Source organism: Pogoniulus pusillus, chromosome 43 (genome assembly GCF_015220805.1).
Source record: "Pogoniulus pusillus isolate bPogPus1 chromosome 43, bPogPus1.pri, whole genome shotgun sequence".
NCBI lineage: Eukaryota > Metazoa > Chordata > Aves > Piciformes > Lybiidae > Pogoniulus > Pogoniulus pusillus.
In genome coordinates this window covers 1,644,347-1,776,375 of record NC_087306.1, presented here as the reverse complement: position 1 = coordinate 1,776,375, position 132,029 = coordinate 1,644,347, and the positions used below count along the sequence as shown (strand labels likewise).

General features: G+C 60.8%; 9 protein-coding genes across 14 annotated transcripts; 2 read left to right on the top strand and 7 right to left on the bottom strand.

Annotated features, from left to right (window-relative positions):
- Nucleotides 1-19,986: 19,986 nt before the first annotated feature.
- ECM1 (extracellular matrix protein 1) lies at nucleotides 19,987-26,618 on the bottom strand. Its single transcript, XM_064175969.1, has 8 exons — nucleotides 26,279-26,618; nucleotides 24,959-25,036; nucleotides 24,728-24,793; nucleotides 24,066-24,358; nucleotides 23,153-23,536; nucleotides 21,671-21,891; nucleotides 21,198-21,285; nucleotides 19,987-20,213 (listed from the first exon to the last, which is right to left on the bottom strand). The coding sequence occupies exons 1-8, from the start codon at nucleotides 26,328-26,330 to the stop codon at nucleotides 20,040-20,042; spliced, it is 1,356 nt and encodes a 451-aa protein (XP_064032039.1). The 5' UTR covers nucleotides 26,331-26,618; the 3' UTR covers nucleotides 19,987-20,039.
- Nucleotides 26,619-27,658: 1,040 nt separating this feature from the next.
- On the bottom strand, nucleotides 27,659-40,205 carry TARS2 (threonyl-tRNA synthetase 2, mitochondrial). Of its 2 annotated transcripts, none has more exons than XM_064175954.1 (18): nucleotides 39,948-40,205; nucleotides 39,650-39,849; nucleotides 38,968-39,091; nucleotides 38,757-38,878; nucleotides 38,561-38,678; nucleotides 36,989-37,050; nucleotides 36,771-36,849; nucleotides 35,474-35,620; nucleotides 35,280-35,378; nucleotides 34,551-34,717; nucleotides 33,137-33,299; nucleotides 32,085-32,222; nucleotides 30,801-30,878; nucleotides 30,590-30,690; nucleotides 29,585-29,686; nucleotides 29,380-29,452; nucleotides 29,021-29,135; nucleotides 27,659-27,826 (listed from the first exon to the last, which is right to left on the bottom strand). In XM_064175954.1, exons 1-18 carry the CDS (start codon nucleotides 40,188-40,190, stop codon nucleotides 27,678-27,680), a joined length of 2,280 nt encoding a protein of 759 aa, XP_064032024.1. In that variant the 5' UTR covers nucleotides 40,191-40,205; the 3' UTR covers nucleotides 27,659-27,677. The 2 variants fall into 2 exon arrangements, with proteins under 2 accessions (XP_064032024.1, XP_064032025.1); XM_064175955.1 differs by having other exon boundaries at nucleotides 29,021-29,129.
- A 689-nt stretch (nucleotides 40,206-40,894) lies between these two features.
- Nucleotides 40,895-67,526, bottom strand: RPRD2 (regulation of nuclear pre-mRNA domain containing 2). 2 transcript variants are annotated; one of them, XM_064175951.1, is made up of 11 exons: nucleotides 66,999-67,526; nucleotides 61,587-61,716; nucleotides 59,247-59,347; nucleotides 57,920-57,997; nucleotides 56,233-56,285; nucleotides 55,084-55,210; nucleotides 53,962-54,137; nucleotides 48,900-49,185; nucleotides 47,455-47,730; nucleotides 46,167-46,370; nucleotides 40,895-44,361 (listed from the first exon to the last, which is right to left on the bottom strand). In XM_064175951.1, exons 1-11 carry the CDS (start codon nucleotides 67,216-67,218, stop codon nucleotides 41,672-41,674), a joined length of 4,341 nt encoding a protein of 1,446 aa, XP_064032021.1. In that variant the 5' UTR covers nucleotides 67,219-67,526; the 3' UTR covers nucleotides 40,895-41,671. The 2 variants fall into 2 exon arrangements, with proteins under 2 accessions (XP_064032021.1, XP_064032023.1); XM_064175953.1 differs by lacking the exon at nucleotides 57,920-57,997.
- Nucleotides 67,527-68,705: 1,179 nt separating this feature from the next.
- PRPF3 (pre-mRNA processing factor 3) lies at nucleotides 68,706-96,692 on the bottom strand. The gene is made up of 16 exons (XM_064175956.1): nucleotides 96,594-96,692; nucleotides 93,006-93,190; nucleotides 89,285-89,415; nucleotides 84,932-85,078; nucleotides 84,221-84,304; nucleotides 83,246-83,466; nucleotides 80,457-80,763; nucleotides 78,431-78,597; nucleotides 77,248-77,330; nucleotides 76,870-77,013; nucleotides 75,574-75,673; nucleotides 74,316-74,429; nucleotides 72,355-72,473; nucleotides 70,754-70,837; nucleotides 70,024-70,085; nucleotides 68,706-68,971 (listed from the first exon to the last, which is right to left on the bottom strand). The coding sequence occupies exons 2-16, from the start codon at nucleotides 93,148-93,150 to the stop codon at nucleotides 68,825-68,827; spliced, it is 2,055 nt and encodes a 684-aa protein (XP_064032026.1). The 5' UTR covers nucleotides 93,151-93,190; nucleotides 96,594-96,692; the 3' UTR covers nucleotides 68,706-68,824.
- A 379-nt stretch (nucleotides 96,693-97,071) lies between these two features.
- On the bottom strand, nucleotides 97,072-100,321 carry MRPS21 (mitochondrial ribosomal protein S21). Its single transcript, XM_064175988.1, has 3 exons — nucleotides 100,249-100,321; nucleotides 99,597-99,681; nucleotides 97,072-97,300 (listed from the first exon to the last, which is right to left on the bottom strand). Exons 2-3 carry the CDS (start codon nucleotides 99,677-99,679, stop codon nucleotides 97,120-97,122), a joined length of 264 nt encoding a protein of 87 aa, XP_064032058.1. The 5' UTR covers nucleotides 99,680-99,681; nucleotides 100,249-100,321; the 3' UTR covers nucleotides 97,072-97,119.
- Nucleotides 100,322-101,254: 933 nt separating this feature from the next.
- On the bottom strand, nucleotides 101,255-103,533 carry CIART (circadian associated repressor of transcription). The gene is made up of 5 exons (XM_064175985.1): nucleotides 103,341-103,533; nucleotides 102,526-102,857; nucleotides 102,280-102,355; nucleotides 102,081-102,159; nucleotides 101,255-101,965 (listed from the first exon to the last, which is right to left on the bottom strand). Exons 2-5 carry the CDS (start codon nucleotides 102,775-102,777, stop codon nucleotides 101,680-101,682), a joined length of 693 nt encoding a protein of 230 aa, XP_064032055.1. The 5' UTR covers nucleotides 102,778-102,857; nucleotides 103,341-103,533; the 3' UTR covers nucleotides 101,255-101,679.
- Nucleotides 103,534-104,597: 1,064 nt separating this feature from the next.
- On the top strand, nucleotides 104,598-114,256 carry CA14 (carbonic anhydrase 14). 2 transcript variants are annotated; one of them, XM_064175973.1, is made up of 10 exons: nucleotides 104,598-104,730; nucleotides 104,912-104,932; nucleotides 107,903-108,082; nucleotides 108,180-108,322; nucleotides 109,728-109,823; nucleotides 112,872-112,938; nucleotides 113,066-113,223; nucleotides 113,301-113,427; nucleotides 113,549-113,569; nucleotides 113,874-114,045. In XM_064175973.1, exons 1-10 carry the CDS (start codon nucleotides 104,679-104,681, stop codon nucleotides 113,960-113,962), a joined length of 954 nt encoding a protein of 317 aa, XP_064032043.1. In that variant the 5' UTR covers nucleotides 104,598-104,678; the 3' UTR covers nucleotides 113,963-114,045. The 2 variants fall into 2 exon arrangements, with proteins under 2 accessions (XP_064032043.1, XP_064032040.1); XM_064175970.1 differs by lacking the exon at nucleotides 113,301-113,427 and having other exon boundaries at nucleotides 113,874-114,256.
- A 1,459-nt stretch (nucleotides 114,257-115,715) lies between these two features.
- APH1A (aph-1 homolog A, gamma-secretase subunit) lies at nucleotides 115,716-123,909 on the bottom strand. 2 transcript variants are annotated; one of them, XM_064175978.1, is made up of 7 exons: nucleotides 123,756-123,909; nucleotides 121,404-121,574; nucleotides 120,590-120,663; nucleotides 118,466-118,588; nucleotides 117,224-117,351; nucleotides 116,284-116,407; nucleotides 115,716-116,077 (listed from the first exon to the last, which is right to left on the bottom strand). In XM_064175978.1, exons 1-7 carry the CDS (start codon nucleotides 123,866-123,868, stop codon nucleotides 116,013-116,015), a joined length of 798 nt encoding a protein of 265 aa, XP_064032048.1. In that variant the 5' UTR covers nucleotides 123,869-123,909; the 3' UTR covers nucleotides 115,716-116,012. The 2 variants fall into 2 exon arrangements, with proteins under 2 accessions (XP_064032048.1, XP_064032049.1); XM_064175979.1 differs by lacking the exon at nucleotides 121,404-121,574 and having other exon boundaries at nucleotides 123,756-123,908.
- Nucleotides 123,910-129,117: 5,208 nt separating this feature from the next.
- Nucleotides 129,118-131,617, top strand: LOC135192688 (immunoglobulin kappa light chain-like). Of its 2 annotated transcripts, XM_064175976.1 has the most exons (5): nucleotides 129,118-129,171; nucleotides 129,315-129,647; nucleotides 129,732-130,022; nucleotides 130,607-130,775; nucleotides 131,322-131,407. In XM_064175976.1, exons 1-4 carry the CDS (start codon nucleotides 129,129-129,131, stop codon nucleotides 130,759-130,761), a joined length of 822 nt encoding a protein of 273 aa, XP_064032046.1. In that variant the 5' UTR covers nucleotides 129,118-129,128; the 3' UTR covers nucleotides 130,762-130,775; nucleotides 131,322-131,407. The 2 variants fall into 2 exon arrangements, with proteins under 2 accessions (XP_064032046.1, XP_064032047.1); XM_064175977.1 differs by lacking the exon at nucleotides 130,607-130,775 and having other exon boundaries at nucleotides 131,322-131,617.
- The last annotated feature ends 412 nt before the right edge of the window (nucleotides 131,618-132,029 follow it).

Here is a 132,029-nt window from a genome sequence, read left to right as displayed (position 1 = left end):
GAACCTCGTCTGGGGGGGTCCTGAGTGTGTGGTGCTTTGAGAGGGGCTCTGCCTCTCTCCCTTTGACACCTCCCAGCTCTCCTTCCTCTCTGACCCACCCATCCTGAGACACCATCAGCCTCCTCGGTGGGCTTCAGTGCTTGAGGTGTGAAGCTTGTGGCAGCAGCTTGGGTCCCTCTCAGCTCTGCTCCTCTGCAGCAGATTGCAGCAGGGCTGCGTGCAGGGCAGCCTGGATTATCCCCCCCGAGGTGAGACATCTTTAATCCACTGCTGCCTCTAATCCCCAGGCAGGGAGGTTGCCTCTGCTGCTCCGAGGGACCCTCAGCAGCCCCAGGGACAAAATCCTTCCCTGCTCCATGTGGGCACACAATGGGAGTGGGACAGAAGAGGCAGGAGGCAGAGGCAGGCAGGTCCTCAGCAGGGAGGTGAGAAGAGAGGCTGAGGTCAGGTCCTGAGCCAGGAATGTGGGCACAGCTGGTGACAAACACTGGCACTGGAGGAGCCACAGTGAGAGCTCAGGCAGGAGTCCAGTGTGAGCCAGTGAGGAGGCTCCTAACCCTCCTGCCCAGCAGCCAGCAGGGTGCCCCCATGGCCAAGAAGCCCCCAAGGGTCTGCTGGGGGCAGGCAGCAGAGTGTGGGCAGCAGCAGGGCAAGGGTTAGGTTCTGCTGCCCCTCTGCTGTGCCCTGCTGAGGCCACCCCTGCAGTGCCAGGGCCAGCTCTGGGCTCCCCCCAGCTGCAGAGGGCCTGGGAGCTGCTGGGCAGAGTCCAGGGCAGGCTGGGAAGGTGCTGAGGGGCCTGGAGCAGCTCTGGCAGGAGCAAAGGCTGAGCCCTGGGGCTGAGAGCCTGCAGGAGAGCAGCCCCAGAGGGGCTCTGAGCTGAAGGGGCTGTGGGGGTGGGGGGCAAGAGGCTGGGGCTGGCACCTTGGGAGTGGTGCCAAGGGGCAGCAAGTGGCAGGCAGGAGGTTGTGTGTGAGCAGGAGGAGAAAGTTGTTTGTTGTGAGGGTGCAGGAGGCTGGAGCAGGCTGCCCAGAGAGGCTGTGGAGCCTCCTGGTGTGCAGAGCTGCCAAGGCCTGCCCTGGGCACTGTGCTGCTGGGCAAGCTGCTGGGGGTGCCCTGCTGGGGCTGGGGGGGGCAGGAGATGCTCTCCAGAGGGTCCCTGCTGGGGCTGGGGGGGGCAGGAGATGCTCTCCAGAGGGTCCCTGCTGGGGCTGGGGGGGGGAGGGGCAGGAGATGCTCTCCAGAGGTCCCTTCCCAGCCACCCACGCTGGGATTTGGGATTCTGAGTGTCTGTGGAGGCAAAAGAGGTCAGAATGATGCAGAGAGGTCAGGACCAGCACTTGCCCCTAGCCCTAACCCTCTCCCTCCCAGTGCTCCCAGTGCTCCCACTGCGTCCCAGTGTCTTCACAGTCCCCCCCAGCACCCAGCACTGGGGTTCAGTGCTCACAGTAACACTGCCCTCAGTGCTCCCAGTATGGCCCCAGTGCTGCCAGTAAGGCCTCAGAGTACTCCCAGTGCCTCCTGCTGCTTCCAGTAATCCTGAATTCCTCTCCCAGTGCTCCCAGCAACCTGCAAATCTCCTTCCCAGTGCCCTCCCAATATCCCAAAGTCTCTTCCCAGCACTCCCAGCATGTCCCCAGTTTTCTTCCAGTCCCTCCCAGTGCTCCCAGTATGCCCCCACTGCTGCCAACCCGCTCCCAGTGATGGCAGCAAGGCCCCAGAGTGCTTCCAGCTCCTTCCTCCACTTCCAGTAGCCCCCAAATCCCTCCCAGTGACCCCAGGGACCTCCCTGCCCCTCCACTGCTGCCCATCTCCCTGGAATCTCTCCCAGTGCTCCCAGTAAGTCTCTGGTGCCCTCCTGGTGTCTCCCAGTGCTCCCAGTACCCCCAGCCCCAGTGGTGCCAGTGTGGCCCCAGTGTCCTTCCAGTCCTACCCAGTAACTCCAAAGCTTCTCCCCTGTGCTCCCAGTGCCCACCCAGTGACCCCCCCCAGTCACTCCCAGTGCTCCCAGTAAGGTAGAGGTCAGCTGCTCAGTGCTCCCAGAGCTCACTGTGCCCTGCCAGTGCACCCCTGCAGCTCTGGCATGGCCCCGGGAGCAGGACTGCAGCTCCCAGCATGCCCCGGGGCAAGCAACATGGCCGACAGGAAGTCATGTGACACAGGACTGCAGCTCCCAGCATGCCCCGGGGCAAACAACATGGCCGACAGGAAGTCATGTGACACAGGACTGCAGCTCCCAGCATGCCCTGGGGAAACAACATGGCCGACAGGAAGTCATGTGACACAGGACTGCAGCTCCCAGCATGCCCTGGGGAAACAACATGGCCGACAGGAAGTCATGTGACACAGGACTGCAGCTCCCAGCATGCCCCAGGGCAAACAACATGGCCGACAGGAAGTCATGTGGCACAGGACTGCAGCTCCCAGCATGCCTCGGGGCAAACATGGCCGACAGGAAGTCATGTGGCACAGGACTGCAGCTCCCAGCATGCCTCGGGGCAAACATGGCCGACAGGAAGTCATGTGGCACAGGACTGCAGCTCCCAGCATGCCCCGGGGCAAACATGGCCGACAGTGCCACCTGCGCCAGCGGTTCCCAGCGGCCATGTCGTTGTCGCTGAGCATGCTGGGAGCTGCGGCCTGTGGCGCTGCCCTGCAGGGGGAGTGCACCCTGGGAGCTGTTCCCTTCCCAAGCTGCTGCTCTTTGGCAGCTTTGGGGTCCTGAACTCTGCCTCCCCCCCCCCAGCTCAGCAGCATTCAGCTTCCTGCAGAGCCCTGGGAGCACTTCCAGGCTGTGCCAGCTGGAGCTGGCAGGGGCTGGGCACAGGCAGCGAAAGGGCCACGGTGCTGCTGCCTGCTGCACTCAGAGGCTTGCTGAGAGCTGCAGGTGCTGCTGCCTGCTGCACTCATAGGCTTGCTGAGAGGTGTAGGTGCTGCTGTCTGCTGCACTCAGAGGCTTGCTGAGAGGTGTAGGTGCTGCTGTCTGCTGCACCCAGAGGCTTGCTGAGAGCTGTAGGAGCTGCTGTCTGCTGCACTCATAGGCTTGCTGAGAGCTGTAGGTGCTGCTGTCTGCTGCACTCATAGGATTGCTGAGAGGTGCAGGTGCTGCTGTCTGCTGCACTCATAGGCTTGCTGAGAGCTGTAGGTGCTGCTGTCTGCTGCACTCATAGGCTTGCTGAGAGGTGCAGGAGCTGCTGTCTGCTGCACTCATAGGCTTGCTGAGAGGTGCAGGAGCTGCTGCCTGCTGCACTCAGGGGCTTGCTGAGAGCTGTAGGTGCTGCTGTCTGCTGCACCCAGAGGCTTGCTGAGAGCTGTAGGTGCTGCTGCCTGCTGCACTCATAGGATTGCTGAGAGCTGTAGGTGCTGCTGTCTGCTGCACTCATAGGCTTGCTGAGAGCTGTAGGTGCTGCTGCCTGCTGCACTCATAGGCTTGCTGAGAGGTGCAGGAGCTGCTGTCTGCTGCACTCATAGGCTTGCTGAGAGCTGTAGGTGCTGCTGCCTGCTGCACTCAGAGGCTTGCTGAGAGGTGCAGGAGCTGCTGTCTGCTGCACTCATAGGCTTGCTGAGAGCTGTAGGTGCTGCTGTCTGCTGCACTCATAGGCTTGCTGAGAGCTGTAGGTGCTGCTGCCTGCTGCACTCATAGGATTGCTGAGAGGTGCAGGAGCTGCTGTCTGCTGCACTCATAGGCTTGCTGAGAGCTGTAGGTGCTGCTGCCTGCTGCACTCATAGGCTTGCTGAGAGGTGCAGGAGCTGCTGCCTGCTGCACTCATAGGATTGCTGAGAGCTGTAGGTGCTGCTGTCTGCTGCACTCATAGGATTGCTGAGAGCTGTAGGTGCTGCTGTCTGCTGCACTCAGAGGCTTGCTGAGAGCTGTAGGTGCTGCTGTCTGCTGCACCCAGAGGCTTGCTGAGAGCTGTAGGTGCTGCTGTCTGCTGCACCCAGAGGCTTGCTGAGAGCTGTAGGTGCTGCTGTCTGCTGCACCCAGAGGCTTGCTGAGAGCTGTAGGTGCTGCTGTCTGCTGCACTCAGAGGCTTGCTGAGAGGTGCAGGTGCTGCTGTCTGCTGCACTCAGAGGCTTGCTGAGAGCCGTAGGTGCTGCTGTCTGCTGCACCCAGAGGCTTGCTGAGAGCTGTAGGTGCTGCTGTCTGCTGCACTCAGAGGCTTGCTGAGAGGTGCAGGTGCTGCTGTCTGCTGCACTCATAGGATTGCTGAGAGCTGTAGGTGCTGCTGTCTGCTGCACCCAGAGGCTTGCTGAGAGCTGTAGGTGCTGCTGTCTGCTGCACTCAGAGGCTTGCTGAGAGGTGCAGGAGCTGCTGTCTGCTGCACTCAGAGGCTTGCTGAGAGGTGCAGGAGCTGCTGTCTGCTGCACTCATAGGCTTGCTGAGAGGTGCAGGAGCTGCTGTCTGCTGCACTCAGAGGCTTGCTGAGAGGTGCAGGAGCTGCTGCCTGCTGCACTCATAGGATTGCTGAGAGCTGTAGGTGCTGCTGTCTGCTGCACTCAGAGGCTTGCTGAGAGCTGTAGGTGCTGCTGTCTGCTGCACCCAGAGGCTTGCTGAGAGCTGTAGGTGCTGCTGTCTGCTGCACCCAGAGGCTTGCTGAGAGCTGTAGGTGCTGCTGTCTGCTGCACCCAGAGGCTTGCTGAGAGCTGTAGGTGCTGCTGTCTGCTGCACTCAGAGGCTTGCTGAGAGGTGCAGGAGCTGCTGTCTGCTGCACTCAGAGGCTTGCTGAGAGCCGTAGGTGCTGCTGTCTGCTGCACCCAGAGGCTTGCTGAGAGCTGTAGGTGCTGCTGTCTGCTGCACTCAGAGGCTTGCTGAGAGCTGCAGGTGCTGCTGTCTGCTGCACTCATAGGCTTGCTGAGAGGTGCAGGAGCTGCTGTCTGCTGCACTCAGAGGCTTGCTGAGAGCTGTAGGTGCTGCTGTCTGCTGCACTCATAGGCTTGCTGAGAGGTGCAGGAGCTGCTGTCTGCTGCACTCAGAGGCTTGCTGAGAGGTGCAGGAGCTGCTGTCTGCTGCACTCAGAGGCTTGCTGAGAGGTGCAGGAGCTGCTGTCTGCTGCACTCAGAGGCTTGCTGAGAGCTGTAGATGCTGCTGTCTGCTGCACTCAGAGGCTTGCTGAGAGCTGTAGGTGCTGCTGTCTGCTGCACCCAGAGGCTTGCTGAGAGGTGCAGGAGCTGCTGTCTGCTGCACTCAGAGGCTTGCTGAGAGGTGCAGGAGCTGCTGTCTGCTGCACTCAGAGGCTTGCTGAGAGGTGCAGGAGCTGCTGTCTGCTGCACTCAGGGGCTTGCTGAGAGCTGTAGGTGCTGCTGTCTGCTGCACTCATAGGCTTGCTGAGAGCTGTAGGTGCTGCTGCCTGCTGCACTCAGAGGCTTGCTGAGAGGTGTAGGTGCTGCTGCCTGCTGCACTCAGAGGCTTGCTGAGAGCTGTAGGAGCAAGAGCCCAGGCACAGATAAGGCACTGCTGCTTGGGGCACTGCCTGAGCTGCACTTCTCTCTCTTCAGCCTCGCTGCCACCTCTCTGCTTAAGCCACTTCGCTTCCTAGGAGCATAGAATCAGCCAGGCTGGAGGAGAGCTCCAGGCTCACCCAGCCCAACCTAGCCCCCAGTCCTACCCAGTCAACCAGACCATGGCACTCAGTGCTTCCTAACCCCCTGGCTCAGCCTCCATTCTTCCTTGGGAGTGGGGTGAGATTGAGAGGGGTGGGAGAAGCTGGAAGGGCAGTAGGGACCCCCTGCTGGGGACTCAGGTTTCGGGGGGGGCTGCTGTGTGTCTGTGTTACCTTTGACCTTGTGTGTTTCTGTCTGTAACTGTCCAGAGAATCACAGAATCAAGCAGGTTGGAAGAGAGCTCCAAGCTCAGCCAGCCCAACCTAGCACCCAACCCTGTCCAGTCAACCAGACCATGGCATTCAGTGCCCCAGCCAGGCTTGGCTGCAACACCTCCAGCCACAGCCACTCCACCACCTCCCTGGGCAGCCCATTCCAATGCCAATCACTCTCTCTGCCAACAACTTCCTCCTAACATCCAGCCTAGACCTGCCCTGGCACAGCTTGAGGCTGTGTCCCCTTGTTCTGTCACTGGCTGCCTGGCAGCAGAGCCCAACCCCACCTGGCTACAGCCTCCCTGCAGGCAGCTGCAGACAGCAATGAGGTCTGCCCTGAGCCTCCTCTGCTGCAGGCTGCACCCCCCCAGCTCCCTCAGCCTCTCCTCATAGGCTTTGTGTCCCAGGCCCCTCCCCAGCCTTGCTGCCCTGCTCTGGACACCTTCCAGCACCTCAACATCTCTCTTGAATGGAGGGGCCCAGAACTGGACACAGCACTCAAGGGGTGGCCTGAGCAGTGCTGAGTACAGGGCAAGAATAACCTCCCTTGTCCTGCTGGCCACACTGCTCCTGATGCAGGCCAGGATGCCATTGGCTCTCTTGGCCACCTGGGCACACTGCTGACTCATCTTCAGCTACTATCTCCCAGCACCCCCAGGTCCCTTTCCTCCTGGCTGCTCTCAGCCACTCTGGCCCCAGCCTGTAGCACTGCTTGGGGTTGTTGTGGCCAAAGTGTAGAACCCTGCCCTTGGCCTTGTTAAATCTCATCCCCTTGCCCTCTGCCCACCCATCCAGCCTGGCCAGGCTGTCCCCAGGCTGCTTGTGTATTGTGCTCAGCTTCATTCCATTTCCAGAGCTGCCTGAGTCCAGTCTGGGTGTGTGGGGAACACCCAAACCATCACAGCAGACAATCAACAGCCAAACAGACCAACATTGATTGAACTGGGAGAGAAGGTTCCGGCGCTCCAACGCCGCTCGTGGTCAGTGCTCCACTTGCCCACTAGAGGGACTCGAGGAGCTCCTCCTGCTCACGGCAGAAGGCAGTGGAGAGTTACAAAGAGGCTTTTAAGCATTTACTCACAAAATCATCATCACCCAACTCGTGGGGGCCAGCCACGGACCCAGCCAGCAGCCAGGCACCTTCAGGGGACTCTGTCTTGTCGGCCGCGGAGATGTGATTCTGCCCAGGCTTCTGGGGAAAGGAGGCAGACTCTGTGTGTGTGCTGTGTGCATGCTCTGTGTGTGCTGTGTGCATGCTCTGTGTGTGCTGTGTGCATGGTCTGTGTGTGCTGTGTGCGTGCTCTGTGTGTGCTGTGTGCATGGTCTGTGTGCTGTGTGCATGCTCTGTGTGTGCTGTGTGTATGGTCTGTGTGTGCTGTGTGCATGGTCTGTGTGCTGTGTGCATGGTCTGTGTGTGCTGTGTGCATGCTCTGTGTGTGCTGTGTGCATGCTCTGTGTGTGCTGTGTGCATGGTCTGTGTGTGCTGTGTGCATGCTCTGTGTGCTGTGTGCATGGTCTGTGTGTGCTGTGTGCATGGTCTGTGTGCTGTGTGCATGCTCTGTGTGTGCTGTGTGCATGCTCTGTGTGTGCTGTGTGCATGCTCTGTGTGTGCTGTGTGTATGGTCTGTGTGCTGTGTGCATGCTCTGTGTGTGCTGTGTGCATGGTCTGTGTGCTGTGTGCATGCTCTGTGTGTGCTGTGTGCATGCTCTGTGTGTGCTGTGTGCATGCTCTGTGTGCTGTGTGCATGCTCTGTGTGTGCTGTGTGCATGGTCTGTGTGTGCTGTGTGCATGCTCTGTGTGTGCTGTGTGTATGGTCTGTGTGCTGTGTGCATGCTCTGTGTGTGCTGTGTGCATGGTCTGTGTGCTGTGTGCATGGTCTGTGTGTGCTGTGTGCATGCTCTGTGTGTGCTGTGTGCATGCTCTGTGTGCTGTGTGCATGCTCTGTGTGTGCTGTGTGCATGGTCTGTGTGTGCTGTGTATGGTTTGTGTAGTAAGCTCTGTGTGTGCTGTGTGCATGGTCTGTGTGTGCTCTGTATAGTTTGTGTAGTATGCTCTGTGTGTGCTCTGTGCATGGTCTGTATGTGCTGTGTATGGTTTGTGTAGTATGCTCTGTGTGTGCTGTGTGCATGGTCTGTGTGTGCTGTGTATGGTTTGTGTGTGCTGTGTGTATGGTTTGTGTGTGCTGTGTATGGTTTGTGTGTGCTGTGTGCATGGTTTGTGTGTGCTGTGTATGGTTTGTGTGTGCTGTGTGCATGGTTTGTGTGTGCTGTGCATGGTCTGTGTGTGCTGTGTATGGTTTGTGTGTGCTGTGTGCGTGCTCTGTGTGTGCTGTGTATGGTTTGTGTGTGCTGTGTGTATGGTTTGTGTGTGCTGTGTATGGTTTGTGTGTGCTGTGTGCATGGTTTGTGTGTGCTGTGCATGGTCTGTGTGTGCTGTGTATGGTTTGTGTAGTATGCTCTGTGTGTGCTGTGTGCATGATCTGTGTGTGCTGTGTATGGTTTGTGTGTGCTGTGTGTATGGTTTGTGTAGTATGCTCTGTGTGTGCTGTGTGCATGGTCTGTGTGTGCTGTGTATGGTTGGTGTGTGCTGTGTGCATGCTCTGTGTGTGCTGTGTGCATGGTCTGTATGTGCTGTGTATGGTTTGTGTAGTATGCTCTGTGTGTGCTCTGTGCATGGTCTGTATGTGCTGTGTATGGTTTGTGTAGTATGCTCTGTGTGTGCTGTGTGCATGGTCTGTGTGTGCTGTGTATGGTTTGTGTGTGCTGTGTGTATGGTTTGTGTGTGCTGTGTATGGTTTGTGTGTGCTGTGTGCATGGTTTGTGTGTGCTGTGTATGGTTTGTGTGTGCTGTGTGCATGGTTTGTGTGTGCTGTGCATGGTCTGTGTGTGCTGTGTGTGGTTGGTGTGTGCTGTGTGCATGGTCTGTATGTGCTGTGTATGGTTTGCGTATGCTGTGTGTATGGTTTGTGTAGTATGCTCTGTGTGTGCTGTGTGCATGGTTTGTGTGTGCTGTGTATGGTCTATGTGTGCTGTGTATGGTTAGTGTGTGCTGTGTGTATGGTTTGTGTATGCTGTGTGTATGGTTTGTGTAGTATGCTCTGTGTGTGCTGTATGCATGCTCTGTGTGTGCTGTGCATGGTTTGTGTATGCTGTGTGCATGGTTTGTGTATGCTGTGTGTGTGCTGTGTGTATGCTTTGTGTGTGCTATGGGTATGTTTTTTATATGCTATATGTATGGTTTGTGTAGTATGCTCTGTGTGCTGTGTGTATGGTTTATTTATGCTGTGTGTATGCTTTGTGTGTGGATGCTGTTTGTGTGCTATGTGTATGGTTTGTGTAGTATGCTCTGTGTGCTGTGTGCATGGCTTGTGTATGGTGTGTTTACAGTTTGTGTGTGCTGTGTGCGCTCTGTGTATGCTGTGTGCGTGCTCTGTGTGTGCTCTGTGTGTATGGTGTATGTGTGCTGTGTGTATGGTTTGTGTATGGTTTGTGTATGCTGTGTGTGTGCTGTGTGTATGGTTTGTGTATGCTGTGTGTGCTGTGTGTATGGTTTGTGTATGGTTTGTGTATGCTGTGTGCGTGCTCTGTGTGTGCTCTGTGTGCATGGTGTATGTATGCTGTGTGTATGGTTTGTGTATGGTTTGTGTATGCTGTGTGTATGGTTTGTGTATGGTTTGTGTATGCTGTGTGTGTGCTGTGTGTATGGTTTGTGTATGCTGTGTGTATGATTTATGTATGCTGTGTGTATGGTTTGTGTATGCTGTGTGTGCTGTGTGTATGGTTTGTGTATGGTTTGTGTATGCTGTGTGCGTGCTCTGTGTGTGCTCTGTGTGCATGGTGTATGTATGCTGTGTGTATGGTTTGTGTATGGTTTGTGTATGCTGTGTGTATGGTTTGTGTATGGTTTGTGTATGCTGTGTGTGTGCTGTGTGTATGGTTTGTGTATGCTGTGTGTGTGCTGTGTGTATGGTTTGTGTATGGTTTGTGTATGGTGTGTGTATGGTTTGTGTATGGTTTGTGTATGCTGTGTGTGTGCTGTGTGTATGGTTTGTGTATGGTTTGTGTATGCTGTGTGTGTGCTGTGTGTATGGTTTGTGTATGGTTTGTGTATGCTGTGTGTGTGCTGTGTGTATGGTTTGTGTATGGTTTGTGTATGCTGTGTGTGCTGTGTGTATACTCTGTGTGTGCTGTGTGTTTGCTGTGTGTATGGTTTGTGTATGCTCTGTGTGTGCTGTGTGTATGTTTTCTGTATGCTGTGTGTATGGTTTGTGTATGCTGTGTGTGTGCTGTGTGTATGATTTATGTATGCTGTGTGTATGGTGTGTGTATGGTTTGTGTGTGCTGTGTGTATGATTTATGTATGCTGTGTGTATGGTGTGTGTATGCTGTGTGTATGCTGTGTGTGTGGTTTGTGTATGCTATGTGTATGCTCTGTGTGTGCTCTGTGTATGATTTATGTATGCTGTGTGTATGGTTTGTGTATGCTGTGTGTATGGTTTGTGTGTGCTGTGTATGTGCTCTGTGTATGATTTATGTATGCTGTGTGTATGGTGTGTGCATGGTTTGTGTATGGTTTGTGTATGCTCTGTGTGTGCTGTGTGTGTGCTGTGTGTATGATTTATGTATGCTGTGTGTATGGTTTGTGTATGCTGTGTGTATGGTTTGTGTATGGTGTGTGTATGGTTTGTGTATGGTGTTAATTGCCCCAACTAAACCTGTGGGATGCAGCCTGTGGTACTGGGAAGGAGATGTTGTCCGCGCTGGGGATACTGAAGTCACTGTCTCAGATTAGGGGACACAGGCAGGCACTGTGGGGGTCAGTAGGAGGGCCTGGTTGATACTGGGCCTCAGGGGTGGGCCTGGTGTGCCACAAGACTGAATGCATTGATATACCCTGGGGAGCAGCGTGGCCAAAGGGAGGTTGGTATGGGGCAAGGGATAGAGAGCACAGAGTGCAGGAACCTGATTACATCACTGTGTGAGCACTGATGTGCAGCATCATCCACCAGATAAATGCAAGGGAGGGGAGTTAAGCTTGAGAGGGCCTTGAAACACTCCCATGGAGAGTATCCAAACTCTGTATTCATAGAGTGCAAGCCACTGTGGTGAGTTATCAGGAGCAGAGCCTGTGTTGCCTTTACCTACTCAGACTCCCCTGCAGCCATGCAGCCTATTGCACCCCTGCTGCCTTATCACTGCATGGTGAGCTCCACTGCAGCTCTCAGCCTATGCAACCAGGGTTACATCGTGCTCAGACTGCATCACATCCTGCCCCTGCACCTCAGGTCCTGCCTAAGAACCCCTGGACAGAGCATCCAGAAGAAGCCATCAGCACAAGGGCAGAGAGAGTCATAGAATCATAGAATCAACCAGGGTGGAAGAGAGCTCCAAGCTCATCCAGTCCAACCTATCCCCCCAGCCCTATCCATCCAACCAGACCAAAGATGAGACCATTGGAGACTCCAGCCAAGAATGTGACCCACAACTGATGCCAAGTAGATGAAAGTTAGAGAGGTCAGAGTGAGGAAGACATCAGCCTTCCTCCCAGAGACCCCAAAAAGCAACCAGCAGGTGGCAATGAGCATGGGTAAAGAGGTGGGAGAGTATAGGGATGAGTTCCAGGAACTGATTGCAACAACTCCACCTATTCCCAGAACTGCTCTGACCCCACCCCAGCACTGACCAGGTGTGATTTTGTAGTGTAAGTATTTTACCTGGGCAGGGTGGAGGTGTGCAGGGCTTTGGAGAGGACCTCCCCTTGTCACCCAGAGCTCATTCAGCATCTTCCCTGATACCATTCTGCCTGGTGTGAGCTCTCCTTCTCCGTAAGCCGAGGGTCAGCATTTGGAGGACGAGGTTCAGGCTGCCTTGCAGACTGCCCCGCGGGCTGAGCAGTATGGGTGCGGCGGTGCAGAGTGAGAAAGGAGCTGAGGCGCAGCTCTCCTGGGAGCTAACAGATGTGTGAGGATTGAGCTGTGCCTCAAGCGCTCATGCAGGCTAATCAGTATGGGCGGCGGTGCAAGGTGAGAAAGGAGCTGAGGCACAAGCGCCCTCGGGAGGGGTTGTTAACCAGTATGGGTGCGGCGGTGCCTACTGAGAGCGCAGCTGCAGCTCAAGCGTGGGTTGAGCAGTGTGGGTGCGGCGGTGCGAAGTGAGGTTGGGGCTGCGACTCTTCCCTGACCGCCTCACCATTTGCACACGTGGGATGAGATTGAACAAGGCCAAGTGCAGGGTTCTGCACTTTGGCCACAACAAGCCCAAGCAGCACTATAGGCTGGGGACTGAGTGGCTGAGAGCAGCCAGGAGGAAAGGGACCTGGGGGTACTGATAGATAGTAAGCTGAAGATAAGCCAGCAGTGTGCCCAGGTGGCCAAGAGAGCCAATGGCATCCTGGCCTGGCCCAGGAGCAGTGTGGCCAGTAGGACAAGGGAGGTTATTCTGCCCCTGTACTCAGCACTGCTCAGGCCACACCTTGAGTGCTGTGTCCAGTTCTGGGCCCCTCAATTCAAGAAAGATGTTGAGGTGCTGGAAGGTGTCCAGAGAAGGGCAACAAAGCTGGGGAGGGGCCTGGAGCACAAATCCTATGAGGAGAGGCTGAGGGAGCTGGGCCTGTTTAGCCTGGAGAAGAGGAGGCTCAGGGGTGATCTTATTACTGTCTACAACTACCTGAAGGGGCATTGTAGCCAGGTGGGGGTTGGCCTCTTCTCCCAGGTAACCAGCAATAGAACAAGGGGACACAGCCTCAAGTTGTGCCAGGGTAGGTCTAGGCTGGATGTTAGGAAGAAGTTCTTCACAGAGAGAGTGATTGGCATTGGAATGGGCTGCCCAGGGAGGTGGTGGAGGCACCATCCCTGGGGGTCTTCAAGCAAAGCCTGGATGAGGCACTTAGTGCCATGGTCTGGTTGGTTGGATAGGGCTGGGGGCTAGGTTGGACTGGATGAGCTTGGAGCTCTCTTCCAACCTGGTTGATTCTGTGACGTTTCAGTACCAAGACTCCAATTCCCAGCATGCCCTGGGCCAACAAAAAGTCACACCAGAGCACTTCCTGCCAACCAGCTCCATTTTCCTGGCCATGCTGGAACAGGAGTTGTGTTTGCCCACAGCATGGAGGGGTCTGGGGTCCTGTGGTATCTGCCTTCCAGGCTGCCGTTTTGTTTGCACTGAGCACGGGAGGAACTGGGCTGTTGGGGTTAGGGGTTGGGGGTTAGGGTTAGAGTTAGGGGCTAAGGTTAGGGTTTAGGTTTAGAGGCTAGGGTTAAGGATTAGTGGCTAGGATTAAGGTTAGGGGTTAGGATTAGGGTTAAGGATTAGTGGCTAGGATTAAGGTTAGGGGTTAGGATTAGGGTTAAGGATTAGTGGCTAGGATTAAGGTTAGGGGTTAGGATTAGGGTTAAGGGTTAGGGTTAAGGGTTAGGATTAGGGTTAGGGTTAGGGGTTAAGGTTAGGATTAGGGTTAAGGGTTAGAATTAGGGTTAGGATTAGAGTTAGGGGTTAAGGGTTAGGGGTTAAAGTTAGGATTAGGGTTAAGGGTTAGGGTTAAGGGTTAGGATTAGGGGTTAAGGGTTAGGTGTTAAGGTTAGGAGTAGGGTTAAGGGTTAGGATTAGGGTTAGGGTTAGGGGTTAAGGTTAGGATTAGGGTTAAGGGTTAGAATTAGGGTTAGGATTAGAGTTAGGGGTTAAGGGTTAGGGGTTAAAGTTAGGATTAGGGTTAAGGGTTAGGGTTAAGGGATAGGATTAGGGTTAGGGGTTAAGGGTTAGGTGTTAAGGTTAGGATTAGGGTTAAGGGTTAGGATTAGGGTTAGGGGTTAAGAGTTAGGGGTTAAAGTTAGGATTAGTGTTAAGGGTTAGGGTTAAGGGTTAGGATTAGGGTTAGGGGTTAAGGGTTAGGTGTTAAGGTTAGGATTAGGGTTAAGGGTTAGAATTAGGGTTAGGGTTAAGGGTTAGGATTAGGGCTAGGGGTTAATGGTTAGGGGTTAGGGTTAGGGGTTAAGGTTAGGATTAGGGTTAAGGGTTAGGGTGAAGGGTTAGGATTAGAGTTAGGGGTTAATGGTTAGGGGTTAAGGGTTAGGGGTTAAGGTTAGGATTGGGGTTAAGGGTTAGGATTAGGGTTGGGGTTAAGGGTCAGGATTAGGGTTAGGGGTTAAGGGTTAGGGGTTAACATTAGGATTAAGGTTAGGATTAGGGTTAGAGGTTAGGTTTAGGGTTAGGGTTAAGGATTAGGATTAGGGTTAGGGGTTAAGGGTTAGGGGTTAAGGTTAGGATTAAGGTTAGGATTAGGGTTAAGGGTTAGGTTTAGGGTTAGGGTTAAGGGTTAGGATTAGGGTTAGGGGTTAAGGGTTAGGGGTTAAGGTTAGGATTAAGGTTAGTATTAGGGTTAGAGGTTAGGTTTAGGGTTAGGGTTAAGGGTTAGGATTAGGGTTATGGTTAAGGTTTCTTCCTTAGCAGAGAGAAGATCATGGTCACAACATGGCCAAGGTGCAGAGGGCAAACGAGTGTGGAACTCAGAACCTGCTGCCACACAACCGTGCAGCTGTGCAGGTTTCTGGCTGCAGTGAGTGCCTGAGTCTGGTGCTTGAACTAGGAGGAGTCAAGCACCAGTTCTTTAAGAACTCAAATGTTTGAAGGATTCCAAATTCTTAAGAATTCAAATTTTGAAGGATTCCAAATTCTTTAAGAACTTAAATTGTTAAGGATGCCAAATTTTTAAGAACTCCAATTTTTAAGGTTTCCAAATTCTTTCAGAACTCAATTTTTTAAGGATTCCAAATTCTTTCAGAACTCAAATTTTTAAGGATTCCAACATTTTAAGAACTCAAATTTTGAAAGATTCCAAATTCTTAAGAATTCAAATTTTTTAAGGATTCCAAATTCTTTCAGAACTCAAATTTTTGAAAGATTCCAAATTCTTAAGAATTCAAAATTTTAAGGATTCCAAATTTTTAAAGATTCCAAATTTTTAAGAATTCAAAATTTTGAAGGGTTCCAATTTTTAGGAGCTCAACCTTTTAAGGTTTCTGATTTAGGTTCACATTTCCAATGCTTAAGATGCTTCAATGTTCTATCAGCCACAGGACAGTCCCAGTGCCAGCGGCCAGGAAGGGCACTCCTCTGGGAGGGGGGGACAGGGGGGTTAGGGGAGCAGAGGGAGTGTGGGTTGGGCACTCTGGGGAGCTGATCAGCCTCCCAGAATGGGCATCATAGAATCATAGAATCAAGCAGGTTGGCAGAGAGCTCCAAGCTCAGCCAGTCCAACCTAGCACCCAGCCCTGCCCAACCAACCAGACCATGGCACTCAGTGCCCCCAGCCAGGCTTGGCTTCAACACCTCCAGGGATGGTGACTCCAGCACCTCCCTGGGCAGCCCATTCCAATGCCAATCACTCTCTCTGACAACAACTTCCTCCTCACATCCAGCCTAGACCCACCCCAGCACAACTTGAGGCTGTGTCCCCTTGTTCTGTTGCTGCTTGCCTGGCAGAAGAACCCAACCCCACCTGGCTACAGCCTCCCTGCAGGTAGCTGTAGACAGCAATGGGCTCTGCCCTGAGCCTCCTCCAGGCTGCACACCCCCAGCTCCCTCAGCCTCTCCTCATAGGCTTTGTGTCCCAGGCCCCTCCCCAGCCTTGCTGCCCTTCTCTGGGCACCTTCCAGCACCTCAACATCTGTCTTGAAGGAGGCCAGAACTGGACACAGCACTCAAGGTGTAGCCTGAGCAGTGCTGAGTACAGGGCAAGAATAACCTCCCTTGTCCTGCTGGCCACACTGCTCCTGAGCCAGCCCAGGATGCCATTGGCTCTCTTGGCCACCTGGGCACACTGCTGGCATCAGCACAGAGCACCCCGAAAGAGGAGGTGAGGGCTCAGCACCCCCTAAGATGGAAGAGCAGGGGGCTGAGCATCCCTGAAACAGGGCGTCGGGGCTGAGCGCCCCCGAAGCAGGAGCTCAGTACCCCCCCAGATGTGTGGGCTCAGGGCTCAGTATCCCCCAAAACGGGAGGCCAGGGCTAAAAATCGCCCAAAGTGGGAGGGGATGTGTCGGGGCTCAGCACCCCCCAAGGCGAAGGGGTCGCGGCTGGGCAAGGCAAGGACGCTGCAGTCCGAAGCTTTCCGGGGCGCGGAGATCCCAGCGAGGAGCTCAGAGAGGGGCTGGGAGGAGGCAAAGGATTCCCAAGCTGTACCCTCCGGAGGAGGGATCGGGATGCGAGGATTTCCTGCCTAAGGGCTGCCTGGAAGAGCTGGGACGCAGGGGCTGGCTGGAGGCTGGGCTGTGCCATGCCGAGGGGGCAGTGGCATGGGTGAAAGTCCCCCCCGGATGCTTTACCGGCGGCAGCGCGGAGGCTCCTGCCTGTGCCCTTCTCCGTGGCCGTGCAGGCTGCAGTCCCATCCCAGCGCTCGGCCGGGAGCCAGGTGATGCTCCAGGCGCTGGGGACACTCTGGTTATCCACAGTCACCGCTGTCACCGCTGTCACCGCCCCGCTGGGCTGCCACTGCACCGTGTGCCAGCCCGGAGGGACATCGCGGAGGTGGCAGAGCAGGGGGACGTGGGCCGGGGGCTGCCCAGGCTCCTCCGAGTCAACGGGCACCAGGATGGAGAGCCCAGGGGGAAGTGGGGAGCTGGGCATGGCTTGGCCCCAGGGCAGAGCGGGGCACAGAGGGACGAGACAACCTTCTCCTCCCAGACAGCTGCGTGAGCCCTGGGTGCTGGTCGGGCTTGGGCTGCTGCTGCTGCTCAGCCTCTGCCTCAGTGTCTGCTGCCTCCAGCGCCCCCCAGGCACGGGGAAGGAGCTGTACCGAAACCAATCATCCGTTATCAATTCCGACTATTGATTTTTTTTTTCCTATGAATATTAATTTTTATTATGTATAGTCAAAAATCAGGAAAAAAAATCTGAGGCTCTTTAGAGCTTCGGTGGGCAAGAAGCAACTGCACAGAATTAAACACTTTGAACGATCTGAACTCGGAAAAGGTAACACAAAACCAGGGAGAAAATCCAACTGCGCTTCCTGGAGCCTTGGCACTCCCCGCAGGGCACACTCAGGACGCCTCTGCCCCCCGAGCGAGGCTCCTGTGTGAAAGACACCTTCCAGCTCGCCGTGGTCCCGGGGTGAAGTCCAGAGACTTCAGGCGGAGGGAGGAGATGCTGCTGCTGAGCCGCTGCTGGGAGCTGCGACACCTGGCTGCTGCCAGCGAGCCGCGAAGGAGGAGAGGCTGCGAGATAGAGGCAGTGCAGAGAGGCAGTGCAGAGAGGCAGTGTAGAGAGGCAGTGTAGAGAGGCAGTGTAGAGAGGCAGTGCAGAAAGGAAGTGCAGAAAGGCAGTGCAGAATAGGCAGTGCAGAGAGGCAGTGCAGAAAGGCAGTGTAGAGAGGCAGTGCAGAAAGGAAGTGCAGAAAGGCAGTGCAGAATAGGCAGTGCAGAGAGGCAGTGCAGAAAGGCAGTGCAGAAAAGGCAGTGCAGAAAGGCAGTGCAGAAAGGCAGTGCAGAAAGGCCATGCACAAAGGCAGTGCAGAAAGGCCATGCACAAAGGCAGTGCACAAAGGCAGTGCAGAAAGGCAATGCAGAGAGGCAGTGCGGAAAAGGTAGCACAGAAAAGGCAGTGCAGAAAGGCAGTGCAGAAAAGGCAGTGCAGAAAGGCCATGCAGAGAGGCAGTGCAGAAAGGCAGTGAACAAAGGCAGTGTAGCCAGGCAGTGCAGTCAGGCTAGGGGAGCGAGGCAGCGCAGTCAGGCAGTGCAGGCAGCACAGGCAGGCAGTGCAGGCAGGCAGTGCAGAAAGGCAGCGCAGGCAGCGCAGGCAGGCAGCGCAGGCAGCACAGGCAGTGCAGGCAGGCAGGCAGTGCAGGCAGTGCAGGCAGGCAGCGCAGAAAGGCAGCGCAGGCAGCGCAGGCAGGCAGCGCAGGCAGCACAGGCAGGCAGTGCAGAAAGGCAGTGCAGGCAGTGCAGGCAGGCAGTGCAGAAAGGCAGCGCAGGCAGCGCAGGCAGCGCAGGCAGTGCAGGCAGTGCAGGCAGTGCAGGCAGTGCAGGCAGCACAGGCAGTGCAGGCAGGCAGGCAGTGCAGGCAGTGCAGAAAGGCAGTGCAGAAAGGCAGCGCAGGCAGCGCAGGCAGTGCAGGCAGTGCAGGCAGTGCAGGCAGTGCAGGCAGGCAGCGCAGAAAGGCAGCGCAGGCAGTGCAGGCAGTGCAGGCAGTGCAGGCAGGCAGTGCAGGCAGTGCAGGCAGTGCAGGCAGTGCAGGCAGGCAGGCAGTGCAGGCAGTGCAGGCAGGCAGCGCAGAAAGGCAGCGCAGGCAGTGCAGGCAGTGCAGGCAGTGCAGGCAGTGCAGGCTGCTGTAGAAAAGGCAGAACTGGAAAGGAGGTTTCTGACTCCTTCCCCTTTGTGTAGTTGGTTTGGAGGTCCAAGTGGCCACTGGGCACTGGCAGCACCGTTCTGGCCAATGAGTTCAGAGCTTCCTGCCTGCTCTGGCTGCACAGGCACAGGCACCTGACACAGGCCCCCAGCCCCCAGGCTCTGCCGGGGCAAAGCCCTCAGTGTTTGCTCATCCACTTGCTCCTGGGGCCCAGGACGACAGGAGAAGGAGAGGAAGAGTTAAACCTGCTGGGAGGATTTATGCCCTGCCAGGACAGCAGTGGGCACAGGTGGGGGTGGCACCCCACTATGCCCCCTGCTCTTCCCCAGTGTCCTCTCCATCTCCCTCGGACTCCCCCACCCTCCTTTCCTCTTCATCTCCAGTTCCCCTTCATCCCTGAGCCCTCTCCATTCCCAGGCCCCTCCACTCCTCACCCCCTCCCACCCCTGCTCCTCTTCCCTCTCTCCCCAGCTCTCTCCAGCCCTGCTATTCCTCTCTCCCACTCCATCCTTCCTCTCCCTGCTCCAGCCTCCCTGGACCCCTCCATTCCCAGGCCTCCTCTAGCTCTGGGCCCTCCCCACCCCCACTATCTCTCCATCCTCTCCATCTCCCAGTCACCACCCTGGGGACACATCTCCCCAGCTCTGCCCCCTCCAGGCCACCAGCTCCACACCCTGATGCCAGCCAGGCTGCAGGAGGAGGAGGTGAGGCCATGCTGGCAGCCAGCAGGCAGTGCCCCTCTGCTCCAGGACGTTGGCACTGTGGGGAGATTTGGGGGGCAGGGGATGCCTCTGATGCCATTGCCACCCACAGGCACAGCTGACCTATGCCCACTTGGACTTCTCCACCCCAGCACGACCGAGGCCATGACCTGCATCTGGCACAGGCTGGCAGCCTCATGCCCAGGGTGTGTCCCCTCCATGTCCCCAGCCCCCAGTGCCGCTGGGGGACCCCCACAACAGAGGATGAAATAAAGAACTTTGCCCTCTGGAGGTGGCCTGAGCTGATGGAGAGCAGTGCCCAGCCTGTGCCCAGCCCAGACAATGCCCCCAGGCCCCTGGATGTGGCACAGCTCACAGCCACCTGCCTGCAGAGAGGCTTTGTGGGGTGCAAGGGGACCCTTGGAAGGGGTTTTGGGGGTGCAGAGAGACTCCTGGAGGGGGATTGGGAGTTCAAAGTGGCTCCAGGTCACACTCTGGTGGGGGGCACAAGGGCTCCTGGCTGGGTTTGGGGGCACAGCAGTGCTCCCTGGAGGGGCTTTGGGGGTGCAGAGCTATTTCCTGGGCTGTTCCGTGGGTGGGGAGAGCCTGGCCCAGGCTGCCCAGAGGGGTGGGAGATGCCCCCTGGCTGGCACCAGCCCAGGCCAGGTTGTTTGGGGCTGTGAGCAGCCTGCTCCGGGTGGGGCTGTGCCTGCTGCCTGCAGGGGCTTGGGCTGGCTGAGCGCTGGAGGTCTGTGGGGGACACCACAGGTGGCAGTGCCACCGTGGGGACAGGAGCAGGCAGGGGATTTGTGGGGCACCACTGGGGCACCCCAGAGGACACTCAGCCACTTGTGCCCTCTTGTCCCTCTCCTGACCCTGTGCTGCCACTGCTGGGCAAGGGCCACTTGGGCCCCTGCAGCGCCTGGGGCGCACCCCAGAACACAAACAGAGCTCGTCACAGCCCAGGCCTGGCACACCCCAACACTGCAAACACCCCAACTCTGGCCCCACACCCTGGCACACCCCAGGCCCCACTGGGTGTGGGGGGGGTGGGAGCGAGGCCCTTTGGAGGACAGCGAGGACCTGGCACAGTCCCCACGCCACAGGGAAACTGAGGCACGGAGACAACAGAGAAGTGACACCACAGCACCTTTACTGTCCCACTTGTCCCAGGGTCGGGGGGGGGTTGTTACTCGTCGTGGTCAGGGGGTGGGGGCTCCACAGCAGCTCCCAGAGTCACCTGGGCCAGGTAGGTGTCACCGAAGCAGCGAAGTTGCTCAGGGTCCCCCCGCGAGCAGCAGCCCTCGGGGTCACGCCAGCCCTTCCCCACGCTGGCACAGAGAGTGGCAGCACCCTGGGACAGCTGTGGACAACGGGGGGGGGGTCAGAGTGAGTGGGACAGGGATCTGCTGCAGGGAGCCCAAGGGAGGGCTGCGAGGATGATGAGGGCACTGCCTGAGGAGGAGAGGCTGAGGGCCTGGGGCTGAGTCTGGAGCAGACTGAGAGGAGATCTAATAAAGATGTCTGTAAGTAGCTGAGGGCTGGGGGCCAGGAGAGGGGGACAGGCTCTGGGGGGTCAGGATATGGGGGACAGGCTCTGGGGGTCAAGAGGGGGGACAGGCTCTGGGGATCAGGCTCTGGGGGTCAGGATATGGGGGACAGGCTCTGGGGGACAGGCTCTGGGGATCAGGATATGGGGGTCAGGAGGTGGGGGACAGGAGAGGGGGGACAGGCTCTGGAGGACAGAGCATGGGGGACAGGAGAGGGGGTACAGGCTCTGGAGGACAGGCTCTGGGGATCAGGAGGTGGGGGACAGGCTCTGGGGGTCAAGAGGGGGGGACAGGCTCTGGAGGACAGGCTCTGGGGGACAGGCTCTGGGGGACAGGGTCTGGGGGCCAGGATGTGGGGGACAGGCTCTGGAGTTCAGAAAGGGGGGGACAGGCTCTGGGGGTCAGGAGAGGAGGGGGGACAGGCTCTGGGGTGAGGAGGGGGGGGTCAGGCTCTGCTCACTGCTCCCTGGGACAGGCCAAGCAGCAGTGGATGGAAGCTGCAGCTCAGGAGGTTCCAGCTCAGCCCAAGGGGAAACCTCTTCCCTGGCAGGAGCCCAGAGCCCTGGCACAGGCTGCCCAGGGAGGTTGTGGAGTCTCCTCTGGAGCCTTCCCAGCCCTGCCTGGATGTGCTCTGTGTGCCCTGAGCTGCACTCTGTGCTCCTGCTCTGGCAAGGGAGGGGGGGGCTGGACTCGATGAGCTCTTTGGGTCCCTTCCAGCCCTGACACCTGTGAGCTGTGATCCCCAAGCTCTTGCTCCCCTCCTGAAGGACCCCCTGACCCCCACCCCCAGCACTCACCTGCTCCTGGGCACAGATGCTTTGCCTCTCGGGGGGCAGGGGGCAGCATGTGGCTGTTATGGCCCCCAGCAGCTCTGGCACAGGCCTCCTGCAGGACATTGTAGGGGGGGGGGAGGGTCATCATTGGGGGGGGGGTCCCCTCTGAGGTGGAGGGGGCCAAATACTTGTGTCCCCTCTAACAGGGGGGTCCTGCCCCCGACTGGGAGGTTCTGGGCCATAGAGGGTCCCCTGTGAGCTGGGAGGGTCCCGAGTCCTTGGTGACACTGTGGCTCGGGGGCCAAAGGGGTCACCCAGAAGAGGAGGTGCTGAGCGGGGGGGGGGGGCACAAAGCCAGAGGGTGCTGGGGCCCATGGGTGCCCCTTCCAATGGGGGAATCCCTCCCTTGCCGGGGGGGGGCGGGAGGAGTCCTGAAGGGTGGTGGCTCCCAAGACGAGGGTTCCCCGGGGGGGCGGCGCTGGGTGGGGGGCACTCACCTCTTGCTGATGAGGACGGTGGGGCCGCAGAGGGTGCGCAGCATGGCGGGGCCGGGCCGGGCCAGGCTGACGTTGTGCAGCTCCCGGTCGTAGCTGGGGTAGGGAGCGGCGGCGGCGAAGCAGCGGCTCCGGGCGCGGCCGCCCCCGCGCTGGCAGCATTGATGCTGTCGAGTCTTCACCGACGACTCCTCCCGGCAGAACCGCTCCAGCCCCTTCCGCCACTGCCGGCCCGGGGGGCGTCAGGCGGGGACTGGCATACCCGAGCGTCCCCTGGACCCCCGAGTCCAACTCCCCCCAACCCAGACCCTCTGCATCGCCCTCCCTGGGCGTCCCCCCCGCAGTCCCCTCCTTGTCACCTGGGTCCCCTCCCCAGACATCTGCGTGTGTCGTGCTCCGGAGTCGCACACACGCACGCCTGGACCATAGCCTGGATGCTTGAGCCTCCTCCCTGGGCGCCTGGGTCACCCTCCGGGCGCCTGGGTCATGGCCGGGCCACTGGGGTGCCCTCCCCGCATGCGACACTTGGGTCCCCTCCCTCTTTCTAAACGCTTGGAGCCCTTCCTGGATCCCCGCCCCCGCTCCCCAGACCGCTGGGACTCTCCTTGTCACCTCGATCCCCCTAGCCCCTGGATCCCTGGATCCCTCCCAGACAGCTGAGACCCCTCCTCAGGCACCTGGCTCCCCCCTGGATGCCTGAGCCCCTCCTCGTCACCGGGGTCATTCCCGGGACACCTCAGTCCCCTCCCCGGATGCGATACTTGGGTCCCCTCCCTGATTGCTAAGCTCCTGGATCCCTTCCTGGATCCCTTCCTGGATCCCTTCCTGGATCCCTGCGTCTCTCCTTGTCACCTGGGTCCCCTCAGCCCTTGCACCCCAGGTCCCTCCCAGGCCTTTGCCGTCTGGGTCACTCCGGGCACCGGCGGCACTGCTGGGACACGCAGGTGCCCCCCCTGCACACCTGGCACCTCCCTTGCCACCTGCGTCCCCCTCTGGCCCCTGGCTTCTGGAGCCCACCCACGCACACGGAGCCTCCCTCGGGACAATCAGCTCCTCCGCGTCCCCAGGTGCCTGTGCCCCCCCACGTCACCTGGGCCCCCCCATTTAGGAGCAGGCTCTTTACCACCGGGGACAGGTTGCCCAGGGAGGGGGTCGAGGCCCCTTCCCTGGAGACGTTCAAGGGGAGGCTTGACGGAGCCCAGGCTGACCTGGGCTGGTGTCCCCACACCTGCTGGCTGCAGGGGGGGCTGGTCTGGATGACCTCTGGGGGGGGCCTTGTGGGCCAGACCGTTCTACGATCCCATCCCCTGGACCCCTCCCAGACCCTTGGATCTCCTCCCTGCACTCTCGGCTCCTGCTCTGTCACCTCGGTCCCACTCGGTCCCAGGTGCCTGAGTCCCTCCCCAACCCCGGAGCCCTTCCAGACGCCCTCGCCCCCCCCCCCCCTCGCCCACCATGTTCCCCTCGTGTCCCCTCGTCACTCACGGCCTCGTGGGCGCAGCTCAGGCTGTGGTTGCGGCAGCAGCGACCGAACTCCTTCTCCAGCCGCAGCCGCATGCGGTCGCGGGGCCCGGACCTGCCGCGGCCGCCGTCGGGGCCGGGGCGCAGCCCCCGCAGCTTGCAGATGTTGCCCATGTTGGTGGCCGTGGGCTCACCGGGGGGGAACGCAGGCCTGTGGATGACTTCCCAGGGGGAGGCCACCGGGGCGACAGGCTTGGTGACGGCGGCGGCGGTGGCAGCCACGGCGACGGCGGCCGCGCTGCGGGAGAAGCAGCGGCGTCGGGCGGCCCCCAGCTGCCGGCAGCAGTGGAACTGCCGAGTCTTGACCCCGAACTCGTCGGCGCAGAAGTCGTCCAGCACCTCCGTCCACTGCGGGACAGCACAACACACCCCGCACCCCTCGGCGTCACTCACCCTGCCCTGCCTGTCCCCGCGGCCTCCCTGCCCTCGTCCCCATCCCCCCCCCCCCCGGTGTCTGCCGCGGGTGTCTCTCATCCGTGTACCCCCCCAGCCCCAGCCTTGGCCGTCCCTCTGCTGCCTCCATCCATGTCCCCATCCCTCTGTGTCCCCCCCCTCATGCTGCCATCCACGTCCCCACCACTGGACGCCCCCAACCTTGGCTCGTCTCCATGTCCCTCCCATCCATGGTGTCCCCTCCATGTCTCCCCATCCACCCTCCCTCATCCCCGCGTCCCTTCCATCCACATCCTTATCCCTGGATGTGCCTCTCATATCCCCTTATCCACGTCCCAGAGCTCCCACCCATCCCCAACACCCCCTGTCCCCACGTCCCGTCCATCCCCATCCTCACCCTTGGCCACCTCCACGCCCCCTCCACCCCCGTCCCCACCCTTGGCCACCCCCACGCCCCCTCCACCCCCGTCCCCGGGTGACTCACGGCGCGGCGGGCGCAGGACACGGGGCCGTGGTGGCCGCAGCAGGCGTCCAGGCGGGGCCGGAAGACTTCCAGGGCTGCCGCTTGGCGGCGCAGGTGAGCGAAGCCGGTGGCAGGCAGCGGTGGGATGGGAGGGTGCCGGAGCCGCTGGTGGCAGTGGGAGGTGACAGCGGCGGGCTCTGGCCAGGCAGGGGGGAAGCCCACCAGGACGGCAGGCCAGGCGGGGCGTGGGGCCAGCGTGGCACCCTCCGCCTGGGTGTCGGGGGACAGTGAGGGGTCCTGCTCCCTCTGCCACACTGAAAGGGGAGGGGGGGGAGTGGCGGTGGGTGACACTTGTCCCTGCATGGCCACCCTCCGCCTCGTCTTGGTCACTGTATCCATCCCCGCCCCACCGCAGCATCCTCCCCGCCCCCGCCCCTTGCTGTCCCCATGTCCTCCATGTCACCCCCCACCCACATTCCCGTGTCCCCCCGTCCCCGTGTCCACCCCACCTATGTCCCCCTCACCCATGTCCCCACACCTCCTCATCCCCCCCCCCCCCCCCCGGCCATCCTGACGTCTCCTCCATCCATGTCCTCATCCCAAGGTGTGCCCCCCTTGCCCGCCCACCCGTGTGTCCCCCCACTCCATGTCCCCACCCCTTGGGTGTCCCCCCACATCCTCACCCTCGTGCTGCTCCACGCCGGTGTGCTGCAGGTCCACGCTCACCTGTGCCACGTACGGGGCCACCACTGTCACCAGCAGGGGACACAGGGGTCAGCAGGAGCACCCTTACACATCCCCATTCCCCCGTGTCCCCATGTCCCCCCATCCCAAACCCTCTCTGTCCCCACGTCCCCCCCATCTGCACCCCTCGACGTCGCCTCTGTCCCCGGATGACCTTGCGATGCTCCTACCCTCATGCTGCTCGACGCTGGGGGGCTGCAGCTCCACACTCTCCTGTGCCACTTGCTGGTATTGCGCCGAGGCCACCACTGTCACCAACAGGGGACAGAAGGGGTCAGCAGCGGCACCCCCACCCATCTCCCTGCCTGGAGGGGTGGGGGAGCACCAGTGGGGACTCCCCCATTAATGCAGGTTTAGAGCCTCATAATGGGGGGGGGGGGGGGGGGGGTTCAGTTGTCCTTAGAAGGACTCAGGTGGCCAGGGAGGGGACTCAGCTGCTCGGGATGGGGACATAGGTGGCCAGGGAGGGGACTCAGCTGCTCGGGATGGGGACACAGGTGGCCAGGGAGGGGACTCAGCTGCTCGGGATGGGGACACAGGTGGCCGGGGGGGGGACACAGCTGCTCGGGATGGGGACATAGGTGGCCAGGGAGGGGACTCAGCTGCTCGGGATGGGGACACAGGTGGCCAGGGAGGGGACTCAGCTGCTCGGGATGGGGACACAGGTGGCCAGGGAGGGGACTCAGCTGCTCGGGATAGGGACACAGGTGGCCAGGGAGGGGACTCAGCTGCTCGGGATGGGGACACAGGTGGCCAGGGAGGGGACTCAGCTGCTCGGGATGGGGACACAGGTGGCCAGGGAGGGGACCCAGCTGCTCGGGATGGGGACACAGGTGGCCAGGGAGGGGACTCAGCTGCTCGGGATGGGGACACAGGTGGCCAGGGAGGGGACCCAGCTGCTCGGGATGGGGACACAGGTGGCCAGGGAGGGGACCCAGGTGTGTGGGCAGGCACCCAGACATCCGGGGAGGGCACCCCAGGCATGCGGGTGGGGACACAGGTGTCCGGGGAGGGGACCCAAAGGTGTGGGCAGGGACAGGTGTCCAAAGCAGGGACTCGGCTCACAGGGAGGGGACCTCAGTGTCCAGAGAGGGGACAGAGGTGTCAGAGCTGGGAGCCAGGGGCTCGGGAACAGGACCCAGGTGGTGCCCGGGAAGGGGAATCGGATTCCCGGGGAGAGGGACCCAAGCGTCCCTCCGAGGGCACCCAGATGTCCCCGGAGAGGGCCCCGGACGTCTGGAGAGGGGACACAGGAGTCGCACCTGGGACTCGGATTCCCTGCCAGGGCCCCCAGGTGTCTGGGGAAGGGCCCCAGGTGACTAAGGAGGGGACCCACACGTCCGGGAAGGGCGCCCAGATGTGCCGGTTGGGACGCAGCTGCCCGGGGGGACACACCCTGGTGCCCCGAGAGGGACCCAGCTGTGACCCAGCTGCCGGGGAGGGGACCCAGCTGCGAGGCAGCTGTCGGGGGGCGGGCACCGAGGACTCACCGGCGGGGCCGAGCGGGAGGAGGAGGAGGAGGAGGAGGCCGAGGGCCGCCATGGCGTCGGGAGCTGTGTGGCCGCCGTCGGCTCCGCCGCCTTATGAAGGGCCAGGGCGGGCTCGGGACGGAGCCTGCGGGGCTGAGTCACAGCCCTGACGTCGCGACGGGGCCCGGGGGGGGGGGGCCCGGGACGGGGAGGGGGGGGGGCTGGGGACACTGCCCCGCACCCCCAAAGGGGGCAGCGACCACCACCGTGACCCCGCCGACAGCTCGGGGGCACTGCAGCGCTCCTGTGTCCCCCCCAACCCTGGCGGTCCTGGTCGCCGCTTTTGGTAGCCCCGAACCCCCCCTTTGGTGGCCCCAGTGGGTCCCCCCGCACCCCGCAGACCCCCTCCCCCCCCCAGGACCCCTGCGTCACGGCAGGGGGAAGCGGTTCGGGGCCGGTGGCTTCTGCGGTTTGTGCCCCCATTTCGGGGGGGGGGGCCGCGCCCAGTGAGTCACCCCCGAGGGCTGGCAAGGGGGCGAAAGGGAGGGGGCACAAACCACTCCTAGAGGAGTACCCCCCCCGGCCTGTTTGTTCGGGGGGAGGGGGGGGCTCAGCTGGTGCCCCCCACCCCACACTGGGGGGGGGACCCCTCCAGGGGGCAGCAGTGGCAGCAGCATGGAGTGGCCTTGGTCACCTCATTTCACCCCAGGATTATGGAGGGGGGGGGGGGGGGGAAGGGTGGTCCAAGTCTATGTTCATGTCCGTGCCCACCCCCCCACCCCCCCCCCCCAAAAGCCACATCCTGCTTGGTGCTGAGCCCAAGGTTTTGGGCAGGTGCCGACAAGTGGTGAGGGGACAGCCCCTGCCCCCCCCCCCCCCCCCCCCCCGATTGCCTAAGAGCCGAGGGCGACGTGAGCAGGAGCTTGCGCAACGCCCCGGGGGGAGCCCCAGGAACCCGAACCTCTGGGGGGGGACCCAAACGTCTCGGGGGGGAGGGGGGGGGGGAGAGGAAACCCAGAGCCGAGAGGGGGGGAGGGGAACAACTCAGTGTCTGGGGGAGGACGCAAAGATACGGCACGGGGGGGGGGGGCGGGGGGGGGCACCCCCAAATGCCTGGGGCGGGGGGATCCAAGCGCTCAGGCTTGCGGGGGGGCGCAGCTAAGTGTCAGGGTTGGGGTGGGGGAGACACCCCCAGATGTCCTCTTGGGGGAGGTGGTGGGGGGGGGGGGGGTGGTTGGTGCCCCCCCCCCCCCCGGCACACCCTGGGGTGCAGCCAGCCCCGCGCTCAGCTCCTGCTGTGCCCAGCACTTTAATGAGGGTATGGAGGTTGGGGGGCACGAACACCCCCCCCCCCCCATACACCCCCACCCCCCGTCTCCGGGAGGGGGGGGTCGGCCCGGGGGGGGTGGGGGGGGGTCTGTCAGAAGCTCTCCTCGGCGTCGGGGACGCGGCCGTCGCGCAGCTCCCGCAGCCTGCGCAGCAGCCTCGGCAGCTGCACCTCCCCCAGCCTGCGGTTCCCACGCGTGCGGACGTCCGCAGTGCCCCGCGCGCGCTCCCGGCGACCCACCACTGCGGGGGGGGCACCCCGGGACCGGGAGGGGGTGAGGGGGGGGGGGGGGCGGGGGGCGCACCCCAGCCCCGTCCCTCTCTTCCCCCCTCCCAATCCTTTTCACCCAGTCCTGAGCATGCAACCTGCTCCTGAGCACTCCCCACCCCCGAGTGCCCCCACGCACCCCCACGACTGCCCCCACCCCCTGAGTGCCCCCACCCCCCGAGTGCCCTCATGCACCCCCACGAGTGTCCTCATCCCCCTGAGTGCCCTCACGTGCCCCCACAGGTACCCCCACAGGTGCCCCCACCCCCCTGAGTGCCCCCACACGCCCCCACGAGTGTCCTCACCCCCCTGAGTGCCCACATGCACCCCCACAGGTGCCCCCACGCACCCCCACGAGTGCCCCCACCCCCCTGAGTGACCTCACGTACCCCCACAGGTACCCCCATGCACCCCCACGAGTGCCCTCATGTACCCCCACAGGTGCTCCCACTCCCCTGAGTGCCCCCACACACCCCCACGAGTGTCCTCACCCCCCTGAGTGCCCACATGCACCCCCACAGGTGCCCCCACGCACCCCCACGAGTGTCCTCACCCCCCTGAGTGCCCACATGCACCCCCACAGGTGCTCCCACCCCCCTGAGTGCCCTCACGTACCCCCACAGGTACCCCCATGCACCCCCACGGGTGCCCCCATGCACCCCCACAGGTGCTCCCACCCCCCTGAGTGCCCCCACGCACCCCCACGAGTGCCTCTCCACACCCGTACCCACTGGGTGTGCCCTCCCCCCCCCCACGCAGCTGTGAGCACTACCCGGGGGGACAGTGGGTACCAAGCTGGGGGGGCCCAAGGATGGGAGGGGTCTCAGGGAAGAGCCTGGAGTAGGCTGCAGAAGAGCCCCAGGGGGTGGAGGGGGATGCCAGGGTGGGTCCCAAGATAGTCCTGGTGGGGGTCTACAAGGGGAGCCCCAAGGGGGTCTCAGGAGGGATCCCACAAAGGCTCCGGGGGGGGCGTTGGTGGGAGGGGGGGTCCCAGGTGATGATGCCCAAAGTGGGTGTGGGGGTCCCAGAACGTCCCAGTGTCCCCCCCCCCCCCCCCAGCAGCTCCCGGTTGCAGTGTGGGGGTGCTGCTGACTCAGTCCCAGGGCAGAGGCTCCTGGGGGGGTGTCCCCGGGCCCCCTGCCCCCCCCCCCCCCCCCCCCGCCCCTTACCCAGCTGGAAGTTGTAGTGGGCGAGCTGAGCCCTGCGGATCTTCCTGCCCAGGCTGGCTCCGGCGTCCCCATCCAGCTCCGCCAGGATGCCCTCCCCCCGCAGCGCAGCCTGCACCTGCCCCCCCGGCGTCAGCGTGGGGGTGGGGGGCACGCGGAGGGCTGGGGGCGTGTGGGGGGGACACGGGGATGAAGGGACACAGGGTGGCAGGGGGGCCGTGGAGGGACTGGGGGGGGAGCAAGGGAGGACACAGAGGGACCACGGAGCAGGGGGCATGAAGGGAGCAGTGGGGGGGCAGAGGACGATGGGGTGGGGGGGGGATGTGAGAGGTGACACTTTTTTTTGGGGGGGGTCACCTCACCTCCCGGGCGTAATCCTCCACCTCGGGTGCCTGCGGGATGACTACAGCCTGCAGCGGGGACAGCCAGAACGGCCTGGGGGGAGGGGGGGACGCAGCGTGGGGGGGCAGGGCACGCAAGGCCCGGGGGTGCCCCAGGGTGGGAGGTCTCTTATCTGGGGTCACACACACGAGACCTTCCCTTGCCCCCCCACCCCCCCCCCCTTACCAGCGGCCGCCGCAGCTCTCCGCCAGCACAGCTACCATGCGCTCCACCGAGCCCAGCACCGCCCGATGGATCAGCACCGGCCGCGCCGCCCCCCCCGCCGCGCTGCGGGGCACACCGGGGGCCAGGGCAGACCTCAGCGCCCCCGAGCCTCCCCCGCTCCAACCCTCACCCGACCCTCACCTCCAAGCCCAAATTCTGACACCCTCCCCACCCCCCCCCCACCCCCTAATCTTCTACCTGTTGGCCCAATCCTGCCCCTCCCCCCACCCCCAATTCTGCATCCCCAGACCAAATTCTGGCCCCTCAGCTCCAGTCTTCACCTCTGACCCTGCTCTGCCTCCTCAGTCCCAACCCTGCCCTCACCCTGCCCCAATCCTGCCCCCCAGCCCAAATCCTCACCCCTGACCCTGTTCTGCTCCCTCAGCCCCAACCCTGCCCTCACCCTGCCCCAATCTTTCCCCCTCCCTGCCCCAATCTTGCCCCTTCAGCCCCAATCTTCACCCCTGACCCTGTTCTGCCTCCTCAGCTCCAATCCTGCCCCCTCCCTGCCCCAATCTTGCCCCTTCAGCCCCAATCTTCACCCCTGACCCTGTTCTGCCTCCTCAGCTCCAATCCTGCCCCCTCCCTGCCCCAATCTTGCCCCTCAGCCCCAATCCTCACCCCTGACCCTGTTCTGTCCCCTCAGCCCCAACCCTGCCCTCACCCTGCCCCAGTCCTGCCTCCCTCCAACCCAAATCCTGCCCCCTCAGCCCCAATCCTGCCCCCTCCCTGCCCCAATCTTGCCCCCTCAGCCCCAATCCTCACCCCTGACCCTGTTCTGCCCCCTCAGCCCCAACCCTGCCCTCACCCTGCCCCAGTTCTGCCTCCCTCCAACCCAAATCCTGCCCCCTCAGCCTCAATCCTGCCCCGGCCCCGCCCCAATCCCGCCTGACTCCTGCCCAACTTCTGCCTCCCCGACCCCAAATCCTTGCCCTCACCTCAGTCCTGCCCCCCCCCAGCCCCTACCTGGCATATTCCAGCTCAAACCTCTCTGGCATCTGGAAGTCCAGCTGGATGGTGCCACACTGGTGCTGCCTGCCCAGCGCATCCCGGATCCGGATGTCAATCTGTGGGGAATGAATTGGCAGGGGGAGAGGTCCCCAAAGGGTTCCAGTGTGTCCCCAAGGTCCCTTTGGGACCAACCCCCCCTCCCCAGGCCCCCCTCCAGAGTTCTCACCTTGGGGCCATAAAAGGCTCCATCGGCTGGAGCCAGCTCCCAGGGCTGGGCGAAAGTGCGAAGGCTCCGTTCCAGCTGCTGTGGGGACACAAAGGGACAACGCAGGGGACAGGACGGAGGGAATGTGACACAAGTGACAAAGGGGACACACAAGCGACACGATGGAGGGGGTGTGGCACAAAGGACGTGAGGCAAGAAGGTGGCAAAGAGGACAGGATGGAGGGGACACAACGGAGGGGAGGTGGCACAGGGACAACGAAGAGGACAGGATGGAAGGGATGGGACAGAGAGGAGACAGAGGACAGGACACAGGGGATGTGGCATGGGGGACAGTGAAGGGACACAGAGGAGACAGAGGACAGGACACAGGGAATGTGGCATGGGGGACAGTGAAGGGACACAGAGGAGACAGAGGACAGGACACAGGGGACGTGGCATGGGGGACAGTGAAGGGGACAGGGATGGGACACAGAGGAGACAGAGGACAGGACACAGGGGATGTGGCATGGGGGACAGTGAAGGGACACAGAGGAGACAGAGGACAGGGGACGTGGCATGGGGGACAGTGAAGGGGAAGGGATGGGGCACAGAGGAGACAGAGGGCAGGATGCAGGGGATGTGGCATGGGGGACAGTGAAGGAGACAGGGATGGGACACAGAGGAGACAGAGGACAGGACACAGGGGATGTGGCATGGGGGACAGTGAAGGGGACAGGGTGGAAGAGATGTGACACAGAGGAGACAGAGGGCAGGATGCAGGGGATGTGGCATGGGGGACAGTGAAGGGGACATGAGACAGAGACACAACATGGGACACGCCGTGGGGACACCATGCAGAGGACAGAGGGATGTGGCACAGGCACAACATCCAGGTGTGAAGCAGGGTGTGACACGGGGACAGATGTGACAGCAAAGCTGGGAGGTGACAGAGATGGAACACAGGATGTGATGGTAGAGGTGGGAGGTGGCACAGGATGGGGCAGGTGACAAGGGACACCGTGGGAGACACTGTACAGTGGCATGCAGGAGGTGACAAAGCTGGGACACAGGACACGGGGAAAGCTCAGACGTGGCACATGGGGACAAAACTGTGCCAGGGCAGACAGGAGACAGGGACAAAGCTGGGGCACAGTGCATGGGGCAGGGCAGGGCACGGGGGGCACCGTGAGGGGACAGCAGCCAGGCAGGGGCTGACAGTGGGACACGATGCAGGACACAAGGGGAAAGCCAGGATGTGGGGCTGGGGACGGTGCCAGTGGCAGGGCCACTGTGTCCCTGTCCCACCTGCTCAGCGTGGTCCCACGTCTGGGGGTCCCCCAGGAAGCCAGGGGGGCGAGTGGCCAGCGCCAGGCGGAAGGAGAAGCCCAGGACGGAGTAAACAGAGCGGACAAAGTCCAGGCAGGCATCGATCTCGGCCTCCAGCTGGGCACCAGGGGTCGGGGGGGACACAACAGGGTGGGGGGACATGGTGGGGAGGGGGACAGAATCCCAGACTGGTTTGGGTTGAAGGCACTCTCAGAGCTCCTCCAGCCCAAGCCCCTGCAGCCAGCAGGCACAGCCCCAAACAAGCTGAGCTGGGATGGTACCAGCCAGGGGGCATCTCCCACCCACCCCTCTGGGCAGCCTGGGCCAGGCTCTCCCCACCCTCAGCAGCACCAATTTGTCCTTCTCTCCACTCTCAGCCTCTCTCTGGCAGTTCCAAACCATTCCCACCTTGGTCCTGCCACCACAGGCCCTGCTCCAAACTCTGTCTCCAGCACTGGAAGCTCTCCAGAAGCTCTCCCTGGAGCCTTCCCTCCAGACTGTGCCCCCCCAACCCTCCCAGCCTGACCTCCCAGCAGAGCCCTGCCAGCCCTGCCAGCCCTGCTGTGGCCTCCTCTGGCCCTGCTCCCTCAGCTCCCTGGCAGTGCTGTGCTGACTCCAGAGCTGCCCCAGCACTGCAGGGGTCTCAGTGGGCACAGCAGAGGGGCAGAATCCCCTCCCTGCCCCTGATGCCCACACTGCTGGGGACCAGCCCAGGGCACACCTGGGGCTGTGCTGGCAGCACTCGGTGCCAGCTCCTCTCCAGCTCCTCACCCCCAGGAGGTCCTTTTCTCCTCAGGGCTGCTCCCAAACCAGCCTGTGCTGTACTGGGAGCTGCTCCTGCCCAGCTGCAGGCCCCTGCCCAGCTGCAGGTCCCTGCCCAGCTGCAGGTCCCTGCCCCTGCCAAGGAGGTTCGCAAGGTCCCTCCAGACGGATCCATCCCTCAGGCGTGTGCCAGCCCCGCTCAGCTCAGCCTCCTGCTGTCAGTGCCCCTGGTGCCATGGCCCAGCAGGGAGCAGGGGGGACACACTCACCTGCTCCATGGTGCAGAAGATGTGGGCATCATCCTGCTGGAAGCGCCTGACCCGGGTCAGCCCTGTCAGGCTGCCTGGGGGCTCATTGCGGTGCAGGACCCCGAAGTCAGCCAGGCGCAAGGGCAGCTCCCGCCAGGAGCGCGGGCGGTGGGCAAACATCAGGCTGCAGGGCACAGCAGGTGCTGCTCAACACCCTCACCAGTGCCACTCAGGAGGGCACAGACAGACAGGGTCTGCTCAGCAATATGCTGCTGGCACCAAGCTGGGAGGCTTGGCTGAGACAGCTGCAGGCTGTGCTGCCACCCAGAGAGGCCTGGGCAGGCAGAGCTGGGCACAGAGGAACCAAATGAGGTTCCACAAGGACCAGTGCAGAGTCCTGCAGCTGGGGAGGAAGAATAAACTGCTCCAGCACAGGCTGGGAGGTGACTGCTGGAGAGCAGCCCCAAGGAGAGCAACCTGGCAGTGCTGGGGGAGAACAGCCCTGGCACAGCAATGTGCCCTGGGGGCCAAGAGAGGCAATGGGGTCCTGGGGGGCACTAAGCAGAGTGTGCCCAGCAGATCCAGGGAGGTTCTCCTGCCCCTCTGCTCTGCCCTGCTGAGACCTCCTCTTGAGCACTGCCTTCAGTTTGGGGCTCCCCAGTTGCAGAGGGACAGGAACTGCTGGAGAGAGCCCAAGGGAGGGCTGTGAGGATGATGAGGGGAGTGGAGGGCACTGCCTGAGGAGAGGCTGAGGGACCTGGGGCTGAGAGTCTGCAGAGGATGTCTATAACTGAGGGCTCAGGGTCAGGAGTAGGAGACAGGCTCTGGGAGTCAGAAGGTGGGGGACAGGCTCTGGGGGTCAGGAGGGGGGGACAGGTTCTGGGGTCAGGAGGTGGGGGACAGGCTCTGGGGGTCAGGAGTTGGGGGGAAAAAGGCTCTGGGAGTCAGGAGGTGGGGGACAGGCTCTGGGGGTCAGGAGGAGGGGACAGGTTCTGGGGGTCAGGAGGAGGGGGACAGGCTCTGGGGGTCAGGAGGAGGGGACAGGCTCTGCTCACTGCTCCCTGGGAGAGGACAAGGAGCAGTGGATGGAAGCTGCAGCTCAGGAGGTTGCAGCTCAACACCAGGGGCAACTTCTTTCCTGGCAGGGTCCCAGAGCCCTGGCACAGGCTGCCCAGGGAGGTTGTGAAGTCTCCTTCCCTGGAGCCTTTCCAGCCCTGCCTGGATGTGTTCTGTGTGCCCTGAGCTGGACTGGTCCAGCAGGGGGGTTGCAGGACTGCACCTGCAGGGCAGGTCCTGCTCTGGCAGGGGGGTTTGGACTCGATGAGCATTTTTGGGTCCCTTCCAACCCCTGACATCTGTGATCCTGTGCCAGCCAGGGGCTGCCAGCAACCTCCTCAGCCTGTGTGTGGCCCCCCACGCCCCCCCAGGTGCTCACCAGTGGGCTGGGCAGTTCATGGGTTTGAGGGAGAGGGTCTCGGTGCCAGCGCTGAAGGTGAACATGTTGGTGCTGTAGTGCTGCCAGTGCCCAGACTGCTGCCACAGCTCTGGGCTGAAGATGTTGGGGGTCACCACCTCCGAGAAGCCTCTGGCCCTGTACTCACTCTGTGGGGACAGGGACAGGGATGGAGACATCATCCCAGCCCCATGGTGCCCACCCCAGCGTGGGCTGCAGGGACAAGGGAGCTGCAGCCAAGGCTGAGGCAGGGATGGGCACTGCAAGAGGAGCTGAGGGGACTGTGGACTTGGTTGGGGTGTAGTGGGGGGCACAGCAGGGACAGGGGGCAAGAGGGCCTGGGGGCAGTGTGAACTTGGTTGGGGTATACTGGGGGGGGCATAGCAGGGACAGGGGGCAAGAGGGCCTGGGGGCAGTGTGAACTTGGTTGGGGTATACTGGGGGGGGTACAGCAGGGTCAGGGGGCAAGAGGATCTGGGGGGCAGTGTGGACAGGGTCAAAGTGTAGTGGGGGGCACAGCAGGGGTGGGGGCACAGCAAGGACACAGGGCAAGAGGGTCTGGGTGCAGTGGGGTGGGGCAGTAACGGGGCCACAGCACAGGGCAGGGGTGGGGTGCAGAGTGTGGAGGGGGGCAAAGGCAGACCCCAGCATCTCCCCCCGGGGTAACAGTGACATCGCTGGGAGGCTGGAGGGGGCTCGGGGGGGGCATACCCTGATAAACTCCACCAGGGTGTTGTAGATGTGGGCACCGCGGGGCAGGAAGAAGCAGCTGCCAGGGCTGAGCTTGTGGAAGAAGAAAAGCTCCTGCTCCTGGGGGGGGGAGGGTTCGACATTACTTGGGGGGGTTGCTGGTGACCCCCAACCCCCCTCCCCAGGTAACCCTCCCCCCGCAGCCCGGGGCTCACCCTGCCGATGCGGCGGTGGTCCCGCAGCGCCGCCTCGTCCTGCGCCTGCTGCCAGCCTGCCAAGAGCTGGGCGCTGGGGAAGGCGACGGCAGCCACCCGCTGCAGCCAGCGCTGCGCCCCCGGGCCCGGCCACAGCGCCGCGGAGCTCTGCCGGCCCGGGGGGGCGTCAGGGCGGCGCTCCTGGGCACCGACCGCCCCCCCCAGCACATCCCTGCCTCTGCCACCGCATCCCTGCCTCTGCCACCGCATCCCTGCCTCTGCCACCGCACCCCTGCCCCTGCCACCGCATCCCTGCCTCGGCCACCGCACCCCTGCCTCGGCCACCGCACCCCTGCCTCGGCCACCGCACCCCTGCCTCGGCCACCGCACCCCTGCCTCGGCCACCGCATCCCTGCCTCGGCCAACACATCCCTGCCTCGGCCACCGCATCCCTGCCTCTGCCAACACATCCCTGCCTCGGCCAACACATCCCTGCCTCGGCCAACACATCCCTGCCTCGGCCACCGCATCCCTGCCTCGGCCACCGCATCCCTGCCTCTGCCAACGCATCCCTGCCTCTGCCACCGCATCCCTGCCTCTGCCACCGCATCCCTGCCTCTGCCACCGCATCCCTGCCTCTGCCAACGCATCCCTGCCTCGGCCACCGCATCCCTGCCTCGGCCACCGCATCCCTGCCTCTGCCAACGCATCCCTGCCTCTGCCACCGCATCCCTGCCTCTGCCACCGCATCCCTGCCTCTGCCACCGCATCCCTGCCTCGGCCACCGCATCCCTGCCTCGGCCACCGCATCCCTGCCTCTGCCAACGCATCCCTGCCTCTGCCACCGCATCCCTGCCTCTGCCAACACATCCCTGCCTCTGCCAACACATCCCTGCCTCTGCCACCATATCCCTGCCTCTGCCACAGCTGACACAAATCCCAAGTGACAGCCACTCCCTGAGACATCCACCCCCAAGGGACACCCACCCCAAGCGACACTCCCCCAGAGGTGACACCAATCCCAAACGATACCCCCCCCACGGGTGACTCCCACCTCGGGTGACATCTGCCCCAGGTGACATTCACCCCATGTTGCAACCCTCACAGGTGATGCCCACCCCCAGGTGACATCCACCCCAAGTGACACCCACCCCGAGGTGACACCCACTCCAAGTGACACCCCCCATACGGGTGACATCCACCCCAAGTGACACTCCCCCATAGGTGACACCAATCCCAAATGACACCCCCCCGCGGGTGATGCCCACCTCAGGTAACACCCACCCCCAGGTGCCACCCACCCCCGGGTGCCACCCACCGTCAGGACACGGAGGGCAGAGATGTGCCCTGTGTGCCGCAGCAGGGGGCCCGGGCAGAGCTGCAGCAGGGGGCCACACCTGTGGGGACATGGGGACAGATGGACACACATGGAGACAGAAGGACACAGATGGGGACTTGGGGACAGATGGACACAGATGGGGACAGCACCACCCCTGCCTCTGCCCGAATGGGCCCTGCTGTGCCCCCCAGACTCACCTGTAGACAGTGGCTGTGGGGGATGTCACCTCCTCAGTCTGCTGCAGCTGGAAGCTGTTGTGCTGGGGGACACAAGACACTGAGGTGAGTGACAGAGGCACAGGTGACACCAAGGGAAGGTGACACTGTGCTGGACACACACAGGTGGGTGACAGAGGCACAGGTGACACCAAGGGAAGGTGACACTGTGCTGGACACACACAGGTGGGTGACAGAGGCAGGAGTGCCACCAAGGGAAGGTGACACTGTGCTGGACACACACATGGGTGACAGAGGCAGGAGTGACACCAAGGGAAGGTGACACTGTGCTGGGCACACACAGGTGGGTGACAGAGGCAGGAGTGACACCAAGGGAAGGTGACACTGTGCTGGACACACACAGGTGGGTGACAGAGGCACAGGTGACACCCAGGGAAGGTGACACTGTGCTGAGCACACACAGGTAGGTGACAGGGGCAGGAGTGCCACCAAGGGAAGGTGACACTGTGCTGGACACACACAGGTGGGTGACAGAGGCAGGAGTGACACCAAGGGAAAGTGACACTGTGCTGGACACACACAGGTGGGTGACAGAGGCAGGAGTGACACCAAGGGAAAGTGACACTGTGCTGGACACACACAGGTGGGTGACAGAGGCAGGAGTGACACCAAGGGAAGGTGACACTGTGCTGGACACACACAGGTGGGTGGCAGAGGCAGGAGTGACACCAAGGGAAGGTGACACTGTGCTGGACACACACAGGTGGGTGGCAGAGGCAGGAGTGACACCAAGGGAAAGTGACACTGTGCTGGACACACACAGGTGGGTGGCAGAGGCAGGAGTGCCACCAAGGGAAGGTGACACTGTGCTGGACACACACAGGTGGGTGGCAGAGGCAGGAGTGCCACCAAGGGAAAGTGACACTGTGCTGGACACACACAGGTGGGTGACAGAGGCAGGAGTGCCACCAAGGGAAGGTGACACTGTGCTGGACACACACAGGTGGGTGACAGAGGCAGGAGTGCCACCAAGGGAAGGTGACACTGTGCTGGACACACACAGGTGGGTGGCAGCAGTGTGGGTGATGCTGAAGTGGGATGACAAAGCAGGAGGGGCAGCACCACAGCAGATGACAGTGGCACAAATGACACTGAGGGGACACATGGCAAAGGGTGGGGGTGACACTGGTGGAGGGGACAACATCACAAACGTGGGCTACAGCAGCCAAGAGTGAGACAGGTGGAGGGTGACACCGAGGTGGGTGACAGAGAGAGGGGATACAGCAGGGGCTGGGGAGTGGCAGCCTCCTGGCAGTGTCAGGACCAAGGCAGGTGACAGTTGCATTGGTAGCACCAAGAGGAGGACACGGAGGGGGGCTGTGTCGGGTGGGTGACACCAAAAGGGGACACTCTGATGTGGGGCAGTGAGGGGGAGGGCAGGACTGAGGCTCGGGGCAGGGAACACTGAGCTGGGTGACAGCAGCACAGTGCCCACTAACAACAGCAACCCCAACCAGGAGGGTCCTGATGTCCCCAGGCTGGGTTCCTTCGCTCCACGCTGGCACAGGGGAGGGGACACGCCAGGGACGGCACCTTGAAGAGCTGCTGGAGCTGCTGGGGGGTGGCCTCCAGGCGCTCGAAGCGGTGGCTGCCGCGGGCAAAGGCGGCACAGGCATCCTCCAGCGCCGGCAGCTCGCAGCGCTGCACCGCCCTGCGGGCACAGCAAGGGGCTGCGGGCGCTGTGCGCCGCGGGGGGACGCAGCTGCGGCCCCCTCCCCTCCCTCCTTACCTGTCCCCCATGTGGAGGTCACAGAAGAAGCCATCCTCAGTGGCCTGCGCCCTGCAGAAGGTGGCCCCGAAGAACTGCGCAGCCACCGCGCCCAGGAGGCAGGCGCCGGAGCGCCAGAAAGCCTGGGGAGGGGACACGGAGGGGACGTGTGGGGGACAGGCTGCGAGGGGAGTGGGCTGCGGCGTGACCCCCGTGCCCCCGCGGGACTCACCGCCCGAGCCTCAGGCGCGGAGAAGTCGAGGAGCTCCAGGTCGGTGTCGGTCGCCAGGGGCTGCTCCAGGTCCTGCAGGGTCCCGTTCACGCGGGCCACCAGCGCCGCCTCTGCCAGGCCCCCCCTGCGGGCACACCGCGGGACGCCTCGCAGGGACACAGCCGGGACCGCAGCGACAGCAGGGACATGCGGAGGACACCTCACGGAGCAGGCCAGGGACGCTGCGGGGACCTGGCTGGGGTCTGGGGAGCCCCGGGGGGAGCTCCGGGGGGACACAATCCCACGGGGACTGCCCTGCCGTGAGGGCTGCGGGGACAGTGGGGACACCACAGGGACACTGCGAGGACACTGAGGACACCACAGGGACCTCACTGCAACCCCGAAGGCCTTGGGGGGACACCGCAGGGGCAGAGTGGGGACACGATGGGTACGGGGGGGACTCCCTGGGGACCCCACGGGGACTGTGGCGGAGCTCTGTGGCCTTGCGATGAGCCCTGGGCACACCACAGGGACCTCAAGGGGGTCTTGGGGACCTCACGGGGACACCGTGAGGACTCTGGAGACTCGGTAGGGACCCCGGGGGTGACACTCCGGGGCCGCTGTAGGCACCGTGGGCGCCCCACGGGGCCGCCGGTGGCTCCGTGGGTACCCCTGGCTGCCCCCGACCGTGCTCTGCGCCTACCCCAGCTCCGTGGCCACCTGGAACGGGGTGGTCTGCAGGGCCCGGCCGGACAGGAACCTGCCTCCGGGCAGGGTGATGCGGATGAGACTCCCCGGCGGGGGTCCGGCCCCGTTACCGGCTCCATTCCGCTGCTCCTGCTCCGCCCGCAGCCGCTGGAAGAGCTGCAGGCTCTCGCTGAGGCGGGGGTCGGGACCGGAGACCTGCGGGCGGGAGGTTAACGGGGAGGGTCAGGACCTCCGGAGCGGGTGCATAAAGGCAGGGAGGGCTCGGGGAGGGGTCCGGGAGGGTCGGAGCGCACCCAGCGCCGCCGCGGAGCTCCCGCCAGGAGCCACCGGAGCCGGCCCCGGGCGGCAGGCATGGCGGCAGGCCCCGCCCCTTCCGGCGCAGGCAGGAAGCCGCCGTCCCAGGGGGCGGGTCCTACGGTTAGGGGCGGGGCCAGACGCACCAACCCCGCCCAGATCGGCGGATCCCAGTTAGGGGCGGGGCCATGTTCACAAGCCCCGCCCAGACCGGCGGGTCCTACGGTTAGGGGCGGGGCCATGCTCACAAGCCCCGCCCAGATCGGCGGATCCCAGTTAGGGGCGGGGCCATGCGCACAAGCCCCGCCCAGACGAGCGGGTCCTACGGCTAGGGGCAGGGCCACACTCGCAAGCCCCGCCCAGCCCTACAGCCAGCCAATGGTGCGCTGCCATGGGACGGGTGGCCCACCCCAGAGGGCGATTAGCCAATGGGATCTCCCTGGGGCGGGGCCCGGGGGCTCAATGCCGGAGCCGGGCGCTGGGTCCTATCCCCACGCTGAGGGCACCTCAGGCTCCGCCGCTACGGGAGCGAACCACGGCTAAAGAGACCCCCCGTTCCCGCCGTCCCGGGGCGGGATGTTCCGAGGGGGCTGTACCCCTCCGGTGGGGACCCGATCGCAGAAAGAAAAGAGCCAGCAGCTGCCGGGGTTTGCTTTTTTTTTTAGGTGATGTTTATGCGGCTATTGAACCCCTACACCTTTATCAAACATAGCTGATGGAGCCTAGCAACTAAAAAAACAACCCCCCCCAAAAAAAAATAACCCCCAAAACAAAACCAAACAAAAGCTGAAAACAAAAGAAAAATCAAGTAAAATTCCAACTTCATATAAAAGCCGCCGGGGGCGGCTCCGGGGGGAGGCGAGGGGAAGGGGCCGGGGGGGTGGGGGATGGGAGCATCCCCCAGCCACCTTCCTCAGGCTCTGGTTTGAACGCTCTTGAGATGGAATTAAAAAGTGATTATTAATTGTTATTATATACACACACGTAGAAAGTCAACAGAGTCCCCAGGGACCAAAAGAAAAAACCAACCCCAAAAATCAACCCAACCAACGGACAACAGCGCGGGGGGGGAGGGATGGAAGGGGGACGCATAGGCTGAGGGGTGGTCCCCCTCGGAGCTCCTGGGGGAGTCCGATAGTCCGCGGGGATCGGCGGAGGGTGGTGGTGGTGGTTTTGGATCCTTTTTGCTGCTTCTTTTTTTTTCCTCGGGGGGGGGGAGGTTTTCTTTTTGGCCAGCTGGAAGGAGGAGCATCAAGGCACGGGGAAGGGGGGCAGGGAGGGGGTTTGTCTCTGCCGCTTCTGGCCCCTTTCGCCCCTCCCTAAAGCAGCCTTTTGGTGATGGGCTTAAAAATCAAACGTCCTGAGGGTGGAGGTTCAGCTTTCCGGAGGGGGAGGGGGAGATGTTGGGGATTTCTTTCTTCTTTTTTTCGAGAGTTAAAATGTTCTTTTTTTTTCTTCTGTTTTAAAACGTTTTCGGTCGTTGTTGTTTTTTTGTTCTTAATTCTCTGGAGGAAATAAGCAACCAAAAAAAAAAAAAAGAAAAAAAAAAAAAGGGGGGGGGGGGAGGAAAAAAAAAGGCCAAAAATGTTTAATTTAGGAGAAGGTTATTGGGAGGGCTCTGGAGGGCAAAAAAACAAAAGAAGAGGAGAAAAAAAAAATCAGGGGAATCCAAGTGGAAAAAAAAAAGCGACTCTACTGCTCCAGCTGCTTTAGCTTGGGAGCTTCAGTACCTGGGGGGGAAGAAGGGGCGTTTGGGGGCAAAGAAAGGGGCTCCCCCCCTGCCAAAGGGTGGCCGGGGCCGTTTCAGGCTATGGAAGGGGTCTCTGCTAACAAAAGGCTCCCGTGGCCTGAAGTCGGTACGGGGGGTCCTGACCAGCACCCCCCCACCGCCACGGCCACCATCCCTGTGAGCTGGGGGGCCCATGGAATGGGCAGTCCCCAGCTGCTCCCTGGGGAGGGGGGTGAGCCCCACGGTGTCACGGGAGCGGGACAGGGGGGCCGTGGCGTGGTCCCGCGGCTGGGGCTGCGCCGAGGGCTCCCGGGACGTGGGGTGCACGGGGAAATGCTCTTTCATCGTCCCTTGGTGGTCCACCGCCAGGGGGGGAGGCGCAGGGAAGGGGGGGCCGCCAGCACTGTGGTCCCCGCTCGGTGGTGGCTGGGTAGGGAAGGGGACCCCTGCGTGCTCCCCAGGGACAGGGGGCGGCGGGGGGGCGGAGAAGGGCACCCCGGTGTGCTCCACGGAGGGAGGAGGGGGGACGCCGTGGGGCAGGGAGAGAGAGGCAGAGGTTTCCTTCGAGAAAGGGTTGGCGTGATCCACCGACGGCATGCGGGGAGGGGGAACCGAGTGGTCCCTCGGGAAGAGGCTGCCGTGGTCCTTGGCGGGGGGAGGAGGGGGAGGCCCGGCGGGAGGCCCCACGGGGTCCCGGGAGAAGGGAGCGCCGTGCTCGATGGGGGGCGGTGCGAGGGGCGGCGGCAGGTGGTGCTCGAAAGCGGGGCTGAAGCTGTTGGTGCGGAAGTTGTTGTGGCTCTCCTGGAAGGAGGCTACGCGCTCCTTGTAGGGGGCCGCGAACCCGCCCATGCCGGGCAGCTCCGCGGTGGCCGAGGGGCCGTTATCGAAGGCGCTCCTGTCGCTGCCCAGCTCGAACCAGCCCGCGGCTGCGCGGCTCGCCTCCCGTCCGTGCCCTCTGCTCCCTTTGCCCAGCACCCGGATGGACTCCACAGTCTGGATGGGTTCTCCTGGCATCCCGCGGCTGGAGGCGTTGTGGTACCCCAGGGTCTCGATGGGAGCTCCTTTCTCCTCCGTGCTGTCGGGCAGGTCCAGGCAGGAGGAGGAGACTCGGGTCTCGATGCGGTAGTGCTCCTCCGGCAGCGGCAGCTCGCCCTTGGGAGCCCCGGACAAGCTCACTCCCTCCCCAGAGCCGCTTTTGGACATGGGGCCAAAATGTTTCTCCTCGGAGGGCTTTCGGGAGGCGTTTTTGAGCATGTTCTTGAACTCGATGGTGGAGGTGGCAGAGATGGAAGCAGCCAAGGACTTCTCCACGCCAGCTGTCGGCGCTCGGCCAGCAGGGCTGGAGAGGGCGTTGGAAGAGAAAAGCGAGCGGTGGGGAAGCGAGTGGGGGGAGTCTGGGTACTGCTTCTGCGAGAGGCCAGAGTGCACCCCCGGCTTGCTCAGGTTGTTGTGGTTGGAGTCTGGGGTGAAGAAGACCTCGCTCTTGCTGGGCGAGGGGGAGCCATCTGAGGTGGCGTCGCTGCCCCTCAGGCCATAGCTCCCGTACATGCTGGGGGATGCTGCCATTGGATCGCAGCTCTCGCTCTGCTCCAGGATGGACCTCATGGCCTGGGGAAAGGAGGATTTCACAGCAAACTCCTGCGACCTCTGGCTGTAGCTGGACAGCACTGGCTGGTACTCGGCGGCGTCGGAGAGTTTGCTCGACTTCAAGATGGACTTGGTGGGCTTCTTGTCCAGGTTGAGCATGGCCGAGGGCGGAGGGCCGGAGTAATCGAAGTCTCGGTAATCCTCATCCTCCTGGAAAGAGGTGTCAGGGTAAAACTTCTCCTGGGAGGAGTCCATGCCCAGCGAGGAAGGGATCTCCATGCTGTCAGCAGGCTGCTTGTACAGGCTGGCTGGAGACTCCCTGCCCAGACCAAAGGGCCTGTAGGGGTGCACGGAATTGGGGAGCTCTTGGGAATATCCATCATCCCGGCTCTGCAGAGGCGACCTGGTGCTGCTGGGAGTAGAGGAGCCAGGGCTCATGATTTTGGAGAGCAGGGAGATGGTGTCGACGCTGCTGGAGCTGGGTTTGTCCATCATCTCATCCTGGGTGGGGGTCCCGCTCCGCTCGTCCCGCACCGGCGTTCCGTCCACGTTATCCAGGGAGGTGCTGGCAGGAGCGCGCTGGAAGTCGCCCGCGTGGCTCTCCGTGGTGATGCTGGACCCTAAGCTGCTGAGGATGGGAATATTCAAGTTCAGGCCACTGAAGCCAGGATTTCCCTTCAAGAAATTGTGGATCTTCATCTCCAGGCTTGGAGAAGGGGGCTCAGGTTCCAGCTTTGCTTTTGCAATCTCAGAGGGTTGAGCCAGGGAGGTTTCCGCCGGCAAGAGGGAGGAAGGGCTGGGAGGGTGGGAGCTGGAAAAGCCCAGGGAGTTGGTTGGTGGCTTAAAGCTGGAGCTCGACAGCCCTGGGGTGTGTCCAACAGAAGCCTTATTAACTGACGTGGAGGAGACCTCAGCAGTCGATGAGTTTGGAGAGTAACCAAAGGTTTTGGAAACGAAGGCCTGAGGGGTGGGAGGAAGACTCCTGCCCTTCAGGCAGGGCACAGTCGTGTTGGCTGGCGAGGCCGAAGTGCTCTGCGACGCGGCGTCACTCGACTGAACGCTGTTCCCAGCCACGCTCTGCAGCAGGGATGACAGACCTGGAACAAAGAACCTTGGTCTCAGGCACTCAGGTAAGAGAAGAGACAAGCCGAGGGGACAGGAGGCATCTCCTGTGTGTCGCTGCCCCACAGAGTTTGCTCCTGACATCAGGTTTTAGCTGGGAAAACAACTGGATCTGGTGGTGGTAACGCTGATGTCAGCACCCACCAAGGTGCAAGCTTTCAACCAGAGACTCCAGTTGGTCACTAAGGACTCAAATGGGTTCAGTGGGAAAGCATCTTAAAGATCATCCAGCTCCAAACCCCCTGCCATGGGCAAGGACACCTCCCACTACACCAGAATGCTCACAGCCTCATCCAGCCTGGTCTTCAACACTTCCAGGGATGAGGCATTCACAAGTTCTCTGGGCAACCTGTTCCACTGTCTCCCCACTCTCACTCTGAGCAACCTGTTCCAGTACCTCCCTACCCTCACTCTGGGCAACCTGTTCCAGTATCTCCCTACCCTCACTCTGGGCAACCTGTTCCAGTACCTCCCTACCCTCACTCTGAGCAACCTGTTCCTGTATCTCCCTACCCTCACTCTGAGCAACCTGTTCCAGTACCTCCCTACCCTCACTCTGAGCAACCTGTTCCAGTACCTCCCTACCCTCACTCTGGGCAACCTGTTCCAGTATCTCCCTACCCTCACTCTGGGCAACCTGTTCCAGTACCTCCCTACCCTCACTCTGAGCAACCTGTTCCAGTACCTCCCTACCCTCACTCTGAGCAACCTGTTCCAGTACCTCCCTACCCTCACTCTGAGCAACCTGTTCCAGTACCTCCCTACCCTCACTCTGGGCAACCTGTTCCAGTATCTCCCTACCCTCACTCTGGGCAACCTGTTCCAGTACCTCCCTACCCTCACTCTGAGCAACCTGTTCCAGTACCTCCCCACTCTCACTCTGGGCAACCTGTTCCACTATCTCCCTACCCTCACTCTGGGCAACCTGTTCCAGTACCTCCCCACTCTCACTCTGGGCAACCTGTTCCACTATCTCCCTACCCTCACTCTGGGCAACCTGTTCCAGTACCTCCTCACTCTCACTCTGGGCAACCTGTTCCAGTACCTCCTCACCCCCACTGGAAATAATTTCTTCCTACACCTCCCCTGCTCTGCATTCAAACCACTGCTCCCTGCCCTACCTCCAAACACATCAGGGTGGGTGAGCTTTCATCCTGGCTTTGTCACCAGGTGTAAAACACTCTTATGCCACCGAGCAGGGTTACATAGGCCAGGTGCAGCAGCAGCAGCAGCAGCAAAACCTCTGGCAGGGTTTCTGCTCTTAAAAAAACCCTTGGAAGCAAAGGGAAACAAAAAAGACCTTTCTAGACCTTTCTGTCCCCCTCAGCACCCTTCCATGAAGTATTCTGGGTAGATGCACTTCAGCCACGGCAGGAATCTGGTGCAGAACACACAGGCTACCCAAGGAAAAGAGCTTTAATCTTGAGGAGGGGAGACTGTGATAGTCAGGAAGAAATTCTTTAGAGAGTGAGGGTGGGGAGACACTGGCACAGGTTGCCCAGGGCAGTTTTGGAGGCCTCCTCCCTGGAGATGTTCAAGCCAAGTCGGATGAGGCCTTGAGCAACCTGAGGTGTTCCTGTCCAAGGCCAAAGAGTTGGAACTGGGTGATCCTGAAGGTCCCTTCCAACCTCGACCATAGGATTCTATGAATCTGCACCTGCCAGAGACGTGAAAAAGCCCAAAGGAGCTTTCCTCCCTTCCCCTGGGGATTAGGATGAGCTCAGAGTGGGTCTCAGTGTGGTCACTGCCACCCAGTCCCTGGCGAAATGTTGCCCAGTACCTTGCAGTGCTGGTGCAGTCTGAGTCTGGGTCTTGGAGAGAGCAGACAGAATAGTCTCAGGAGTTATTTCCACCTTGGAGAGAATATTCGCCAAAGGGTTGGAAGGAGCAGAAGGAGTCCCCATGATGGGAGTCTTCAGGCCACTTGTAAGAGCTGTGGGGCTTGTTGGGGTTCCTGGAGAAGGTCTGGAGGCAGGGCTGACACCTAGGATGGAAACAGACACCACTCACGTGGGTTGTGTCATCAGCAGAAGGCTTCCCAGGCTCGGATTATCCAAGGACACAAGGGCAGAGCTCCGGAGGTGAGCGAGACGCTCAGGAAGCCAAGGGAGACTGAGCCACGCCTTGGAAGGAGCAAACATCTGTGCCTGCTGCAGAGGCCTGGCCAGGCAGGAGAGTTAAGGGTGAGGAACCTCATGAAGATCAACCAAGGCAAGTCCTGCTCCTGGGGAGGAGCAGCTCCCTGCACCAGTACAGGTGAGGAGGTGACCGTCTGGGAAGCAGCTCTGCAGAGAACCCGGCAGTGCTGGGGGACAAGGAGGTGCCCAGCAGCCAGCAGGGTGCCCAGCAGCCAGCAGGGTGCCCCCATGGCCAAGAAGGCCTCGAGGGTCTGCTGGGGGCATTCAGAAGGTTGCAGCCAGCAGGGGAAGGGAGGTTCTGCTGCCCCTCTGCTCTGCCTTGCTAAGGCCACCCCTGGAGTTTAGGGGCTGAGTCTGGGCTCCCCAGTTTCAGAAGGACTGGGAGGTGCTGGAGAGAGTCCAGGAGAGGCTGGGAAGGTGCTGAATGGCCTGAAGCAGCTCTGTGAGGAGCAAAGGCTGAGAGCCCTGGGGCAGGAGAGCAGCCCCAGTGGACATCTGAGCAGTGCTCAGCAAGAGCCAAATGCTGAGGCACAAGAGGCTGAGGCCAGACTCCACTCAGTGGTGCTCAGGGACAGGACAGGGGGCAAGGGGACACAAACTGGACCCCAGGAAGTTCCAGACGAGCAGGAGAATAAAGTTGTTTGCTGTGAGGGTGCTGGAGGCCTGGAGAGGTTGTGGAGTCTCCTTGTCTGGAGAGCTTCCAACCCCAGCTAGGCATTGTGCCCCTAGGCAAGCTGCTGGGGATGTCCTGCTGTGGGGGGGGGGAGCTGGAGGAGGCCTCCAGGGGTCCCTTCCCAGCCTCCCCAAGCTGCCATCCGAGGATTTAAGCACTAATTCGTTCACCTTTATTTTGAGACAGTTGAAGCTTTCAGAGGTTACAAACCACAACTCAGTTGTCAGCCCCAGGACTCAGAGAGCCTCAGCACTCACCTGTGTTCTTCATCACAGAAGTTAAGCTGCTGAGGATGGAGCTGATCTTGGCCAGGTCCACATTGGCCAGGTTGGGCAAGGCCAGTGCTGGTGAGGGAGGGATGGGTGCTGTGCTCGCTGCCTTCGGAGCTGGAGGGGCTGCAGGGGCTGGGGCAGGCATTGTCACTGTCACCGAGGTTGTGCCAGCTGCTGTGGTTGAAGGAACCACTTTGGGGACACTTTCAGTCTTGGTGGGCACTGCAGCTGGTGCTGGCTGCTTCTCCTTCCTCTCTTCCACTGCATCAGAGAGGAGAGACCAAGAGCAGAACTGTCAGTCTGTCCCCTGAAGCATGGCTCTGGGTGCAGACAGGAACCTCACCACCAGGCCTGTCTGATCCCCACGACTTTATGAGCAGTCTGGGAGATGAGAACCACCATGGTCAGGTTGGGATGTTCCTCCTTTTTTCCAGGCAGAAGATCAAAAGATGAGCTGGCAACAGCTGCTTGCAGCCCAGAAGACAACAAGGCCCTGGGCTGTATCAAAAGCAGTGTGACCAGGGAGGGGATTCTGCCCCTCTGCTCTGCTGACACCCCACCTGCAGCACTGCCTCTGCTGCCCCACCCGTGTTAAAGACATGCAACTGCTGGGGAAGGCCCAGAGGAGGTCACAAAGATGATCAGAGCCTGTAGAATCTCCCCTATGGGGACAGGCTGAGGGAGTTTGGGCTGATCAGCCTGGAGAAGACTCCAGGGAAACCTCAATGCCTGAAGGGGCTGCAGGAGACCTGGACAGGGACTTCTGAAAAGGGCTGGGAGGGAGGAGGGACAATGGCTTTGAGCTGGGAGAGGGGAGAGGAAGAGTGGAGATGAGGAAGAAACTGTTGGCAAGGAGGGTGGAGAGACCCTGGAACAGGATGGCCAGGGAGGTTGTGGCTGTCCCCTCCCTACAGGTGTTCAAGCCTGGATGAAGCCCTGAGGAACCTGGGCTGGTGGGAGGTGTCCCTGCCCATGGCAGGTGTTCAAGCCTGGATGAAGCCCTGAGGAACCTGGGCTGGTGGGAGGTGTCCCCTGCCCATGGCAGGTGTTCAAGCCTGGATGAAGCCCTGAGGAACCTGGGCTGGTGGGAGGTGTCCCCTGCCCATGGCAGGTGTTCAAGCCTGGATGAAGCCCTGAGGAACCTGGGCTGGTGGGAGGTGTCCCCTGCCCATGGCAGGTGTTCAAGCCTGGATGAAGCCCTGAGGAACCTGGGCTGGTGGGAGGTGTCCCCTGCCCATGGCAGGTGTTATAGCCTGGATGAAGCCCTGAGGAACCTGGGCTGGTGGGAGGTGTCCCTGCCCATGGCAGGGGGTTGGCACTGGAGGATCCTGAAGGTCCCTCACAACCCAACCCATTCCACGGATCTAAAGCCCAACAAGGGCACACCCCAAACACGGCTGGGAAGGGCCTCCACCTCCTGCCCCACCTACCAATGATTTTGGAGGTGTCATCCTCCACATCAGACAGCTCCATGTCCTCCACGTCCCTGTTGTCCGTCACTGCCTCCGGAGACGCCTGCTTGCGAGCGCCCCCTGCGGGCGAGCGGGAGGCCTCCTCCTCCCCCATGCCCTGGAACGGGGACTCGGAGCCGGTTGGGGAGGGAGCATCCATGCTGGGAGAGGGCACAGGAGACTCCTCGGGGTCAGGCAGGGTGGCTTTCAGCTGGTCCAGCTTCTTCTTCAGGTTGCTCACTCGGTTAGCAAACGTTTTGTAGGCCTGGAAGGAAAAGGCAAAGGGCTGAGTGCTCCTTCTGGCAGCAAGGATGTGTCAGGGCCCCCCCCCTGAAGAAGCTGTCTCTGGATTTCATAGCAACACCCAGGCTGGACAAGCCCCTCAGGATCACCAAGTCCAACCTACAACCCTACTCTGCAAGATTCACCTTAAACCATAGCCCTGAGCACCACATCCATACCACCTGAAAACACACCCGGAGTTGGTGACTCCATCACCTCCCTGGGTAGCTCATTCCAGTCCCTGACCACTCTGTGTAAAACCTTTTCCTAACATCCCATCTAAACCTCCCCAGCCTCAGCCTGAGGCCATTCCCCCTTGTTCTATCTCCAATTACTCCAATTTCACAGCATCACAGCATCACAGTGTCACCAAGGTTGGAAGAGACCTCACAGACCATCAAGTCCAACCCTTTAGCACAGAGCTCAAGGCCAGACCATGGCACCAAGTGCCACGTCCAGTCCTGCCTTGAACAGCTCCAGGGACGGCGACTCCACCACCTCCCCGGGCAGCCCATTCCAGTGCCCAATGACTCTCTCAGGGAAGAACTTTCTCCTCACCTCCAGCCTAAATCTCCCCTGTCTGTGTCCTCTCGTTCTGGTGCTGGCCACCTGAGAGAAGACAGCAACCTCCTCCTGGACACAACCTCCTCCTGGCCACAACCTCCCCTCAGGTAGTTGCAGACAGCAATGAGGTCTGCCCTGAGCCTCCTCTTCTCCAGGCTAACCAATCCCAGCTCCCTCAGCCTCTCCTCGTAGGGCTGTGCTCAAGGCCTCTCCCCAGCCTCGTTGCCCTTCTCTGGACACGCTCAAGCATCTCAATGTTCCTCCTAAACTGGGGGGCCCAGAACTGAACACAGCACCCAAGGTGTGGTCTAACCAGTGCAGAGTACATCATTTGCACCCTGTGAGGACTCTGCAGCCAGAACTCAGCTTCACAAGGGTGAGCTGCACACAAGCAGAAGGGAAGCTGTCCCTGCCCATGGCAGGGGGTTGGAACTGGATGATCTCTGAGGTCCCTTCCAGCCTAACCCATTCTATGACTCTGCAAGTCAAACCTTTTCCCAGTGACTTCAAACTGTTCCCATTCACTTTTCTGACACAGATGCTGCTGGTTTGGGGTTGTTTTTTGGTGGAGCTGTTTTCACAACGCTTGTCTGAATGCTCTCTTTGTTCCTGCAGCCCACATGCTGAGCACAACTTGTGCAGCTCTCCCGACTTAGGCTCTTAGATTAAAATCTCCTTTCAAGCCAGAGGGGAGACCTCGTTGCTGTCTACAACTATCTGAAGGGACATCGTGGAGAGGATGCTGCTGGGCTCTTCTCACAGGGAACAAGGGGGAATGGCCTCAAGCTGAGGCTGGAAAGGTTTTGCTTGGACAGTGGGAAAAGGTTTTACATGGAGAGAGTGGTCAGGGACTGGAATGAGCTGCCCAGGCAGGTGGTGGAGTCACCAACCCTGGATGTGGTTCCAGGTGGTATGGATGTGGTGCTCAGGGCTATGGTTTAAGGTGAATCTTGCAGAGTAGGCTTCTAGGTTGGACTCAGTGACCCAGAGGGGCTTTGCCAGCCTGCATGGTGCTGTGGTTCTGGGAAAACCCAACAAGTGCACAAACTTCCAGCAACACACCAAGAGCTGCACTCCTGAGCCAGGGACTGTTGTGGCCTCTCCCTCTCTTGCCCCACACCTCAGCGCTGCTCCTCGCTCAACACCTCCCCAGACTTGTCCACGTTGGAGGAAGAGAGGATGCAGTGCCCTTGCTCTGAGAGTCACAGATGGCACTGGGCTGGCTGGGACCCTCCAAGGTGACAGAATCAGACAATCAGTCAGGGTTGGAAGGGACCACCAGGATCATCTACATCTCTGGATGTAGTCTAGCTGGACTTCAGCAAAGCCTTTGACACCGTCTGCCACAACAAGCTCCTGGCACAGCTGGCAGCTCCTGGCACAGCTGGCAGCTCCTGGCCTGGACAGGTTCACTCTGAAATGGGTCAAAAACTGGCTGGAGGGCTGGGACCAGAGAGGGGTGGTGAATGGTTCCACATCCAGTTGGCAGCTGGCACCTGTGGTGTGCCCCAGGGATCAGTGCTGGGCACAGGCCTGGTCAGTGTCTTTATTGATGAGCTGGAGCAGGGAACTGAGTCCAGCAGCAGTGAGTGTGCAGATGACACCAAGCTGGCAGCAGGAGTGGAGCTGGGGGAGGGGAGCAGAGCCCTGCAGAGGGACCTGGCCAGGCTGCATGGGTGGGCAGAGAGCAATGTAATGAGACTGAACAAGGCCAAGGGCAGGTTCTACACTTTGGCCACAGCAACCCCAAGCAGCTGCAGGCTGGGGCCAGAGTGGCTGAGAGCAGGCAGGCAGAGAGGGCCCTGGGGGTGCTGGCAGAGAGGAGCTGCAGAGGAGGCAGCAGTGCCCAGGTGGGCAGCAGAGCCAGGGGCAGCCTGGGCTGGCTGAGGAGCAGTGTGGGCAGCAGGAGCAGGGAGGTTCTTGTGCCCCTGTGCTGGCACTGCTCAGGCCAGCCCTGGAGTGCTGTGCCCAGCTCTGGGCTCCTGCATTGCAGAGAGCTGCTGAGGGGCTGGCAGGTGCCCAGAGCAGGGCAGCAAGGCTGGGGAGAGGCCTGGGGCTGTGTCCTGTGAGGAGAGGGTGAGGGAGCTGGGGGGGTGCAGCCTGGCCCAGAGGAGGCTCAGGGCAGAGCTGATTGCTGCCTGCAGCTGCCTGCAGGGAGGCTGTGGCCAGCTGGGGTTGGGCTCTGCTGCCAGGCAGGCAGGGCCACAACAAGAGGACACAGCCTCAAGCTGTACCAGGGCAGGTTCAGGCTGGGTATTAGGAGGAAGCTGTGCCCAGAGAGAGTGATTGGCACTGGCATGGGCTGCCCAGGGAGGTGGAGTGCCCATGGCTGGAGGTGTTCAAGAGGAGACTTAGTGCCATGGGGTGGTTGATTGGATAGGGCTGGGTGAGAGACTGGACTGGATGAGCTTGGAGCTCTCTTCCAGCCTGGTTGACTCTATGATCAAGTTCCAACCCCCCTGCCATGGGCAGGGACACCTCACACCAGATCAGGCTGCCCAGAGCCTCACCCAGCTTGGTCTTAAACACCCCCAGGATGAGGCTTCCACCTCCTCCCTGGGCAACCCCTTCCAGGCTCTCACCACTCTCATGCTGAAGAATTTCTTCCTAACCTCCAGGCTGACTCTCCCCATTTCCAGCTTTGCTCCATTCCCCTCACTCCTATCACTCCCTGACAGCCTAAAAAGTCCCTCCCCAGCTGTCCTGTAGCCCCCTCAAGATACTGCAAGGCCACAATAAGGTCACCTGGGAGCCTTCTCCTCCCCAGACTGAACAGGCCCAGCTCCCTCAGTCTCTCCTCACAGCAGAGCAGCTCCAGCCCTCTGCTCATCCTCATGGCCCTTCTCTGGACACCTTCCAACACCTCCACATTCCTCTTCCCCAGGGGCTCCAGCTCCAGGTGGGGTCTCAGCAGTGTGGAGTAGAGGGGCAGGATCACTTCCCTCTCCCTGTGCCTACACTGCTCTTGCTGCAGCCCAGCCTGTGGCTGCTCTCTGGGCTGCAAGAGCAACACTGACAGCTCAGACTGAGCTCCTTGCCCACCAGCATCCCCAAGTCCCTCTCCACAGGGCTGCTCTCAAGCCAGTCACTATGCAGCCTGTACTGGTGCTTGGGATTGCCTTGACCCAGATGCAGGTCATCTTGTCCAATCTCCCTGCTCTCAGAAGGGACAGCTCCAACTAGAGCAGGCTGCTCAGGGCCACAGCAAGTCTCATCCTGAATGTCTCCCACAGATGGGGCCTCAACCACGTCCCTGGGCAGCCTGTGAGCAGCTGTGGGCAGGGAGGTGTCCCTTGTGGGGGAGGAGTTTTGTGTTCTCTGCCGTGCTGAGGCCACACCTGGAGTCCTGGGTTCATTTTTGGGCTCCTTGGTCCAAGAAGGAGATTGAGGGGCTGGAGTGAGTCCAGAGAATGGCAGCAACCTGGTGAAGGGTCTAGAGAAGAGGACTGGTGAGGAGCAGCTGAGGTTGCTCTGCCTGGAGGCTGAGGGCAGAGACCTTCTGGCTCTAACTCTCTAAAGGGAGGCTGGAGTGAGGTCAGAGTTGGTCTCCTCTCTCTTATATCAGATGATATAATAGGAGGAAGTGCCTTGAAATTGTGCTTAGGGAGGTTTCAGTTGGGCATGAGGAACAGTTTCTTTGCTGCAAGAGTGGTCAGGTACTGGAACAGGCCCAGGGCAGTGGTGGAGTCACTGCCCCTGGAGGTGTTTGAGAAACATGTGGACGTGGAGGGAAGACCTTTTGGCTCTCTACAACTGCTTGAAAGGAGGCTGGAGCCAGCTGGAGTTGCTCTCTTCTCCCAAGAACAAGGGGAGATGGCCTCAGGTTGTGCCAGGGGAGGTTCAGGCTGGACACGAGGAACATTTTCTTCCCCTAACCAGGCTTGGCCCAGGCTGCCCAGGGCAGTGCTGAGGTCCCCACCCCTGGAAGTGCTCAGAAGCTGTGTAGATGTGGTGCTGACAGCCATGGCTTAGTGGTGACCTGGCAGTGCTGAGTTGGACTTGAGCTTTAAAGGCCTTTTCCAACCAAAAATAATCCTACTTCTATGGGACCTGCTCTAATTGGCCATGGTGGAGGTGAAGCTTGGGCTCAGTGACCTCGGAGGTCTTTTCCAACCTGAACAAGTCTAAGCTGCTTAGTGAAGAGAGGAGGACCTCAGATGCTCATCTGAGATCAATCTAGGACAAAGTTACTCACATTTGCCACCACCTTGACCTCCTTATACTGTGCCTCATAGAAGATGCCAGCGTTCTCCAGAGCCTCTGTCAGGGAGGGGCCATTCTTCACTTGCTTGTCCAAGCCATTCACAAACTCCTCCAGCTTTGAACTGGCTTCTTCAAACTCCTTGGAGAACTTTTTTCCTCCTGTTTTGTCTGCAAGGAGATTGAACACCACATCAAGAAGCTGCCAAATAGCCCTCACCAGCACCAACTGAGGAGCTCCACGTTCCAAGGACTCCTAAGATCTTTGGGCTTCCAGGCTGAGAGTTAACCCTGACTGCCACCACCATTTCCAAAGGCTGCACTCAAGGATTCCCTGCACAATTCCATTTCCTCTTAGCATGGATTGCTGCTACTGAGGCCAAGAAGACCCCAAGGGTCTTCTGGGGGCATCCAGAAGGTTGTGGCCAGCAGGACAAGGGAGGTTCTCCTGCCCCTCTGCTCTGCCCTGCAGAGGACACCTCTGGAGTGCTGGGGCCAGGTCTGGGCTTCTCAGTTGCAGAGGGACTGGGAGCTACTGGATAGAGTCCAGGGGAGGCTGGGAAGGTGCTGAGGGGCCTGGAGCAGCTCTGTGAGGATGCAGAAGAGCAGTCCCAGACAGGACTTAATCAATGCTCAGCAAGATCTCAACACTGTGGGGCAAGAGGCTGTGGTCAGACTCTCATCAGTGGTGCCCAGGGCCAGGCCAAGTGGCACAAAGTACAGCACAGGAGGTTGCAGCTGAGCAGGAGGTTTGGTGTGAGGGTGCTGGAGGCCTGGAGCAGGCTGTCCAGAGAGGTTATGGAGTCTCCTTGTCTGGAGAGCTTCCACCCCACCCTGGGCATTGTGTCCCTGGGCAAGCTGCAGTGGGTGCTCTGCTGGAGCAGGGGGGGTTTGAGGAGATGATCTTCATGAGAAGGTTCAAACTAATATTCGAAGCTTTTAGACCAAATTTGAGATTCAGATGAACATTTGGAAGCTTTTAGGCTCCTGCTTGGTGGTTCTTAACCATGCTGTGAGATTTTGGCCTTCCACAGGCAGAGTCTGCTCCTGGGCTAAGGCTGCACAGACCCAGGAGCTCCTACAACTTCAACTTGGATTCAGTTCTGTAGGCCTTTACCTTTTAAGCATTTCAGTGTTTCTGTGCTGCACACATCCACCCTCATGGTGGAAAGTTGCTTCTCTTTCAGCTCTATCTGATCTTCTGAGCGTTTATACAACAGCAACTCATCAATCAGAGACTGGGGCTGCAAAACAAACCAGACAGGAAGAGCATCCTCAGCACATTCCCTGCAAGAGTTAATGGCCAAACCGAGCTGAGAGTGAGAGGAGAGCAGGAGGAAACCCTCTGGATTCCTGGGGTTTTAACCCCCAGGTGAACTGAGCAATGAGCTCAGGCAAGGGCAGGGCTGTGACAGGAACCATGGTTTGGGTTGAAAGGACCCTCAGAGCTCAGCCAGTCCAAGGCCCTGCAGTCAGCAGGGACATCCCTAACCAGAGTGGGTTGATCAGAGCCCCAACAAACATCCTGCCCTGGAATGGTTTCAGGGATGTGGCTTCTACCACCTCTCTGGGCAGCCTGGGACAGGCTCTCACCAACCTCAGAGTAACAAATGTCTTCTACTGAGTAAAATGAGTAGATGTGGCCCTTGGGGACATGGTCTAATGGTCATAAAGGGGTCAGGTAGAAGGCTGGAGACCATTGGCAGACCTGGAGCAAGTCCAGAGGAGACCACAAGACCAAGCCAAGGGCTACAGCACCTTTGGTAAGGACGGGCTGAGGGAGCTGGAGTTGTTCAGCCTGCAGAGAACACTCCAGGGGGACCTCAGAGCTGCCTTCCAGTACCTGAAGGGATCCTGCAGGAAGGCTGCAGAGAGACTTTTGATGATGATGTCTGAGACAGGCCCAGGGGCTTTTACCACCTCTCTGGGCAGCCTGGGGCAGGCTTTCACCACCCTCAGAGTACCAAATGTCTTCTACTGAGTAAAACAAATCAGTAGATGTGGCACTTGGATGTGGTTTGGAGCTGAGGCAGAGCAGGGTTAGACTGGAGCTGGGGAAAAAGTTCTTCAGTACCAGGGTGAGGAGACTCTGGCACAGGCAGCCCAGGGAGGCTGTGGATGGTTCCTGCCTGGGAGTGTTCAAGGCCAGGCTAGACGAGGCCTTGAGCAGCAGAGTCTAGCTGAGAAGTGTCCCTGGGCATGGTGGGGAGGTTAGAGCAGATGTACTCTGAGGTCCCCTGAGCCCTTCTAGGGTTCCATGACTTACTCTGAATTCAGCAACAATCTTGGACTTCAGAGCAGCTTTCGGGTTCGTGGAGGCTGTTGGAACAAAGACAAAAGCCAAAACTATCAAGACACAGAAGAAACTCAACCCTGACTGCAGAGAAGTTACCAAAGACACTTCCAGTAAAGAATCCTTTCAGCTAATTCAAGAGAAGACTTGCAGGCTGCTGGCACTCCTGACACTCTCCCTCCACACAGATGTCCCTCAGTGCTCTGGCTGGCAGCTAACTGGGACGTGGTCACATGCAGGGAGGTTGTGATAGGCCAGCAAAGATCCTTTTGCTTTTAGTGGGGTAAGAATGGGCTGTGCAGCCCTGCCCCAGCTCTACAGGGCAGGGAAGGCCCTGCAAGGCTCCATCCAACAGCTTTACCCAGGGAGCTGACACCTCTCTAGGATGAGACTCCCTGAGAGGTGCACACACAGCCCAGTTTCCTTTGGATGGGCTCTTCCTTTGGTCCTTCCTAGGCTCAGCCACACTCTCAACTTTAAACTCTCACACATCTGCTCTGATGTATGATTAGCAGAGGCAGAGAATGAATCCCACTGTCGAGAGACATTGAATCCATCAGCCTGAGGACAGATCAGGAGCAAAGGAGCCTGAGGGGAGACTTTCTGGCTCTACAACTCCCTGAAAGGAGGTGGAAGCCAAGTGGGGTTGGGCTCTTCTCCCAGAGAGTGACAGGACAAGAAGAAATGGCCTCAAGTTGCATCAGGGCAGGATTAGGTTGAATGTGAGAAGAACCTTCTTGACTGAAAGGGTCCTTGAAGCCTGGAACAGGCTGCCCAGGGGAGGTGGCTGAATGTCCACCCCTGAAGGTCCTTTAGAGCTGTGGTGCTGAGGGCCATGGCTGAGCCCCAGCCTTGGTGGAATTAGCAGATGGTTGGACTGGATGAGCTTTAAGGGCTTCTCCAACCCAATGCATGCTAAGAGAACATTTGCAAAGTGAACCACTCAAGCCCTTGCCCCCTGCTGAGCAGAACACATCTCTTTTGGGGAAAGCAGCTCCTGGTGTTAAGCCAAACAACAAAAGCTTCCAAACCCTTTTTGTCCATCATCTGACCTCGGCACTCCTGAGCACATCTCACACCTAAGGTTCCAGCACCTGGCTTTAACAGACTGCTCAAGGCTTTAGCGTGTGAGGTGAGGCAGATCTGGGTGTTACAGAGGTGTTTCCTGCTAGACTCTGCTCTCAGGTGCCAAAGCTCTTTCTCTGCACTGTCAGCTTCCAGTTTGCTTTTCCCTTAGCACCTAACTTGCTGCTGGGGTCCTGAGCACAAAGGTGCTGTGCACAGCACAGGCAGCTCTGTCTTCTCTCCAGCTCTCACCAGTCTAATGCCAGTTCCAAGAGGTGCCACCAGCTCTTTAACTGCCCACAGCCTCCTTGCTCACATTCAGGCTTGGTTTGTCTCACTACATTCCTTTAAAAAGTGCCTCTTTAGCCACATCCATTTGGCACTTCACAGATTTAGCCTGGAGAGGCTTTGACAAGGCTGGAAGGGGCTCTCCAAGGCTGGAAAGGCCTCACCAAGCCAGCCTGGAAGGACTCTGACAAGCCTGGAAGATGTGTGCTGCTGGCTTGTGATTTCTCCAGGTACTCTGCCCAGCCTGGGCCAGTCTCTCCTCTGCTCTTTCTTACACCAGGTCAGAGAGTTCAGATTGGTTCCTTACTTTGTGCTTTCTTCCACGGCTTATTCGGTTGTTTGTTCAGAGTTTCTTTCAGCTGCTTCTGAGTTTTGAAAGTGGTACCTGGAAAACATTTCATGTTTTTTCTTGTGCAGTCTGGCATGAAGGGGATTCCATTAAGAAATCTCTGGGTTTGTGTTGGTTTTGGAGGGGGGAGGGGGGGGAAGTTTGGTTTTTGGTTGTGGTTTTGTTTGGTGCCAGACAGTCAGAGTGAACAGAAATTTGTTTTAAAATGCCTCGACCAACTTCCTTGGGTGAGTTTGCTGCATGCCCAAGAGAACCTTCCTCGGGAATACAGCAACCTGCTGGGTGGTCTTCCAGTTTTAAATCAAGTTTCTGTTTGCCCTTACACTGAGACAGTTCAAAAAGCACAGTCGGGAGGAGGATAAAAAGGGAAAACAAAAAGCCCACAAAAAGGACAACAAGAAGAAGAAAAGAATCAACCCACAGCAGCTCTCAGCTCTGACATCAGCAACCCCAGGCAAGCCACTCATGCTGGGAGGGCAGCCACACCACCTGATTTCCCAGGAATCTGAAGGATTTGGGGGTTCTAGTGACAAAAATCAGGCGTTTCAGAAGACACACCTGAACTCCACCGCTCCACATGCAACGCCCAGCTGAAGCCTTTCCACCTGCCACAGCCTGATCCCCACACATTGCCTCTCTGCTGCCTGGAGGACAATTGGCTCTCAAGAACTACCTGTGAGGACCTCCTGAAGCACCTTCAGCTCCCAGGGGTGTGAGCAAGCGAAGCCAAAGTGCAGACTCACTCTCTTCAAGTATTTGAGTATCGGCTAACAGCTGGGCTGGACTCCCTCTGGGTGCTCCCAGGCAACTTGGGCCACTTGGGCTTTGAAGCGGAGTTCAGAGGGTACTCAAGGGCCCTTCACCCTTGAGTTCTGCTTCCAGCCTCTTTCCTACACCACAAATATCAGTAGTAAAACCAACTCATTGCTGAAGTGGACTCAAAGGCAGAGCCAAGGACCCCAATAGGGGACACGAGCCCTTGACCCACACACCTTGTTCAAGGACTTGTAGGAGCACTTTCCCCTTCATGTTCTGTTTACTCTCAGCTGGAACTACTCCAGCTGACGTGAAAGGAGTCAGAGTTGGCTTTAGTAAGGTACAACAGCTGTGAATTCAGGTGAATCCAGGTCAAACAACTCTCTGCTTTAAAGCCTGTGCTGGGGTGTGAGTGCAGGCAGCACAGACACGCAGGTAAAACTCATTTTACTCATCGACTCCAGAGACATTTTGCTTCACTGCCCAGGTTAGTTTGGAAGAGAAGAAATGCAAAGGGTAAGTAACTTACTCAGAGCTTCTTTCAGTGCCAGAATGGTCTCCTCAGGGTAGACATTTCTGTCCTCCCAGATTTTGAAGATTCTCTCAATAGATTTGGAAACAGATGGATCCCTAAAAAAGAAGAGCACAGCTGGTGGGGGGTTCTGGTGGGGTTTCTTTTCCCCCTGCTTGCGATTCCAGAGTGGAAAATTCCAGGGGGAATGGAGTGAAGCTTGATGAGGGGAGACTCAGATTGGATATTGAGAAGAAATCCCTTCAGAGTGAGGATAGGGAGACACTGGAACAGGTGGCCCAGGGATGTGGTTGAGGCCCCAACCCTGGAGACATTCAGGATGAGATTTGAAGTGGCCCTGAGCAGCCTGCTCTAGTTGGAGTTGCCCCTGCTGAGTGCAGGGAGTTGGAGAAGATTACTTTAGAGGGTCCCTTCCAACCCAAGGCATCTGTGAATCTGTGCCTGCTGTGTTCCTGTTCCAGTCCCAACAGCAGTGCTGTTTTCTGGCCTCTTCTGCTGTGTTTTAAACCCACCAAAGGAAGGTGGGCACTGAGATTCTGTCGTGGAGCAACACTGCTGTCCCTGGCCACTCAGAGCTCTGCAGGAGCCAGCCAGGGTGACACAAGGTGCCTGAGCCAGCCAGGGGCATGTGGAAGAGACAAAAACCTCCCATGAAGAGCAGCCAAGTCCCATCCCCCACCGTACACAAACACAGAGACAGAGGCAGCAAGCTGGCAGAACTTGGTTTGGGTGGGAAGGGAGCTCAAGTCCAGCCCCAACCCTGCACCGCCAGGGCACCACCATGGCACTCAGCACCACATCTGCACAACCTGGACACCCCTCCAGGGATGAGGACTCCACCACTGCCCTGGGCAGCCTGGGCCAGGCCTAGACAACCCTCAAGGAACAGAAACATCCTCCTCATGCCCAACATAAACCACTTAAGGGCATTTCCTCTTGTCCTGTTGCTTGCTCCCTGGGAGAAGAGACCAACCTCCAGCTCTCTACAACATCGTGTTTGAGAAAGGTGAGATCAAAACAGAGAGGAGGAAGGCACCATGTGGGAACACCAGGACAAGGCTCACCCCACCAGGACATGAGCCAGCACCTGAGGTTTTCATCCAGTGTTACTCTAATAAATGAAAGTCACAGAATGGCAGGAGTTGGAAGTGACCTCCAGAGATCACTGAATCCAAAGCAGGCCCACAAATGGGGCAGGTCACACAGGAACAGCCTCCAACTTCCAGCAGAGCACACCACCACCTGTGAGAGCTGACTGCCTTCAGCAGAAAGATCTCAGCAGCACAGCAGGCAGAGAGCAGCTCACAGAGGGATCAGACTGGCACCTGCAGTGCTTATTCTCATGGTGGTTCATATGGTGGGCCACAAAGACCTCCTGGTTTGCACCCCTCTTTGCTGTGAGGGCTCCCCTGAGTTTCCTACTGTCCACTCCCAGGAGCAGCTGATGCCACTGGTGCCTGCACACTACAGGCTTTGCCCCTTCCCCACTTCATTGGACAATCTCCCCAGCCCTGTGTGAATTAACCCTCTCCACTCCTGCCCAAGCTTGTGGAGAAGCTCAAACCCAATGGGTCCAACCCAAGTTCTTGAAGTTCTGCTGATGTTTCTACAGAGCCTGGAGATGTTGGGAGATGAATTCTTTACTCTGCCCTCCTGAGACCCCACTTGGGAGTCCTGTGTACAGTTCTGGAACCCCCAACACAAGAAAGAAATGAAACTGTTGGGAGTGAGCCCAGAGGAGGCCACAAAGGTGCTCAGAGGGCTGCAGCAGCTCTGCTATGAGCACAGGCTACAAGAGCTGGGGCTGTTCAGTCTGGAGAAGGGACAGCTTCCAAGAGACCTTGGAGTAGCCTTCCAGGATCTAAAGAGGGCTACAGGAAGGCTGGGGAGGGACTATCAACAAAGTCTGGGAATGAGAGGAGGAGGAGGAATGGGTTTGAAGTGGCAGAGGGGAGAAAGAAACTGGATGTTAGGAGGAAGTTCTTTACAGTGAGGGGGGTGAGAGCCTGGCACAGGGTGAGGGGGGTGAGAGCCTGGCACAGGGTGAGGGGGGTGAGAGCCTGGCACAGGTTTCCCAGGGTGGTTGTGGAGCACAGAAGCACCCAATGTGATCAAAGATCACATTGGGTGCTTCTGTGCTCCACAACCTCCCTGAGATGTTCAAGGCCAGGCTGGATGCGACCTTGAGCGACCTGTTCTAGTGGGAGATGTCCCTGCCTATGGCAGGGGGGTTGGAACTGGCTGAGCTTTGAGCTCCCTTCCAACCTAAACCATTCAATGATCCTCTGAATTCCCCATCTGGAAGGCCACTCAGGCTTTCCATGCTCTGCCACTTACTTCACCAAGGAGGCTGCCTCCGGAAGCACCTCGGCGAAGGTGTCGCGGAAGACGATGGCATTCTTCCTCTTGCAGTTCTGAATGACGTCGTTGGCCAAGTAGAAGAGGTTCAGCCGATGAGGAAAGGCAGCTGAAGAGAGAAAGAAAGGTCAGGACTCATCAAGCAGAAGCAGTCAGATCAGCCACGTCTTGAGAACAACCTTTTAAGGGCTTGGTTTTGGAGGGTTTTCAGCACTTCGGTCAATGGCGAGGCCAGAAATGAAGACCTGAGAGGAAATCAGTTTAGGAGAAGCATCTCCAGATCCTCCCAAACCAGAAGTGTCACAGTGTCACAGCATCACAGTGTCACAGCATCACAGTGTCACAGCATCACAGTGTCACAGCATCACAGTGTCACAGCATCACAGTGTCACAGTGTCACAGCATCACAGCATCACAGCGTCACAGCATCAGAGTGTCACAAAGGTTGGAAGAGACCTCACAGACCATCAAGTCCAACCCTTTAGCACAGAGCTCAAGGCCAGACCATGGCACCAAGTGCCACGTCCAGTCCTGCCTTGAACAGCTCCAGGGACGGCGACTCCACCACCTCCCCGGGCAGCCCATTCCAGTGTCCAATGACTCTCTCAGGGAAGAACTTTCTCCTCACCTCCAGCCTAAATCTCCCCTGTCTGTGTCTCTTGTTCTGGTGCTGGCCACCTGAGAGAAGAGAGCAACCTCCTCCTGGCCACAACCACCCCTCAGGTAGTTGCAGTCAGCAATAAGGTCACCCCTGAGCCTCCTCTTCTCCAGGCTAACCAATCCCAGCTCCCTCAGCCTCTCCTCGTAAGGCTGTGCTCAAGGCCTCTCCCCAGCCTCGTTGCCCTTCTCTGGACACGCTCAAGCATCTCAATGTCCCTCCTAAACTGGGGGGCCCAGAACTGAACACAGCACTCAAGGTGTGGTCTAACCAGTGCAGAGTACAGGGGCAGAATGACCTCCCTGCTCCTGCTGGCCACAGCATTCCTGATGCAGGCCAGGATGCCACTGGCTCTCTTGGCCACCTGGGCACACTGCTGGCTCATGTTCAGTGTTTGGTAACATCAAGACCTGACTCTGACCTGGGCACAGAAAGAACCCAAAAAGTCACCATTGCTGCAGTTTTGTCCTCCTGAAGAAGCAGCTGCACAGCCAGAGACCAGCACCACCCACAGCAGGAGCTCAGGCACAAATCAGCATCAAATTCTGATGGGGAGCAGCTCCAGAGCATGGATCTGTTCTGCTCCCCAAGCTCCAGCATCACCTCTTGGGTTCCTGCCTCAGAGCCATCACTCATTTAACAATTCAGGGGGCACTTATTCACCTTTTCTAAGAACCTCCACCCAGAAGTCAGCCTCTCTGAAGCTGTAATGGCTTAAAAAGGTCTCTGAGCTGGGCAGTGTTAGCAGGGAGCAGCCCACACTTCCTACAGGTAGGAGAGACCTCCACAGCCCTGCAGACACAACCCAGGCTCAGCATCGTGTTCACCAAGTGCTGTCAGCTCCCCAGACTCAGCTGCCTGCATGGCCCTTTACAGTGTGTGATTTAAAACCAGTCAGACACCAGTTTTTGCCAGGATCCCAGACTGGCTGGGGTTGGAAGGGACCTTCAGGATCATCCAGTTCCAAGCCCCTTGCCATGGACAGGGACACCTTCCACTAGACCAGGTTGCTGAAGGCCCCATCCAACCTGGCCTTGGACACTTTCAGCTTTGGAGCCTCCAAAGCTTCTCTGGGCAGCCTATTCCAGTGCCTCACCACGCTCCTGGGGAAGAATTTCCTTCTGATGGCTCAGCTCAATCCACCTTCTTCCAGACTGAAGCCACCACCCCTCACCCTGTCCTCTGTACAAGGTCACTCTCTTGAAGCCCTCATCCAATGCTGAAAGGTATCCAAAAGGTGTCCCTAGAGCCTTCTCCTCTCTCTCAGCCTGGCCTCACAGCAGAGGACTTCCAGCCCTCCCAGGAGTGGACAGGAGCAGCCAAGGAAGGGACAAACCAGCAAGTGGGAACAAGTGAATAACTTCTGTGAAGGGAAGGAGTAACACTGGGGTAGAAGGGAGAAGAGAGGGGCAGTGCCAAAGCAGCTTCTCTGCAAACTCATCTGTCTTGGCCAAGAGCTGAAAGGTGAATGTGAGCCATGGAGAAGGGGCAGGAGTGCAGGGAAGAAGAGTCCCTACTCCATAAGCCAGCAGCCAGGCAAAGCAAGGACCTGTTCCAAGGTACATGCATGGATGGAAGAGCTGCCCTGGGCTGAGCCTGACCTACAGCAAGACCCCACTGAGGCTCAAGAGGGGCCAGAATCACAGAATTATCAAGTCTGGAACAGACCTCCGAGCTCATCAAGTCCAGCCTACGACCTAACCCCACCACAGCAGCCAGAACTTGTCACCAAGTGTACACATCCAATCTGTCCTTAAGCACCTCCAGGGACAACTCCTCCACCACTCCCTGGGCAGTCCATACCAGTCTCTAACTTCCCTTCCATCAGGAAGTGCTTCCTAACATCCACAGTCTCACAGTATCACCAAGGTTGGAAGAGACCTCACAGATCATCAAGTCCAACCCTTTACCACAGTGCCCAAGGCTAGACCATGGCACCAAGTGCCACATCCAACCTTGCCTTGAACTGCCCCAGGGACGACGACTCCACCACCTCCCCAGGCAGCCCATTCCAGTGCCCAATGACTCTCTCAGTGAACCTAACCCTTCCCACAAGGGTGTGAAAGCACTTCCCAGCCTCATCCTAAACTTGTGATCTCTGTTTAGAAACTGCCAGCTCCGGCAGGGGACACCAAGTCCAGAGGTGCTCTCATGCCCCAAGGACAGACGGGGGCTGGATTTAGTTTGGAGGGGGTGTGTGCAAGGCAGGAGGGCGAAGAGCAGCAAGAGCAGCCCCACAGAACCCTCCTGGTGATGAGAGCTGTCAGAGGTGGGAAACAGCAGCGAGGAGAGATGGGCCAGGACCAGCTTCTCCTCGCCAGCAGGTGGGGATGGACCAGAGAACAGTCCTCAAGCCCTTACCTTACTCTCTCTAACCACGCAGGGCACGGACAGGGGAAAACACAAAGCAGAGGCTGGGGGAAAAGCACTTCCACCTCCCGCAGGGAGAACCCTGACAGAGAAAAGCAACCGGCCCGAAGCGCACAGAAGGGTCAGCGCCAAGCTAGGCTCAGGGGTGGGCACAGCCCCTTCGCCACCCTGCAAAGCCCCTGTGCCAACGGGCAAAGCCTTCACACGGCAGCGAGACAGCCGAGGCCACCGCCGTGTTTACACCCATCGGAACACGAATCCTCCCACTCCTGGGTCACCACAGCCTCACCCACGGGGACTGCTGGCACCCGGCGCTTCTGAGTGCCCACAGACAGGCTGCTGTGCCCGTGGAAGGGGGCAGCCACCGGCCCTTGCCTCTACAAGGCTGGAAGCATCGTGCCCTGCACCCCCTCCCCAGCTCTCACAGTAACACTTCAGGAGAGCCCAGGGACCACGGGCAGCATGCAGGATGCCAGCACCGAGGCGCAGACACACAACTTGGGGCTGTCTGAGCGTGAGGAGGTGATGCTGAGCAGCAGCCCAGGGGCCACACAACGCTGACAGATCCCCGAGCGATCAGAGAACAGCAGATTCCAGCTCGCTGCTGGGTCCGGAGCCTCCAGCACAGCCACAGGAGCTGCTCCCCAACTCCATCTCCACTGCAGACCCCTGACTGCACAGCCACAGGAGCTGCTCCCCATCCCCTTCCCCACCGCAGACCCCTGACTGCACAGCCACAGGAGCTGCTCCCCATCCCCTTCCCCACCTCAGACCCCTGACTGCACAGCCACAGGAGCTGCTCCCCATCCCCTTCCCCACCTCACACCCCTGACTGCACAGCCACAGGAGCTGCTCCCCATCCCCTTCCCCACCTCACACCCCTGACTGCACAGCCACAGGAGCTGCTCCCCATCCCCTTCCCCACCTCAGACCCCTGACTGCACAGCCACAGGAGCTGCTCCCCATCCCCTTCCCCACCTCAGACCCCTGACTGCACAGCCACAGGAGCTGCTCCCCATCCCCTTCCCCACCTCAGACCCCTGACTGCACAGCCACAGGAGCTGCTCCCCATCCCCTTCCCCACCTCACACCCCTGACTGCACAGCCACAGGAGCTGCTCCCCATCTCCCCCACCGCAGACCCCTGACTGCACAGCCACAGGAGCTGCTCCCCATCCCCTTCCCCACCGCAGACCCCTGACTGCACAGCCACAGGAGCTGCTCCCCATCTCCCCCACCGCAGACCCCTAACTGCACAGCCACAGGGGCTGCTCCCCATCCCCTTCCCCACCTCAGACCCCTGACTGCACAGCCACAGGAGCTGCTCCCCATCCCCTTCCCCACCTCAGACCCCTGACTGCACAGCCACAGGAGCTGCTCCCCATCCCCTTCCCCACCTCACACCCCTGACTGCACAGCCACAGGAGCTGCTCCCCATCCCCTTCCCCACCTCAGACCCCTGACTGCACAGCCACAGGAGCTGCTCCCCATCCCCTTCCCCACCTCACACCCCTGACTGCACAGCCACAGGAGCTGCTCCCCATCTCCCCCACCTCAGACCCCTAACTGCACAGCCACAGGAGCTGCTCCCCATCTCCCCCACCGCAGACCCCTGACTGCACAGCCACAGGAGCTGCTCCCCATCTCCCCCACCGCAGACCCCTGACTGCACAGCCACAGGAGCTGCTCCCCATCCCCTTCCCCACCTCAGACCCCTGACTGCACAGCCACAGGAGCTGCTCCCCATCCCCTTCCCCACCTCAGACCCCTAACTGCACAGCCACAGGGGCTGCTCCCCATCCCCTTCCCCACCTCACACCCCTAACTGCACAGCCACAGGAGCTGCTCCCTATCCCCTTCCCCACCACAGACCCCTGACTGCACAGCCACAGGAGCTGCTCCCTATCCCCTTCCCCACCACAGACCCCTGACTGCACAGCCACAGGAGCTGCTCCCCATCTCCCCCACCGCAGACCCCTGACTGCACAGCCACAGGAGCTGCTCCCCATCTCCCCCACCGCAGACCCCTAACTGCACAGCCACAGGAGCTGCTCCCCATCTCCCCCACCGCAGACCCCTGCCTGAACAGCCACAGGAGCTGCTCCCCATCTCCCCCACCGCAGACCCCTGCCTGCAGTGGGCGCCAGGCGCCAGGCTCGGATCTCGCCTGACAGACAGGCGCGAAGCGGGACGCGGGTGCGGGGACAAGCACCTGTCCGAGCGCAAGGGCCGGGCCCCGGCTCTCGGTTCTGTGTCGTCCCACCCAGACTCCGCAGCCTTCGGCCCCGCTCTCTCCCGGGCCCCACGGCCCTCGGTCCCGGCGCCGTCGTGTCCCGCCCCCCCCCCCCCCCGCCCCGCACTCACAGCGACGCAGCCACTTCATCCAGTGGTAGACGATGGTGTTGTGGTGCCGCTTGTTCTCCAGGCACCAGGAGGAGAGGCCCTGGATGGACTCCATCGTGTTGGTCACCGCTTGCAGCTTCCGATCGAGCGAGGCCTCCAGCGCGCCGGCCGAGGACGAGGAGGCGGCGGCCGAGGAGGAGGAGGAGGAGGCCCGGCCGCCGCCTCCGCCGCCCGCCGCCATCTTCCCGCCCTGCTCGCCCAGCCGGGCCGCACGGACGGCGGCGACGGCGGCGCGACCCTGCCCGCTCCGCGCTCAGCCCGGCGGGGGCCTGAGCGGCAGCTCCTCAGGAGGAGGAGGAGGAGGAGAAGGAGGAGGAGGCGCCGGGGCCCTCCGCGGCGCCGGGGCAGGGGAAGCGACGGCCACGCTAGGTCGGGCCGAGGAAGAGACGGCAGGAGCGGCGCCGCCGCCGCCAACGAGACCTTTCGCCCCGAACACGCCCGGGCCCGAGCCGCTGCCCCGGAGGCGGCCGCTGGCGGCGCGGTCACCGGCCGGCCCCCCCGGCGCGCAGCGCCCGCCCCCCCGCCGCCATTTTGTGCCGGGCTCGCTCGCACGGGACGCGGCGGAGCCTCCCCCGCGCTGCGCCTGCGCCCCCGCCCGCGCCTGCGCCGCTCCGCCCGCGCCCGCTGCGCCTGCGCCTGCGCCCCCCGCACGGCCCCGGAGCGCAGCGGCGCTGCCCTGCCCGGCGCTGCCCCGGAGCGGAGCGGAGCGGCGCTGCCCTGCCCGGCGCTGCCCCGGAGCGGAGCGGCGCTGCCCTGCCCGGCGCTGCCCCGGAGCGGAGCGGAGCGGCGCTGCCCTGCCCGGCGCTGCCCCGGAGCGCAGCGGCGCTGCCCTGCCCGGCGCTGCCCCGGAGCGGAGCGGAGCGGCGCTGCCCTGCCCGGCGCTGCCCGGCGCGGAGCGGAGCGGCGCTGCCCTGCCCGGCACTGCCCGGCGCTGCCCCGGAGCGGAGCGGCGCTGCCCTGCCCGGCGCTGCCCCGGAGCGGAGCGGCGCTGCCCGGCGCGGCCGGGAATGGCTTCAGCGCGCACATAGCGGAGGGGCAGGCGAATCCTCCTCGGGCCAGGGCCCCCGCAGGCGGCTTGCGCCTCGCCCTCCCGTCAGAAACACCTTTGGCGACACCTGCCCCCCCCTGCCCCCCAGAGTCATAGTCACAGAATGGAGCAGGCTGCAGAGAGCTCCGACCCAAGCTCTCCCCCAGCCCTGCCCAACCAACCAGCCCATGGCACTCAGTGCCCCCAGCCATGGGCACTGCACCACCTCCCTGGGCAGCCCATTCCAGTGCCAATCACTCTCTCTGACAACAACTTCCTAACAACATCCAGCCTAGACCTGCCCTGGCACAGCTTGTGGCTGTGTCCCCTTCTTCTGTTGCTGCTTGCCTGGCAGCAGAGCCCAACCCCACCTGGCTGCAGCCTCCCTGCAGGCAGCTGCAGACAGCAATGAGCTCTGCCCTGAGCCTCCCCTTCTCCAGGCTGCACACCCCCAGCTCCCTCAACCTCTCCTCACAGGCTTTGTGTTCCAGGCCCCTCCCCAGCTTTGTCACCCTTCTCTGGACACCTTCCAGCACCTCAACATCTCTCTTGCATTGAGGTGGCCCAGGACTGGACTCAGCACTCAAGGTGCCAGCTTCCACCCCCACTCCCCGCCCCCCCAAAACCAAGCACAACGTTGGTCTGACTTAAAAAATATGTCTTTAATGGGTGTGCAGAGGAGAGCCAAGAAGGGAGGAGGCTGTCTGAGCTGGGCAGGTTTGCAGTGTGGGCAGAGAGGAGGTGCCACAGGCCCCTGGCCTCAGTCTGTGGACTCCAGCACAGACTCGCTGAGGGCCAGGTCCCAGTAGTGCTCTGCGCTGTGCTTCTTGAAGTGCTCCCTGGCCATGTTCTCCGTGGGGCACTGCTTGAACTTCATCTCCCCGAAGCTGCGATCCTTCGCCGTGCCCTGGCAGGACAGAAGGAGGTGAGGTCCCCAGCACAGCTGGGAGGGAAGCCCATGGAGGAGCACAGAATGGGTTAGGGTGGAAAGGAGCTCAAAGCTCAGCCAGTTCCAACCCCGCCCTGACATAAGGCAGGGGACAGCTCCCACTAGAACAGGTCACTCAAAACCTCATCCAGCCTGGTCCTGAACAGCTCCAGGGAGGTTGTGGAGCACAGAAGCACCCAACGTGATCTTTGATCACGTTGGGTGCTTCTGTGCTCCACAACCACCCTGGGAAACCTGTGCCAGGCTCTCACCCCCCTCACCCTGTGCCAGGCTCTCACCCTCCTCACCCCGTGCCAGGCTCTCACCCCCCTCACCCTGTGCCAGGCTCTCACCCTCCTCACCCCGTGCCAGGCTCTCACCCCCCTCACTTCTTCCTGACATCCTCACATCACTTCTGTGCTCCACCACCACCCTGGGCAACCTGTGCCAGGCTCTCACCACCCTCACTGCAAACAACTTCTTCCTCACATCCACTTTCAATCTCCCCTCTGCCACTTCAAACCCAGTCCTCCTCCTCCTCCTCCTCTTCTTCCTCCTCCTCCTCTCATCCCCAGCCCTTCTCAACAGTCCCTCCCCAGCCCTCCTGCAGCCCCCTTCAGACCCTGCAAGGCTACTCCAAGGGCTTCTGGAAGCCTTCTCCTCTCCAGCCTGCACAGCCCCAACTCTCTCAGCCTGGCCTCAGAGCAGAGCTGCTGCAGCCTTCTCAGCATCTTGGTGGCCTCCTCTGGGCTGGCTCCAACACTTCTATGTCCTTGTGTTGGGCCTCCAGAACTGTCCACAGTATCCCAGAGACTCAGAAAAACTGGGAATAAACTTTTTTTCCCAGCTGAAGCATGATCAGAGCTGCTGCAGCCCAAGAACCACTCTGGAAAGAACCAGGGCAGCAGGTCTGTATCTGACCCAACCCCCCCCCAAAAAACATCAGTTTTGCCTCAGCTGCTGTCAGATGGGGCTGGTTTCTCCCCAGGCTATCCCCCCACACCAAGTACTGTACTGCACTCACAACTCACCTCCCAGACCAGAGAGCATTTATTTGTTTTCTTAACAGACTCCTCATCAGACTCCTCATCATCTGAAAGAGCAACAAAGCATTATTGAGACCCAACAGCAAAAAAGACAGAAACCTCAGGGCTGCTTCTTGAAGTATTCAGATTCCAAAGCTCAATCATACAATCACAGAATCAAGCAGGTTGGAAGAGAGCTCCAAGCTCAGCCAGTCCAACCCAGCACCCAGCCCCAACCAACCAACCAGACCATGGCACTCAGTGCCCCAGCCAGGCTTGGCTTCCACACCTCCAGCCACAGCCACTCCACCACCTCCCTGGGCAGCCCATTCCAATGCCAATCACTCTCTCTGCCAGGAACTTCCTCCTCACATCCAGCCTAGACCTGCCCTGGAACAACTTGAGACTGTGTCCCCTTGTTCTGTTGCTGCTTGCCTGGCAGAAGAGCCCAACCCCACCTGGCTACAGCCTCCCTTCAGGGAGCTGCAGACAGCAATGAGCTCTGCCCTGAGCCTCCTCTTCTGCAGGCTGCACCCCCCCAGCTCCCTCAGCCTCCCCTCACAGGGCTGTGCTCCAGTCCCCTCCCCAGCCTCGTTGCCCTTCTCTGGACACCTTCCAGCACCTCAACATCTCTCTGGAATTGAGGAGCCCAGACCTGGACACTGCACTCAAGCTGTGGCTGAGAGAGGAGGCTCAGGATTGCTTTTCCACCCCCCAGAGCCCACCCAGCACTTACCCTCTCCCTTGGTGTTGGAGGTTTGCTCATCCCACTTTATCCGGTGAAGCATAAGACGTTTGAATTTCTTCTGTGCTTTGGGGCCTGGGGGAGGATTGAGACTGGAAGTTGACAACAATTCCTTCCATTTGCAATTTTCAGATGGTTTGGAAAAGCAGCAGAAGCCAAAGGATGCCCACAGGCACTTCCCAGCACGCCTGGGCACGGCCAGTCAAGTGTGGCACAGCTAAGCCAGCACTAACGCCCTTAGGGCGGCTGAGTGCTTCCGGCAGCCTTTGGCACAAGGCTCAGCCCTAGGGCAGCTCAGGATTTGATCCTGCCAAACAGGCTCCACAACAGCTTCCAACCACTCAGCAGAACCATAGATTCAAGCAGGTTGGCAGAGAGCTCCAAGCTCAGCCAGTCCAACCTAGCCCCCAGCCCTGTCCAGTCAACCAGACCATGGCACTCAGTGCCCCAGCCAGGCTTGGCTCCAACACCTCCAGCCACAGCCACTCCACCACCTCCCTGGGCAGCCCATTCCAGTGCCAATCACTCTCTCGGCCAACAACTTCCTCCTAACATCCAGCCTAGACCTGCCCTGGAACAACTTGAGGCTGTATCCCCTTGTTCTGTTGCTGCTTGACTGGCAGCAGAGCCCAACCCCACCTGGCTACAGCCTCCCTGCAGGCAGCTGCAGACAGCAATGAGCTCTGCCCTGAGCCTCCTCTTCTGCAGGCTGCACACCCCCAGCTCCCTCAGCCTCTCCTCATTGGCTTTGTGTCCCAGGCCCCTCCCCAGCCTTGCTGCCCTTCTCTGGGCACCTTCCAGCACCTCAATATCTCTCTTGAATTGAGGGGCCCAGAACTGGACACAGCACTCAAGGGGTGGCCTGAGCAGTGCTGAGTACAGGGCAAGAATAACCTCCCTTGTCCTGCTGGCCACACTGCTCCTGATGCAGGCCAGGATGCCATTGGCTCTCTTGGCCACCTGGGCACACTGCTGGCTCATCTTCAGCCTGCTATCCACCAGTACCCCCAGCTCCCTTTCCTCCTGGCTGCTCTCAGCCACTTTGGCCCCAGCCTGTAGCACTGCTTGGGGTTGTTGTGGCCAAAGTGCAGAACCCTGCACTTGGCCTTGTTCAATCTCATCCCCTTGGCCTCTGCCCACCCATCCAGCCTGGCCAGGTCCCTCTGCAGGGCTCTGCTACCTTCCAACAGATCAACCTGCTCCTAGCTTGGTGTCATCTGCAAACTTACTGCTGCTGGACTCAATCCCCTGCTCCAGATCATGAATAAAGATACTGAACAGGACTGGGCCCAGCACTGACCCCTGGGGCACACCACTGGTGCCAGCTGCCAGCTGGAGGCCATGAGGACCTGTGGCAGACAAGAACCAAGGCTCTGCTCGCTCTGAGGATTCCAGCCAAGAGCTGTTCCCCGTGCTGGGGTTTCTAAGTGGACCAGAGCAAGCTTCAACCTCATCAGAGCCACAGCTAAAAGGAGTTTTGTCACTTCCTTCTCTTTCCATCACCCTCAGCCAACCATTTGCATGGCAATTTTTGCTCGAGGCAAGCTTTAGAACACTGAACTGTTGCAAACACCTGCTTGTGAAGTGCTCACCTCCTTCCACCACCACCACGTTGACATCTTTGTGCAGAACCACCACACCTGTCAGGTAGAGCTGCCCAGCATTGGCCTCGATTTTGAACTTTTTGGCTGGATTGCTCAAGTTTCTGACCCTGAAAGATAAAAACCAAACCCAAAACAGTTAGCCAATGGGAAAAAATCAAACTGTTCTCATCATGCCTCGACTGAGCCAAACATTTCCTCCTCCAGCACCTCAGGGGCTTTAAGCACATCTCAAGGTGACACCTGTTTGATGCTGGACTGCTCAGGGAGGCTGTGTCTGTCCTCTCCTCACACCTGTTTGACACTGGACTGCTGAGGGAGGCTGTGTCTGTCCCCTCCTCACACCTGTTTGACACTGGACTGCTCAGGGAGGCTGTGCCTGTCCTCTCCTCACACCTGTTTGGTACTGGACTGCTCAGGGAGGCTCTGTCTGTCCTCTCCTCACACCTGTTTGGTACTGGACTGCTCAGGGAGGCTCTGTCTGTCCTCTCCTCACACCTGTTTGATGCTGGACTGCTCAGGGAGGCTGTGCCTGTCCTCTCCTCACACCTGTTTGGTACTGGACTGCTCAGGGAGGCTGTGTCTGTCCCCTCCTCACACCTGTTTGGTACTGGACTGCTCAGGGAGGCTGTGTCTGTCCCCTCCTCACACCTGTTTGGTACTGGACTGCTCAGGGAGGCTGTGTCTGTCCCCTCCTCACACCTGTTTTGACACTGCACTGCTCAGGGAGGCTGTGTCTGTCCCCTCCTGGCACCTGTTTGACACTGGACTGCTCAGGGAGGCTGTGTCTGTCCTCTCCTCACACCTGTTTGACACTGGACTGCTCAGGGAGGCTGTGCCTGTCCCCTCCTCACACCTGTTTGGTACTGGACTGCTCAGGGAGGCTGTGCCTGTCCCCTCCTCACACCTGTTTGACACTGGACTGCTCAGGGAGGCTGTGCCTGTCCCCTCCTCACACCTGTTTGACACTGGACTGCTCAGGGAGGCTCTGTCTGTCCCCTCCTCACACCTGTTTGACACTGGACTGCTCAGGGAGGCTGTGTCTGTCCCCTCCTCACACCTGTTTGGTACTGGACTGCTCAGGGAGGCTCTGTCTGTCCCCTCCCATCTTGTTTATAGATTCATGGAACAGTTTGGATTAGAAGAGGCCTTAAAGATCATCCACTTCCAACCCCCTGTCATGGGCAGGGACACCTCCCACCAGCCCAGAACTGGACACAGCACTGCAGGTGAAGTCTCCCAAGAGCAGAAAGGGAGAAATGCAGAATTAACCAGGTTGGAAAAGACCTCTAAGATCCTCGAGTCCAACCTCTCACCCAACACCTTCTAACCCATGGCACCAGGGGCCTCATGCAGCCTCCTCTTGAACACCCCCAGCCATGGGCACTCCACCACCTCCCTCCCTGGGCAGCCCATGCCAGTGCCAATCACTCTCTCTGCCAACAGCTTCCTCCTCACACCCAGCCTCAGCCTGCCCTGCCACAGCTTCAGGCTGTTTCCCCTTCTGGCCCTGCCTGCCTGGCAGCAGAGCTCAACCCCAGCTGGCCACAACCTCCCTGCAGAGAGCTGCAGGCAGCAATGAGCTTTGCCCTGAGCCTGCTCTGGGCCAGGCTGCACCCCCCCAGCTCCTTCAGCCTCTCCTCACAGGGCTGTGCTCTCCCCATCTCTGGCCACTCCTCTTCTGCTGAAGCTCAGGATGCCACTGGCCTTCTGGGCTGCAGGGCCCATTGCTGGCTCATCTGCAGCTTCTCACCCTTCTCTGCAGGGCTGCTCTCAATCTCATCACTCCCCAGCCTGGATTGAGATCTAGGATTGCCCTGACCCAGATGCAGGATCTTGCACTTTGACTTAGTGAAGCTCCTGAGATTCTTCTCAGCCCACTTGTCCAGGGTGCCCTGTGCCTGGCACCCTGGCTGCAGGATGAGCCTTGGCTGAGAGCAGCCAGCCCTCACCTGTACACAGCTATGTGAACCCCCTGTGAAACATCTTCCTTCAGCTTTTTAACCTTCTTGGCCTTTCGCTGTTCTGCTGTGAGCTTCCTGGCAGCATTTGCCTCTTCGTGAGCTCTGCATGCAAAGAGAGAGGCAGAGAGTGAGCAAAATGCAGCCTGCAACACACCTGGAATGACACTGAGATGGATCCTCCTCTCCCATGTTCATCACTCCAAAGGAGCTGCAGTCCCTGCCCAGATCTCTGCCTGAACTAAAAGCAAGTGAGGTCTTTTTTAAGCCAGTTCCCAGCCCTGTCCCTCCTCTGTCTCTTCCCTGACCAAATTCATTCAGCAACAACGATCAGTGTGGTGAGTAACACATCTGAGGCCACCCTCCAGTGGCAAGAGCTCATCAAGATCCAGCTCCCCCCTCAGGCCTCAAGAGGCTCATTTGAGGCAGCTGAAAGAGACTCCCAAGAACAACAGACAGAACTCCACTGTTTGGGCTCTGCTCCATCAGCTCAAGGGTTCTGCTCCCCACCAGTGCAGCCCCAGCACTACAGAAACATCCAGGTTGGAAAAGACCCTCAGGATCACCAAGTCCAACCTACAACCCTACTCTACAGTCACAGAATGCAGCAGGTTGGAAGGGACACACAAAGGTCACCTTGTCCAAACCCCCTGCAATCAGCAGAGACATCTCCAACTAGATCAGGTTGCTCAGGGCCACATCCAGTTTGACCTTGAACATCTCCAGGGATGGAGCTTCCACCACATCCCTGGGCAACCTGTTTGTGTCTCACCACCCTCATTGTGCAGAACTTCCTCCTGATGTCCAACCTAAGCCTGCCCTGCTCCAGTTTCAAACCACTGCTCCAGGTTACCAACACGCAACCGAAGGACTTTCCTCCCAGAGCACACCAAGAGCTCCTCAGGCCATTCCTGGGTGTCTGTTCCTGCTGTGGTATTGAGAGCAGCCTGAACACCTCCCAGCCTTGGAGCTGCTGCCAAGGTGAGCAGGCTGGTGCTGGTTCAGGAGCCCTACCCAAACACAGACAGCTCCATCTGTGCTGCAAGCATGAACAAACCTCCAGAGGAACACCCCCAAAGTGTCTCATTACCAAGTCACTTCAGTAAGGCAACTTGTGCAGGAGGATTCATTCATGCCCTCCTGGGAGGGAGAGTAAATGCAAGCACTGTAACTGAACAGAGGCTAAATAATCCAATGAAATCACAAATCCACCTGACAGCAGCCCCAGAAGGTAGAGTGAGCCACCTACTTCTGCCTCTTGGCCATCTGTGCTCTGACGTGAGCTTCCACCTTGGTTGGGTCTTGCACAGCTTCTGTGCCCAGCACTCTCATCAGGTTGGAGATTCGTACTGCAAGGGAAGGTGGAGAGCAGCTGTGAGAGGCTCTTGGTGGCCACTCTTGGCTGTGATCATGGAAGAGAATGCACTGGGTCAAAAGGGACCTCCAGATCATAGAATCACCCAGGTTGGAAGAGAGCTCCAAGCTCAGCCAGTCCAACCTAGCACCCAGCCCTATCCAGTCAACCATGGCACTAAGTGCCCCAGCCAGGCTTTGCTTCAACACCTCCAGCCACAGCCACTCCAGCACCTCTCTGGGCAGCCCATTCCAATGCCAATCACTCTCTCTGACAACAACTTCCTCCTCACATCCAGCCTAGACCTGCCCTGGCACAGCTTCAGGCTGTGTCCCCTTGTTCTGTTGCTGCCTGCCTGGCAGCAGAGCCCAACCCCACCTGGCTACAGCCTCCCTGCAGGCAGCTGCAGACAGCAATGAGCTCTGCCCTGAGCCTCCTCTTCTCCAGGCTGCACCCCCCCAGCTCCCTCAGCCTCTCCTCATTGGCTTTGTGTCCCAGGCCCCTCCCCAGCCTTGCTGCCCTTCTCTGGGCACCTTCCAGCACCTCAATATCTCTCTTGAATTGAGGGGCCCAGAACTGGACACAGCACTCAAGGGGTGGCCTGAGCAGTGCTGAGCACAGGGCAAGAATAACCTCCCTTGTCCTGCTGGCCACACTGCTCCTGATGCAGGCCAGGATGCCATTGGCTCTCTTGGCCACCTGGGCACACTGCTGGCTCAGCTTCAGCCTACTGTCCACCAGTACCCCCAGCTCCCTTTCCTCCTGCCTGCTCTCAGCCACTCTGGCCCCAGCCTGTTGCTGCTTGGGGTTGTTGTGGTCAAAGTGCAGAACCTGCCCTTGGCCTTGTTCAGTCTCATCCCCTTGGCCTCTGCCCACCCATCCAGCTGGGCCAGGTCCCTCTGCAGGGCTCTGCTACCTTCCAACAGATCAACCTGCTCCTAGCTTGGTGTCATCTGCAAACTTACTGCTGCTGGACTCAATCCCTTGCTCCAGCTGTCACCTAACAGCAGCCAGGCTGGCAGGCTCCAAAACAAACTGTTTGGGTAGGTGCTGGATGACACCAACTCAGCTGTGCAACCCCAGCCAGGCTGCAGCACTCCCAACCAGCAGCCACACTTGCCCCAAGCTCCTGGTTTGATGGCTACAAGCCTGTGTCAGCCTGCAGCTTGCCTGCTTTAGCTGTCACCTTACCTTTGGGCTCTGGGGGTGGCATCAGGCCCAGCCTGACTTTCTCCTGCAGCTCCTTCTGGGCTTCTCTCCGAGTCTGTCGCCGTAGTTTCTTCTGCTCTTTCTTGGTTAAATACACCCCCAGGGTCACAGGTGTGTCACTGTCCACTGGCAAAAGAGAGCAGGCAAGGTAAGGCTGCCTCCAGGAGGCAAAGGAAAATCCCACCACAGCATTCCCCCTTCACTCAGGCCACAGTCCCCACTATGCACACGCTGCCTGCAGGCTCTCTGCACCAAACACTGCAGCAGCAAAACCAAGTTTGGGCTTTTTGGTTTGTAACTGGGAAGCCAAATTCTGATCCTCCACTCCAAGCTTCACAGCTTCACAGCAGAGGAGAGTACCTGGGGGGCTGAGCTGGGCTGGGTGCTCCACGAGGTTTGTGATGCCAAAGTACTCCTCTCTCTTGGAGGATGTTCCACCCTTCCTAGAAAACAGACAGCCTGGAGTCACTGCCAGCTGCACTGCTGACAGCCTGGAGTCACTGCCAGCTGCACTGCTGACAGCCTGGAGTCACTGCAAGCCTCCCAACTCCACTGCTGACAGCCTGGAGTCACTGCCAGCTCCACTGCTGACAGCTTGGAGTCACTGCCAGCTCCACTGCTGACAGCTTGGAGTCACTGCCAGCTCCCTTCTGACAGCCTGGAGTCACTGCCAGCTGCACTGCTGACAGCCTGGTGTCACTGCCAGCTCCACTGCTGACAGCCTGGAGTCACTGCCAGCTCCACTGCTGACAGCCTGGTGTCACTGCCAGCTGCACTGCTGACAGCCTGGTGTCACTGCCAGCTGCACTGCTGACAGCCTGGAGTCACTGCCAGCTCCACTGCTGACAGCCTGGAGTCACTGCCAGCTGCACTGCTGACAGCCTGGAGTCACTGCCAGCTCCCTTCTGACAGCCTGGAGTCACTGCCAGCTGCACTGCTGACAGCCTGGAGTCACTGCAAGCCTCCCAGCTCCACTGCTGACAGCCTGGAGTCACTGCCAGCTGCACTGCTGACAGCCTGGTGTCACTGCCAGCTCCACTGCTGACAGCCTGGTGTCACTGCCAGCCTGCCAGCTCCACTGCTGACAGCCTGGTGTCACTGCAAGCCTCCCAACTCCATTCTGACAGCCTGGTGTCACTGCAAGCCTCCCAGCTCCACTGCTGACAGTCTGGTGTCACTGCCAGCTCCACTGCTGACAGTCTGGTGTCACTGCAAGCTCCACTTCTGACAGCCTGGTGTCACTGCAAGCCTCCCAGCTCCACTTCCTGCCTTCCCTTAGACACAAACCCTGGAGCAAGCCCAGGGCTGCCCCCAGGCCAGGGCTGGCACCGCACACAAGCTGCTGCTCGAAGCCAAGAGCGGAGCCTGATGTGCTGAAGGTGACCTCAGTGTCTCCCCCAGCCTCCACCCCTGGCTCCAGGCTTCCCTCGGCTCTACCAGGAACAAACTTGTCCAGGGCACTCCTGCTTGGCCACCTGGGCATGTCCTGCCCCATCTTCAGCCCCTCAGCAGCTCCCTGAGCTCCTGGCAGCAAGCTACTCACAAGTCGAGGCCGTTGGGGATGATGTAGGAGTCCCACCACTCGATCTCGGGGATCTCCCCCTCCTTCAGCTCCTTTTTTGGGGTGATAAGAGCCAACTTGGTGGAGGTGTGGATCCCTGTCTTCCTGGCAGCCTGGGAGATCTCTGCCTGCAGCTTTTCAAGTTGAGCCTGAGAACATGAGAGGGGAAAACAGCACAGAGAGGTCACTCCAAAACTTGAGACAGCCTCCAGGGAACAGCACAGCTCTGTCCCCACCAACATGTTCTTAAAGCTGCCTGAAGCAGGCCACAGCAGGAACCAAACAGGGCTGGGGGCAGCCCTGAAATCTGCCCAGAATCTGATCCCAGATCACTGAGCAGTCCCAAAGGCACAGCTCCTTGGCCATCACACACCTGGATCTTCCTGGCTAACGATGCTCTTAGGCATCTTGGGCATTTAATCCATGGTTCCCTTAGATCTCCACCTCTGGAGAGAGCATTTCTGCAGAGAACCCCCAGCTGGGTCTGCTCTTGGGAGGTTATTCACCACTCAACACTTTTGCCTTTCCAAGTGACAGCAGCTGCCAGAAAATGCTTTTTGTTCCCACTCCTGGAATCTCAGCTCCCTGCTCCTCAGACCTTGCAATTCATCTCAGTTTGCATCTTGCAGCTGCTGCCTGCTCCCAGCTGCCTGGTACCAGCCAGGGCTCCTCAGGCTGCTCCCCTGCTGAAGCCCTCTGCTGTGGGGCCAGGCTGACACTTGGCATTGTGTAGCCTGGGGAAGAAGGCTTCTGAGATCAACCCAGGGCTCTGCTCAGCCCAGCCAGAGCAGGGTCAGGAGCTGCTGGCAGCACCAAAGCAGTTTGCTGGCTCTTACCAGCATAGAATGGGTTAGGTTGGAAGGGAGCTCAAAGCTCAGCCAGTTCCAACTCCTTGCCATAGGCAGGGACATCTCCCACCAGAACAGCTCACTCAAGGCCTCATCCAGCCTGGTCCTGAACAGCTCCAGGGAGGTTGTGGATCCTTGATCACATTGGGTGCTTCTGTGCTCCACAACCACCCTGGGAAACCTGTGCCAGGCACTTACCACCCTCACTGCAAACAACTTCCTCACATCCAATTTCAGTCCCTCCTCTGTCAGTTCAAACCCATTCCTCCTCCTCTCATTCCCAGACCTTCTCCACAGTCCCTCCCCAGCCTTCCTAGACGTTCCCTTCAGACCCTGCAAGGCTACTCCAAGGGCTCCTGGAAGCCTTCTCCTCTCCAGCCTGCACAGCCCCAACTCTCTCAGCCTGTGCTCAGAGCAGAGCTGCTGCAGCCCTCTCAGCATCTTGGTGGCCTCCTCTGGGCTGGCTCCAACACTTCCATGTCCTGCTTGTGCTGGGGGCTCCAGAGCTGCCCCCAGGGCTGCAGGTGGGGTGTGAGGAGAGCAGAGCCAAGGGGCCTGTCCTCAGGGCAGAGGTGCATTCAGGAGCCTTCCTACCACAAAACATAACTGAGATGCTTTTACTAAGGGGCCTCCTGCTCACAACTCCCTTCACCATCCCAGGAGCAGCACCAAGCCCCAACTCCTCCACACCACTCTCAACCAGCAGGGTAAGGCTGCTTGAGGGAGTCCAGCAGAGAGCCACAAAGATGCTGAAGGGAATGGAACATCCCTCTTATGAGGAGAGCCTGAGGGAGCTGGGGCTTGGAGAAGAGGAGACTGAGAGGTGACCTCATTAGTATTCATACATATGTGCAGGTGAGTGTCAGAGGCTGGAGCAGGCTCTGCTGGGTGATGCCAGTGCCAGCTCAAGGGGCAATGGTGGGAGCTGAGGCATAGAAAGTTGCATTTAAAACCTGAGGAGGAATTTTCTCCCCGTGAGGGTGCCAGAGCCCTGCAACAGGCTGCCCAGGGGGGCTGTGGAGTCTCCCTCTCTGGAGATATTCAACCCCTGCCTGCATGTGTTCCTGGGTGATCTGCTCTGGGTGCTCCTGCTGTGGCAGGGGTGGGACTGGCTGAGCTCTGGAGGTCCCTTGCAGCCCCTTTGGGACCCTCTCAGGTACCTTCGTCCGCAGCCTTTGGGCGATCTTCTCAAATTTGCCTTTTTCGTGGAACTTGAAGGTTCTCTTCTGCCTCTGGGCAGGGGTTATGGAGACCCTGGGGTCGAAGTAAGTGTTGGACTCCATGTCCTCAGAGGGCTTCTCTTTGAGCTGCTGCTTGAACTGCTCTCTCTTCACAGCTCTGATGTTGGCTTTCAAGGTTGGCATGCGGTGAGTCAGCTCAATCTCCTTGCCAGTGGCGTCCACGGTTCGGCCTTGCTCGTCCAGGATCAGTGGTGTGGGCTTTGTCTGGTCCTTCAGCTCCACCTTCCTGGGGTACAAAACACAAAACAGAGAGGAGATGTTGCTCTGCTCAGCTCTTAATGCATAGCTCAAAGGAGATGTCAGGTTGGGTTAAGCACCAAACAGATCCATGACCAGCAAAGGCCTCCTCAAAATGTTGGGTTGGAGGAGAGCTCAAAGCTCAGCCAGTTCCAGCCCCCTGCCATGCAGAGGAGAGCCCAAAGCTCAGCCAGTTCCAGCCCCCTGCCATACAGAGGAGAGCCCAAAGCTCAGCCAGTTCCAGCCCCCTGCCATGCAGAGGAGAGCTCAAAGCTCAGCCAGTTCCAGCCCCCTGCCATGCAGAGGAGAGCTCAAAGCTCAGCCAGTTCCAGCCCCCTGCCATGCAGAGGAGAGCTCAAAGCTCAGCCAGTTCCAGCCCCCTGCCATGCAGAGGAGAGCTCAAAGCTCAGCCAGTTCCAGCCCCCTGCCATGCAGAGGAGAGCTCAAAGCTCAGCCAGTTCTAGCCCCCTGCCATGCAGAGGAGAGCTCAAAGCTCAGCCAGTTCCAGCCCCCTGCCATGCAGAGGAGAGCCCAAAGCTCAGCCAGTTCCAGCCCCCTGCCATGCAGAGGAGAGCCCAAAGCTCAGCCAGTTCCAGCCCCCTGCCATGCAGAGGAGAGCCCAAAGCTCAGCCAGTTCCAGCCCCCTGCCATGCAGAGGAGAGCTCAAAGCTCAGCCAGTTCCAGCCCCCTGCCATGCAGAGGAGAGCTCAAAGCTCAGCCTCCTGCCATACCCAGGGACATTTCCACCAGCACAGGTCTCTCAATGCCTCATTCAACCAGGCCCTGAACACCTCCAGGCTGGGGGCAGCCACAGTCCCCCTGGGCAGCCTGTGCCAGGCTCTCCCCACCCTCCCTTTCAACAGTTTCTTCCTCCTCTCCACTCTCCCTCTCCCCTCTCCCAGCTCAAAGCCATTCTCCCTCCTCCTGCCACTTCCAGCCCTTGTCCCAAGTCCCTCCCCAGCTCTCCTGCAGCCCCTTCAGGCACTGCCAGGCTGCTCTAAGGTCTATCTGGAGCCTTCTCTTCTGCAGCCTCACCAGCCCCAACTCTCCCAGCCTGTGCCCACAGGGAAGCTTCTGCAGTCTCTGTTCATCTTGGTGACCTCCTCTGGACCCTCCCCAGCAGTTCCATCTCCTTTTTGTGCTAGGGGCACCAGACCTGGACAAATCACTGCAGGTGGGGTCTGATCAAAGCAGAGGAGCAAGAATCACCTCATCTAATGCCACCAGAAAGGACTCAAATGTTGCCTGCAGAACCTGGGAGGCCCTTACCAAGCAAGGATTAGCCTCCAGTGCACCTCTAGTAGAAAACTCATTCCTCCAACACCCATTAAAGCCACTTCTGGAGAAGCAAACAGCATTTGGCTTCCACCAGCATTTTGGTGTTAGCTCCTCATGAAAGATGCTGAGAGGGCTGCAGCAGCTCTGCTATGAGGACAGGCTGAGAGAGTTGGGGCTCTGCAGCCTGGAGAAGAGAAGGCTTTGAGGAGACCTTGGAGTGGCCTTGCAGCAACTGAAGGGGCCCTACAGGAAGGCTGGGGAGGGACTACTGACAAGGTCTTGTAATGACAGGACAAGGAGGAATGGGTTTGAAGTGGCAGAGGGGAGACAGAAACTGGATGTGAGGAAGAAGTTGTTTGCAGTGAGGGTGGTGAGAGACTGGCACAGGTTGAGGGTGGTGAGACACTGGGCACAGGTTGCCCAGGGAGGTTGTGGAGCACAGAAGCTGCAGCAAAGGCAGTGTGGGCACAGGGCAAGAGAGGGGATTGTGCCCCTTGGCTCTGCTCTCCTCACACCCCACCTGCAGCCCTGGGGGCAGTTCTGGAGCCCCCAGCACAAGCAGGACATGGAAGTGTTGGAGCCAGCCCAGAGGAGGCCACCAAGATGCTGAGAGGGCTGCAGCAGCTCTGCTCTGAGGCCAGGCTGAGAGAGTTGGGGCTGTGCAGGCTGGAGAGGAGAAGGCTTCCAGGAGCCCTTGGAGTGGCCTTGCAGGATCTAAAGGAGGCTACAGAAGGGCTGGGGAGGGACTGTTGAGAAGGGCTGGGGATGAGAGGATGAGGAGGAATGGGTTTGAAGTGACAGAGGGAAAATAGAAACTGGATGCTAGGAAGAAGTTGTTTGCAGTGAGGGTGGTGAGACACTGGGCACAGGTTGAGGGGGGTGAGAGCCTGGCACAGGGTGAGGGGGGTGAGAGCCTGGCACAGGTTGAGGGGGGTGAGAGCCTGGCACAGGTTTCCCAGGGTGGTTGTGGAGCACAGAAGCACCCAACGTGATCTTTGATCACGTTGGGTGCTTCTGTGCTCCACAACCTCCCTGGAGCTGTTCAGGACCAGGCTGGATGAGGCCTTGAGTGAGCTGTTCTAGTGGGAGCTGTCCCTACCTATGGCAAGGGGTTGGAACTGGCTGAGCTTCCAGGTCCCTTCCAACCTAAACCATTCTCTGGCTCCACAACAGGAGCAAGCAGCAGTACTCACGGAGGTGCGATGCCCATGGCATGCAGGTTGGCCAGCCCCACCATGTTGGCATTGCCTATCAGCCCTGGTTTGAGGGCCAGCTGGGCCTGGATTCGAGCCTGCAGCTCTGCAGCCTTCCTGGCCTTCTCAATGGCATCATTCATGAAGGTGGCTGCCTGGGAGGGCTGGATGGTGTTGCCGATGGGCAGCCGCTCGGACTGGGAGGAGGAAGAGATTTTGGGCTGTTGAGAGAGAAAGAAATTTGTTATGTTCCTTTCCAGCACACTCTGGGGGGGCAACAAAACACCCAGGAGCCAGCAAGGTGCCCTCATAGCAAACTAGGCCCCATGGGTCTGCTGGGGGCATTGAGCAGGGCAAGGGAGGTTCAGCTGCCACTCTGTTCTGTCCTGCTGAGGGCACCTCCGGAGCGTTGAGGCCAGGTCTGGCTCCCTCCAGCTGCAGAGGGACTGGGAACTGCTGGAGAGAGTCCAGGGAAGGCTGGGATGGTGCTGAGGAGTCTGGAGCAGCTTTGTCAGGGGGGAACACTGTGAAAGTGTTGAAAGGCCTGGAGCAGCTCTGTGAGGAGCAAAGGCTGAGCCCTGGGGCTGAGAGCCTGCAGAAGAGCAGATCTAATCAGTGCTCAGCAAGAGCTAAAGGGGCTGTGGGGAGCAAGGGGCTGGGGCTGGCACCTTCTCAGTGGTGCCCAAGGACAGGACTAGGGGCACAAACTGGACCCCAGGAGGTTGCAGCTGAGCAAGAGGAGAAACTTGTGTGGTGTGAGGGTGCTGGAGGGCTGGAGCAGAGTCTCCTTGTCTGGAGAGCTTCCAACCCTCCCGGGCCATTGTGCCCCTGAGCAAGCTGCTGTGGATGCTCTGCTAGAGCAGAGGGTTTGGAAGAGATCATCTCCAGAGGTCCCTTCCCAGCCTCACCCTGCTGGGATTGGGGGGACTCTGTAATCAGGCAGCACAGACTCTGTCCACTGCTGCCAGCAGGTACCTGTGGTGCTGGGGGACTGATGAAACTGAGCTGCTTTTTCCTCTCCTCAATCTGCCGGGTGGCTGCTTCCATCATCTGTTTGATCTGTGGGAAGAGAAGAGGACACTGAGATTTTATTCCCTGGCCAGCAAATGTTCATTGCTTCTGCTGGAGGAGACAAGAGGCCCTCAGCAGCCTTTTACAGCTGCAAATGCACCTGAGCAGACTTAGTGAGAACAGAACTGTGTGGAGCTGCTCTTAAACAACCTCCAGCTGCACAGAAGGAATCTCACAGCCACTCTCCAGCAGGACCTTTTAGCCCAGTTTAAGTGTATCAAGAGAAGCAGGGCAAGGAAGGTGATTCTGTCCCTTTACTCTGCTCTCATGAGACCCCACCTGGAGTCCACAACCTCCCTGGAGGTGTTCAGGGCCACGCTGGATGAGGCCTTGAGTGACCTGTTCTAGTGGGAGGTGTCCTTGCCTGTGGCAGGGTGTTAGAACTGGCTGAGCTTTGAGGGCTCCTCCAACCTAAACCATTCTATGACCTGATGAAGATCCAAACTCTTCTCACCCAAAAGCTCTGCACTGTCACCAGCCCAAAGCACAAAGAGCAGCGACTGTGGCAGGCAGGAGACGCTCAGCAGCATCGCAACCGTTTCTGAGCTCAGCTTGTGGCACAGCTGAACCAGGCTGGGATCAAGATCTGCAGGACACAGCCTGCTTGGTCAGTACCTGCAGCTTGGTGAGCATCCCAGGGCTCTCTGAAGGTGGACCTGGAATGACTTCTGGCTCATCCTCCACCTCCTCGAACCGCGGGATGCGCCGCTTCTTGACGCTGGAGGATTCCTTGGAGACCTCAGAGTCATCTCCAAACACATCCTGAGGGAGAAGAAAGGGGAAGCCTGGGTTAAAAACCACAGTGCTCTCCTCACAGCTCATGGGTTTGGGTGGAAAACCATCAGACTTGGCTGTGGACAGTCACAGGGATTCAGAGTTTGCAGAGCAGCACTTGCAGGCCTGCTGCTAACCCCACATGGAACCCATGCCCACCAGAGAAGCAGCACTGATGAACATCCGAGTGTGGAAGAGAGGAGACACCACAGGGACACACCTGTGGAAAAGCCACCACTGCCCCTGCAGGTGGTCAGGAGGTTTTTTGGCACTGAGGTGGTCTGAAGTCAGCTGGAGAGATGGAAAAAGCCTGCTCTGAGCTGGCCTGACTGGGCTGAAATGGTTTCCAGGTCTTCCACCAACCTCAGAGGGGGTTAAGATAGAGAACAAGTTGTGTGAGTAACAGCTGAGAGAGCTGGGGTTGCTCAGCCTGGAGGAAAGGAGGCTGAGGGGAGACCTTCTGGCTCTCTACAACCTCCTGAGAGAGGCTGAAGCCAGGTGTGGGTTGGGCTCTTCTTCCCAGGAGCAAAGGATAAGACAAGAGGAAATGACCTCAGGCTGCCCCAGGGGAGGCTCAGCTTGGCTATGAGCAACACTTTCTGCCCGTTAAGGGTTGTCAAGGCCTGGTCTAGGGCAGTGGTGGAGTTCCCATCCCTGGAGGGGTTTGAAAGTTGTGGGGGTGTGGTGCTGAGGGCCATGGTCTGGGGGTGCAGGGTTTGGACTCCATGATCTGCAAAGCTTTCTTCCAACCCAAACCATTCCATGATCCTCTGATCCTAAGCTGTGCTGGCCCTGCCACATGCCAGGCCCAGGCTGGGCTGGGACACTCTGAGTTCAGTTTGGGGCTTCCCAGTTGAAGAGACAGGGATCTGCTGGAGAGTCTCCAAGAGAGGGCTGCAAGGATGATGAGGGGACTGGAGCACTGCCTGGTGGGGAGAGGCTGAGGGACCTGGGGCTGAAAGTCTGGAGAAGAGAAGACTGAGACTAAATACCTGAGAGCTGGGGGTCAGGAGGTGGGGACAGGCTCTGCTCACTGCTCCCTGGGATAGGACAAGCAGCAATGGATGGAAGCTGCAGCTCAGGAGGTTCCAGCTCAACACCAGGGGGAACTCCTTCACTGGAAGGGTCCCAGAGCCTGGCACAGGCTGCCCAGAGAGGTTGTGGAGCTTCCTTCTCTGGAGCCTTTCAAGGCCTGTCTGGATGTGTTCCTGTGTGCCCTGAGCTAGACTGGATGGTGCTGCTCTGGCAGAGGGGTTGGACTCAATGAGCTCTTTGTGTGCCTTCCAACCCCTGACATCCCTATCTGTGATGCTGTGACCCTGCAGCATTGCCTCACTCTCCCAACTCCAGCAGGGATCCAAAGCCTGCCCTCAAACCAAGCTGCTCAGAGCTCAGCAGCAGAGGACCAACCGCGCCGACAGATCCCATGCAGCAGGAGGCTCAGGAGAACAAAAGCCACTGGTGGGGTTTAACGTGGAGAGCTCTGGTTCCATCTCTTGAGGCTGTGGATTTCATCTGGTCAGTGCCCTGCCACTCTGTGTGCCTGCAGTGTGAGTGTGTCAAGGTGTTATTGGAAAAGAAGATATACACACCGGTCGGAAGCGTTAGTTGCAATCCCTTCTTCACTCTAACGCTTCATATCCTACAAGGACACTTCCTCATCCACAGGTACTTCTTGGAAAACCTACAAGTTCAAGAGAAAGGACTTGCCCATAGTATAAAGTGTGCAAACCGTTGCATTTTACCTCCTCAAAGTTCCCAAGCAACGACCTACCCCATGAGAGTTAACCAAAGAGAGAGGCCAGGCAGCGTGCTGAAGGCAGCCCACGGCAAGAGGCAGCTGGGACTAAGCCACTGCTGGGTGCTAGGTGTGAAAGTAGAAAATGCTCTCAAAACACCTGGCTGGGGATGTGGGAGGGGTCTGTCTGTGAGGGTAAGTGGGATGTGACAACCTCAACAGAGCAATTCAACTCACAGCAGGGTTGGGAGAGAGGAAGGCCTCCAAGAAAGGTAGTTCTGGAGACAAGAACTGGTGACTTGCAGACAGGATCAGAGAACCACAGAGTGAAGCAGGCTGGAAAAGACCTTTGAGATCCTCAAGTCCAACCTATCACCTAACACCATCTGATGAAGTAAGCCCTGGCACTGAGTGCCTCATGCAGCCTCCTCTTAAACACCTCCAGGCATGGGCACTGCACCACCTCCCTGGGCAGCCCATTCCAATGCCAATCACTCTTGCTGGGAAGAACTTCTTCCTAACACCCAGCCTGAACCTGCCCTGGCACAGCTTGAGGCTGTGTCCCTTTGTTCTGTCCCTGCTTGCCTGGCAGAAGAGCCCAACCCCACCTGGCTACAGCCTCCTTTCAGGTGGTTGTAGAGAGCAATGAGGTTTCCCCTCAGCTTCCTTTTCTCCAGGATGCCTGCCCCCAGGCTAGGAGAAAGAGGAGAGGATCATCTGCTTTGCTGCTCCCCAGTCCTGCTGCTGGGCTAAGCTGGAAAGCTGAGAAGACCATCAGCAGTCATGTGAGAGCCCAGAGGATGCTTCACTGGAGGAGAATCAACTGCTCCACAGTCAGCCCCACCCCCGCTCTGCTCTGCCAGCTTGAGAGGTCCCCTCTGCCCCCTCCCCTCCCACTGTCCTGCAGCCATGGCCAGGAGGAAGAGGAGAGGATGAGGCAGCCTAAAGAGAGGGCAAGAACTGAGTTCCACTTGTGAAAGAGGTAGGATCTGTGCATGTTGGGGCTGCAAGAGCCACCCTGCCCCATCCAAGCACCAAGGTGATGTTCCTCCCTCTCCACCTCCTCCTCAAAGAGCTCAGAAGCAAAAGGCAGCAGCGAGGCTGCCTCAGTCCTCACCAAACCCTCACCTTCTAGCAGCCCAGTGGCAGCTCAGCCAGGGTGTGGCTGTGGCAGCTCTGCAGGAAGCTGTTTTAATGCAGCACTCTGAGTTAACCAGGCCTAGAGGACACCCTGTGGCAGCAGCTAAACCTTCAAACAGACACTAGGATAAGAAGTGAATTTCTCCACAGAAAACCATGGAGGCAGCTGGCTCCCAACACACTGAAGTGATCCAAATCCTGACCAAGATTATCCTGGCTGACTACAACTGACACAGGCTGTCACAGAACAGAAGCCTCAGGAGTGAAAGGGAACTCCTGTGTAAAGAGGGAGCAGGATGAAGAGAGGCCACGAGGTAATTAACCTCATGCTGCAAGAGGAGTGGGTCAAAAATCATCCTGTGCTGACTGAGGATGGAAAAAGGATGGAACCCACTGGATCACCCAGCACAGAGCCCAGAGCACTGGGCTGGCAGGGTGAAATGTGCTGTGCCTGGGCAAGGAAGAGCAACAAGAAGTTGGCAGGAGCTGGGTTGGTATAAAAGGAAATGGAGAGATGGAGGCCTGGGAGGTGGCTCTGCTGGTTAAGGAAACCAAAAGGCCAAGTCTCCATCCTAGTGGCCACCAAGTAGAAGATGCCACTGCCTCAGGGAAGAGGAGCAGAGAGGTCAACTGCCTCAGGGAAGAGGAGCAGAGAGGTCAACTGCCTCAGGGAAGAGGAGCAGAGAGGTCAATGCCTCAGGGAAGAGGAGCAGAGAGGTCAATGCCTCAGGGAAGAGGAGCAGAGAGGTCAATGCCTCAGGGAAGAGGAGCAGAGAGGTCAACTGCCTCAGGGAAGAGGAGCAGAGAGGTCAATGCCTCAGGGAAGAGGAGCAGAGAGGTCAATGCCTCAGGGAAGAGGAGCAGAGAGGTCAATGCCTCAGGGAAGAGGAGCAGAGAGGTCAATGCCTCAGGGAAGAGGAGCAGAGAGGTCAACTGCCTCAGGGAAGAGGAGCAGAGAGGTCAACTGCCTCAGGGAAGAGGAGCAGAGAGGTCAATGCCTCAGGGAAGAGGAGCAGAGAGGTCAATGCCTCAGGGAAGAGGAGCAGAGAGGTCAATGCCTCAGGGAAGAGGAGCAGAGAGGTCAATGCCTCAGGGAAGAGGAGCAGAGAGGTCAGGGCTCACACACTTCACCATGGAGAAGAAGTCTTTTCTCTTGAACTCGAGGCGTTACGAGAGGTACCTCTCTGGAAGAGGAAAGTGTGGCAGGGTCTCGAGTGCTGCCTCCACAGCCACCAAACCACAGGAGAAAAAAAAAAAAACAAACCAAAAAGGCAAAAGCCAACCAAAGAGCCAAGCAAGGAATGCTCAATAATCACCTTCAGCTCTCGCTTGCGGCTGCGGTCGCTGTTGGACTTGGAGTGCCTGGAGCTGCGCCCCTCCTCCACCGCCTCGAACAGCTTATCCACGAAGCGCAGCGTGGACTCGTCCAGGAAAGGCTTCAGGTGGTCTGCAGAAGAGCAGGAGTTATCATAGTAGTATCACAGTATCATCAGGGTTGGAAGAGACCTCACAGATCATCGAGTCCAACCCTTTAGCACACAGCTCAAGGCTAGACCATGGCACCAAGTGCCACGTCCAACCTTGCCTTAAAGTGCCCCAGGGACGGCGACTCCACCACCTCCCCGGGCAGCCCATTCCAGTGCCCAATGACTCTCTCAGGGAAGAACTTTCTCCTCACCTCCAGCCTAAATCTCCCCTGGCACAGCCTGAGGCTGTGTCCTCTCATTCTGGTGCTGGCCACCTGAGAGAAGAGAGCAACCTCCTCCTGGCCACAACCTCCCCCTGGCCACAACCACCCCTCAGGTAGTTGTAGACAGCAATGAGGTCTCCCCTGAGCCTTCTCTTCTCCAGGCTAACCAATCCCAGCTCCCTCAGCCTCTCCTCATAGGGCTGTGCTCAAGGCCTCTCCCCAGCCTCGTTGCCCTTCTCTGGACACGCTCAAGCATCTCAATGTCCCTCCTAAACTGGGGGGCCCAGAACTGAGCACAGCACTCAAGGTGTGGTCTTAGCAGTGCAGAGTACAGGGGCAGAATGACCTCCCTGCTCCTGCTGGCCACACCATTCCTGATGCAGGCCAGGATGCCACTGGCTCTCTTGGCCACCTGGGCACACTGCTGGCTCATGTTCAGGCGGGTATCAATCAGCACCCCCAGATCCCTCTCTGTCTGGCTGCTCTATCTCTCCATGGGGTAGTTAATGCCCAGATCACTGCCTGGGGCAGTGCACAGATCACTGCCTTTCAGTTTGGGGCCTCCAGGTGGGGGTTGGGCTCTTCTTCCCAGGAGCAAAGGATAAGACAAGAGGAAATGACCTCAGGCTGCCCCAGGGGAGGCTCAGCTTGGCTATGAGCAACACTTTCTGCCCGTTGAGGGTTGTCAAGGCCTGGTCTAGGGCAGTGGTGGAGTTCCCATCCCTGGAGGGGTTTGGAAGTTGTGGGGGTGTGGTGCTGAGGGCCATGGTCTGGGGGTGCAGGGTTTGGACTCCATGATCTGCAAAGCTTTCTTCTAACCCAAACCATTCCACGATCCTCTGATCCTAAGCTGTGCTGGCCCTGCCACATGCCAGGCCCAGGCTGGGACACTCTGAGTTCAGTTTGGGGCTCCCCAGTTGAAGAGACAGGGATCTGCTGGAGAGAGTCCCAGGGAGGGCTGTGAGGATGATGAGGAGAGGCTGAGGGCCCTGGGGCTGAGTCTGGAGAAGACTGAGCAGGGATCTAATAAATGTCTGTGTGTATCTGAGGGCTGGGGGTGAGGAGGGGGGGACAGGCTCTGCTCACTGCTCCCTGGGACAGGACAAGCAGCAGTGGATGGAAGCTGCAGCTCAGGAGGTTCCAGCTCAACACCAGGAGGAACTTCTTGACTGGAAGGGTCCCAGAGCCTGGCACAGGCTGCCCAGGGAGGCTGTGGAGTCTCCTTCTCTGGAGCCTTTCCAGCCCTGTCTGGATGTGCTCCTGTGTGCCCTGAGCTGGACTGGATGGTGCTGCTCTGGCAGGGGGGTTGGACTCAACGAGCTCTTTAGGTCCCTTCCAACCCTTCACCTCCTCTGATCCTCTGAACTCAAAACTGGCTCCTGCAAAGCTGCAAAACCCCAGCTTGGGTGGACTCAACCCCACCACACGGGCAGGGACTGTGACCTGGGCTCTAGAGGCCTCTGGGATCACAGAACCCCCAAGTCTCAGCGTGGTGAGGGTGGGAAGGGACCTCTGGAGATCATTTCCAGCCCCCCTGCCCCAGTGAGGCACCCACAGCAGCTTGCCCAGGGACACAATGCCCAGGGAGGGTCTCCAGCCAAGGAGACTCCACAGCCTCTCTGGGCAGTCTGCTCCAGCCCTCTCCCACCACACAAAGTTTCTCCTCCTGCTCAGCTGCAACCTCCTGGGGTCCAGTTTGTGCCCCTAGCCCTGTCCTTGGGCACCACTGAGAAGATGCCAGCCCCAGCCCCTTGCTCCCCACAACCCCTCTTGCTTCCCAGCCTCCACTGGACTCTCTCCAGCAGCTCCCAGTCTCTGCAACTGCAAAGGCCTGAACTGGCCCCAGCACTCCAGAGGTGCCCTCAGCAGTGCAGAGGTGAGGGGCAGCAGAACCTCCTTTGCCCTGTTGCCCACACTCTTCTGAATGCCCCCAGCAGACCCTTGGGGCTCTCTTGGCCATGAGTGCACCTTGCTGGCTCCTGGGCAACTTGGTGTTCCCCAGCACTTCCAAGGTCCTTCTCTGTGGAGCTGCTTCCCAGGTCACCTCCTCCCCTGTACTGCTGCAGGCTGCTCCTCCCCAAGGGCAGGACCCTCCACCTGCCCTGGCTGAACCTCCTGAGCTTCCCCTCCCCAACCATGCAGCCTGGCCAGGCCTGGCTGAGTGACAGCACAGCCTGGCAGGTGCAGCCACTGCTCCCAGCTCACCACCATTACCAAACTGACTCTGTCCCTTTGTCCAAACCATTGTTGAAGAAGACTGAGCCCAGTCTCAGCCCTAGGGAACACCATGAGCACACCAGGCCTCCAACAAGACCCTGCACTGCTGCTCACAACCTTCTGGTTCATGGTGCAGGCTCTGCAGATATCTCCATCAGGAGCTTTAAACTCTGGATTGAGTCCAGGCCTTGGCAGGAAAGAAAATTAGACCTCTAATGGTCAAAAAAAGGCAGCCAGAGGTTAAATGATCCTTTCCAGTTCCCTCAGAAAAAGGAGTCTGAAGTCATTTTCACCTCCTTGGGTGCTGCAACACATCCTTTGAGCAACCTGTTCTAGTGGGAGGTGTCCCTGCCTATGGCAGGGAGTTAGAACTAGATGACATTGAAGCACCTCCCAACCCAAACCATTCTATGATCCCCAAGCTTCTGACTGTGTCTCACCTGTGTGGATTTGTCTGGCCTCACTGAGTCACCTCTGTGTGTGCCCCTGCATGGAGGCTCCACAGCTTCCAGCTTCAGGGAGGTTTGAGTTCATTAAACCACCTCAACCCACAAGAGATTTCACACCTCCAAGGGTGGCATCTGCCTCCTCTGCCACCACCAGCAACCAAGCCACGATCTGTGCTTCCAGGAACAGACAGAGGGAGTCCAGTGTCTGAAGTGGGCTACAGGAGGGCTGGGGAGGGACTACTGACAAGGTCTGGGAATGACAGGAGGAGAAGAAACAGGTTTGAAGTGGCAGAGGGGAGATTGAAACTGGAATGTTAGGAGGAAGTCCTCTGCAGTGAGGGTGGTGAGACACTGGGCACAGGTTGAGGGTGGTGAGACACTGGGCACAGGCTGAGGATGGTGAGACACTGGGCACAGGCTGAGGGTGGTGAGACACTGGGCACAGGCTGAGGGTGGTGAGACACTGGGCACAGGCTGCCCAGGGAGGTGTTCAGGACCAGGCTGGATGAGACCTTGAGCAACCTGTTCTAGTGGGAGGTGTCCCTGGGGGCTTTGAGGTCACTTCCAACCTAAACCATTCAATGAAAACCTGATTTGAGACTATTTAAAAGGGGGTTGGGAGACTTCTCTGCACCTACTTGCTCCATTCAAGGGGTCTGAGCCCCTCTCTGTGGAACCTACCAGCTGCTTTCTTCTTGTCCATGCCCTTCCCCACGCAGTTCAGGGCTGCAGTGACCACAGTGGGCTCTGAGAAGCCCAAAACTCTCTTCACTGTCTTCTCAATCCATGGTTTCAGCTCATCCAATTCCCTTTTGGAAAGTGCCATCTTTGCCAGGAGTCAAACTCAAGTTTTGTTTTCCTTGCACCTGCAAAACAGAAGCCAAACAAACTGACAAAGACCAAAGATCAGATTGCCCCCACTTCAGCCCCAAGGTGTTCTCCTCGAGGGGCAAGCTCCTGGAGAGGACTTCTGCTCCCTCATTTTAAAGCCACAAGGGACAATTCCATGAGGAAGAGCCTCAGCACCACCATCCCTGTGGAGGGAAATCCTGAACTTCCTACATCACAGAGGGAAGCAGGTTGGAAATGACCTCAGAGATCCTTGAGTCCAACCTATCACTTGACCCTTCTAATCCACTAACCCCTGGCACTGAGTGCCTCCTGCAGCTTCCTCTTGAGCAGCTCCAGCCATGGGCACTGCACCACCTCCCTGGGCAGCCCATGCCAGTGCCAATCACTCTCTCTGCCAACAGCTTCCTCCTCACATCCAGCCTGAACCTCCTCTGGCACAACTTGAGGCTCTGTCCCCTTCTTCTGGCCCTGTCTGCCAGGGCAAAGAGCCCAACCCCACCTGGCTACAACCTCCCTTCAGGCAGCTGCAGGCAGCAATGAGCTCTGCCCTGAGCCTCCTCTGCTGCAGGCTGCACACCCCCAGCTCCCTCAGCCTCTCCTCCCAGGGCTGTGCCCCAGTCCCCTCCCCAGCCTTGCTGCCCTGCTCTGGGCACAATCAAGCACTTTAACATCTTTCTTAAGCTGAGGTGCTGGACACTGCACTCAAGGTGTGGCCAATCCAACTTTGCCTCGTGGAGAAGGGAAGGATCCACCCAGCAAGCAGCGTTCGAGGAACTCCGGATCTGGCTCCACTTTCATGTATGAATCCACCATAAAGGGGACAAGAAGGTTTGGTCTCAGAGTGTCCTTTCATGACTTGGGGAGTTCTTTCAAGGCCTCAGGGTGTCACTTCGAGCCTCAGTTTCTCCCAGTCTCTTTTAGGGCTGTTTGGGACAATTATTCAAGGCCAATTCCCCTCAAGACCCACAGGCTCGATGGTTTCACAGGCTCAGAGGTGTCAGGGGTTGGAAAGGACCCAAAGAGCTCCTCGAGTCCAACCCCTTTGCCACAGCAGGATCATCCAATCCAGCTCAGGTCACACAGGAACACATCCAGACAGGCCTGGAAAGTCTCCAGAGAAGGAAGGAGACTCCACAACCTCCCTGGGCAGCCTGTGCCAGAGCTCTGGGACCCTTCCAGTCATGAAGTTCCCCCTTGTGTTGAGCTGGAACCTCCTGAGCTGCAGCTTCAGAAACATTTTGGGCAACACAACATTAATAATCCTCCACACACACAAACCCCTCCCTCAGCCTCAGTTGATCCCCTTCCTCTGAGGTTCACAAACTACCCTGAGCATATTCCTGCTTCACTTGACCCCAAAAACCTCAGCAAGCACTCAGCTGCCTCTCTTTCTCCTGCCTGAGCCAGTCACCAGCAGCAGAGGTGAACCCAAAACGCTGCTGTCTCAAGGTAAAACTTGCTGGCTGTTAACTTGGAGTGGTTCTTGCACCACCAGCCTCAGGCTGCAGAAGCAACAAGGTTCTCATTACGTGCCCAGGTTCTTAATCTCCTCTGGAAAGCTCCCTGAGCTGCAAGAGGAGAAAATCTTCTTAAGGAAACATGTTTTGACCCCAGCACTGCTTCCCCCACGTGGGATGGTTACCACACGAGGCTGCTTCAAAGCAACTGTGAGGAAATGTGGCTAAACTTCCTCAAACTGGGAATGAAGAAACCTGGGAGTCAGTGCTAACAAAGCACTTCTCACTCTGTGAGCTGCAAGAGGCAGTCAGGAGGCAACTCCACAGGTTAAAAGCAGCAAGCAGCAGCTCAGGCTCCCTTTGGGGAGTTTATCACAGCATCACCAAGGTTGGAAGAGACCTCACAGACCATCAAGTCCAACCCTTTAGCACAGAGCTCAAGGCCAGACCATGGCACCAAGTGCCACGTCCAGTCCTGCCTTGAACAGCTCCAGGGACGGCGACTCCACCACCTCCCCGGGCAGCCCATTCCAGTGGCCAATGACTCTCTCAGGGAAGAACTTTCTCCTCACCTCCAGCCTAAATCTCCCCTGGCACAGCCTGAGGCTGTGTCCTCTCGTTCTGGTGCTGGCCACCTGAGAGAAGAGAGCAACCTCCTCCTGGCCACAACCTCCCCTCAGGTAGTTGCAGACAGCAATGAGGTCTGCCCTGAGCCTCCTCTTCTCCAGGCTAACCAATCCCAGCTCCCTCAGCCTCTCCTCCTAGGGCTGTGCTCAAGGCCTCTCCCCAGCCTCGTTGCCCTTCTCTGGACACGCTCAAGCATCTCAATGTCCCTCCTAAACTGGGGGGCCCAGAACTGAACACAGCACTCAAGGTGAGGTCTAACCAGTGCAGAGTACAGGGGCAGAATGACCTCCCTGCTCCTGCTGGCCACACCATTGCTGATGCAGGCCAGGATGCCACTGGCTCTCTTGGCCACCTGGGCACACTGCTGGCTCCCTCTCTGCAGCCTAAAACCTCCACAACTTCCTACTTTTTACAGCAGTTTTCCCTAGGATCTGTTGAAAACCAGCCCCAAGTGCAGCCCACAGCCATGTTATTACACCATTTCCCCTCTGAACCGTGACTCTGCAGCATAAACACTTCAGGGCAGAGCCAAGGTAAGTGGAGTAATTAACTGCACCGAGGCAGCTTGAGCACAATTAACTCGAGGACCTGTATAATTAGCGCTTTGTTTCGAGCCCTCTGTTCATTTTCAGCCTCCATCAGCTCCCAAGGGCTGACCGTGGAGCACATCAGGTTCACTGGTGTCTGACTCGGGATACCAGAGGCAAGCCAGCGTCCGCAGGGAACGGCTCCGGCAGCACCCCCGAGGCACCCCCGAGGAGCCCGATGGGGTAACGACACCCAGAGGAGGTTCTGCTTATCGCTCTCCAGGCAGTGACCCTCCTCGCTGTGGGACCTCCCGGGAGGGGGACGACCTGAGGGCGATGCTCCCGCGGCGCCGAACCGCGAACCGCTTCCGTTAGGGATGGAATTCCACATCGAGACTTCAGCTTCCTCACGTCAAACAGGCACCGGCTGAAAGCGGAACCCTCACAGAGCCTCCGGCGCCGGGAAGAGGCCAACGCGCGGCACAAGGACGCGGCTGCCGCCGCCGCCGAAGCGCTGCCGAGCCCCGGTAGGCGCGGACCCCGCCGGCCTCTCGCACGGCCGCAGCTCCGTATCGCTGCCGCAGAGGCGGCGGCTCCATCCGGCCCGCGCCTCCTCCGCTAGCCCCGGGGCTACGAGCAGAGCCCCGGCCCGGGCCGCCTCGGCGAGGCCTGGCCGCAGACGCGCCGTGACGCCCAGGGTCGCCTCAGCTACGGCCTTCCCGGCACCCCCCCGCCCCGCTTCGGCCGCGTACCCGCTTGCCCCGCCCCAGTCCTCCTTCCACCCGGTAGCACCCCCGAACCCTCACCGGAGCGGGGCGCGGCCCCGGCAGGCCCCGACCCGGGCGGCTGCAGCGGCCCTGACGGCGACAGCACGTCCGAGCGGAAGCGGAAACGGCGAGGGGACGCACGCGCCCCGCGGAGAATGCCGGGAAGGGGGCGGAGTCCTGTGCTGGGGGCGGAGCGGGGCCCAGAGCGGGGGCGGGGCCCTGAGCCGAAGGTGGGGCGGGGCCCTGGAGTGGGGGCGGGGCCCTGTGCTGGGGGCGGAGTCCTGTGCTGGGGGCGGGGCCCTGAGCGCGGTTGTCCTGAGCTGGGGGCGGGGCCCCGGGCTGGGGGCGGGGCCCTGAGCCGAAGGTGGGGCGGGGCCCGGGGCGGGGGGCGTGGCTCCTGAGGCGGCACCGCGGGCACGCTCCGCCCCCTCGCCGCTCTCCCGCGCTGGCGCCGCTGCCGCCGGACCGCGACGGAGGCTACGGCCAAAGGCGGCGCAGGCTACGCTCAGAGGCGGCGCACGGGCTCGGGCCTTTATTCGGGGCCTCGTCTCCCCCTTGTCTCCGCCTAGCAGCCCAGCCAGGGGTCCCGGCGGTTGCTGCGCGCCAGGAAGTTGATCTTCCTGCCCATCTCGCTGTTGTAGACTCGCCGGCAGGCTTCGTAGGCCAGGCGCTGGCGCCGCCGGCACGGCTTCTCGTAGTAGCGACCCCGGCGCACCGTGTCCAGCAGCCCGTCCTGAGACAGGATCCTGCGGTGGGGGGGAGATAAGAGGCAAGGTGAGAACCTCCGGAGCCCACCTCCGCCGGAAGCCTCAGCCCTCACCCCAGCACTGCAGGCACCGGACGCGATGCGGCGCTGCCCTGGTCCCGCTCCCCTGCCAGGGCAGGTCACACAGGAACATATCCAGATGGGTCCTGAAAGCCTCCGCAGAGGAAGACTCCACAACCTCTCTGGGCAGAGCTGGTTCCAGAGCTCAAGCACCCCTGCAGTGAAGAAACGTCTCACGTGGAGTGCCCTTAAGGTGGAACAGAAGTGGTTCCAGCAGGTCACAGCACAGCGATGCCTCCTCCTCTGCAAGGAGCCATCACCCTCCAAATCCTCCTTGTGCTTCCACCTGGCTCTGCTGACCTGGAGGTTAACTCAACTAAACCAGTCAAGGAGAACTGATGAGCACAGTGCCCCCAGGAGCCTCTAGCACCAACTTTAGAGCCTTCAGGTGTGAGTGAACACCTCAGAATGGAGCTTGACTAATTCATTCTTCCACAGCACAACCAGCTTGGGGCAAGCTGTGGGTGGTGGCTGCTGGGACCTCTTGGGTCTGTTTGCTCTCCTCATAACAAACCCATGAAGGCTCCAGGCTGAAAGCAGTGTGGCTCAAAATTGCCTGGTGGGAAAGGACCTGAGGGGTTGGTCAATAGTGGCTGAAGATGAGCCAGGGTGTGCCCAGGTGGCCAAGAAGGCCACCAGCATCCTGGCCTGGCTCAGCCACATTTTGAGCAGCAAGGTAAGGGCAGAGATTGCCTTCCTGGGCTGGGCACTGGTAAGGGCACACCTCAAACCCTGGGTTCAGTTTTGGGCCCCACTCCAAGGACACTGAAGGGCAGGATCAGGTCCAGAGAAGGACAACAAAGGTGGTGAAGGGTCTGGAGAGCAGGGTTGGTGAGGAGCAGCTGAAGGAGCTGTGATCCAGCTTAGGGTTCTGGGAGGCTGAGGCTCAAAATGTACATCCTGACCCAAATTTGTCTGAGTCTGGCCACAGTTCAGCCTTCCAAGCACAACTCTCAGGCCCTTGACCCAGTTCAAGGTGTCCTGACCCCAAGTCACAGAAAACATCCAGATGGAAGAGACCTCAAGGATCATCCAGGCCAACTCTTGAGCCAGCACTGAGGGGTCAACACTAAACCATGGCCCTAAGTGCCAGGTCCCCACGCTGCTTAAACACCTCCAGGGGCAGTGACTCCACTGCTGCCAAGAGCAGACCTCTGCAATGTTTTGTAGCCCCTTCCCTGAAGAACTATTTCCTACCACCCAGCCTAAACCTCCCCAGGTGCAGCTTGAAACCACTGAAACCCAATTCTCAGAGCCCTGAGCCCAACTAGCAGAGTTCTGATCCCACCTCAGGAGCTCCCAAACCCATTCCTTGGGGCTCTCCCCCTGCCTGCAGGGTCTGATCCCAATTCAGGAGGGTTTAATCCCAACTCAGTGCTCCCTGAGCCCAACTAGGAGAGTTCTGATCCCATCTCAGAAGCTCCCAAACCCACTCCCCGTGGCTCTCCCCCTGCCTGCAGAATCTGACCCCAATTCAGGAGGGTTTAATCCCAGTTCAGTGCTCCCTGACCCAACTAAGAGAGTTCTGATCCCAACTCAGGAGCTCCCAAACCCACTCCCTGTGGCTCTCCCCCTGACTGACAGGGTCTGACCCCAAGTCAGGAGGGTTTAATCCCAGTTCAGGAGGGTTTAATCCCAATTCAGGAGGGTTTAATCCCAATTCAGGAGGGTTTAATCCCAATTCAGTGCTCCCTGACCCAACTAAGAGAGTTCTGATCCCATCTCAGGAGTTCCCAAACCCATTCCCTGGGGCTCTCCCCCTACCTGCAGGGTCTGATCCCAATTCAGGAGGGTTTAATCCCAACTCAGTGCTCCCTGACCCAACTAGGAGAGTTCTGATCCCAACTCAGGAGTTCCCAAACCCATTCCCTGGGGCTCTCCCCGTGACTGACAGGGTCTGACCCCAGCTCAGGAGGGTTTAATCCCAGCTCAGGAGGGTTTAATCCCAACTCAGTGCTCCCTGACCCAACTAGGAGAGTTCTGATCCCAACTCAGGAGTTCCCAAACTCATTCCCTGGGGCTCTCCCCGTGACTGACAGGGTCTGATCCCAGCTCAGGAGGGTTTAATCCCAATTCAGGAGGGTTTAATCCCAGTTCAGGAGGGTTTAATCCCAATTCAGGAGGGTTTAATCCCAATCCAGAGTTCCCTGATTCCGACCCATGGGATCTGATCCCCGTCCCTGGAGCCCCCCCTCAGTCCCTCCCCGGCTGCTCACCTGTTGAGGGCGCTGTAGGCCCCCTCCACGTTGCCGCTCTGCACCATGACCGTGCGGCCCCAGAACCGGAGGTGCTTCGCCATGGCTGCGGGACAGGACCGGGGCGGTTGGGCTGGGGCAGCGCCGGGGCCGTACCCCCGGTGTGGCAGATTCTTTCCCTCTACCCCGAGACCACGGCAGGACCTTCCCCCCCCCTGCCCTCCCCAACATCCTCAACCCCACGGAGGGGCCTGGCAGGATCCTTCCGTGCCCGGGCGCACCCGCCCCTCCCCCCATCACCGGACCCGGTAAGGCCTCACCACCCCTGCTGCTCACGGGGACCTCGACCCGCAAGGAGAGCCGGTAGGGCCCCCAAGGAGAGCCGGTAGGACCCCCAAGGAGAGCCGGTAGGGCCCCCAAGGAGAGCCGGTAGGGCCCCAAGGAGAGCCGGTAGGGCCCCAAGGAGAGCCGGTAGGACCCCAAGGAGAGCCGGTAGGGCCCACAGAGAGCCGGTAGGGCCCCAAGGAGAGCCGGTAGGGCCCCCAAGGAGAGCCGGTAGGGCCCCGCAGAGAGCCGGTAGGGCCCCGCAGAGAGCCGGTAGGGCCCCCGAGGCCCCAGCACAGCCGGTCCAGGCCCCCCTCGTCCCCGCCGGACACTTTGATCCTGCACTCACCGCCCCGGAACCGGAAGTGGATCCCTGCGCTCCGGGGGCGGCGACTGGAGCTCGGGGGCAGGGCGTGGCTTAGAGGCCGTGGGCGGGGCTGAAGGCGCAGCGCTGCGCCCCGGGGGCGGGGATAGGGGCGGGGTCTAGCGCTCCGGGGGCGGGGTCTAGCACTCTGGGGGCGGGGTCTAGCGCTCGTGGGCGGGGTCTGGCCGTCTGTGGGCGGGGCCTAGCGCTCCCGGGGCAGGGGTGGGTGTGCGGCAGCTCGGGTTAAGGCTCCCGGCAGGGCGTAGGGGCCGGGCCGGGACGTGGGGCCGGGGGTGGGGGCCGGGCCGGGATGTGCGGCAGGGGGCGGGGGTCGGGCCAGGATGTAGGGCAGGGGGCGGGGGTCCGGCCGGGCCGTGGGCGGGGGTTGGGCTGGGATGTGGGGCAGGGGGCGGGGGTCGGACCGGGATGTGCGGCAGGGGGCGGGGGTCGGACCGGGATGTGCGGCAGGGGGCAGGAGCCGGGCAGGGATGCGGGGCGGGGGTCGGGGGTCGGGCCGGGATGTGGGGCCGGGGGCGGGGGTCGGGCCGGGCCGTGGGCGGGGGCTGGGCTGGGATGTGGGGCAGGAGGTGCGGCCTGGCCTCCAGGACGCGGGGCAGGGCTGAGATGTGGGGCACAAGGGCAGGGGTCATGTCACGGAGTCAAAGGCCAAGGCCAGGATGTGAGCCAGGGGTCGGAGATCAAAGATGGAATGGGCAGGGGTGGGGGCAGCAGGTCCCGTGGGGTGGTTTGGGGGTTCTGGGAGGGGTAGGAGGCTCCGTGAGGACAGGTTTGTGGGGGGAGCAGAAGAACCTGTGGGGTCACCTCCACCCCACATCAACCCATCCCATCGCACGGGGGACAGGATGCCCCAGCAGGGGGGCACAGGGGAGTCCTACCGCAGACAGCAGTGCCAGGTGCAGGGTGAGGCACTGATGCCCTTCCCGGGGGCTAAGACTCCCCACACCCCCGGGGGACAGAGGACATCAGCAGCAGGTGGCCCTGGCCGCTCCCGCGGCATTTATTGCTTCCAGCAGGGCCAAACCGTGGGGCAGCCCCACACGGGGGGGCCGTAGGGGGGTGCACAAACCACCCCGACCCACCCAAATACGCCACGCAGGGGGAAGGCACAAGCCTGGCAGGGGGGACCAGCCCCCTACCCGTGTTCCCATTCCAACAGTGCACCAAGGCACGACCCCCTCCCCCCCCCCCCAACCTGAGGAGGAGGCTCTGCTCTGACAAAGGCACGTGGCCCCCACCAGGGTTTTGGGGCTCCCTGGAGGGCTCCTGAAGTTTCCCTCCCTCCAGGATGGCCTCACCCACAGCTCTCACTGTCCGTAATTAAAAAACATCCAAAAAGGCAAAACTGAAGAAATCCAGGAGAGGACCCCCCCCTGGCTGGGGGGGGCGGAGGGGGTGTCACACATCTGGTGCCAGTGGGGACGCAGGGGTCCCAGTTTGGGCAGGACGGTGGCACCTGGGGCGTGCCCCCTGCTGTGATGTCCCCGATGATGTCCCATCAGGGATGGAGCTGGGAGGGTCCTCAGGCAGGCGGCGGCAGCGAGGGGCCCCAGAGGGGCCAGCGGGGGGACGGCGTCGGAGGGCAGAGATGGAGGCTGCATCCTGCACGGGTCTGGGGGCGACGTGGGGGAACCAGAGCCTCAGCATCCCTTCCACCTGCAGCAGTGTCCCCAGGTACCGGGCGCTGAGGGGACAGAAAATGAACTGTCACCCCACAGCTGGGGCCGGGGGGGGCACCCCATGGGTGGGGAGTGCCTTTGCTGGCCCCACCTCAGAGGGGCTTTGGGGGGGTCACTCACCCCATCTCGGGCTTCTGCAGGACCCCGATGATGCGCTGGATCCGGTCCATGGCCACGCTCTGCTGGAAGCTGCTCAGGCCTGGGGGAACCCCAAAACTGTGAGTGCACCTGGGGTCATGGGTGGCCAAATTTAGGGGGTGAGGGAAAAGAGGAAGACTTGGGAGGGGTGGGGGTAGGTGGGGGGGGGGGGGGCACCCACCTCTGTCGTACCGCCCTCGCTTCAGCCCCTCCAGCAGCTCAGCCAGAGGCTGAATGAAGCCTTGCAGCTCCCAGCACTGAGGAGGAAGAAGAGGATGGTGATGGGAAGGGTCCTTTTGTCTCCCCCCACCCCTATTTACCTGTTTCAGGTCGGGAAACTGAGGCAGCGACGCATTTTAGGGAGCCCAGCGCTGCCCCACCCCCAAGAACTGGGGAGCACTCCCCCATTTCGCTGCCAGAAACTCACTTTTTGGGCAAAGAGATGATCACCGTCGCTGAGAGGGGCGTCCCCCCCTTCTCCCTTCCGAGGCCGTTTGCCCCCACAGGGTGATGGGGGCAGGTCGGGGGGCGCTTGGTCCAGCCCCCTTGGCCTCTTGCGGCTGCGCTCAGGTTTGGAGGGGCCTGGGGGGGTTCCACTCGCCTCAGCCTCGCTGTCGGAGGGACCCCCTGGGCTGGAGGCAGGGGAGCCGCAGGAGCAGGAGCGAGCAGGGGGTTCCATTGGGGGGGGGGGCGGGGGGGCCCTTGCAGAGAGGCCTCTCCTTGGGTTCAGCTCTTGGGATGCTGCCTGGGTGAAGCTGCCTGGGAGAGGAGGAGGGAAAGAAAGAGGTAAAATGCAGGGAAATTGGGCAAAAATAGAAGATAGAGAAACTGCTGCGTTGCCCTGTGCGTGTGCCCACCCTGCCCTGCTCCTCACCGGCACCCCTCAGCGAGGGATGGGGGTGCAGGAATCCGTTCAGAATTGAGACTCCCCCCCCAACTCGGTCCTGAACACACCCACCCCGGCACAGGGACCCCACGGGCCAGGACTCCTCACTCGCAGTGCCAGGACCCCTCTCCCCGGCACTGGGACCCCCAACCTAACGCTAGGGACCCCTCCACCCAGGGCGGGGTTGTCCCATCCCCAGCGGTGGAACCCCACAGTTACGACCAGGACCCCCCCACGACTAGCACCAAGACCCCATTAGACAGGACCCTCCCCGGAGGGTGGAGACCCTTCAGTCCGGGACCCCCTCACCCACGACCGAGACCCCCACACCCCGGCAACAGACGCTTGGGTTTTACCTGCTCCTGGCTGTGGCCGCGGCGCCGCCGGGGCCGCTGTGCCGGGGCCGCTGTGCCCGTGCTGGTCCTGGCGCCGGTGCCGCTGTTCCTGTCACGGTGCCGGTATCGAGATCCTCGTCCTAGCGCCAGTGCCAGGCTCTTGCCGCCGGTGCCGCCGTGCCGGTGCCGCCGTCCCCGTCCCCGTTCCCGTCCCGGCGCCGGTTCCGCCCCAGCTGCGGCGGCCCCACGCGGACACGTGCGTAGCCGCACGTGCCTCCCGCAGGGCTCCGCCCCCTCGGGCGCCTACTGGCCGCGGCTGCCATGCAGCGGGCGGAGACTCCGCGCCTCGCCACGCCCCTCTCGCTCCCATTGGTCAACGCTACCGGCGGCACCGCCCAGAGCAGACGCAGCCCCGCTCTCATTGGTCGGGAGGGTGAGGCTGAGGCCACGCCCCCCCATGTGGCTGCGGCGCTGCGGCGGAGCAGAGCTGCGCCCCCTGGCGGGCGGCGGCTGCCGGCGGGTCACGAGGCGCGCGCGGAGGGGTTGTCCCGCCCCACGCCTCCTGCAGGCCACGCCCCGCCACGAGCCGCCAATGGGCTCCGGCCTGCTGCTGTGCGTCATCGCCGGACGAGCCAATGGGAGAGCTGCTCCGCCCTGGGACGGTTACATAATGGCGGCGGGCGGGCGCGTGAGTTCCCACGTGGGGAGGGAGGGGCAGGCCGCGCGCCTGGGTGACGTCAGAGCGCAGGGAGCAGCGATGGGCGTGGCTGGGCAAAGGGGCGGGGGCTGAGAAGGGGCGTGGTCGAAGCGGGCGTGGCCCGAGAAAGGGGCGGGGCGAGGGCGGTACCGCAGTGTCCGTGCGCGTCCCCGGGCCCGCCCCCGGTCCCCCTCCCATAGCCCCGGCCCCATCGACGCCCCCAACTCCCGAGCCCCCCAAACTTCCGCCCCACAGGTCCCCCAGCCTCAACCTCCCAACAGCCACAGCCCCTCGCAGCCTCCCGCGGCCCCCAGCACCGACAGCGCCCCCCCCAAAACCCCGCAGCCCCCCAGCCCAGCAGCCCCCGCACCTCCGCTTCCTCCCCGCAGGTCCCCCAGCCCCACATCCTCCAACGACCTCAGCCCTGCAGCCCGCCCAAGCCCCCCAGCACCTGCAGCTTCCCCTCCAACCTCCCCAGCCCCATAGATCCCCCCAAAACTCCACAGCCCCCCCCCCCCCCCCGAGTTCCCAGTCCCGCACCCTCCATACCCCCACCCACATCCCCACGCCCCAGGGATGGCTCCTCCATCCCTCCCCTGGGGGGGGGCCCGTCCTGGGTGGGTATTTAAACCCGAGTCAGCAGCACCCGGTCCCCCCCCGCCATGCTCCGTGCCCTGCTGCTACTGGGGGGTCTGGCCCCGGCCCTGCCTGCTGGTGAGTGAGGTCTCCCTCCCCACAGTCCTGCACCCCAACTCCCAGCCCCAGGGAGTGGGACCTGCTTCGGGGTGCAGCTGTCAGCACCCACCGAGACCCTCCACAGGAAGGTCAGGAGCGGCCACCTGAGCCCTGCCACCCAGGGACCCCTGACCCCAAACTGCTCTGCTTCCCCACACAGGTCCCCACTGGGCGTACGAGGGTGAGTGGGGCCCCAGCCCACCCAAGGACCTCTTCCCTGCCTGTCCCTGCGCCCCAGAGCCAAGGCACAGCCCCCTAGAAGGGACTGGGTTGGATGAGTGACAGCTCCTTGAGCCCCCAGCCCCAATCCTGGGCTTCTGGGTCCCCCAAATGGGAGGTTGTTGAATGGGTTGAGGCTCCCACTCCACTTCCACTTTGGGTCACTCAAAAAGGGGAAGGAGATGGATGAGTGACACCCCCCACCCCTCCCCAAGTGCACCCCACCCCCCTCCACTCCTGGCCACTTGGTACCCCAAAAACAGGAGGGGGTTGGATAGATGACACTTCTCCCCCTCCCTCCCCACCCCATGCTCCCCACCCCACTCCCAGACCCCTGGGTCACCCCGAATTGGAAGGAGATGGGTGGGTAACAGCCCCTCCCCCCCCCCTCTTGCTCCTGGACATTTGGGTCCCCCTAAATGGGTGGGGGGGGTTGGATGGCTGCAGCCCCCCCCCCCCCCCCACGTGTCCCCCCTCGCACTCCAATGGTCCCATTGTGCTCCTTTACGTAAGGCTCCGACCTCGCTCCCTCTGCCAAATCCAATTAGGATCCAGCCCCTGCCAAATCCCAGCTAAGCTCCATCCGTCCCGGCGAGCCCACGGGGGCCTCGCAGGTCCTCCCCACCCGCCACAGGCGCAGCTTTGTCCCCGCTCCCTTGGCTGCAAACAATGTCCCGTGGGGATTAACGAGCGCGGTGGGAATGTCACCGGCATCCCCCTCCCGCAGGGGGGGAAGTGAGGCCGCTTTGGGGGGGGGGGGGACGGGGCACATCCACTTCGGGTGGGGACAGGACCGGTTTGGGTGGGAACAGCACCGTTATGGGGGGGAAAAAGGGGATTTTGGGGAGGGGAGGGCAGCTTGGGGGAGAAACTGGGCAGTTGGGTACCATTATGGGGGGAAAAAAGGGCATTTTGAGGAGGGGAGGGCAGCTTGGGGGAGAAACTGGGAAGTTGGGCACCATTATGGGGGAAAAAAGGGCATTCTGGGAAGGGGAGGGCAGTTGGGGGAGAAACTGGGCAGCTGGGCACCATTGTGGGGGTGGAAAAGGGGAAATTTGGGGATGGGAGCTAATTTGGGGGAGAAACTGGGCAGTTGGGCACCATACGAGGGAAAGAAAGAGGCATTTTGGGGAGGGGAGGGCAGTCTGGGGGGGAAACTGGGCAGTTGGGCACCATTATGGGGGGTAAAAAGGGCATTTTGGGGAGGCAGGGGGCAATTTGGGGAGAAACTGGGCAGTTGGGCACCATTATGGGGGGGAAAAGGGCATTTTGGGGAGGGGAGGGCAGTTGGGGGAGAAACTGGGCAGTTTTGGCACCATTATGGAGGTGGGAAAGGGGAAATTTGGGATGGGAGGCAATTTGGGGGAGAAACTGGGTGGTTTGGGTACCAGTATGGGGGGTAAAAAGGGCATTTTGGGGAGGAGAGGGCAGTTGGGGGAGAAACTGGGCAGTTGGGCACCATTGTGGGGGTGGGAAAGGGGAAATTTGGGGATGGGAGGCAATTTAGAGGAGAAACTGGGTGGTTTGGGTACCAGTATGGGGGGGGAAAGGGGCATTTTGGGGAGGGCATTTTGGGGAGAAACTGGGCAGTTAGGCACCGTATGGGGGAAAAAAAGAGCATTTTGGGGAGGGGGCAATTTGGGGGAGAAACTGGGCAGCTGGGCACCATTATGGGGGAAAAAAGAGGCATTTTGGGGAGGGGAGGGCAGTCTGGGGGGGAAACTGGGCAGTTGGGCACCGTTATGGGGGAAAATAGAGGCATTTTGGGGAGGCAGGGGGCAATTTGGGGAGAAACTAAGCGGTTGGGCACCATTATGGGGGGTAAAAAGGGCATTTTGGGGAGGGGAGGGCAGTTGGGGGAGAAACTGGGCAGTTGGGCACCATTGTGGGGGTGGGAAAGGGGAAATTTGGGGATGGGAGGCAATTTAGAGGAGAAACTGGGTGGTTTGGGTACCAGTATGGGGGGGGGGAAAGGGGAAATTGGGGATGGGAGCCAATTTGGGGGAGAAACTGGGCAGTTGGGTACCATTATGGGGGAAAAAAGGACATTTTAGGGAGGGGAGGGCAGTTGAGGGAGAAACTGGACAGTTTTGGCAGCATTATGGAGGTGGGAAAGGGGAAATTTGGGATGGGAGGCAATTTAGAGGAGAAACTGGGTGGTTTGGGTACCATTATGGGGGAAAAAAGGGCATTTTGGGGAGGGGAGGGGGAAATTTGGGGAGAAACTGGGTGGTTGGGCATCATTATGGGGGGGGGAAAGGGCATTTTGGGGAGGGGAGGGCAGTTGGGGGGGAAACTGGGCAGTTTTGGCACCATTGTGGGGGTGGGAAAGGGGAAATTTGGGGATGGGAGGCAATTTAGAGGAGAAACTGGGTGGTTTGGGTACCAGTATGGGGGGGGGGGGGGGAAAGGGGAAATTGGGGATGGGAGCCAATTTGGGGGAGAAACTGGGCAGTTTTGGCAGCATTATAGAGGTGGGAAAGGGGAAATTGGGGATGGGAGGCAATTTAGAGGAGAAACTGGATGGTTTGGGTACCAGTATGGGGGGGGGAAAAGAGCATTTTGGGGAGGGGAGGGCAGCTTGGGGGAGAAACTGGGCAGTTGGGCACCATTATGGGGGAAAAAAGGGCATTTTGGGGAGGCAGGGGGCAATTTGGGGAGAAACTGGGCAGTTGGGCACCATTGTGGGGGTGGGAAAGGGGAAATTTGGGATGGGAGGCAATTTAGAGGAGAAACTGGGTGGTTTGGGTACCATTATGGGGTGGGAAAGGGGAAATTTGGGGATGGGAGGCAATTTGGGGGAGAAACCGGGCAGGTGGGCACCATTATGGAGGGGCAAAAGAGGCGTTTTGGGGAGGCAGGGGGTGGTGGGTGAGGGTGGGGGCGTCTCACGCAGCCTCCTGGTCGTCCCCCCCCCCCCGCCCCGGCCCAGGTCCCCATGGGCAGCAGCACTGGCCCGAGGCTCACCCAGCCTGCGGGGGCCAAGCGCAGTCGCCCATCGACATCCGGACGCGGGGGGCGCAGGCTGACCCCTCGCTGCCGCCCGTGCGCCCCGTGGGCTACCAGCGCCCCGACGCCGCCGGCTTCACCCTTGCCAACAACGGCCACACCGGTCAGCAGCCCCCGGGGGGGGTCTGGGGGGCGGGTCCCTGGGGTCGCAGCCCTGCTGAACCGCCCGCTGTGTGTCCGTGTGTCCCCCCCCCCCGCAGTGGTGCTGGCACTGCCACCGTCCCTGCAGCTGGAGGGGCTGCCCCACGCCTTCGCCGCCGCCCAGCTCCACTTCCACTGGGGGCAGCCTGGGCACAGCGGCGGGGCTGAGCATCTCCTGGATGGGCACCGTGCCCCTGCGGAGGTACGGGGGAGGGGGGGCACAAAAGGGTGGGGGGCACAAAGGAAAGTGGGGACTGGGAGTGGAAAACGGTAAGGAAATGGGTGTGGGGTGGGCAGATGGGGGCAGAAATGGAGCTGGGGGTGGGAGATGGGGGCAGAAATGGGGCTGGGGGTGGGAAATGGGGGCAGAAATGGAGCTGGGGGTGGGAAATGGGGGCAGAAATGGAGCTGGGGGTGGGCAGATGGGGGCAGAAATGGGGCTGGGGGTGGGAAATGGGGGCAGAAATGGGGCTGGGGGTGGGAAATGGGGGCAGAAATGGGGCTGGGGGTGGGAAATGGCCTGAGAGCAGGGCTGGGGGTAGGGAATGGCACAGGACAGGGTGGGAAATGGGTGCAGAAATGGGGCTGGGGGCGGGAAAAGGCCTGGGAGTGGGGCTGAAGGTAAGGAATGGCATAGAATGGGGGGGAAAATGTTTTCAGGAATGGACCTGGGATGGGAAATGTCGTGGGAAATGGGTGGGAAGTGGGTGGGAAGTGGGTGGGAAGTGGGTGGGAAATGGGTGGGAAATGGGTGGGAAGTGGGTGGGAAGTGGGTGGGAAGTGGGAGGGAAATGGGTGGGAAGTGGGTGGGAAATGGGTGGGAAGTGGGTGGGAAGTGGGTGGGAAGTGGGTGGGAAGTGGGTGGGAAGTGGGCCTCGGGGGGCTTGAATGTGATGCAAGAACAGGTGGAGGAAGCAGTCTGGAGGCAGGGGGCAGGTGGCAGGGGGCGGTTGGCAGGGACGGGTGGCAGGGATGGGTGGCAGGGGATGGGTGGCATTGGATGGATGGCAGGGGATGGGTGGCATTGGATGGATGGCAGGGGATGGGTGGCAGAGGATGGGTGGCAGGGGGCGGGTGGCAGGAGATGGGTGGCAGGGGGCGGGTGGCAGGGGACGGGTGGCAGGGGATGGGTGGCAGGGGGCGGGTGGCAAGGGTTGGGTGGCATTGGATAGGTGGCAGGGGATGGGTGGCAGGGGGCGGGTGGCAGGGGATGGGTGGCAGGGGGCGGGTGGCAAGGGTTGGGTGGCATTGGATAGGTGGCAGGGGATGGGTGGCAGGGGGCGGGTGGCAGGGGATGGGTGGCAGGGGGCGGGTGGCAGGGGATGGGTGGCAGGGGATGGGTGGCAGGGGGCGGGTGGCAGGGGATGGGTGGCAGGGGGCGGGTGGCAAGGGTTGGGTGGCATTGGATAGGTGGCAGGGGATGGGTGGCAGGGAACGGGTGGCAGGGGATGGGTGGCAGGGGGTGGGTGGCAGGGGACGGGTGGCAGGATTGGGTCTGGGGGCCGGGCATGGACAAGTGGGGGCCGCTAGCAGAGGCAGGGCGGGAGGGGGGGGTGGAGGGGAGCCCTGCTCTGCCCCCAGCCCGCACCGCGCTGCTGTCCCCGCAGATGCATGTGGTGCACTACGACGCGGAGCACTACAGCGACGCCAGCGAGGCACAGCACCACGCCGGGGGGCTGGCAGTGCTGGGGGTCCTCCTGGAGGTACTGCCCCCCCCCGGACCCCCGAGCCCTGACACTCCTCTTCCCGGCTGCGATGGGCAGCAGCAGGGGCAGGGCAGGAATGGCCTCCCCTGCGCTGGGCACTGCCCCGGTCAGGGTTGGGCTCCTCACTCCCCGAGGGACATCAGGAGCTGGAGCGGGGCCAGAGGAGGCAAACGGAGCTGGGGAAGGGTCTGCAGAGCTCCTGTGAGGTGTTCAGCATGGAGGAGGCTGAAGGAGACCTCCTGGGTCTCTACAGCTGCCTGAGAGGAGGCTGGAGCCAGGCAGGGCTTGGGCTCCTCTGCCCAGGAACGGGGGACAGGGCAAGAGGAAATGTCCTCAGGTCGCCCCAGGCAGGTTCGGGGTGGCCACGAAGAACAATTTCTGTCCCTTGAGGCTTGCCCAGGCCTGGCCCAAGCTGCCTGGGGGCAGTGGTGGAGTCCCCATCCCCGGCGAGGTTTGAGCATCCTGGGGAGGGGGTGCTGAGAGCCCTGTTTGGGGGTGCTGAGAGCCCTGTTTGGGGGTGCTGAGGACTCTGGGGGTGCTGAGAGCCCTGTTTGGGGGTGCTGAGGGCTCTGTTTGGGGGTGCTGAGGGCTCTGTTTGGGGGTGCTGAGGGCCCTGTTTGGGGGTGCTGAGAGCCCTGTTTGGGGGTGCTGAGGACTCTGTTTGGGGGTGCTGAGGGCTCTGTTTGGGGGTGCTGAGGGCCCTGTTTGGGGGTGCTGAGAGCCCTGTTTGGGGGTGCTGAGGACTCTGTTTGGGGGTGCTGAGGGCTCTGTTTGGGGGTGCTGAGGGCTCTGTTTGGGGGTGCTGAGAGCCCTGTTTGGGGGTGCTGAGGACTCTGTTTGGGGGTGCTGAGGGCTCTGTTTGGGGGTGCTGAGAGCTCTGTTTGGGGGTGCTGAGGGCCCTGTTTGGGGGTGCTGAGGGCCCTGTTTGGGGGTGCTGAGGACTCTGTTTGGGGGTGCTGAGAGCTCTGTTTGGGGGTGCTGAGGGCTCTGTTTGGGGGTGCTGAGGGCCCTGTTTGGGGGTGCTGAGGACTCTGTTTGGAGGTGCTGAGGGCTCTGTTTGGGGGTGCTGAGGACCCTGTTTGGGGGTGCTGAGGACTCTGTTTGGGGGTGCTGAGGGCTCTGTTTGGGGGTGCTGAGAGCCCTGTTTGGGGGTGCTGAGGGCTCTGTTTGGGGGTGCTGAGAGCCCTGTTTGGGGGTGCTGAGGGCTCTGTTTGGGGGTGCTGAGGGCCCTGGTTGGGGGTGCTGAGGACTCTGTTTGGAGGTGCTGAGGGCTCTGTTTGGGGGTGCTGAGGACCCTGTTTGGGGGTGCTGAGGGCTCTGTTTGGAGGTGCTGAGAGCCCTGTTTGGGGGTGCTGAGGGCTCTGTTTGGGGGTGCTGAGAGCCCTGTTTGGGGGTGCTGAGGGCTCTGTTTGGGGGTGATGAGGGCTCTGTCTGGGGTGCTGAGAGCCCTGTTTGGGGGTGCTGAGAGCTCTGTTTGGGGGTGCTGAGGGCCCTGTTTGGAGGTGCTGAGAGCTCTGTTTGGGGGTGCTGAGGGCTCTGTTTGGGGGTGCTGAGGGCTCTGTTTGGGGGTGCTGAGGGCCCTGTTTGGGGGTGCTGAGGACTCTGTTTGGAGGTGCTGAGGGCTCTGTTTGGGGGTGCTGAGGACCCTGTTTGGGGGTGCTGAGGACTCTGTTTGGGGGTGCTGAGGGCTCTGTTTGGGGGTGCTGAGAGCCCTGTTTGGGGGTGCTGAGGGCTCTGTTTGGGGGTGCTGAGAGCCCTGTTTGGGGGTGCTGAGGGCTCTGTTTGGGGGTGCTGAGGGCCCTGTTTGGGGGTGCTGAGGGCTCGGGTTGGAGGTGCTGAGGGCTCTGTTTGGGGGTGCTGAGGACCCTGTTTGGGGGTGCTGAGGGCTCTGTTTGGAGGTGCTGAGAGCCCTGTTTGGGGGTGCTGAGAGCCCTGTTTGGGGGTGCTGAGGGCTCTGTTTGGGGGTGCTGAGGGCTCTGTCTGGGGTGCTGAGAGCCCGGTTTGGGGGTGCTGAGAGCTCTGTTTGGGGGTGCTGAGAGCTCTGTTTGGGGGTGCTGAGGGCTCTGTTTGGAGGTGCTGAGGGCCCTGTTTGGGAGTGCTGAGAGCTTTGTTTGGGGGTGCTGAGGGCCCTGTTTGGGGGTGCTGAGGGCCCTGTTTGGAGGTGCTGAGAGCCCTGTTTGGGGGTGCTGAGAGCTCTGTTTGGGGGTGCTGAGGGCTCTGTTTGGGGGTGCTGAGGGCTCTGTTTGGGGGTGCTGAGAGCCCTGTTTGGGGGTGCTGAGGGCTCTGTTTGGGGGTGCTGAGGGCTCTGTCTGGGGTGCTGAGAGCCCTGTTTGGGGGTGCTGAGAGCTCTGTTTGGGGGTGCTGAGAGCTCTGTTTGGGGGTGCTGAGGGCTCTGTTTGGAGGTGCTGAGGGCCCTGTTTGGGAGTGCTGAGAGCTTTGTTTGGGGGTGCTGAGGGCTCTGTTTGGGGGTGCTGAGGGCTCTGTTTGGAGGTGCTGAGAGCTCTGTTTGGGGGTGCTGAGGGCTCTGTTTGGGGGTGCTGAGGGCTCTGTTTGGGGGTGCTGAGGGCCCTGTTTGGGGGTGCTGAGGACTCTGTTTGGAGGTGCTGAGGGCTCTGTTTGGGGGTGCTGAGAGCTCTGTTTGGGGGTGCTGAGGGCTCTGTTTGGAGGTGCTGAGGGCCCTGTTTGGGAGTGCTGAGGGCTCTGTCTGGGGTGCTGAGAGCCCTGTTTGGGGGTGCTGAGGACTCTGTTTGGAGGTGCTGAGGGCTCTGTTTGGAGGTGCTGAGAGCTCTGTTTGGGGGTGCTGAGGGCTCTGTTTGGAGGTGCTGAGGGCCCTGTTTGGGAGTGCTGAGAGCTTTGTTTGGGGGTGCTGAGGGCCCTGTTTGGGGGTGCTGAGGGCCCTGTTTGGGGGTGCTGAGAGCTCTGTTTAGGGGTGCTGAGGGCTCTGTTTGGGGGTGCTGAGAGCCCTGTTTGGGGGTGCCCTGGCAGGGGTTGGTCTCTTCCAGCCCAAACCATTCCACCCCTCAATGATTTCCTCTTCCCCCCTAGGTGGGCTCTGACCCCCACCCTGCCTACGACAACATCCTGAGGCACCTCGGCAGCATCACCTACGCTGGTGAGCCCCGGCGGGGAGGGGCTGCTTGGGCTGCCAGCAGGGCAGGCAGAGCACAGCAGGGTTGCAGGGACCCCACGGTCCTCCCCCTGTGCCACCCAACCTCTCCCACCCCCCCACCCCCCCCCAGGGCAGAGCACCTCCATCCCCTCCTTCAGCATCCAGGACCTGCTGCCGCCGCGCCTCGACCTCTACTACCGCTACAACGGCTCCCTCACCACCCCCCCCTGCCTGCAGAGCGTCCTCTGGACTGTCTTCCAGCAGCCTGTCCGCATCAGCCTGGCACAGGTAAGCCACACCTCGGGGTGAGCACCCCCCCGGCTGCGGGGGCAGCCTGACCGCTCCCCTCCCCCGTCCCGTTTCAGCTGGAGCAGCTCCAGGGAGCTCTTTATGCCACGGCAGAGGCAGAGGCTGAGCCCCAGCACCTGGTGGCCAATTTTCGGGCTCCCCAGGAGCTCAACCAGCGCCAAGTGCTGTCCTCCTTCCCCAGGGGTAAGAGCTGGCTTGGGAGGGGTGGTATTGGAAATGCTCCCCCCAGGACCCCCCCAAATGCCTCCTGGAGCCCCGGGTGGGTGCCAAGCAAAGGTGCTGAGCTGCTTCTCTTCCCTTGCAGAGCCTGAGGGGTACTCAACAGGTATGGCCCAGCTGGGAACCGGGGGGAGGGCAGGAGCTGGGAACTGGGGGGGAGGGCAGGAGCTGGGAACTGGGGGGAGGGCAGGAGCTGGGAACTGGGGGGAGGGCAGGAGCTGGGAGCCGGGGGGAGGGCAGGAGCTGGGAACTGGGGGGAGGGCAGGAGCTGGGAACCGGGGGGAGGGCAGGAGCTGGGAACCGGGGGGAGGGCAGGAGCTGGGAACTGGGGGGAGGGCAGGAGCTGGGAACTGGGGGGGGTCACCTCCCATCCGCGGCGCCTCTGAGTCCTCCGTGGTGTCCCCCCCCAGGGGAAATCGTTGCCATCACCTTCGGCGCTGTGGCCTCCTGCCTCCTCCTCGCCCTTGCTGTCCACTTCGTGGCCAAGAGGATGCGGTGAGGGGGCCCCCACGCGGGGCAGGGACCCCGGACCCACTCGAATCAGCTCCCACCTCAGCCCCCCCCCCTCCACCTGCTCAGGGTTAGGTCACCTTCACCTCAGCCCCCCCCCCCCCCGTGCCAGAGTGAGGACACAGCAGCAGGAAGTTGTCTTCAAAGCCTCCACTCGTGCCCGTGGTGCCCCCCGACCCTGAACCCCCTCCCCCCTTGAACCCCCTTCCTCTACCCTCTCCTGCCCACCTCCTCCTCATCCTCTTGCCTGCCTCACTGGAAATAAAGCCCCTGCCCCATCCCACTGCTCTGCTGGCTTAGTGCTGCAGAGGGAACTGGCCTGGGGGGGGCTTTTGGGATGGGTCCTGTCAGCCCCAACCTGGGAGCTCCCTTCCCAAAGCTGGGAAAGGGACTGGGAGCCAGATGGAGTCCGGGGAAGCCCAGCCCCGTCCCCACCCCCGTCCCCACGGCAGCAGCCAGCTCGGTGCCACAGTGCCCATGGCAGCAGCCAGCTCGGTGCCCACGGCAGCAGCCAGCTCGGTGCCCATGGCAGCAGCCAGCTCGGTGCCCACGGCAGCAGCCAGCTCGGTGCCACAGTGCCCACGGCAGCAGCCAGCTCGGTGCCCACAGCAGCAGCCAGCTCGGTGCCCACGGCAGCAGCCAGCTCGGTGCCACAGTGCCCACGGCAGCAGCCAGCTCGGTGCCCACAGCAGCAGCCAGCTCGGTGCCACAGTGCCCACGGCAGCAGCCAGCTCGGTGCCACAGTGCCCACGGCAGCAGCCAGCTCGGTGCCCACGGCAGCAGCCAGCTCGGTGCCCATGGCAGCAGCCAGCTCGGTGCCACATGGCGAGGGCAGCAGCCAGCTCGGTGCCACAGTGCCCACAGAAGCAGCCAGCTCTGTGCCCACGGCAGCAGCCAGCTCGGTGCCACAGTGCCCACGGCAGCAGCCAGCTCGGTGCCACATGGCGAGGGCAGCAGCCAGCTCGGTGCCCACGGCAGCAGCCAGCTCAGTGCCCATGGCAGCAGCCAGCTCGGTGCCCACGGCAGCAGCCAGCTCAGTGCCCATGGCAGCAGCCAGCTCGGTGCCCACGGCAGCAGCCAGCTCGGTGCCACAGTGCCCATGGCAGCAGCCAGCTCGGTGCCCACGGCAGCAGCCAGCTCGGTGCCACAGTGCCCACGGCAGCAGCCAGCTCGGTGCCCATGGCAGCAGCCAGCTCGGTGCCCATGGCAGCAGCCAGCTCGGTGCCCACGGCAGCAGCCAGCTCAGTGCCCATGGCAGCAGCCAGCTCGGTGCCCACGGCAGCAGCCAGCTCGGTGCCACATGGCGAGGGCAGCAGCCAGCTCGGTGCCCACGGCAGCAGCCAGCTCAGTGCCCACGGCAGCAGCCAGCTCAGTGCCCATGGCAGCAGCCAGCTCGGTGCCCACGGCAGCAGCCAGCTCAGTGCCCACGGCAGCAGCCAGCTCGGTGCCACATGGCGAGGGCAGCAGCCAGCTCGGTGCCCACGGCAGCAGCCAGCTCGGTGCCCACGGCAGCAGCCAGCTCAGTGCCCATGGCAGCAGCCAGCTCGGTGCCCACGGCTCTGTTAAAAGGGTTTTACTCTCAGTCAAAAAAATAATTTACCCCCCCCCCCCCAAGTCACACAGCAGGATAAGGACCCTCCCCCCCCCCCCCCCCCCCGCCCCAGCCAACACCCAGCACTGGGGTGGGGCCCGCGGAAAGGGGAGGGACACCCCCGGGGGAGGTAAAACAAGTGAGGAAAGCGTGGGGGGGTCCTGCCCCGAGCTCAGCTGCTCCGCAGGGCACCCAGCCCCACTCCTGCCCTCCCACACTCAGCCCAGCAGGAGTCCAGTCCAACAAAGGTCATGGGAAGGGGGTCCACAGGCCCCCCCACAAGTCCCCTCTGAAGTGGGACAGGACACAGAGGCCCCCCCCGTGGTGTCCCGGGGGGGCTGAGCCGGGCGGCAGCGGAGGCGCAGGTCAGCGGCGTGACCTTGGCAGCTGCCGAGAAGAGGGCACTTGGGCACGCCGGAGGTGGCACAGGCAGGGCCACGGCAGCTGCTCAGTCCTCCAAAGGCACCTGCAGTGCTGAGTACATCATCACTCTGCTGTCGTCCTCCTGCTTACCTGGGGGCAGGGGGGAGCAGGGTTGTGCTGGGGGTGGGGGCCTGCTCCAGCCCCTCTTAGCGCCAGGAGACGCAGCCCAGGCAGGACCCCTCTGCCCCCACCCCAGCAGCCCCTGCACCCATGGCACACAGCCCTCCACCACCTCCCCAGGGGGCAAAGAGCCACCAGAAGAGCCCCCCCGAGCCCTGCCCAGGCCTCCCCCTTACAGGAGAGGCACTTGAGGATGTTGTGGAAGGAGCCCCCGGCGGTGACGAAGGCCCAGAGGCCCATGCAGAGGGTGATGATGAAGATGGGGACCAAGCTGGCTTCATACCAGGGGTTCAGGAACGTCTGGGGGAGGACAGGGAAGGCAGCGTTAGAAACAGTCATGGGGGGAAGGGGGAGGCTCTGAGCTGAGCCAGGCCTGGCTGCAGCTCCTGCCCAGCCTGTTCCCCCCCAGGAGCTGGGGGGACAATGCCCTGTCCCACCCCTGAGCATGCCCCAGGAGGCTGCCCAAGAGGGCTGCCACCTGCCCCATGGCTCAGGGCAAGTGATTCCGGGAGCCTCAGGCAGCAGCAGGTGTCTCTGTGTCCCCTCACTGCACCAGAGGGGGCTCTGGTGACAGCCAAGGCTGAGGCTGCTCTGCTCCAGGCACAGCTCTGGGGAGAGCTCTGATGTGTCACTGGGCCCTGGTGAGGCCACAGCTGGAATCCTGCAGTCAGGTTTGGGCTCTTCTCTCTCTGAAGAGGAGACTGAGGAGCTGGAGCAGGTCCAGACAAGGGCAACAAAGCTGGGGAGGGGTCTGGAGAACAGGGCTGGAGAGGAGCAGCTGAGGGTGTTCAGCCTGGAGGAGAATGAGTGAAGAGTTCATAGCCCTCTGCAGCTTCCTGGGAGGAGGCTGGAACCAGGTGGGGATTTGGCTCTTCTCCCAGGGGACAAGACAAGAGGCAGAGGCCTTCTGCTGGCCACCAGGAACAATTTTTGCCCGTTGAGGCTTGGCCAGGCCTGGCCCAGGCTGCCCAGGGCCGTGGTGGAGCCTCCATCTCCAGAGGGGTTTCCAAGCGATGGAGATGTAGTGCTGAGGGCCATGGGTTGGTTGTGACTTGGCAGTGGCAGGGTGAGGCTTGGGGACTGGATGATCTCAGAGGTCTCAGTGACCAAACTCACCAGCCCCGAGGTCAGGAGGTGAGTGGCAACCACCAGCCCCAGGCACCAGTAGCGCTGCCGCTCGCAGGCGTCGAAGAAAATCACCCCCCAGAAGGTGTGGAGCAGGACGAGAGCCATGGTGAGGAATGCTGCAGGGAGAGAGACACAAACCCCCTCCAGGCTCCTGCACCACCTCCCTCCTCACCTCGGCAAAGGATCAGGCTGCAGCTCTCCAGGCTCCAGAACTGAGGACACCCTCAGCAGGTCTGCAGGTGGCACCAAGCTGTGTGGCACAGTCGACTTGCCCCAGAGGGCAGGGATCCATCCAGAGGGACCTGGGCAGGCTGCAGAGCTGTGCCCAAGCCAAGCTCAGGGCATTCAGCCAGGCCAAGTGGAAGGTCCTGCAGCTGGGTGGGTGCAGCCCCAAGCACAGCTCCAGGCTGGGTGGGGAATGGCTGAGAGCAGCCCTGAGGAACAGCCCCTGGGGGTCTGGGCTGATGCAAAGCTCCACAGGAGCCTGCAGGGTGAGTGCAGCCCAGACACAACCCTGTGCTGGCTGCAGCCAGAGCAGTGTGGGCACAGGGCAAGGGAGGGGATTGTGCCCCTTGGCTCTGCTCTCCTCAGCCCCCACCTGCAGCCCTGGGGGCAGCTCTGGAGCCCCCAGCACAAGCAGGACATGGAAGTGTTGGAGCCAGCCCAGAGGAGGCCACCAAGATGCTGAGAGGGCTGCAGCAGCTCTGCTCTGAGCACAGGCTGAGAGAGTTGGGGCTGTGCAGGCTGGAGAGGAGAAGGCTTCCAGGAGCCCTTGGAGTGGCCTGGCAGGGTCTGCAGGGGGCTGCAGGAGGGCTGGGGAGGGACTGTTGAGAGGGGCTGGGAATGAGAGGAGGAGGAGGAGGACTGGGTTTGAAGTGGCAGAGTGGAGATTGAAAGTGGATGTGAGGAAGCTGTTTGCAGTGAGGGTGGTGAGAGCCTGGGCACAGGCTGAGGGTGGTGAGAGCCTGGCACAGGTTGAGGGGGGTGAGAGCCTGGCACAGGTTTCCCAGGGTGGTTGTGGAGCACAGAAGCACCCAATGTGATCTTTGATCACATTGGGTGCTTCTGTGCTCCACAACCTCCCTGGAGGTGTTACAGGACCAGGCTGGACGAGGCCTTGAGTGACCTGTTCTAGTGGGAGGTGTCCCTGCCTGTGGCAGGGTGGTTGGAGCTGGATGAGCACTGAGGTCCCTTCCAGCCTAACCCACTCTCTGATTCGATGATCCTCACCAGAGGTGATGAAGTAGTAGGGAGAATCCCCATGGATCCCAACGATCCCTGGCCCGATGGAGTCCACCAGGATGTTAATGATGGAGAAGACTCCACTGATGATGCCAAAGGACAGGCCTGAGACTGTGGAGAGAGAAAGAACTAAGCCATGAGGTGACCACAGCCCTGCTGATTCCACCATCAGCCCCAAAAATCAACCCAGGGAATGGTGGGAGAGTGAGAGAAAGAGTTGGGAATGCTGTGTTGGCCTGGTGGGCTCCTTGCCACCTCTACTGGGCTGATTCCCAAGCATCCCAGTGCCAGGCAGGCACAGAGGAGCTGGTGGCCACAACCCCAAGCAGTGCTACAGGCTGGGGAAGGAGTGGCTGAGAGCAGGCAGGCAGAGAGGGCCCTGGGGGTGCTGGCTGGCAGCTGAACAGGAACCAGCAGTGTGGCCAGGGGGCCAAGAAGGGCAATGGCATCCTGGGCTGGCTGAGGAGCAGTGTGGGCAGCAGGAGCAGGGAGGTTCTTGTGCCCCTGTGCTCAGCACTGCTCAGGCCACCCCTGGAGTGCTGTGCCCAGTTCTGGGCTCCTGCATTGCAGAGAGCTGCTGAGGGGCTGGCAGGTGCCCAGAGCAGGGCAGCAAGGCTGGGGAGGGGCCTGGGGCACAGCCCTGTGAGGAGAGGCTGAGGGAGCTGGGGGGGTGCAGCCTGGCACAGAGGAGGCTCAGGGCAGAGCTGATTGCTGCCTGCAACTACCTGAAGGTAGAGCACTGCTGCCAGGCAGCCAGGGCCAGAAGAAGGGCACAGTGCCTCAAGCTGTGCCAGGGCAGGCTCAGGCTGGATGTGAGGAGGAAGCTGTTGGCAGAGAGTGATTGGCACTGGGATGGGCTGCCCAGGGAGGGAGGTGGTGGAGTGCCCATGGCTGGAGGTGTTTAAGAGGAGGCTGCAGGAGGCACTCAGTGCCAGGGATTAGTTCATCAGAAGCTGTTAGGTGAGAGGTTGGACTTGAGGATCTCCGAGATCTTTCTGAGCTGCTTCACTGTGATTCTGTGACCCCAGGACTGGGCTCTCATTCCCAAGCATTCCACTGCCAGGCAGCCTGAGGGGAGCGCCCCCTGCTGGCAGTGCCGGGGGTGGCAGGGCAGGAACACCTCCTGCTGGCAGCCGTGGAGGGGGGCAGGGAGGGGAGCACCCCCTGCTGGCAGTCTTGAGGGACAGTGTGGGGAGTGCTTCCTGCTGGCAGCCCAGGGAGGTGGTAGGGAGGGAGTGCCCCCTGCTGGCAGGCTGGGAGGTCGGGGGGGCAGGGAGGGGAGCACTCCCTGCTGGCAGCCCAGGGGGGGTGGGGGTAGAGGTGGGGAGCGCCCCCTGCTGGCCGCCTGGGGGGGGGGTAGGGAGCATCCCCTGCTGGCCGCCCGGGGGGGGTAGGGAGCATCCCCTGCTGGCAGCTTGGGGGGGGGGTAGGGGTAGGGAGCATCCCCTGCTGGCAGCCCGGGGCGGGGGGGTAGGGGTGGGGAGGGCCCCCTGCTGGCCGCCCGGGGGAGGGTAGGGAGTGTCCCCTGCTGGCAGCTTGGGGGGGGTAGGGGTGGGGAGCACCCCCTGCTGGCTGCCCGGGGGGTGGGGGGGGTGGGGAGCGCCCCCTGCTGGCTGCCCGGGGGAGGGGGGTAGGGGTGGGGAGCGCCCCCTGCTGGCTGCCCGGGGGAGGGGGGTAGGGGTGGGGAGCGCCCCCTGCTGGCAGCCCGGGGGGGGTGGTAGGAAGTGAGTGCCCCCTGCTGGCAGCCCGGGGGGTAGGGGTGGGGAGCGCCCCCTGCTGGCCGCCCGGGGGGTAGGGGTGGGGGGGGGGAGCGCCCCCTGCTGGCCGCCCGGGGGAGAGGGGTGGGGGTGGGGAGCGCCCCCTGCTGGCCGCCCGGGGGAGAGGGGTGGGGGTGGGGAGCGCCCCCTGCTGGCCGCCCGGGGGAGAGGGGTGGGGGTGGGGAGCGCCCCCTGCTGGCCGCCCGGGGGAGAGGGGTGGGGGTGGGGAGCGCCCCCTGCTGGCAGCTTGGGGGGGGTAGGGGTGGGGAGCACCCCCTGCTGGCCGCCCGGGGGGGGTGTGTGTGTGTGTGGGGAGCGCCCCCTGCTGGCCGCCCGGGGGCTGGGCGGTGCTCACCGTACGCCATCTGCCGCAGGGACAGGGGGGAGCGCCCATCCTCGCTGAGCAGCGCCAGCCCTTCGTCAGCCTTCCTGCTCGGGGGGAGAGAAGCCTCAGGGCAAGGACCAGGGGAGGGGATTCAGCCCACGGGAAGAGGAGGGTCAGAAATGAGCCCAGGGGCAGCAGGAGCAGATCCCTCCCAGGAGCTAACTGCAGTACTCTGTGAGCTTCCCCTGGGGGGAACACAGCTGCCGGAGCAGGGTGGACAGCAGGGACAGGGAAGGGATTTTCCCCCTGGGCTTGGCACCGGTGGGGCCACACCACTCAAATTCTGGGGGCAGTTTTGGGCCCCTCACACCAAGGAGGACATAGGGAAGAGTCTGGAGGACAAGGAGAAGGGACTGAGGGACATGGGATGGGTCAGCCTCGAGAAGAGGAGGCTCAGTAAGACCTTCTGGCTCTCTACAACTCCCTGAAAGGAGGCTGCAGCCAGGGCAGGTCTCTCCTGCTTAGTAACAAGGGTCAGGAAAAGAGGAAATGGCCTCAAGTTGCCCCAGGGGAGGTTTGGATTGGCCACGAGGAACAATTTCTGTCCCCTGAGGGTTGCCAAGGCCTGGCCCAGGCTGCCCAGGGCAGTGGTGGAGTCCCCATGCCTGGAGGGGTTTCAAAGCTGTGGAGCTGTGGTGCTGAGGGCTTGGTCATGACCTGGCAGTGCTGGGCTAAGGGCTGGACTCCATCTGCAAGATCTCTTCCAACTGAAACCATTCCATGATGGTTCTACAGCAGAACAGGTCACCTGCCCCCATGCAGCTCCTCTGGGACAGGTTCTTACTTCAGCAGCTTGAAGTAGGCAAATCTGAAAGCCTCCTGCAGCAGGACAGAGACAGCAGCCCCGAAGATGAGGAGCCCATACTGCAGCCTGGCATCCTCCCTGTCACTGAGGTGCACTGCAATGAACCAGATGAGAGAGGCCAGCAGCAGTGACACCAGCCAGAAGAAGGCCCTGGAGAAGAGAGCAATACAAAGGTCACAGCAGGGAGCTCAGAAGCATGCAGCAAACGTGGGCTGAGCTCTTCAGGTGCTTCCCCTGGGCTCCAGGTGGCTCCCTCACAGGCTGCCCAGGCACTGTGGCAGGAAGAGGGCATGGGAAGGAAGTGGAAAAGCAAACAGATCAGGCAGCCCCAAAGCTTCCTTCCTCAAGGGCTGCGAGGAACAGAGAAGGGCCAAGAGGATGAGCAGAGGGCTGGAGCTGCTCTGCTGAGAGGAGAGACTGAGGCAGTTGGGGCTGCTCAGGCTGGAGAGGAGAAGGCTCCCAGGTGACCTTACTGTGGCCTTGCAGCATCTTAAGGGGGGTACAAGAAAGTTGGGGAGGGACTTTTTAGGCTGTCAGGGAGTGATAGGAGTGAGGGGAATGGAGCAAAGCTGGAAATGGGGAGAGTCAGCCTGGAGGTTAGGAAGAAGTTCTGCAGCATGAGGGTGGTGAGAGCCTGGAAGGGGTTGCCCAGGGAGGTGGTGGAAGCCTCATCCCTGGAGGTGTTCAAGGCCAGGCTGGCTGAGGCTGTGGACAGCCTGAGCTGGTGTGAGGTGTCCCTGCCCAGGGCAGGGGGGGTGGAACTGGATGGTCCTTGTGGTCCCTCCCAGCCCTGACTGATTCTATGATTCTAACTGCTCAGAGGAAAGCTGCTCTGCTGTGAGGCAGGGACACAGCCAGCTCACAGCTGCTCCTCTCCCCAGGCACCCAACTACCCCCCCAGTTATACCCAAAAGCCCATCCAGAAGCCCTTTTGTACCTCAAAAACGCCTTCAGGCCCCTTTTGACAGCCAAATAAACCCCTCAACGAGTCCTTTTCCATCCCAAAAACCTTCCAGGAGTCCCACCCCAAGCCCCCAGAAGAATCACAGAATTGTTAAGGCTGGAGAAGGTCTCCAGGATCACCCAACCCAACTCCAACCCAGCACATGGCACCACACAGTGCCATGCCTACAGCTCTGCGGATGGGGACTCCACCACCTCCCTGGGCAGTGTCCCAAAGCTTCTGCACTCAGCTCTGCTCACTGACCCCTGACACTGAGAAACCTGCATGGGGAATGGCTGAGAGCAGCCCTGAGGAACAGCCCCTGGGGGTCTGGGCTGAGGCAAAGCTCCACAGGAGCCTGCAGGGTGAGTGCAGCCCAGACACAACCCTGTGCTGGCTGCAGCCAGAGCAGTGTGGGCACAGGGCAAGGGAGGGCATTGTGCCCCTTGGCTCTGCTCTCCTCAGCCCCCACCTGCAGCCCTGGGGGCAGCTCTGGAGTCCCCAGCACAAGGCTGGGAAATGAAGCTGAGCATCTGAGAGCAGGGGACAGGGCTGACCTCATGGCACCTCAGTGTCAAAGTCACAGTCGTGGTGCAAGCCCCAGCAGTGTTGGGATGCTTGGAGCATCCCTGGGATCACAGACAGGCAATAGGGGAGGGGGTTGAGAGATGGCATTGGCTTGGAAGGGACCCTCCAAAGTCGTTTTGTTCAAGCCCCTCCCTGCACTCAGCAGGGAAACCTCCAACTGGGTAGGGTTCTGCAGCCCCCAGCACAAGCAGCACATGGAAGTGTTGGAGCCAGCCCAGAGGAGGCCACCAAGATGCTGAGAGGGCTGCAGCAGCTCTGCTCTGAGCACAGGCTGAGAGAGTTGGGGCTGTGCAGGCTGGAGAGGAGAAGGCTTCCAGGAGCCCTTGGAGTGGCCTGGCAGGGTCTGAAGGGTGGTGAGAGCCTGGGCACAGGGTGAGGGTGGTGAGAGCCTGGGCACAGGTTTCCCAGGGTGGTTGTGGAGCACAGAAGCACCCAACGTGATCGAAGATCACGTTGGGTGCTTCTGTGCTCCACAACCACCCTGGAGGTGCTCAGGACCAGGCTGGATGAGGCCTTGAGTGACCTATTCCCGTGGGACCTGTCCCTGCCCATGTCCCAGGCTGAGCTCTGAGCTCCCTTCCGACCTAACCCACGCTGCGATCCTGCTCTCTCAGTGCTCTCTGCCTCCCCAACCACCCAACCGCTTCCATCCTCTCCCTCCCTACCTCTGCTCCAGGACACTGAGACCTCCCCCCCCAAGGGCCCCCTCAGCCTCCCCCTCCCTACCAGAACCCCCGGAACGGACCTCAAGCCCTGCCCCGAGGCCCCTCCTGCCCCGCTCCCGCTGCCCCCGGGCTCACCCCGCCACCAGCACGATGACTCGCAGCGGTTCCGCCGCCACCGTGAGCAGGACGAGCGCCAGGGCCGGCCCGAAGGCGATCCCGGCCAGGCCGAAGAAGACAGCGGCGCCCATGGCGGTGGGGCGGGGCCGGAAGGGGCGGGGCCGAGCGGAGAACGCCCCCGGGGAGGGGTTGGGTGGAGTCCGCAGCGCCCCCTGGCGGCAGGGAGGGCTCAGTGCGCAGCCAGCCCCGGGAGCAGCGCAGCGGCGGGAGAGGGGAGCCGCTTCGTGCCCCCAGGTGCCTGCAGCGGTCACTCTACAGTAAAAAACACCTTCAGGGACATCTCTGAACCCCAAACCTCCTCCCCAGGGCATCTCTTTGCACCCCCAAAGCTCTCCAGAGAGCCCCTTGGCAGAGCAGTGGGGGAGGGGGAGCCACTTCGTGCCCCCCAGGTGCCTCCAGCAGTCACTCTGCAGTAAAAAACACCTTCAGGGACATCTCTGGACCCCAAACCTCCTCCCCAGGGTGTCCCTTTGCACCCCCAAAGCTCTCCAGAGAGCCCCTTTGCAGAGCAGTGGGGGAGGGGGGAGCCTCTTTGTACCCCCCAGGTGTCTCCAGCAGTCACTCTACAGTAAAAAACACCTTCAGGGACATCTTTGGACCCCAAACCTCCTCCCCAGGGTGTCCCTTTGCACCCCCAAACCTCTCCAAAGAGCCCCTTTGCAACCCCTGGAGTGCCCACGGGCTCCACTCTGCAGCCCCAAATGACACCCACGGAGCCTGCCCTGGAGCCACTTTGCACCCACGGAACAGCCCAGGAAATAGCTCTGCACCCCCAAAGCCCCTCCAGGGAGCACTGCTGTGCCCCCAAACCCAGCCAGGAGCCCTTTTGCCCCCCACCAGAGTGTGACCTGGAGCCACTTTGCACTCCCAATCCCCCTCCAGGAGCCTCTCTGCACCCCCAAAACCCCTTCCAAGGGTCCCCTTGCACCCCACAAAGCCTCTCTGCAGGCAGGTGGCTGTGAGCTGTGCCACATCCAGGGGCCTGGGGGCATTGTCTGGGCTGGGCACAGGCTGGGCACTGCTCTCCATCAGCTCAGGCCACCTCCAGAGGGCAAAGTTCTTTATTTCATCCTCTGTCGTGGGGGTCCCCCAGCGGCACTGGGGGCTGGGGACATGGAGGGGACACACCCTGGGCATGAGGCTGCCAGCCTGTGCCAGATGCAGCTCATGGCCTCGGTCGTGCTGGGGTGGAGAAGTCCAAGTGGGCATAGGTCAGCTGTGCCTGTGGGTGGCAATGGCATCAGAGGCTCCCCCTGCCCCCCAAATCTCCCCACAGTGCCAACGTCCTGGAGCAGAGGGGCACTGCCTGCTGGCTGCCAGCATGGCCTCACCTCCTCCTCCTGCAGCCTGGCTGGCATCAGGGTGTGGAGCTGGTGGCCTGGAGGGGGCAGAGCTGGGGAGATGTGTCCCCAGGGTGGTGACTGGGAGATGGAGAGGATGGAGAGATAGTGGGGGTGGGGAGGGCCCAGAGCTAGAGGAGGCCTGGGAATGGAGGGGTCCAGGGAGGTTGGAGCAGGGAGAGGAAGGATGGAGTGGGAGAGAGGAATAGCAGGGCTGGAGAGAGCTGGGGAGAGAGGGAAGAGGAGCAGGGGTGGGAGGGGGTGAGGAGTGGAGGGGCCTGGGAATGGAGAGGGCTCAGGGATGAAGGGGAACTGGAGATGAAGAGGAAATGAGGGTGGGGGAGTCCGAGGGAGATGGAGAGGACACTGGGGAAGAGCAGGGGGCATAGTGGGGTGCCACCCCCACCTGTGCCCACTCCTTACCCGTGGCTGTGGGGCGCTGGAGGCAGCAGACACTGAGGCAGAGGCTGAGCAGCAGCAGCAGCCCCAGCCCGACCAGGACCCAGGTGCCAGGGCTCATGCAGCTGTCTGGGAGGAGAAGGTTGTCTCGGCCCCCTGTGCCCCCAGCACCCCTCTGCCCTGGGGTCAAGCCATGCCCAGCTCCCCACTTCCCCCAGGGCTGGCCCAGTCTCGGGGGGGTCCCCACACTCACCTGTGCCCCTGTGCAGCTTCATCCTCCTGCGGACAGGGGTCCCCGAGGCACTGAACCACACCTCACAGAGCCACTGCCCCCCCTCAGAGGTGCCCATGGGGCTGAGGAGTGGCCCCACACTGCCCCTCGGCCCCAGCACCACCCTGGATCCCCCTGGCCAGGAGATGACCACAGGGCCAGCAGTGGCACCCACGACACAGAACAGGCTGGGGGGGACCTGGGGGGCCTGGGGGGCTGCAAAGAAGGGAAAGGAGGGAGTGGAAAGGATGGAGAGGATGGAGGGAAAGGAGGGGATTAAGGGGAAGGAGGGAATGGGGAGGATGGAGAGGATGGAGGGAAAGGAGGGATTAAGGGGAAGGAGGGAATGGGGAGGATGGAGAGGATGGAGGGAATGGAGAGGATTAAGGGGAAGGTGGGAATGGGGAGGATGGAGGGAAAGGAGGGGATTAAGGGGAAGGAGGGAATGGAGAGGATGGAGGGAAAGGAGGGGATTAAGGGGAAGGTGGGAATGGGGAGGATGGAGGGAAAGGAGGGATTAAGGGGAAGGAGGGAATGGAGAGGATGGAGGGAAAGGAGGGGATTAAGGGGAAGGTGGGAATGGAGAGGATGGAGGGAAAGGAGGGGATTAAGGGGAAGGTGGGAATGGGGAGGATGGAGGGAAAGGAGGGATTAAGGGGAAGGAGGGAATGGAGAGGATGGAGGGAAAGGAGGGGATTAAGGAGGAGGAGGGAATGGGGAGGATGGAGAGGATGGAGGGAATGGAGAGGAAGGAGAGGAAGGAGGGAATGGGGAGGGTGGAGGGGTGTCGATGGGGATGAAGGATGCTGGAGTGGGACAGGAGCGTGGCAGGGGATGTGGGCCATGGGGGTGACGTGGGGACACAGCCACCCTCCTACCTCCCACCAGCAGTGTGGTGCCACTGCCAAACTCCAGGTGCCAAGTGCGGACGTAGGCACAGTTGTAGATGCCAGCGTGCTCGGGCTGGGCACTGCCGATGTGCAGCGTGGATTTGCGCCGCTCCAGCTCGCAGGAGAGCTCCTCTCGTGTCCTGTCCTTGCATTTCAGGACCAGGACAGGTCCCACCTCGCCACGCCGGTACCAGTGCACGCTGCTCCTGCTCTCCATGTCCTCGCTGGTCTCACAAACGATCTTCACTGGCTGCCCGCGGTCCACAAACAGGACGGGCTGAGGCTGCTGCAGCAGGGCTGGGGCTGTGGGGAACAATCAGAGGCTGCTTCTCCCCACCAGCATCCAGCTCAGCCCCACCACAAACCATATCATCAACCCTTCCATCCTCTCCATCCTCTCCATCTCCATACCCATCCCCATCCCCCTCCATCATCTCCATCCCCACCATCCCCATCCCCTCCAACTCCATCCCCACCATCCCCATCCCATTCATTCCCTGCATCCCCTCCATCTCCATCCCCATCATCCCCATCCCATTAATTCCCTGCATCCTCTCCATCTCCATCTCCATCATCCTCACCCCATTCATTCCCTGCATCCTCTTCATCTCCATCTCCATCCCCATCCCCCTCCATCATCTCCACCCTCTCCATCTCCATCCCCACCATCCCCATCCCATTCATTCCCTGCATCCCCTCCCTCTCCATCTCTCCCATCCCCTCCATCCCTCCCTCCCCATCCTCTCTATCCCCTTCAAGCCTCACAACCTCTCCAGAAACATCCCCAAACCAAGGCCTGTCCCCAGCCCTGCCCCATGTCGCCCACCTAGATGGAGCCACAGCAGCCCCAGGGTGACCATCGACCCCCCAGCCGCCATGGGGGGGTCAGGGTCACAACAGAGGGCCCAGCTCCTTCCCGGGTCCAAGCCCTTCTGCAGAGCTGCTGAAGCCACAGGGTGCCCTGGGCAGTGACCCCCCCGCGCCGCTGGCTTCGTCACTGGGGAGGTGGCAGCCGCAGGGCCATGTGCTGCAGCCCAGAGCAGCCCTGGCAAGAGGGTCCTGGGGGTGGGATGAGTCCATCTGCACCTTCCCCCCTGCTTTTGAAGCCTCGGAGGAAAATTGGAGTGCTTTTAGGAGCATCGTGGGGGGAATAAACCCACCTGGGGAGTCTGCTGAGCAGAAGGGATACTGAACCCCCCCCTTGAAACCTCTGAACTGGAGAGGAGAATGTTTATGGAGGCAAAAGCTGGGGGAGATGCTGCAGGTCACTGCCTGGCACCAGGCTTCAGGGGGGACCTAAAGATTGTGGGGACAGAGATGGCCTCAGGCAGGAGCAGACTGGACTACAATCCAGACACCCCCTACCCCCCCCCCCCCATCTGGGTGCCAAGCAGGCTGGAAGCACAGAAATGCCACTGCCAGCACAGCCTGGGGGACAGTTCCTGGCGCATTGGACGGCGATGTCCACCCCCTGCCCCCTCCCCCCAAACTTCCATCAAAGGCACAAGAAAGCTGCAAAGCCACTTCCAGCGCCCCCAGCCCCCAGCCCTGCCACTGCCTTTCCTGCTGCGGTTGGGCACGGACGAGCCAGCAGCCAAAAAGGCATCAACAAACCTCTCAAAGCCTCATTTCGGGGGGGGGCTGGGGGGTGGGGGCAGGGGTTTGTTGTCGATCAGCCCCGGAGAGGTGACAAAACACAACGGCAAGGCTGACCGCAGGCAGCGCCAGCTCCAGCAGAGCCCCCCCCCAGCTGCTGCAGGCAGGCAGAAACCTCTGCCCCACGCCTTGAGTTCATCCTGCTGGAGCTGGGCGCTGTGATCCAGAGGGCAATTCCCGAGGGACCTCCTTCGGGAGCTTGGGGAAATCCAAGCCAAAGATGCAGGGAGAGCAAAAGGTTTGTCAGGGAGAGTGGGCAAAAGGGAGATGAGGGAGGCCAGGGATGCTCAGAGGGGCCGGGGGGGGGTGCAGCTCCCACCCTGCACCATGGAGCCGGCAGGAAAATGCAGTTTTGGAAGCAAGACCCAAAGGGCTTTGAGGTCTCTTCCCAAATTCCCTCCCCGAATTCCATCCCTTAGATGCTCAAATCCTAAGTAACTCCCCCCCCCCCCAGGCTGACCTTGCCTGGGACTCTCAACCCCTCCCCAGCATCAAACCCACCCCAAAGCGCTCCCATGCCTGGGGCGTGGGCGGCAAAGTGACAGCTCCCACCCGACTGCAACCCCCACCCTGGCGGCTGAGTCTGGAAAGTTCCACGGTGCGGGGGGACACACACACGTGGGGGGGCAGGGACAGCTCCTGGGGAGCCTCCCTTGACATTTTCCGGGGCGTGTGGCCACCAACAGCCCTCACCTGCCTGCCGGAGCCCCCTCGGCCCAACAGCCTGGGGGGGGGGGGACAAAATCTGCAGGGCGGAGAGAAGAGCTCCCTGGAGATGTCCTTCAGGCTGCTGGGGGTCCTCCTGCTCCTCCTGCCAGGTACGCCCCCCCCCCCCCCCCCGCCCCTTCCCCAGCCCCTACGCGGGGGCTGACTGATTTTGGGGTGCGTTTTTGTAGCCCCAAAACACTCTCGGCAAGCCCAAAGAGCAGAAAACCCAAGGGGAAGCTCTCTCCTCACGCAGGAGGTGTCCCGGAGGAGCCGAGGAGCATCCAGCAAAGCCCGGGCGAGGTCTGGGCGCGTCCCGGGCAGGAGGTGAAGCTGAGCTGCCGCGGAGCTGGCTACGAGCCCTGGGCGAGCTGGTACAAGGAGCAGCCGGACGGAGCCTTGCGCAGGCTTCTCCTGCGCTCTGCTCCCTCCCCTCCCGGGCAAAGATCCTCAGCGAGGATGGAGAAGTTGGGCAGCTTCTCCCTCACCCTCAGCCCCGTGCGGAGGGAGGACTCCGGCGTTTATTACTGCAGCTTCTTCTCCGCCGTCCGCGCCCGCTTCGGGGCCGGGACCAGGCTGATCGTCACCGGTGAGTGCCCAGCAGGTCACCTGGCGGCTGGGCACAGCCCCGGGGCCTTCGTGCCACCCTCCAGCACCTCCTTTCCCTCCTCAGATGCCACTCAGCCTAAGCTCTCCATCCTGGTGCCCGCAGACTCGGAGGAGCCTGGGCAGCCCCCGGCCCACGTCCCCCTGCTCTGCCACCTCCGCGATGTCCCTCCGGGCTGGCACACGGTGCAGTGGCAGCCCAGCGGGGCGGTGACAGCGGTGACAGCGGTGACTGTGGATAATCAGAGTGTCCCCAGCGCCTGGAGCATCACCTGGCTCCCGGCCGAGCGCTGGGATGGGACTGCAGCCTGCACGGCCACGGAGAACGGCACAGGCAGGAGCCTCCGCGCTGCCGCCGGTAAAGCATCCGGGGGGGACTTTCACCCATGCCACTGCCCCCTCGGCATGGCACAGCCCAGCCTCCAGCCAGCCCCTGCGTCCCAGCTCTTCCAGGCAGCCCTTAGGCAGGAAATCCTCGCATCCCGATCCCTCCTCCGGAGGGTACAGCTTGGGAATCCTTTGCCTCCTCCCAGCCCCTCTCTGAGCTCCTCGCTGAGATCTCCGCGCCCCGGAAAGCTTCGGACTGCAGCGTCCTTGCCTTGCCCAGCAGCGACCCCTTCGCCTTGGGGGGTGCTGAGCCCCGACACATCCCCTCCCACTTTGGGCGATTTTTAGCCCTGGCCTCCCGTTTTGGGGGATACTGAGCCCTGAGCCCACACATCTGGGGGGGTACTGACCCCCTGCTTCGGGGGCGCTCAGCCCCGACGCCCTGTTTCAGGGATGCTCAGCCCCCTGCTCTTCCATCTTAGGGGGTGCTGAGCCCTCACCTCCTCTTTCGGGGTGCTCTGTGCTGATGCCCATTCTGGGAGGCTGATCAGCTCCCCAGAGTGACCCAACCCACACTCTCCCTGCTCCTCTAAACCCCCTGTCCCCCCCTCACAGGGGAGTGCCCTTCCTGGCCGCTGGCACTGGGACTGTCCTGCGTCTCCCTCCTCCTCCTGCTCCAGGTCTCCATCCTGCTCTGCCGACTCTGCCCAGCTGGGGGTCACCCCCCCAACCCTTGCCATCACTGCAGCCCTCAACCCACCAACCCATGAGAGTCATCCAGGAGGTAAAAACCACTTCCTCCAGCGCTGCTGGCAGAGAAATTCTCTTACTGACAGCGTCCTGAGGACACTCAGCTCAAGAGTCAGCACCCCTGGGACTCAAATTTCACAGGGGGAGGGCAAAACCTCACCAGCCTGGCGAGAAAATTCATCTTTGGGGGCGGATTTTGCTGTTGATGCATCCCTGGAGCAACCCCAAAGCACTGGGGTGACCTCCAGGGTAAATCTCAGCTGCACCCAGGAGCAGCCAAGTGCTTGGGCTGTGTCTCTCCAGACCAACTCTGTAGAGGAACACTGCAGCTCTCCAGCCCTTTGCATGGCAGCAGCAGCTGAGGCTGCTTCCAAAAGCCTCCAGACCTGGCAGAAGGGTGGGTTAGAGGTGAAATGCTTCACGTTGTGAGCTGCAGGCAGCACCTTCTGCCCTGTTCCCCCAACACCACTCACCTGCTCCCACCCAGGGCAGCTAAAACATCTCATCCTTTGAGGGATTACTTTTGCTCCACCAACACAAACTGAGCTTTAATAACCCCAGCTCTTGCTTTCTGTTGCAGGGTCTGCAGCAGTGAGGCTCTGCAGTGTCCCAACTCTGCCAAACCCAGAAAGGAGGCCAAAAACCACCTAAAGAAAAGAGGAAATTGGGGGAGTCCATGGGGTGAGAGCTGCCAGGGAGGTGCTTGGCCACAGCTCACAGAGCCCCATCAGAAAGCTGGGGATCTGCCCCAGGGGTGGTTTGGCAACTTGCAGGAGCTTTGCCAAAAGCAGGAGGAGTTCTTGGGGGGCTTTGCTTGAAGCACCACCCCAGAGGGGAAGTATTTTTCTTTGCTTTTCCAGGTTCTTGAGGAGAGTTTGTAGCAGATTCTGCCTGGTTTGCATTAATGTTTATTTGGAATGGCAAAAGCAAATAAGTCTCCTGGCTGCTTGTGGATGGGGTCACACAGAAAGTGCCTGGAAAGCTGATTTCTGGGGATTGTCAGCACCAAAACCCCTCCCTGGGCAGCCCTGAGGTGAGGTTTGGGCAGCCAGAGCTGTGCCAGTGCTGGCCAGAGCCAGACAGGAACAGTTTGGGTGACTGGAGCAAGGGCTCAGACTGGTTTGGGTTGAAAGTGCCCTCAGAGCTCATCCAGCCCAAGCCCCTGCAGCCAGCAGGGACAGCCCCAACCAGAGCAGACTGCTCACAGCCCAAAACAACCTGGCCTGGGGTGGTGCCAGCCAGAGGGCATCTCCCACCTCTCTGGGCAGCCTGGGCCAGGCTCTCTCCA

Excerpts from the sequence above, each read along its gene's own strand:
- ECM1 (XM_064175969.1), bottom strand. The coding sequence starts at position 26,330 with ATGGCGGCCCTCGGCCTCCTCCTCCTCCTCCTCCTCCCGCTCGGCCCC. Across the intron at positions 25,037-26,278 it reads CCTCCCGCTCGGCCCCGCCG|TGGTGGCCTCGGCGCAATAC; the intron begins GTGAGTCCTCGG and ends TGTTGGTGACAG. Across the intron at positions 24,794-24,958 it reads CAGCGTCGAGCAGCATGAGG|TGGTGGCCCCGTACGTGGCA; the intron begins GTAGGAGCATCG and ends TGCTGGTGACAG.
- TARS2 (XM_064175954.1), bottom strand. The coding sequence starts at position 40,190 with ATGGCCCCGCCCCTAACCGTAGGACCCGCCGGTCTGGGCGGGGCTTGT. Across the intron at positions 38,679-38,756 it reads GACCTCCACATGGGGGACAG|GGCGGTGCAGCGCTGCGAGC; the intron begins GTAAGGAGGGAG and ends CTGTGCCCGCAG. Across the intron at positions 34,718-35,279 it reads CCCTGGTGGAGTTTATCAGG|AGTGAGTACAGGGCCAGAGG; the intron begins GTATGCCCCCCC and ends CTGTCCCCACAG.
- RPRD2 (XM_064175951.1), bottom strand. The coding sequence starts at position 67,218 with ATGGCGGCGGGCGGCGGAGGCGGCGGCCGGGCCTCCTCCTCCTCCTCC. Across the intron at positions 59,348-61,586 it reads GAGGCAGCCTCCTTGGTGAA|GGATCCATCTGTTTCCAAAT; the intron begins GTAAGTGGCAGA and ends CTTCTTTTTTAG. Across the intron at positions 46,371-47,454 it reads TTCTGTGATGAAGAACACAG|GTGTCAGCCCTGCCTCCAGA; the intron begins GTGAGTGCTGAG and ends TTTCCATCCTAG.
- PRPF3 (XM_064175956.1), bottom strand. The coding sequence starts at position 93,150 with ATGGCACTTTCCAAAAGGGAATTGGATGAGCTGAAACCATGGATTGAG. Across the intron at positions 77,014-77,247 it reads AGCCCAGCTCAGCCCCCCAG|TGGACAGTGACACACCTGTG; the intron begins GTACTCTCCTCT and ends CTCTTTTGCCAG. Across the intron at positions 70,086-70,753 it reads CTCCAACACCAAGGGAGAGG|ATGATGAGGAGTCTGATGAG; the intron begins GTAAGTGCTGGG and ends TTGCTCTTTCAG.
- MRPS21 (XM_064175988.1), bottom strand. The coding sequence starts at position 99,679 with ATGGCGAAGCACCTCCGGTTCTGGGGCCGCACGGTCATGGTGCAGAGC. Across the intron at positions 97,301-99,596 it reads GCCTACAGCGCCCTCAACAG|GATCCTGTCTCAGGACGGGC; the intron begins GTGAGCAGCCGG and ends CCCCCACCGCAG.
- CIART (XM_064175985.1), bottom strand. The coding sequence starts at position 102,777 with ATGGAACCCCCTGCTCGCTCCTGCTCCTGCGGCTCCCCTGCCTCCAGC. Across the intron at positions 102,160-102,279 it reads GCGAGGGCGGTACGACAGAG|GCCTGAGCAGCTTCCAGCAG; the intron begins GTGGGTGCCCCC and ends GGGTTCCCCCAG. Across the intron at positions 101,966-102,080 it reads CTGCAGAAGCCCGAGATGGG|CGCCCGGTACCTGGGGACAC; the intron begins GTGAGTGACCCC and ends CTGTCCCCTCAG.
- CA14 (XM_064175970.1), top strand. The coding sequence starts at position 104,679 with ATGCTCCGTGCCCTGCTGCTACTGGGGGGTCTGGCCCCGGCCCTGCCT. Across the intron at positions 112,939-113,065 it reads CGGCAGCATCACCTACGCTG|GGCAGAGCACCTCCATCCCC; the intron begins GTGAGCCCCGGC and ends ACCCCCCCCCAG. Across the intron at positions 113,224-113,548 it reads TCCGCATCAGCCTGGCACAG|AGCCTGAGGGGTACTCAACA; the intron begins GTAAGCCACACC and ends CTTCCCTTGCAG.
- APH1A (XM_064175978.1), bottom strand. The coding sequence starts at position 123,868 with ATGGGCGCCGCTGTCTTCTTCGGCCTGGCCGGGATCGCCTTCGGGCCG. Across the intron at positions 120,664-121,403 it reads GCCTACTTCAAGCTGCTGAA|GAAGGCTGACGAAGGGCTGG; the intron begins GTAAGAACCTGT and ends CCCCCCGAGCAG. Across the intron at positions 117,352-118,465 it reads CTACTACTTCATCACCTCTG|CATTCCTCACCATGGCTCTC; the intron begins GTGAGGATCATC and ends CTCTCCCTGCAG.
- LOC135192688 (XM_064175976.1), top strand. The coding sequence starts at position 129,129 with ATGTCCTTCAGGCTGCTGGGGGTCCTCCTGCTCCTCCTGCCAG. Across the intron at positions 129,172-129,314 it reads CCTCCTGCTCCTCCTGCCAG|GAGGTGTCCCGGAGGAGCCG; the intron begins GTACGCCCCCCC and ends CTCCTCACGCAG. Across the intron at positions 130,023-130,606 it reads GAGCCTCCGCGCTGCCGCCG|GGGAGTGCCCTTCCTGGCCG; the intron begins GTAAAGCATCCG and ends CCCCCCTCACAG.